General features: G+C 44.6%; 2 protein-coding genes across 4 annotated transcripts; one reads left to right on the forward strand and one right to left on the reverse strand.

Moving 5' to 3' along the window:
- Positions 1-30250: 30250 nt before the first annotated feature.
- Positions 30251-84088, forward strand: cblb (Cbl proto-oncogene B, E3 ubiquitin protein ligase). The gene is made up of 18 exons (XM_028982306.1): positions 30251-30871; positions 30994-31244; positions 54819-54965; positions 63899-64055; positions 65416-65537; positions 68337-68474; positions 70118-70205; positions 71271-71402; positions 73420-73596; positions 74396-74572; positions 75354-75707; positions 77578-77666; positions 81379-81516; positions 81603-81667; positions 81776-81877; positions 82400-82567; positions 82717-82836; positions 82993-84088. The coding sequence occupies exons 1-18, from the start codon at positions 30728-30730 to the stop codon at positions 83247-83249; spliced, it is 2826 nt and encodes a 941-aa protein (XP_028838139.1). The 5' UTR covers positions 30251-30727; the 3' UTR covers positions 83250-84088.
- Positions 84089-84582: 494 nt separating this feature from the next.
- Positions 84583-120090, reverse strand: alcama (activated leukocyte cell adhesion molecule a). 3 transcript variants are annotated; one of them, XM_028982307.1, is made up of 16 exons: positions 119887-120089; positions 94910-95019; positions 94583-94802; positions 94341-94405; positions 93117-93204; positions 92853-93026; positions 92147-92271; positions 91659-91788; positions 90973-91085; positions 90772-90898; positions 90571-90692; positions 87850-87979; positions 87056-87082; positions 86656-86767; positions 86082-86211; positions 84583-85928 (listed from the first exon to the last, which is right to left on the reverse strand). In XM_028982307.1, the coding sequence occupies exons 1-15, from the start codon at positions 119945-119947 to the stop codon at positions 86121-86123; spliced, it is 1695 nt and encodes a 564-aa protein (XP_028838140.1). In that variant the 5' UTR covers positions 119948-120089; the 3' UTR covers positions 84583-85928; positions 86082-86120. The 3 variants fall into 3 exon arrangements, with proteins under 3 accessions (XP_028838140.1, XP_028838141.1, XP_028838142.1); XM_028982308.1 differs by lacking the exon at positions 87056-87082; XM_028982309.1 differs by lacking the exons at positions 84583-85928; positions 86082-86211; positions 86656-86767; positions 87056-87082; positions 87850-87979 and adding an exon at positions 89428-89490 and having other exon boundaries at positions 90550-90692; positions 119887-120090.
- Positions 120091-144179: the final 24089 nt, after the last annotated feature.

A 144179-nucleotide genomic window follows, 5' to 3' on the forward strand; every position in this document is an offset into this window, starting at 1 on the left:
TCATAAATGCAGAGCTGATGTTAGCACTGCACTTTAACAACAGGATCCTCTCTTCCACAACTGCTAAGAACAGTTTGTTGTGTGCACCGTGTACTGTGCTGTGTCTCACAATCACTTCTTTTTCCTAGTCCTGGGACCCTGGGTGAAGGCAGGGACTCACCCAGGGTGGGACACCAGCCCACTGCAGAACAGCTGAATTATTATAGTATAAACAAGGTTAAATCGGGTTAATGCACAATCCATGCACAATGCACTTTCACACATGATATATCCACTACCCATGATCTCTGTGTCTCATGTTCTCATTGAACATAATATCTTGCTTGCCTTGTAGCCTGCTTTTTACTCTATTTTATTTCATTCTGTTTTATTTCCTGTGTTATTCTATTTTATATAATCAATCAAAACAGGGTGGTTCAGGATGCATTTTGCTGCATGTTGCACTACTATAACTATGCTTGAGACAAATAAAAACTGAACGTAGTACTTGTCATTACATCTCTGGAGACCCATGTGAGATGTAATGACAAGATTCCCAATCATTTATGGTGGTAAGCATCTTAAATAGGGTGTGGCCTTATATCCACCAAGACAGCTGTTTTAAAATTGCATACTCACCACTGAGAAATTAGCTTTACAATCATTGGACAAATTTCATATAATTAATAACATTGTTTGTGGGTGGAATACCAAAGTTCCCAGAGGGCTCTCTTCTTGTTTCCAATGCATAAATCTCAACAGTGACAAGTGTCGCAGCAATGAAGATGATCATAAGCAAGAATGTATATGAAAGCAGTCAATATTTTGAATAACAACAGAGAGTAGACCATTGATGACAAATGACTGAGGTCCTGGCGCAATTTAAGACTCTGTATGAGTACCTACTCAGAGGGCTGCTTGTCCCATTTCCCTGATTATGAAAGGGTGTTTAATGGCTCCCCCTCTCTGTCTTTATGCAGCATTTCAATAAGCTTTGCACCTTGGCAGGCATCTGTCACAAATTGTCTGTCCAAGCTCGCTTCAGGTCACACCTCGTTTTTATGAGGTATGAGGGTCCTGTCTAAGAACCTTATATTTTAAATTCTGTGATTTTAGAAGTTTTGCAGCTCTGACCTTTTTGTTCATTGTCAAACTGGCCTCTAGGTGGCACTGCACACCTCAGCCAAAAATAAACACTGGTGGACATCAATAAATGTTTCTCAGGGAGAGGCGGAGTGTTTTTGACTAATCAAATCAATGGGCCCAGTCCAGTCAACCATTCAAAGTCAATGGCATTTGACACTAAAATAACCTGATTGGGCCCACTATCAAGACTTTAATCCCATCAACAAACACTCCTCTACCTTCTACCACTGAGCTCATTGTATCATGATAATCCTTGTTTACTGATGAAAAGAATTGAAAAGCTGAATTCCTAGCTGTTCGCATGTGTATCAGCAATATGCCCATGATCTGTAATTAACAAAAAGCAGAAACCAGAGGAAAGATGTAATAACTGCATCTGTTCATGTCAATGGGGACTCCTATAAAAGTTTTCTCATGAGGACAAACAGATGTACCTGATTCTACACTGAAATTTACCTGGAAAGTTTAGTGGTAGTTAATGTAGCATCCAGGTACAAAGTTCCATTTTAAAAGGTCCTCAGACACAGAAAGACCTGGCATATTCGACCCACAGGCCGTGGCCATGCATGAGTAAACCTGAATTTGCAGCGGAATGGACTTAATGCGACCGTTTTGGGGGGCATTTATGAGAGAAACACGGACTACATAACAAACAGTAAAATTATAGCTAACAAAACCAGGCCTCGGGCAGAGTTCATCCTGGGAAGACTTCCCATACCCTGACCTGGACCAGCCAATTTTCAGAATTATCTCATGGTTGGGACCATTTTTATTACATTGGATTGAATGGTGCACAGAATGCTAGAGCGCTATTTTGATTCTAGCATGATGTTGCCATTTATAGATGGGGATTTAATAGATCACTGTCAAAAACGTCAGTTGTGACTCAGCACTTATTTCTTAAAAATCTTTACCTCCTATGCCAAGCTAAAAACATATATTTATATCATAAACATATGCAAAATTTTAAAGCTGATGATTAACAAAGGTCATAAATCAACCTCTAAATTTCTGAATCCTTTTCATTATCTTGTGAAAGTGAAGTTATGGTTATTGCAAAACTCAGCACAAAGCGAAATGTGTCAGCAGCATGTGTCCTCTGCTTTTAACCCATCAACCTTAGTGAGCAGTGAGCAGCCATGAATGGTGCCCGGGGAGCGGTGTGTGGGGACGGTACCTTGATCAAAGCGACCTCAGTGGCGCTTGATGGCATCAAGAAGATAAGTACAAAAAATCTATTATTGTTTGAATTTATCAATGTATGAATGCCATAGTAACAGTAAATCACAAATGATCACAAATGTCATTTGTCAGCCACATAATCAAACTGTCACCCACAACATTAAAACCATGCTCTGCCACCTGGCCCCGCCCCTGCTGGAGCACTTGCACTTTTATGACAGCCCTTTAAAGCCCTGGCGCCCCCGCTGGTGGATGTCTGTTCGTCAACCTGGAACCACACTCGTTCAGAGACTGAATGGGGTGGGATGGTAGTAGCCTAGTGGGTAACACACTCGCCTATTAACCAGAAGACTCAGGTTCAAACCCCACTTACAACCATTGTGTCCCTGAGCAAGACACTTAACCCCGAGTGTCTCCCTATAACTACTGATTGTAAGCTTCTCTGGAGAAGGGCGTAAATAGGTAAATGTGAATAGAGAAGTGGTGTGTTTTGTCACTTGGGCCTTTCACGCTGCCCTTTCCCCACAGCCTCACACACGAACATTTGCTTACTGAGGACCCAGTGCTGTCGTGTCATAAGCAATCTTGCAAACAGTAGCCAAGAAATACTTATTGTTCCCAGACTAAAAGAGGAAGCAGATCTGCTATAATATGTAGCTACATGTTTTTAATTCACGCCAGCAGTATTGCATTCACTTCAGATTCTCCTTTCAGTTCTACTTAGTTCTCTTACAACAAGTGTTCAGAATGTTCTATTTTGTTGTAAACTTGCACTTTAAATTTCACACATATCCTGCAGTCGCAGTTACAGCAATCAATATGTAGACTGCATATTAAAATTCTTCTAACTTTGTTAAACCCATTAGAACCTCTCTTTGTTTCTTGATTGACTTGTTTTGGCATGGCCGATCCAAATGTCACTTGAATGCTTGTTGCACACATTTCTGGGAATAATTGTATGCAAATATTTACAATAACTGTAATTTTATCAGACAGTAACGTTTGACCATCTGGTCTCTTTACCAAAAAGCCACAAACAAAGCCAATTACATTCATTTTGCTTAATGTGCACTTCTTATTAGTCGATAAATGTGTGAAACATATAGGAAGACTGCAGAAAGATGAATTATTGCTGAGGAAGAACACAGTAAGTTCAGTAATCATCATGAATTAGGTGGCCATGTTGGGTTTCTGCTCTTTACAAAATATTCAAGACACAATCTTGGTTGTAGACAAGAAATAGGAAACAAAGTTGATGTGGGAGTGTCTGCCTCCGTGGAACCTAGACACAAACCGAAACATTGTCACCATGCAAGCACAGACCATAACTTTAAACAGTAAACTCAATTCCACGAGTCCTGTCAATCTACTTCAACTCCACTGGGCAATCAGCTTCAAGTGCAGGGGGAGAAAGGAAAGACATATGAAGTGTCTGGCAGCACTTAGTGCAACTTGTGTGATTTTCTTCAGATCTCCAGACTGACACCAGAACATGCCTACAACTTGTCTGCCTATGAGCTCGGTTGCACAGGGGGTGGCAGCATTTCTGTGGACAAGGCGTTTGTAATTATTTTACATACATTTTGCACTCATAATTTGGTTGCAAACGAACATCTGCAGTTGAAACAGTTAATTGCATTGTTGCTTTTGTGTAGCAAATAAAAACTGTAGATCAGATTTTAGCCCTGCTATTAATGCTTTTTAACATGTAATTAGCACATCACATTAAAGCAAAAAAAACTAAATATTCACCAATCAGTGACCACTTCTATTTTTCCGTAATTGTAAGGTTTCCATGGTCAATAAAAAGATTTAAATAATTGATTGTTCACATTAAAATGTTTTTTAATTCACCCTTTCAGGCAATAGGGGGCATTGTAATGTAAAAGCACTTTAGTCACTAACCAAGGAGATCATTTGCCCTATATTTTCAGAACATTTTTTTCAGAACATCATTGTAGTTTTTCTTTATAGCCATTTTTGTCTAATACCATATTTCACATTTCACCAATATAAACAGACATATGTAACAATATCACATATATGTTACATGAAAGTGAAAGTGAAGTGGTTGTCATTGTGAAACACTGCAGCAGAGCACACAGTGACACAACGAAATGTGTCCTCTGCTTTTAACCAGTGGGCAGCCATGAAAGGTGCCCAGGGAGCACTTGCATGAACCGTTTCCAGTATACCATCCATCTGTACAGATGTTTCTACTGTAGAAGCTGGTCAGTTCATTTTTCATTTTAGTTGGAGCAGTGGTGGCCTAGCGGTTAAATGGCCCTGTAATCAGAAGGTTCCCGATCCACCAAGGAGCCACAGAGGTGCCACTGAGCAAAGCCCCACACACTGCTCCTCGGGCGCCTGTCATGGCTGCCCACTGCTCACCAAGGGTGATTGTTAAAAGCAGAGGACACGTTTCGTTGTATGCATGTGTGCTGCTCTGCAGAGTATCACAGTGACAATCACTTCACTTTCACAGTAAATGTAGCTGAATTAAGATGTTCTTGTGACTGGATTCAATGTTTTCCACCAGCAGTGAACCTTCTCCCTGACCAACCTCTCTCGCTATGGTTGCATTTTGACTAGTCTTAGAAAGGCATGAGGGTAAAAAAAGAATGTGCCAATGAAACGATACGAGATCCATTTCACCATTAGGTATGCAGGTCACCGGTCACACCAGTTGAAACTTTGGGTGTGACTGTCTCTGGCAGTCCGCTTGTTCTTTCTGGCGATAAATGGCACGAGTTTCATAGGGAAATGGGGGAAATGGGTGGCTGGTACCCAAGGACACACTGGAAAGGGGTCAGGCCTGTAGATACTCAGCCCACAGGAGGAACCTTGCCCAGTACATCAGGTTAGTGTGGCAGTAAATGCCCAGGTATTGACCCAACTCTTGGTTCGTCCTCTCTGCCTGCTCATAAGTCTGGAGATGGTATCCAGATGTGAGGCTGACCTGTACCTCTACGGTGAATGTACTGAGAATGATTTTTCCCAGGAACAGAAGGACATAAGGGCTGAAACAGTTTCCAAGGCGGTTTGTACAGCAGGTAGAGGGATGATGCAACACGACTTGAAAAATCGATTACAAGGATGCAAGGATGCAAGTGGCTGTAGTACCAGAGCGTAGGTGACGGGGAGTTTTGGTGACAGGAGTTGACATGCCCCTCTACCTCTCGTGCCAGTTTGGGCCACCTCCTTTTCAGCAGCTCCCGAGGGCTACGCACCGCATCCATGGATGTCCTGCCCGTGAGATTAAACTATTCCATGTGTACACTTTGACACTGGATCCTCTTGGGCAGCTGCAGTGATGATATTTGCCCAACTGACGAGTGCAACCGATGCTGGTGGGAAGGATTGCTCCGGCTCTTTAATCAGCTCTTCAGCAGCTTCGAGTACTCGGACAGGACATCGGCCTTGATGTTGCAGGAAACTAGACAATACGAAACAATACAATTAAATTGGGCGATTTTTAGATACTCAGGGTTTCTGTGTTCCATATACACAATGAACGGGTGACTTGCGTCCTTCAGCCAGTGTTGCCAGCTTGACCTTGACCACCAGCAGTTCATGATCTCTAATGTTGTAGTTCTGTTTTACAGTAATCAGCTTCCAGGAGAAGGCACGGGGAAACAATTTGAGTGGTTCACCTGACCTCTGGACAGTATAGCCCTGACCCCAGTTTCCAAAGCAGGTAAATTGCTGCTTTAGCGCCTCAAATCCTCCCTCTACCTCTGACGTTTAATATATATACTCATCAGTTTTCCTTTAAGAAGGGCTGTGAGGGTTGCCGTAATACATTTAGAAAAAATTATTTAATTGACTTTTGAATCATTCCTCGATGGTCTTCAGCAGTGACCAAGCTTGCACTGCTTCTACCCGGTACCTCTCCATGCTCTCCATCCCTGTTGTTAAATAACATGATCCAGGAAGAAGATGGGCTTGTGCAGATAAAGGCACAACAAGGAATGCTTTTGCCAGACAAACAGGTATTTGATGTTGCTGGTACCTTTGGAGTGTAGATCCCTTAGAGGCTTGCAGTTATGCATTAATCTTGTTCCCTCTCCTCATCCCTGTACTCTCATCTCATTTGCTCAGGAAGTTTAGGATGTGTGTAGATGGTTGAATGGTGAACACTTACTTAATGTTTTGTTTGGTGTAGGAATAGTCAGTTTTGCCTACTACAGCATGGGAAAAAAATAAATAATTCATAATGTACAACCCTAATACTTTTCTTTGTTATCATTTGAGCTTCTGTAATTTCGTTTTATATCTATTGTGATTCCCCAGCTAATGCTCTTTGAAGTGTGTATGTCTGGCTGTCTTTCTTTGATTTATCTCTCAAAGTATGGATCTGGAGACCACACAAGGGTTTTGAGACCAAATAAATCCTTGTTTAAAACCCAGGTCTGTGTATTGTATCTCCATGGTGAAAGAAGCGTTTAATAATGTTTGCACCACAAAAATGCATCATTTTAGAATTTGTACCTCAACCCTGTTAGTGTTCAATTTGCAGATTAAATCTGAAATCTTTTTAGGTAATATAGATTTTACATGCGTACTGAATAAACCGATCTCTGTCATGGATCGGTGCATGGCAAGGAGAAAAGGAAGCATTTGTACAGCTCACAAAAAATGGAGGACATACTGGAAACACATAGACAGTCAAAGCAGGACACAGTAGATACACAATGGCTGTGCAGGGACAAGGCACAAACAGGATACATTTGTACTAAGCACAACAGGTGAACACAATAAGGAATTTTGGGAGAGGCACACTGAACATGAACTCTGGTGACAATCTCCTACACACTAATTTCCCATTTATGGAGTAAACATAATTCAGATCAGTGGAACCCAGAGTGTGTGGAATGCTCATGCTTCTCGTACTTATCACCTAATACAAATGTTCACAACATCTCAATACCTCATGAGATAAAAATACTAATGACCTTGGTATTGACAAGACCTGGTTCCATGGCATTAGCAGCAGATGGTTTAAGACCTGCATGTTGTTGGGTGGGTTCTACATGGATCTAACTTGTTTTTCCAGCACATCCCACAGATGCTTCAACGGATTGAGACCATTTTTAAGAAATATGTAATTAAATTACACTATGCCATTACTTTTAACTTGTTACTCCCCAACACTGATTGTTAAAAGGGTGTATATGGTTTACACCAGTTTTTAGGTAGGCAGTGCATGTACCAGGTCACTTTCTCTCATTACTACATGTTCCTATTGTTGGAGCTTTCATTAATACACAGGGCTGGATTGGATCCTGTTTAGTACCAACAGGGGACAGTGCTACATGGGAGCGTGTAAGAGGGGGGAGCGCCACCTTAACTCAACTTTAAGTTGAGAAAGAAAATAATAAATTACTCGCAAACTGAATATGAACAAGATTTACTACAGTAGCTTTAAAAGCCATAATGAGAAAGAAGCCACAAATGAGATGATATGTTTCACTTCTTGTTCGTTTCTTCCCACCATGCTCTTTGTGATCCTCCCACTTGTCACAACCATGGTGGCATGACGAGGCAGGTGAACAGAGATGATGAGACAAGATGACGAGGAAAATGGACGCAATCGCACAACGTCACGAAACCGGGGTTTAATGTGTGAAGAGCAGGACAGGGGAGACATCTGGTAACATGGTGAACATGTAACATAAAAGACCCGACCGAGAACAGAAACGAACCGGGCAGCTTTATACATTAGACACAGGTGAAAACGATTAGGGAACATTACACATGACAAACGTGATCCGGACCGGAGCAACCCCTTCCGGACCCGATCATGACACCACTCCCCGTCCCCCAGCTAAAACAGCTTTCCTCATAGCTCCCCAGACCATTTTGATAAGGTGGTAGTAGCCTAGTGGGTGACACACTCGCCTATGAACCAGAAGACCCAGGTTCGAATCCCACTTACTACCATTGTGTCCCTGAGCAAGACACCTAACCCTGAGTTGCCCCAGGGGGGCTGTCCCTGTAAATACTGATTGTAAGTCGCTCTGGATAAGGGCGTCTGATAAATGCTGTAAATGTAATGTAAATGTAAATGATAACGGGCCCATGTAATACACATTTACACACACCAAATAATAATCATTTAAGTTGGACTCAGGTCGGGTAAATGAGAGGTCAGCAGACACAAACTTCCGTGTTATAGTACCTATCCTTTTGTCATGTCCGCGAGCTGATGGGGGAAGGAAGCGCAGAGGCGGGACGTACTGGGACAAATCAAAACGGCTCGAGGACCAAAAACAGGGGAAACAAAAGGGGAGAACAAAAACTTACCCGCAGGCGAGTGGCGATTGCCAGAACTGAAAAACAACACTAATCGTACATTGAACAGTCCACATAGAACAGGCAGCTCAACAGCGCCTTTTAATCGTCCTCCAGATTGTCCCCAGGTGCGTCTCCAGGTGCACCCAATCCTGACACATTTCAAACGTATTTGCTGCTTGTAAATTTGTTTTACAGGTTGTGAATTAGTTTTATTAAATGTTCATTTTCAATAAAATGTTCATTTAATTCGCAATTCTCGGCCACCGTAGTCAGGCGATGCGTTTTAATTATTGCAGATGTGAAAATGCGTGAAAATGCGTGCTGATGAGCTGAAATGGAAACTAGCATATGGTATTTATGTTTTCAACCTGCTCGTTTTGGCACATGTTCCCTTTACCTCGTAGTCTAGCTACCCATAGTGCACATAAAGAAAGCCGGGCTTTTAAAAAGCTGTACTTGTTGGGTCGGGTCGGGTTCGGGCCTAACTTTTTAGACGTAATTACAGCTCTAGTAGGCAGCTACACAACAGCAAGAGTCTTTGAGGGAGCAGCAAATCTTGTCAGAATCATATCAATAAGCTTATTGATGTTTCTGTCTGAGAAGTGTTTCTTTCTTGATCCTCAAGCCAGCTAGAGGACTTGTGTCTGTAAGACCCCGACACAAAGCCTCGCTCCAGCTTTCAACTCTGCACTCAACAGATTTTTCCTTTCATATACTGATCTAATCACAACGGTTTCAGTAAAGCTCATTGATATTTTTTGTATTATTTTGCCTACCCTTTTTAGTTTTGTTAATATTGGCAATATTGAGAAGTGTTATTAGTCTTCCAAGAAATGTAATTATGAAATGATAATCTGATGAGGAATAATTTATTAGATTTTTTGATGTTTTATTTTTCACACCAGAGCTACACCAGTAGAAGCTCAGATGGGACACCCAAGTTGAACAGGTCTCAGTGCAATCCAATTACAGTTATCCCTTAGCACCCCACCCCACCCATTTCCTGTCTCTGTTGCCATTATTTGCCCCGGCACATTTCTGTCTGCCCCTTCATACAAGCCTGTCTACAACCAGCCCTGGTACCAACCCCTTCATGTTGGGCTCCCCCCTTCACATGATGTTTCATAGATGCTGATGCCTTCTAAATTTGGTTCTTGTCAAAGATCCTCATGCTTCATGCCCATTTCTCCTGCTTGGAGCACATTTCTCACTCTCTAAATAAGCCCCTCTTATTTCATTGTACCGATGTAATAAATGACATTCTTTTCACCTCTTTTTCATGATCAATATATACATTGTACAGAATGATGAGAAGCAGGATAGAATTATGGTCCATTTTGTTTCAACAATAGGCAACAGAATCCCAGGATGTAAGTAGAAAGAGACTCTTTCCTTCCAGCTCTCCTATTGGCTGGCTTGGGATTTCTAGGTTAGTGCTGTAGGGTACTGCCGCTTCTCAGATGACTCTTGTACAGAGCAGAGCTCCTCCAGTCCCACTTCAGCCCTTCTTAATCAGCATCTGACAGGAACGTGGCTCTGACAAATCCCGCTCATCCCCCCACACCCTGCTGCCAGGGACACAGGGAGCCTTCCCAGCCCTCCCGACCCACCCATTTAAGCTGATCTCGTAGCTAATACGGCAAGCAAACTGCAGGACAGAGTGGCCACAGCAGGGGTGGCCTGTTGAAATAAAAACATGGGGTTACAACCTTAATCATTTTACCGTGGAGCCAGCCAAATTTACAAAAAAGGCCACATTTCCACAAGCTCAGGTCAAATTTAGTACAGCCTGGTACTGTGAGTACCAGTGGGAACCAGTTGGCATTTGCAACTGGGAACTGACAGTCTGGGGAGGGAGGACATTATGAAAGAGCTGTGAAATGAACACATAGTTTATTCTCCCTCCTGCTGTTTCCATTTATCTCCCAGTAACAAGCGCTGATATGCCCTTTTCCCTGGCCACAACCCCCACTTCATTAACAACCCACAACCCTGCTTCATTAAAGAATCAGACCATCGTTTACACCTTGTCAATTAAAAACAGATAAGTGGATTTCAATACTGTAGACATGCTGTAGTACTGTACTGGCTTAATCATTCCATTTAAGAATTTTGTAAAATTGTTATTAATTGTATTTTCTGCATTGTAATGCTATTAATAGTTTGAAAAAATGCATTGATTGTGATTACTCTTGGGGCAGTGTTGGCCTAGCGGTTAAGGAAGCAGCCCCATAATCAGAAGGTGGCCGGTTCGAGTCCCGATCCATCAAGATTCCACTGGGGTGCCACTGAGCAAAGCACCGTCCCCACACACTGCTCCCTGGGCACCTGTCATGGCTGCCAACTACTCACCAAGGGTTATGGGTTAAATGCAGAGGACACGTTTTGTTGGGTCACCATGCGCTGTGCTGCATAGTTCTGTTAATTAATAAAAAAAATATTATGAATTAATCTAAACAATTCAGGCATCCATTTTGACAGTTCTACCATATTTATATGCCTATACAATACATCTGTACTACAGAGCTGTTGCCAAAATATATAATATAATGTCTTGACAATTTTATGACATTTTTTGTAGGAACTTAAAAACTACAAAGCAAATAAGTGAAATCCGGCACTAAAGTAAAATAAAAGCATTGTATTAGCATTGTAAACCATTGTGTACTGTATGACAGTACAAAGTACCTGTCATGCAGTAAAAGGCCAGCCTGTAGTATCCAGGTGTGACCACTAGATGGTAGTGTTTAAGTTGTTTAAGCTTTTGGACAGTAAAATTTATTAAGTTTTTTGCATTAACAGTCTTAATGAATAGTCAACAAAAATCTTTCCTGTGTAAGAAAATGCTTTGGGAGGAATTGAAAAAACTTGTCCAGTCTGTAGCATGTGAGCGTGTACAGACAAACATTTTCCATGCTTCTGAGTGTGATTGCATGAGATTATACTGTGACCTCTAGGGTTGAATTTATTCTCTGCTCCTCTTCGGCTCGCTGCCCTCCCAGAGATTTATCTTCCATGGAGCATCAGACTGCCTTTAGCTGTTAGCGCCACAGGCCTGATGGTAATGGGAAGATAATGTGTTTAGCATCAGATATCCTGCCTCGGAAGTAGCTGCAGCTCGACTATTCAATTAGGTCTTTCCCAAGCAGCTGCCATTGATCAGCCTCATTTTGTTAATTTAGATTCATTCTCGCCAACAGGAAGCAATTATGTCTTGTCAAGGCAAAACGTCCGAGAAAATTGTGCTGTGTATTAAATCTTATTCCAAGTGATGAATTGTTAATGAATTAGTTGATGGAACAGAAAAATATCTGGCTCAAAGCACAGGCTGCGTTGCATCCTATGTGCCTGTGTGCATGTAAAAATGAGTTTTGGAATTTTGAACAAACATATTCTATTGTGATGTATACTTTTTGACATGTAGGGGGCACTGTGGGCCCACTTGATTTTAACAACTCCCTTTTGTGACTACTATGAGGTTTTAGCAGTTGTCAACTGGCACGACAACGCTGTAAAAGTTTCTAGATGACTCTTGCATAAGTTTTTTTTTCCCTCTCTTTCCGGCCATCAGATATCACTCACTGAGCCTGATATTTGCTGAAAACCTGCTGGCCCTTCCAGGCATTAAAAGTAGCCGGTGTCAGACATGCCAGTGACAGACACAAATAGTAACCGGCATCCCCTTTCAATAATAGCCAGAGATGGACGGGTGGACGACGGAAAGCGGAGCGCTGAGACCCGCCTTGCCATCTGCCATCTTCCTCTCTGCTGACTCTCCTTCGGCTGATCTGAGAACAGCTGATGCATTTTGCTATACTACAAAGCTTCACATAGAGGGTGGTGAACTTAGCGTGCCACCTCCTCCATGTCACATCTACTTATTCTGGCCTGAATAGCCGAATGATATTGCGTGAGCTGGTTATGTACACTCAGATGTAACAGGCAGCCATTGGCTGAGGGTCTGTCACACGCTTCCTTTTCTCGTCTCACAGTAGGAATGTGGACAAGGTTCTTTGTTTGGCCTAATTCAATTTGGCCCTGCAGTCATTTCCTGCTGGGGTGGACCTTGTGGGTTAGAGTCACTGATGCCTGTGGAAGGATGAAGGGACAGAGAGTCACAGAGAGACTCCTTTTTTTAGCATTTAGGTCTTCTACATGTCAGATGGAATCAGCAATCCATTTTTCAGTGTTGTAAGTCACCACCACTGTACGAATAATCATGCATTATTAATTTGATCTGCGTATGGTTATTTGGCATAGGGCTGGTTAAACAACCTGACCTCATGTTGTGTAAGAAAAACTTTTGAAATTACTAATCTGGATTAATCTAACCCCAATGAATTCCCAAAGGTACTTTTCCATTTCATTCCAAGTTGTGAAGACAGTCCACAACCAAAGTTTCCAGTCTCACTGGTTCCAGTGGTAGTTTTTAATATGGCCTGTTTCCATTTCATGTACCAGGCTCAACTCTGATTCACACTCCACGTGCATCTTGGTACCAATCGCTGTGATTTCCAGCATCAATGTGGTAACAATGCAGCATGAGATCCTCATGCAAGAAGAATGTAGGATATATCGAACATCTGCTTCTTCTCAACTGACCACAGCATGGCTTCACAGCTTTCCATTCAATAGGTGATTGTGGTATGTAATAGTAAATATATATTGTCTTTTTTGTCCTTCGGTGGATCAAATGGTCTGGCTGTCCACCCAACTGACCAGGCCGGATGCACCGGATGTCCTTCCTGATGCAAGCCTCTTGACCAGCACCAAGAAGATGTCCCCAGTGTCTGTGTTATATTGTAAATCTGTGTAAACTGATAAAACCGAATGACCAGTTGCAGGCTGAAATCAGACGCCAGCATTGCTATTATTCTGTATGTTATTTTTTTAAACTAGTTACAGGAATGGAGGTATTCAGGGTATGTATTGGTGTGATTTCCACCATAACCATCTAAAGCTGCTGTTATTGCTAATAGGCAACAGGGCATTACTTAATGGGCTTTAGTCACAACATCACCCAGAAATGCTCAGAAGTTCTAGCTGTTGGTAATGGTCGTGGATATCACAACCACTTTGAGTGTATGTGTGTATAATATATTCTATAGTCCATTCTACTGCTTGCCACTGTTTTATTGTTACAGAGTTGCTTAAAATAATTAAAGTGCAATACATTTGCCCACAAAGGTGCAAACAGGATGGCGACTAGAACCCAACACTCTGCTGACTCCATTTGTCTCCAGATCCGTAATGTTCCTGTTCGAAAGGTGGGTCGTAACCCGCAAGCGGTCAAGGGTCTTGTCACTTTTTTTTTTAACTTGTCACTCTGCACTTATTGTGTTGGCATGAGTCAATGAGGATCATTAGTCAGCACGGTCGGTGACTGATAAAGTGTGTCTTTCAGGCGCACAGGAAGTTCACCTCTCACCCCCCCAGGGATCCTTGTCTCACACCAACCGGGAGGGCTGACTCAGTTTTTGACAGGCGAGGATTCTCCCTGCATCTCTAGGGAAACTTCCGTGCGTGCTTCACAGCCTACGGGTGTTACACCGGCTTCAAACGAGGAGTCGGGTTCGGTTTCACAGGATGCATCTCGCCGTGCCGCGTCGAGAGCTGGTGAGTTCAGACCCTGTCATCGTGGCTTAACAGCAGCACACCGAGGCTGGCTCCAGGGCGCAGACTTCCACGAGGGTGTGACATTCCCAGTTCTTCACTTTACACCAAACAAGGCCGGAGGAGGTGCTGATATGTTTGTTAGTGTCATTGTTAGACTGGCGTTGCTGCAGTCTAGTGAGGTCAAAGTTCACGCACGCTTCAACATCACCTCACGGTACTTGTCTCGTGCCAGTAAAAAACGTTTCTGTAGGCCGGACAGGCAGCAGACGGGTGGGTGGTTTTTGTTTTTCTGGCCGTGAATGGTTGGCAGACATCTTTAGCGCTAGCATGCGTAGGCGCTCAGAGCGGGTGAGCAGCGAGCACAGCAGGACCCCAGACGGAAAAAAGGCGGGCCCTCGCATGCCCGACCGTGGTGTTGCTCACCTCAGAGTAGGGGAGATGGAGAGATGTGTCGGTGCGGCAAAACACAGTGTCGCCTTTTTGAAGTGCTCCAGCGTTCGTGGTAACCGCTGGCCCCTCCGTCTCCAGGCCATATGTTGTGCGTTAGTTCAGAACTGAGGCCACTATACCGCACTGCCATTTCATTTCATTCAGCTTTCTTAAAGAGGTGCCCTTTTTTTGAAAACTATTGCAGCTCCGTGCGTGATTCACACACACACAATCGACTATGCTTGCACTGCTCAGCATTTTAATCCATATTGATATAACGCACCACATTTCATTCGTGTTCTAAATGCCATTAATAAAAATCCGCCTACAAGCACAGACACACGAGCTGCCAATACATACGAGACGAGCACCAAAGTAATCATTTTTATAGTAGATTAACTTCGACCACTCCCCATGGAAGTTCATATTTATAGAAACTTTGAACACTGCGGCCCATTGCATTGAGATGAATGGATCTGCTGGGATGGATCTGCTATGGTGTAACTGGTGATCGAGGATCAGGTGATGCCTCATATTTTAGGGTGCCTCATATGCATTGGTAACCTGACCCACATGCACCACTTGTTCCACATTTGTTTGCATACACACACACACACACACACACACACTTATGTTGAACCACAGAAAACCTGTACAAGTATGTTGTAATATAAGCCATCAGTTCCCTCACTACTCCAGTAGCAGCAATGAAAGAGAGGACTGAAGTAAACATGGAAGGTTGTAATGATGGAAAAAGTGAAGAAAAGGAAGGAAAATGAATGAAGCTGAAGACAGAGGCCAGGCCTGCACTGGACTTTGTGATCAAACGTCAGTTTGCTCTTTTATTATCTTAAATATATGGACCAGCTTTGATCTAATGCCAGTGTCAGCGGCAAATGGACAGGGTCAGGGGCTGTGTACCTAACCCTACTGTTTAGCGCACATCTGGAGCCAACCCGGCAGTGGTGTCAACAACGTTTTAACATACTGCCGGGCGGGGGCTCAAAACAGCACAAGACCAGCCACGATGAGACCTTTCTTGGTGTTTTGATGTGAAGATAAGAGGTCAGATTCTTGTAGCATAGTTGAAGGGATGAGACCAATACACATACATACCATAATTAGTATATGTACTGACTCCCTTTACTCTCTTCCTGGTTTTATTGTTTAATCGTGGTCACTGTCTGCATGGTTGTGGTTGGTTAAATTGTCTTCTCTCGGGTATGAAGGTCTTCTGTGGCAGGTGGCCCGGGCCCACACCAACCTCCTGCCCTCCTGCTCTTATAACATGCTCTTATACAGGCCATGACTCCTCTGGTGAGCTCTCTTTTGATTATTCATGTATTAAAGCTAAATACAGCTCACAATCTCATTAACTTAATAGACATGTCTGTAGTTTAAAGTGAGCATTTGATTTGTAAGCCCCCCCCCCTAAGATATGACAATAAGTTCTTTTCCAGTAACTCTGTATGCTGGGTTCATATGATTTGGGGTTGATCCTTGCCTGTGGCAGCCCTGATGGGGCCATATCTATCCTCACCGTTCTTATGTGGTTTGAAGCTATAATATCACCAGACCTCACTGCCAGGAGCCAGTTATCCGAGTTCAGTCTTTTGGCTCTCAGCAGAGGAGCCTGATTATGAAGTGTCACCTTGCAGAAATCATGCAGCTCAGGGTGACTCATCTCGTCTCACAAAGTGCCACGGTGCCTCAACAATTACAGGGCACAGAGCTCAGACTGATGACTGGCTGCTTCATCATGGCTACTTGATTTTCCATTGTCATTTTTTTTCTCTAGTACTTCATTAGTGGATTCATGGCGTCTTCAACTAGATCAGATTTTCTATTCACTTATTTGTTAATTTTTTGTGACAGACTACAGAATTTTTTTATCACTTTGTTCACATGTGGGCAGTGGTGGCCCAGTGGTTAAGGAAGTGGCCCCGTAATCAGAAGGTTGTCGGTTTGAATTCAGGTGCCACTGAGCAAAGCACACCGCTCCCCGGGTGCCTGTCATGGCTGCCCACTGCTCACAAAGGGTGATGGGTTAAAAGCAGAGGACACATTTCATTGTGTCACCATGTGCTGTGCTGCTGTGTATCACAATAACAATCACTTCACTTTCACTTATGCTTTTCATTTTCATTTAATTAATAGGTTCTGAAAGTTTAATTAGTGTTAGTTTATTTTAGTATAGTTCAGTTTTATCAATTGCATTGCAAAAAACATTGATTCTGTCTCTTGTACAAACGTTGTGTGAATTTGAATGATTTATGATACCTTTGGCTTGTCATTTGGATATCTGTGCCGCATTCTAGCTCATTAACACTCCAGTGAGATTCTCATCTTTATGATCTCAACATTTCTAAGGAGCTCCCTGCCATCCACAGTAAACATGCCTATTGGGGGCCATTAGAGCGACGCTGAGAAATACCACTGCACTACATGAAAGAGACGGCTCCTAATGAGACATTAAGCATGATGACTTGTTTTCAGCTGACACACATGGTCTTCTTCTTCCACACCCGGCAGGGTCTTCAAGTAACAGATTTCTTGTTGGGCTGTTAATTCTGCGATTCACAGTTTACAATCTTGGAAGAGTCAGGAAATGTGAAAGGCGATAGGAACATGAACACACTATAAATTAAGTCTAGGAAGTTATATGTTGTGGTCTTGAGCTCGAAAACGCTGGGACATTAAAGGCTTTTGGGCTTGCCAAAGTCAGAATCACTTACATATGTCTACAAAACAATCATGTCCTGTCAACACTGCCCTGCAATGAGACATGTGCAGAGAATTAGACAAGACATCCAAGGGAAGTCCACACGAAGATCACAGTCTGAGAATTAGGGATGGAGGGTAATTATTCCTTCTCCCTTTTCATTTCAAAATTACACCCTTCTCTCTGCATACAGTCTGCAGTACCTTGCACTTAAAAGCCTCTGAATCCAGAGCTCTTAAGTCGCTGTCGTACATGTTTACATTTAAAGGAGAGGACATGAAAGAAGGTCTCCTTATAGTACATGTGCATGTGAAACGGTGAAAAGTGTAGAAGCAGAATCATTAACTGAAATTATATAAAATAACCACAAGGAACCATACAAAATGATAGACTCAAAAAAACAGAACAGAATCCTTGTACACAGCCGCTATACCACTTTTTCCATAAACTAAATTTGAAAAAAATATTGTAATTTTTCTTCTCACTTGTTTTTGCTTCTACAACGTGATGCAAAAAATTGTGCATGAAAAACAAACCGATAACAAGCATAATGACATTTTTTTTTGTCATACCATGATGTTGCTTATTTCATTTAGAATGTTCTTCTCTTACAGCAGTTTAATCTTTTAAAAGTATATGCACTAAAGTTCTGGTGTAACTGGTTGCAAATGTTCTAAATGAAGTGACAGGTTTCAAAGTGAAAATGAGGTGGAAAACTACATATTAAGAATTATCCATACCACAGTGGACATGAAAATTGTACACACTCTTGTTAAATGCCAGGCTTTTCTGGTGTACAAATGAGCACAAAAAAATTTAAATGCGACTTATGCCCTGTACTATTCAATTTGAAAAACAAGTCTGTCAGGGGAACAAAATGTACAACTGGTTGCACAATTAAACCTTTTGATTCTTGGGATCAATTAAAGATTAGCCCCAAATAAAGTTCATTTGTACTGTACAAGTGTTACTAATGTTTTCCTGACATTTACTGCCTGCTACAGCAAAAGACATGATTACACACCATCAACTGCATGTCACTGCAAGTCAGGAGAAGCGGACACTCTCTGGGTTTGAAACACTTTTCTTGTCATAATAACCCATCTGAAACGAAAACCTAAAGTACAAATCCATTTACATGAACAGAAACTAATCTGAATCCAACAAACCCAAAGATAAGCAAAAGCAATGAGAAATTTAAGATGTTATGTGGTGGGTACCAGAGCACCCAAAACCTTGGAAGGCAGGGTGCAGATGGGTTCCACATGCTGACTGACCCGGGCTAAATGCAACAGGCCATGTCCAGCACAGCACCCCCACAGCCCTGTGAGTCCCTGTGAGACATTTCTGTGGCTGAATCATTTGCTCAGTGCATGTCCTACAGAGAGACGTGTCCTACTTAGGCTGAGACAAAAAAACCTCAGTCCTCCAACATCCGCTGGTTTAGGGAGGCTCCTCGGGTTCAGCCCAGTCAAACATTCATCACGCTCGACCACCTCCCCTAAACGTTCAGTACTTCCTGTTCCCTCGAAAGAGTATTTTACAACTTCTTCTCCCTCCCTGGAACAGCTGAGCTCATTGCAACCCCTCTGCCCTTTTGTGGCACGGTTTATTAACCACGGCTGAAATTGCCAAGTGTTACACTGTAAGATTTTTTTTTCATTTTTTGCCATTGAGCATGCTGAGATGCTGTGTTGAGCCAAGTCTTTTCATTAATGCAGTGGCTGCAGATGACTGGGGTGAGAGCCGCAACTCTTGGACAGTCAGGATCAGACTGTTCTGGTCACTGAAAGTGTGTATGACCTAACAGGCATGAAGAAAAACATCTATTCTCCTCACAAAAGCATTCCGGGATTGACAGTTTACCAAATAGCTCTTGTGTTATGCTTCTTTTGGGGCAATTTTTCTGTAAATGTCTAAATTTACTAATCTGCTGGATTTTTTGCCATTGGTGCCATTTTAGGCTGTTTCTGTTCTAAGCACACATATTTTATTGTCTCATCATTAAAACCAGTGTCAAGTAAAGTGTAGGGCAGTGGTGTCCTAGCGGGTAAGGAAACGGACCTGTTATCGGAAGGTTGTTGGTTCGGATCTGAGCCGCCAAGGTGCCACTAAAGTGCCACTGAAGAAAGTACTGTCCCCACACACTGCTCTTTGGGTGCCTTCCACGGCTGACCACTGCTCACCAAGGGTGATGATTAAATACAGAGGACACGTTTCGTTGTGTCACCGTGTGCTGTGCTGCAGTGTTTCACAATGACGATCACGTCACTTTCAATTTTAACGGAGTAGCCCGGTTGTCGCTGCCTGTTGTTGCAAATAAGTGTTTAGATGCTGTAGATGATGTTGCAACAGAGAAACGATGAAGATTGGATCACAAAGAGAATGTGTGAAGGAGCATGGTGAGGTTACTGATTGCTGTGTGTGACGATTATGTGCCATGAATGAAATAATATTCAATTTCTCCCATTTGAAAGGGGCATGATGGAAGTTGGGAACCTGGTCTGATGTTCTGATGTTGAATCCATGAACCTTGAATGATGACACATACCATCTACGTAAACAATGTGGTAGACCACCTAAATTGCTCCGTGGCAACAACAAGATTTTATATATATGTCAAGTTTTTTAAAAAGCAGACACCAATGCTGTAAGCACACCTTGATTGAAATCCTGCCTGAGGAAGACATAACACAAAAAACACACATTCAGAACCTACATTCATAATATTAGACTAGTGTGGGGTAAAAAAAAATCCATAATTTACTCAAACCAGGCCCTGTTTTTTCAAAGCCTACTCTCTGGATAAAAATAAACCTTTCAGTGCTAAACCATACACGTGAACACAGTGACTGCAAACAGCCAAGGTTGCTATGTGATTTAGATGCTGTATGTGTCCACCGTGTAGGTAGATGATCCCTCACTCAGCAGGCACTGGTGTACAGTTCAAACAGAGATGTTCTGACTTCCAACTGTGGGTGGAAAGGCTCGCACGAAAGCTGCTCCCACCAAACGTCCGGCGTCCTGGGCCTGAGCTGCCATTGGCACCCTGACACCTTCAGACGTCAGACACAACTTGGCTTTCTGTAAAATGAACGTGCTGTCGATACTGTACAATATCTAAGACCTTCTGTGCTTCTTGCCGTGCAAAGATGACAGCGTTTCAGCAGATGTTGACAATGCAAAGCAGTTGTGGATCAGAGGAAACATTAAAAAAATGGTCCCAGTTCCATTAGTCAGGAACATAAAGGGCGGGTGATCTATGCTTTTAAAATCCTTTCACTGGAATCAGTTAGTGCCATGGCCCGCTGCAATGATAAAAGAAATGTGTTCAAACAGCTCTGATAGATTAGAAACATAATCACTGGTGCATTACAATAAAAGAAAAACCCTTCCAGACAAAAAGCTTAAAAAAAATTAATAACCTCAAACCCTTTGCTCTCGATTCTCACGCAGAGTTGCATTTTCACAGCCAATGTTTCATGGAAACTCCTTAGTGCTGTAATGCCCCAGCCTACTTTTAATTCAAAGCACTTCTTAGGGACTCTTGGTGGAGGGATCCATTTCATCCAAATGAAATACAGAGGCCCTGAATGCTTGGCATTTGGCACATCTGCCGGCATGGCGGTACTCTATGAATCGCAGCACTTCCAACAGATATGCGGCTGTCTTTAAAGAACTGCTCAAATTTTTCTATTGGTTTTGACAGCTACGTTAAGACAGCACTTAGTGCTTAAGCTGCCGAAGTCCTTTACAGTCACATTGGAGTGTGTCATGCTAGCTTGTCTGAAAGGGAAACGTTTGACAGAGTGATCCGAGGCAGCTGTTGCTGGAGGAAAAATGTGGTTTAGGAGGAATAGTGGAAGGATGTGCCTGGATGTGATGTTCTTGCCCCCCTGAATAACTCCAATTTAGCACTCTGCCCACAAGGTCTCAACATCTGGCCAAAGTGAAGCACCATGCACATAGAAGTTCCTGAGTTCTGGTCCCTGGAGGCAAGAACAATCATTTATGACCATCATGTATTCACCAACAGTTAAACTAGGCTTCAGACTTTTTGTTTTATTCATCTATTTGACTGCGCATTTGGGAATAATTAGCAAGAACTGAAGCGGTGTTTCTCAAGGTCAAGGATACCTTATTTGTAGTATGGGCACTTCCAAGGTTGGATCCTCCGGACGATAGTCAACACATCCCCATTAAAAAAAAAAAAACACATTATGGAATAATCTAGCGAGTTTGCAGGTGTGAAATATTAAGCGGTTATGGCCTTTTAGATACCAGAAAATGTTCTTGTCATCATTCACCCTTGAACTGCGCACTGTAAAAGGGGACGGGGAGAGCCCGGAGAGCCCAGTGGAAGAGCCAGAAGACCTCTTGTTTTGTTTGTCTTGGTGTGTGTGTTTGTGTATTCTGTTTGTGTTCACCTCAAACTCAATCCCACCAAAACTGAGCTAATATTCATTCCAGCAGATTCTTCACCACATCAGGATCTTGCTATTTACCTGGACAACTCACAGCTCTCTCCTTCTACAACCACCTGCAACCTTGGAGTACCAATAGACAACCAACTCTACTTCTCGACTCACATCAGCAACCTTTCCCGCTCATGTAGATTCCTTCTCTACAATATCAGACAAATCCGTCCTTATCTGTCAACACAGGCCACCCAGATACTTGTTCACTCCCTTCTAGCTGGTCTACCACTATGTACCATCCGACCTCTACAACTCATACAAAATGCCGCAGCATGACTGATCTTCAACCTTCCCAAATTCTCCCACACCGCCCCTCTGCTACGTTCCCTCCACTGGCTCCCAGTAGCTGCAGCATCAGGTTCAAAATACTGATGCTGACCTACAAAGCCAAACATGGAGTAGCACCATCCTACCTCACAGTCCTTATTACACCTCGCACTGCACCTCGTATACTCTGAGCCTCCAGTCTGCTGCTCGCCTTGTCCCTCCATCTCTGAAGGTAAAAGGAAGACACTCATCTAGACTCTTCTCCGTCTTGGCCCCTTGGTGGTGGAATGAACTTCCCCTCGAGGTCAGAACAGCTCAGTCACTGAATATTTTCAAAGACCTTCCTCTTTAGAGAATATTTAGATTAACTTGTAACCTTTTTATTGTCTGACTTATGTATAGAAACTACAACATAGTGAATAATAAGATTGTATTCATAGTTGGGGGTCCTTGTGAACCAGAATCGATCACTTCATCGATGGTAACATGGAAGCACGTTGTAAGTCGCTGTGGATAAGGGCGTCTGCCAAATGCTTTTAATGTAAAATGTGTTCTGTTCGTATATCACCCCCCACTTCCCTTCTTTGTGTCCGCCAGACGGGAACCAAGCAGAACCCCAGGGAGGAAGTTTCTGACCCAACTGTGCCAGTCCAGGGCGAGGTGGACTGGCCCAAAGATTCTCCTTTGTCAGTCTGGGTTGGGGACTCCTTTTGAGGCTAGGTGGGTGTATAAGCAACTGTGCTGGACCCTCTGGTAGGGGAGCTGAGAGCTACAGAGCCCGCAGAGTGGCATGAGGGAGGACCACCAACCTGGGGTGGCAGAGAGAGATGCTTAGAGCGAAAACAGAGATGTGCATTAACAGGGGCTACACTTACCCAGAAGGTTCGGTCCTGGTTCTTGTGAGCAGGTTGCTGGTGGAGCCAATGCCATCACCATGCCGGACCACGTCAGGGGGCCAGCCAGAGAATCCGGGTCCTCCGGTGCCAGGGAGGACCACCAGTGACTGCAATGCCAGCGACTGGTGGCAGACAGATACTGCTGCGTTAATGTGTTCACAGAAGACTTACCTTAGGTGCGTGTCCAGTTCTGGCAATCACCACACGCCTGCAGGTCAGTTCTTGTTGTTCCTTTTTGCTTCCTTTGTCTGTAGTCTGGAAGTGAGGGCCCAAATGCTTCAGAACCTTTTTCCGGATGGCAGAACGGTGAAGAGTGCATGTGAGGGGTGTGTAGAGTTCAACAATGCTGGTGGCTTTATGGATGTCTGTTATGGAGGCTAGAGACAAAATCTGTCGATTGAGTGGGGATTTGTCCCTCAGCTTCTCAACCAAGTGTTGAGGAATGACTGTGTTTAATGCTGAACTGAAGGCTATGAACAGCATTCGTGCCTATGTGTCCTTATTGTCCAGGTGGGTGAGGGTCAGACGCAGGGTGGTGGCGATGGCATCGTCCGTGGAGTGGTTTGGATGATAGGCGAATTGCAGTGGGTCAAGTGTGGAGGGCAGGAGGGTCTTCATATATTTCATGACCAGCCTCTCGAAGCACTTCATCATGACGGCTGTAAGTGCAACAGGACGGTAGTCATTAAGACATGACACTGAAGACTTCTTTGGCATGGGCACAATGGCCTTGAAACATGTTGGAACAATGGCGTTGCTCAGTGAGATGTGGGTGAGAACATCTGCCAGATGGTCTGCACATTCTCTGAGCATCTTCCAGTGATGTTGTCTGGTCCAAATCACTTGGTTAATTTGAGGAGCAAGAATTGTAATTCTGAGCATACAGACAGAGAGTCGATTGTAATGGTAATTTAAAGTTAAAGTGAAGTGATTGTCACATGTGATACACAGTAGCACAGCACACGGTGCACACAGTGAAATTTGTCCTCTGCATTTAACCCATCACCCTGTGTGAGCAGTGGGCAGTCATGACAGGCGCCCGGGGAGCAGTGTGTGGGGACGGTGCTTTGCTCAGTGGCACCTCAGTGGCACCTTGGCGGATCGGGATTCGAACCGGCAACCTTCTGTTTACGGGGCCGCTTCCTTAACCGCTAGGCCACCACTGCCCCGTACAAGGTGCAATTTTATTATTCATTCTCTTGCTAACTGGATTGTTATTGGATGAGGAGACACCTGCTTTTCAGTGGGAGCACAGGGGCTGATTAGAACTCATTCAGACATTTAGAGGTGTGACTGTAGCAGGGCACCAAGGTTGGTGTGAAGACCATCACTGCAACAAAGCTCTAAGGGGGAGGCTCACACCTGCCTCAGTACTGACCCCTGCAAGGGAATGACACTCATTAACCTTTGGTTTAGCTTTAAGTATCTATCTTCAAACAGTAAAATATTTGAAGTTAGTAAAATATCAATACATTGTTATAATTTTTTCTGGGTAAAGAGAATTTGGGCTGGTTTTTAATGCGCATTTGCAACCGCAGATGCAACCGCTTTTCACGTCTATTCAGTATGGCCTGACAGCAGATGGCTTTCCTTACATTTTTCTCACAAATATCCATGGCAGTTTCTGCAATTCTAAAATATCAAAAAGCACAAAAGCAAACTGTGAAGTATGCGGTATGTGTAGTACATTTCACACAACCACAAACTCTAATTCAGCAACAACTGTGCAAAAGAGGAATCGGTAAAACTGGCAAATGTGGTGTGTTTTTCCACTTCGTACATCAAGCGCCTTCTCCAAGAATTTTCAAATCTGAAAATTCAACATACCTTACAGCATTTGCATTTAATGAAGTTTTTCCATAACAAAAATACAACCATTCCGTTGTATTGTTTCGAATTTCTAAAGGACTTTTGATCTGCATTTCTATCTCTCAAATAAAATGATCAAAGAGCTCAATAATTTATCGAATTTTTTTAATTTGTCTGCCATACTATGTCTATATGTATGAAATATACGGAAAATGTCCAATATAAAGGGGTCAGGCTGAGGACAGAGTACTCCAGATTAGGTGCAATCAGAGTTCGAGGCTTTCTTCCGAGTGCTTTCAGAATTAAGTCTGAGAGCTATGGTAGCTGGGAAAAAAATTTATGTCTGAGGCGGGAACAGCTGATAATGCCAAGTTATTTTCCTGCCAGAATCTGTGAAATGCATCGTGTAAATATTTCCTTTTGACAGTGCAAAGACAGCCTGCAAAGACAGGCCTGTCACTTATCTTGGAAATGCTTATTCAGAGCGAACCCTGGGCAAAAATTGCCTTTTGTCTCTTTCTTCTCATCTCAATTATTTCAGTTTCTTCAGTCCAGAGCCATGCAATTAAAGAACTCGTCCAAATGAAAGGAAACATCAGATTAGTGTACAGCTGAGCTGTCTAAACAGGCACCCTAAAGTAATAATGTAGCATATGCAAATGTTTCTAAACTAAAGTCAGATAGCAGACTTTTCCAAAAGCGTGCCGGTCACTAAAGTAGCCTCCTTCCCTGCCAACATCACACAGCAGGCTGTTAGATTTCCTGCAGCGTCATGTTTCACAACGCGGAGGAATAAAGATCCACTTCCTTTTAAGGCAGGTCAGCATTGTGCGTGTTGACCGGCCTCCTCCGTGGCAGCTGCCGTTTCCTGAGTTTTTCAGATTCCTCGCATTGAGAGGGTCTGGTGAGTCAGGACCTGCTGGAATATAAACACATCAGAGTGCTGATGTAAGATCCAGCCCACACATCCTGGTGACGTCGGCCCAATTTCCTCCCTCGCTTACAGTAAAAACTTCCATGCAGCGAGTACCCCGGCGTGGCCTGTGGGGGAAGGTTCACTGATGACATGGAAGGAAGGAACGTGCACATAGCTTAAACCAATACAATAGACACTTGTAATATTTTACTTTGGGGCAGTGGTGGCCTAGCGGTCAATGAAGCAGCCCAGTGGGCAGCCATGACCTTCACTGAGTGAAACACCGTCCCCACACACTGCTCCCCGGGCGCCTGTCATGGCTGCCCACTGCTCACTAAGGGAATGGTTAAAAGCAGGTGACACAGTTCGTTGTGTGAACCGTGTGCTGTGCTGCTGTGTATCACAATCACTTTAACTTCACTGCAAGATTAAATAAGCATCACTACTGTTTCGGCATTGAGGTTTGGAGGAAAACCTGTTCATGTCAAGCTTGTAATTTCTAAGAGCATTAATGAAGTCTGCAGTTATTTAGCTTAATTAAGCCGGCATAGATCTTCATCTGCCTTATCTTACTGCCGTGCTTTTACGAGATGCCCATGAGTCTGCTGGTGAAAAGTGGCTTAACTGAAACTCGAGTGCTGGGAACTGGGAATAGCGCTGGGAACAGAATTGTGGCTTGTGGGCGGGTTTACTGAAGCACAAAACATCTTATCTTTCTGCAAGGAAATTTCTAGCATTTTGAAGTAAACGGTGGATGCACATTATCATGGCAATTATGCATTTTGAGGGGATGACAGCACAATCTGCTATCATGGGTGACACAACAAATGACACTTTCATTGGACGACATTGCAAGGTTGCACAGAATTCATGGGGTTTGAATAAATAGCATCAACTGCTGCAATTGTGACATTGCAAAATCCTGCAGGGACTGATTTATGCTGTGCAGACGCAGTATTTAGATATCCAAGTGTCAAAGAATAATTAATTCTACAAATCAAATTTAGTGTAAGCAAATATAACCATATGCTAATACGTCTGTATGTTAAAGGTTTCAAAAAGATGTGCTGATGCAGATCTGCTATGGCTGCTCATCGCTACCACTGCCACAACAATGCATGACTATGTTCTGTACTTATATTTAAGGACTGAAGGGTCATGGGGTCTCAGCTCTGGTTTTGGTGGGATATGGTGTGTGTGTGTGTGTGTGTGTGTGTGTTCTTATCTAGCCTCTAGACTTGAAGGCAGCTGCTGCTCAGATTTGCTGTTCCGGAGTGACAGGATTGTTTCTCATCATCAGCCATTTCCTCTCCAACAGAACTATTATGCCTTATCTGGGCACCACGTACAATCATAAATCTTTATATAGCGCCGTTGCCATGGACATTGTTCAGAGACCATGACGCTGGGGTGGCTGACTCTGAAGACCCCAACCACCACCAAAACTGCAACTGGGAAAGTGGGTTAAAGTGCATCAACACGTATTACGCCGCCATTATCCTGGCCAGGAGGTGAATAATAAAGGGAAGTTGGGCCCGTCGGCTGCATTCTACACCGCTGCTGTGTATTCGCCCACCGCACCTTATCAGGCAGTCTTGGCCCGAGGGTCTGGCCATTTCTGTTTGTTATCTCGAGCCTTTGTTTACGATCCGGCGCGCTCTATACACAGTGGGATCTGCGTCCTGCGGTGCCGCGCCGGTGTGGGGGCGACAGCCGCATTCAGGAGAAACCAGACGCCGTGCACTCAGGTGAGGCTGGGCGCTAAAGCTCTGCTCTGGAGAAGCGAGCTCTCCGGGCACTTTCCGTACAGCTGCTGTCCTCTGTGCACTTCCACCCACGCGTATCCTCTTTGTCTTGGGCTAATTCTGCAGGATTTTCCGAATAACAGGCTCTGTTCTGTGTTCAGGGCCGAGGCCGCAGACAATTGGTCGTGTCCATGAATTTTCTTTATTTAGAAGAGTGTGGAGGCAGAACAGCCAGGTCCCTCATAACCATATGTTTTATACAAAACTGTTACTTAAGCATTAAAAATGTGGTGTTTTTTCCCCTCTGTGGTGAAGTGGACATTTTCCACTGTGCAGCCTCATGAACAAAAGTCTACCTAAAGAGAACTATTTTAGAAACCTTACACAAAACACATCCAATGCTCCCAGCAGCCATTTCTGTTAACTCTCTATGAACCTTTGACCATTCTGATCCAATGGTTCGAATTAGGCTAATTTATGCCTCTGTGTTCTCAGGAGTTTCTGTGTTCATGTGGGTTTCCTCCAGCTGCTCTGGTTTCCTTCCACAGTTTGACCCTTCTCTGAGTGTGGGTGTGTGTGTGTGTGTGTATTGTCCTCTGCCCTACCCAGTCGTGGGTCTTGTCTGAACTTTGCTGGGATGGCCTCCAGATCATCCACGTCCCTGAATTCTGAATGTATTTGTGTTCATCATTCTTGGTCTGTATTCATTTCCCTTTCAATTCCACACAGATAAAGGGACAGCATGTCATGTTACAGATGCGTTAAACTATTGTTGGAAATTTTCATTTGCAATAACAGCATCTTTCCAGAGATAACAAGCAAAGATAACTTGGAAGGTCAGGCTGAGTGGGAGGCCACTGTTGGCTTAGAGTCACTTCCATCTGGCCTTGAAGGCCTTGAGGAAGCTCAGCCATTACGGCATGCTTGACTTCTGTAAATCCAGCTGCGGTGAAACATGCACAACATCTCGCATGAACATAATGGACCATCCAAAGCTGCACGTCTAATCTTGCCAGGCAGCACTGCTTTTTACTTTTCTGAATTCTGTCTTTAGAGAGCAGAGGTCATCTTGCAGCTGCCTCAAAATCGTATCTACATAGCACAAGATTTAAATATGTCAGTGAGTAAATGAAAGTAGTGCTGTAAAATTTGGAGTTCTAATGGTTTTGCTTTGACCAATTTAAAACCGTAGTTGGCAGGCATGATCAGATTCCAGCACCTCTCTCCCCCTCACCCTGCTGTGTCTTTATCACTTTGATGAAAGATATGTCCATGAGCTGCTGGATCACATATCTGGGTATGGGCTGCAGTGTCACAGCGGCATTCTGCCTTAATAAAAGAAATCCCATATCAAATGACCTTGTGGTCATAACCTGGGGCCTCTGATTCTCATTAGAAGTGTCATGGGTGTTAACTCACACAAAAATCCTTGTGTTTCATTGAACCCCCCTCTTGAGCACAGCTCGTTTCATTGAGAAATAAAACAAAACGTTGCTTTTCTCAGGAGAAATATTCAAATGAAAACCTGTACAGAGAAGATGAATGTTTTCTATGCAAGAGAGAATGGAATGTACAGTCATGATCAGTATAGTATTTGTTCAAAGTGTCTGTCCATGTCCAATTCCATGGCCGTAAAATAGGTGATTAAACTAATACAAGCCTTGCGATTTAGTCTCATAAGATGTTGGGAACCAGCTGTGTTGTTAGCCTTGCATTTGAAGTTCATGAACGCCTGCAGCCAGAAGGGGGCGCTGACACGAATCCGGCTCATCCCACAACTGACGAGGCTGTGAAACATGTCTGATGACACCCCTCACTTCAGTACAATCCAACCTCCAAGCACCCTGCAGTAAACACCGTAAGTTTATTGGGTATTTCATAGGAAAGACAGAAAACTGGCCCACATCCATTCACAAATGACTGACTGTGTTGTTAAAGTTGATCAAACATGATTTAAGTTGGTCTTTTGCACATTGAGTCTCAAAAGTAAGTGGGCTTTAATTGCAATGTTTGGTTGCATTTTTTCCCGCAATGTAGATTTCATCACTCAGTGTTACTTAGAAATTAACGTTACAGTAAACTAGAACAGCTATGCTTGGCCTTCCCTTCACCAAGAACTTAAAAGTGTAAATGGTAAAAAATAAATATAAACAAACATAAATAAATTTAAGTGTGCTAGGGTTAATCAAAAAGAAATTAATACAGGAAATAAATATATTGTGCTATTCCATTTCTGCAAGTAGATGCATATGATTAATATTAAAGAATCCCCTCAAAATGTACGTTGTCGGGGATTTTTCCTAAATTGATTCGTGCTAAAAAAAAATTATTCAGTAATTGTGTATTCATATCAAGGTGTTGTGGCATTAGGTTTCCTTGTAAGTCGCGGTTTGGCCAGACGACCTTTGACTTGGTATTTGCCACGTGGTTAAAAGCACAACAACTCGTCTGTTTCCACCGGGGAAAGTGTGAGTCGCTCGGTCGATTTGCATAAAAGTGAACAAAACAAAAAAAAGCGTGCAAAGGTAAACCCCACAATATTATTTGTTAGCCATTCGTACGGAAATGTTAAACGGCCCACCGAGCCGGTATTGCGATTGGCGGCGAGCTGCCTCCGTCACCGCGTTAGTCCCGCCCCTTCAACTTGAACGGCCTGCGATTGGACGGTTCGGCAGCGCTCGGCCCCGCCGCCCGCTGCCGGAGCTGGGAGGGCAGCAGTGGGACTCGGCAGCGCGCCTGCTTCCTCCGCCTTACGGGGACCTCCCGATCTCTTCGCCGCGACAAAAAAAAAAAAAAAGAAAAAAAGAAAAGAAGAGAAGAGGAATGCGGTTGGACTTGGCTCCGAGGAAGACGCCAGGGGACATGGAGTACAGGCTGGAGTGACGCGCTTTGGCGTCTTTCCGCCGCTGTTTCTGCGGCGTTTTTCGTGTTTTGCTGGCGGGGGACCTCCTAGCTCCAACTCGGGAACTCTCCGCTGACGTTCCGGCTCTGGCCGCTACCGCGTCTGCCGTGTGTGGCTCTTTTTTTTTGCCGCAGTAAGTCTAGAGTTTCTGTGTCGGGAGACGTCGGCGTTCATAAATAAAGAAGACAAGCGCGTTAAATAAAACATTAAAGCAGCTGAATGGGGGCTTCGCTCCTTCTCGCTTCCTTTCGCCGACGTCCGGTCACTCCCCACGCGTGGGACCGCAGTTAAAGTACACGCGTGGCGACCGCCGCGTTCCTTACGTGGAACTTCCCTCGCCGACATGGCAACTGCCTTCCGAAACCCGGGTGGACGCCCGCTGCTGTGGACCTTCTTCGACGCCATACAGGACGCGGTCGGACCCCCCAAGCAAGCCGCGGCCGACCGCAGGACCGTGGAGAAGACGTGGAAGCTCATGGACAAAGTTGTGAGTTCCACGCTTCGCTTTTTAAACTCTTTTAATCTCCCAGCCATTTATAACGAGAAATAACAGGTTAATAATAATAATAAAAAAGTACTAATTTCCACGCGTAACGCTCGTTTGAATAGGTCCGGCTGTGCCAGAACCCGCGCCTGCAGCTGAAGAACAGTCCCCCGTACATCCTGGACATCCTGCCGGACACGTACCAGCACCTGAGGCTGGTTCTGTGCAAGTACGAGGAGAACCAGCGGCTGACGCAGCTCAGCGAGAACGAGTACTTCAAGGTCTACATCGACAGCCTGATGAAGAAGTCGAAGCGCGCCATCCGGCTCTTCAAGGAGAGCAAGGAGAAGATGTACGAGGAGCAGTCGCAGGACAGGTAGGCGCTTGGAGCACGTGGCCGTGGTCCGGGATGGAAGCGGTCCTCTTCTGCCATGAGCAGAGCCGCACCGCCGTATTTCCTTCTTGTGTGTCTGGATCGCGGGAGATTTGCATACGGCTCATTTTCTGGATGGTTGGAGTCGGTTTGGGGACAATAGCAGCAGATGTTGACATGTTAACACGACTGCCAGCCAGTTCCAGGCCGAGTCCTTTGATTCGTGCCACCAGTCTGCAAACAGGCCGGAGGCCGGGGGGGGGAGGCGGGTCACGTGACCGCGGAAATCGGCTCGGGTTTCGCCTAATTGCTGTGCAGATGTGGGTTTGATTTAAGGCCTCTGGACCTGAACCCTGGCCGGACCTCTGATGCGGGACACAGAGGGGACACCCGTCCGCCGCCCGCTGCTCTCGCGCTTAACTGAGAGAGCAGGTGTGCGTCGGAGTGCGGCGAGGGCGGGAGGGAGGGAGGTCTGTATTTTACCGCACACGCCGTTTCCACTTCCTGTGATTGATCGGCGCGGGAGGGAAGAAAGCGATCACCCGTCATATTTGGGAGTCAGACCAGGCAACACAGCTTTTTTCCCGAGTAACGCCGTCCCGTTGATTAACATCGCTCAGCCTTGTCCGTGGGGCCGGGGTCAGAGAGGGGTGAAAGTCGCTCGCCGCTGACAGGCTTTCGTGAGACATTGTTGTCACGAAAGGTATTGGCTGATGTCCCCAAAACGTCTGGCATGTCAGACCGCCTTAAATCGCGAGAGCGGAATCCTAACCACTGCCCTGAAGGCTAGGGATACACATACACACATACACACATACACACACACACACACACACACACAGAAGACGGACCGAGGGAACAAAGTCAAATTGTCATTTTGGAGATGGACACGGGAGGGTTCACCCACAGTGCATCAGTGCTTCTGGGAGCGCCTCACATGTGCTTTTCCAATTAGCCTGCATAGTCGACCGGTTATCAGTGGGCGGGAGTTTAAACCTTCCGTTTCAACAGCAGTAGCTCCCGTCCCGCGTATGGGTCACGTTTTATGGACGGTCTGTTTACATTTGCCTTGTACTTGGGAACGTGCTCTTGCCCCGCCGGGATCTCGTAAAACTCCTCTTGACGTTCGCCAGGGCGAGGTGTGATTGTGATGGGTTGTACCGGGGGCTAGGCCGTAAAGCCTTCCTAACGTAAGAATCAGCTGTGCCGCCCACTCTTCTCCCCTTCAGAGGCGGAGCCAGGACAGTGCTGGTTATTAAAGGTAAATTGCTGTGCATTAATAGAGGCCTGGTGACGGCATTCACGTAGACCATGTTGAGGAAACCGAGCCCAACAGATCTTTATGGTCCGAGGTTAGAATTGCCAATGGATGATGCAACCCACCGCAGTCACCTCCGCCTTTGAAAAGTTCTTGGACGGGCTTTTGAGGTTTAGTGCACTGTTCTCCTGACTCCACCGCTGCCCTAAATGCATTACCATCAATTAGCATTGGCATGGAGAGTGAAGGTTACGGGGAGTGAGCACATTGTGTGTAGATGGCGCAGGTTGAAAGGGCATTTTTTTTTGCCAATATGTCTTACAGTAGACGGCGGGGCTACTGAAATGGCAGGGGTGTCAGTACCGGTGTCAAGGGTTCCCTGATTTACCACAGAAACTCCATTTCTGCCTGTGTTAACGGAAGCGCTAGCATCCCACAGTGCATGCTAATGTTAAGCTAATGGGCAATATACTTGCAAAATAAATTTAAATGGTATAATCTAATGGCACTGACCTAGGTCAGGCCCACTGTTCATGTACTTTTCTGAGAAGAACTTGACCTTGAACACAACGACATGGCTCTAGCGGTGCAGCACAGACAGGGCTAATGGCCTCTGGCTCCGTCTTGCATTCCGCCCGTGTGTAACAGGCCCAAAAACCACTGTCTGTCATGTTTGCGCCTTTTCACCACAGTCATCATAAATACAGAATTGTCCACTGAGTTTTTTTTTTGTAAACGATTTATTCAAAAGAACGAATCTTTTAAGTGAATGTACTGAACTGAATCACTTCCTCAAATGATTCATTTGTTTCTCGGTTCAGCTGAGCTGTCACCAGCGCCGGCCGGGCAGCCGGCACGCCGCAGAAGGAAGGGAGGCATAGTTATAGCAGTACAACATGCAGTGAAATACATCCTGAACCGCTCTCTTTTAACTATGGGTAAAGTATTATTTATAAAAATACATAAAATTGAACATAGGATTTAAAGAAGAATAAGGATAGTGAACAAGTTCTAGTGAACTGATTCAGATTCACTGCTGTCCACAAACATTTCCCTAAAAGCTAAACATCTTGTATGTGCGTTTTTTGACTTCCTGTCTTGTTTCCTGTTGACGGAGACTGAGTGGAGCTGGGTTTATTTGCATCGTTCTGTCCATGGGTTCAGCACGTTCCTACTCCCAGTGCTGAATAGATGTAGTTATGGGGGCGTGCTGCAGCTATAAAGACGAATCAACACGCCTCCATCTGGAATGAGTAAACAGAGGTCTCCACGTGTAGAGGAACAGAGTTAGGAGTGTCAGCACCTAACCTGCTCAGCTTCACATGAAACTATTGGGTAATGCATGTCTGAGCTATGAGGCATTAGGGTTTCTGTGTGAACAAACAGGAGAAAAATCCAAAAACTGAAATCTGATATTGAGAAGAGGATTAGAATTTGGGAAACTACTGTACAGAGGTTCATAAAGTAAAACAAAGTGTAGAGTGTACAATGCCTGCTTCTGAACGAAGAAGCAGCAGCTTAATCTATGTGGCTTTACCATACCATGTAAACACAAAGAAAATTGAATTATGATCAAATATATAATAATACATTAATAATACACATACAACACTAAGAATAGTAAAATGAATAAGATAGCAATAATGCAAGGTTAAAAAATCTAAATGTATATAAAAAAAAAAACTAGGTAAAATTAAAGACAAAATATAGGCCAAATTAATTAAATACAGTACAGGACAAAAGTTTGGACACACCTTCTCATTCAATTTTTTTTTTACATTTATTGTCATGGCCATTTACATTGGTAGATTCTCACTGAAGGCATAAAAACTATGAATGAACACGTGGAGTTATTTACTTAACAAAAAAAAGGTGAAGTAATTGAAAACATGTTTTATATTCTAGTTTCTTTGCTCTGATTACTGCTTTGTACACTCTTGGCATTCTCTAGATGAGCTTCAAGAGGTGGTCACCTGAAATGCTTTTTCAACAGTCTTGAAGGAGTTCCCAGAGGTGTTTAACACTTGTTGCCCCCTTTGCCTTCACTCTGCGGTCCAGCTCACCCCAAACCATCTTGATTGGGATCAGGTCCAGTGACTGTGGAGGCCAGTTCTCCACTTTTTATTAAGTACATAACTCCACATGTGTTCAGTCATAGTTTTGATGCCTTCAGTGAGAATCTACCAATGTAAATGGTCATGAAAATAAAGAAAACGCATTGAATGAGAAAAAACTGTACTGTATTTGTATACATTTGAAACAAAAGGTTCACATACACTGTATAAAAAGACATAGAACTTTTCTGTTCTTCAAAGTCAAATGTTTACATACACTAAGGTTACTATGCCTTTAAACTATTTGGGAAAGCCCACAGGATGATGTCATGACCTGAGAAGCATCTGATAGGTTAATTGACACCAACTGAGTTGATTGGATTGCACACCTGTGGATGTATTTAAACGCTCAAAATGCTGCTTCCTTTTGTGACACCAGGGGAAAGTCTAAAGAAATCAGCCAAGACATCAGGAAGAGAATTGTGGACCTCCACAAGACTGGTTCATCCTTGGGGGCAATTTCCAGATCCCTAAATGTGCCACTTTCATCTGTTCAAACAATTATATGCAAGTATGAACAACATGGGAATGTCCAGTCATCATTTCTGAGTCCAAGAGATGAACGTGTTCTGGTGCGGAATGTGCATATCAATCCCAGAACAAACGCAAAAGACCTTGTGAAGATGCTGGCTGAAGCTGGTAAGAGTGGATCACTATCCACAGTGAAACGAGTTCTGTACCGACATGCACTGAAAGGCCATCAAAAGCCTTTGCAAATACACACAGGGACAAAGACCCAAATTTCTGGAGACATGTCTTGTGGTCTGACTAAACAAAATATTTGGAGGAAAAAGGGGGAAGCCTTCAAGCCTGAACACCATCCCAACTGTGAAGTATGGATGTGGCAGCATCATGTTGTGGGGTGTTTTGCTGCAGGAGGGACTGGTGCACTTCACAAAATAGATGGCATGAAGAAAGAACAGTATGTTTAAATATTAAAGCAGCATCTCAAGACATCAGCTAGGAAGTTAATGATTGGGCGCAAATGGGTCTTCCAAATGGACAATGACCCGAAACATACTGCAAAATTGGTTACAAAGTGGCTTAAGGACAGTAAAGTCAATGTTTGGGAGTGGCCATCACCAAGCCCTGATCTCAATCCCATCGAAAATTTGTGGTCAGAGCTGAAAAGACGTGTGAGTGAAGGGGGCCTACAAACTTGACTCCATTACACCACTTCTGTCAGGAGGAATGGGCCAAAATGAAGCTTGTGGAAGGATACCCACAGTGTTTGCATCAAGTCATTCAGTTTAAAGTGGTAGGGTGGTAGTAGCCTAGTGGGTAACACACTCGCCTGTGAACCAGAAGACCCAGGTTCAAATCCCACTACCATTGTGTCCCTGAGAAAGACACTTAACCCTGTCTAAAAAATCTCTCACACATTATTTTGACATTTAGTAAATAGAAATTATTTTGAGAATCCAAATTGGCCTAAAGCTGAAAGGGTTTTGTAAGATTTAATATCAGACAGTAAAAAAAATGTCTTTTTATACAGACTATGTAAACTTTTGGTTTTGTGTATATATATATATAATATATATAAGACTCAGTGGAGACCTTTTGCTAACCAAGCCTCCAGCTGAGTGACTCACCCACCCTGACTCCGTCTCAGGAAGCGATGAAGGCATCAGGCGTTTGGTTTTCTGCATGTTCCAACTCCGAAGGCCCTTTTCACCTGAGCACAAAAGCAGCCAACCTGTTTAAACAGAGCCAGTCGGAGCAGCTACAACACGGTTACCTGTAATTCCCCACTCCCGTTTCCATTCACCCCTTCACTGCTAGAGTGGGCAGGATCAGTTTGATTGGTGGAACTTTGATTATGGATTAGTTGTAGTAGTCTAGTGGGTAGCACAGTCCCAGGTTGAAACCCCACTACCTTTGTGTCCCTGAGCAAGACACTTACCCTGAGTCTCTCCAGGGTGACTGTCCCTGGACCTACACACTCTGGATAAGGACGTCTGATAAATGCCATTAATATGTCCTGCAGAGGCTGCTGTACTTGATCACCAGTAAACTAAGAAACTGGTATAATAAAACGCTTTTGTGTCTGTTTGGAACGTGCTTGTCTGTGTATTTATCTTATGGACACACAGATTTAGATTGAGAAGATACTTTCAGAATCACTTTAGTTAGCCAAGTACAGACTAGTTATATTTATTCAAGAAAAATAAAACCATGGGAAGAATGGAACTTTGAAATAATACAAATTTTCTTAATAATCTGTGCTCCGATGGGACAAGCTTTGTTGTGGCCACAAGGCAGATTGGGATGGTGACTTAGATTTACGACGTCAGGCAGAGCCCACAGGCCTGGACGGTCACACAACGCAGCGTGACTGTGCTAAATGTTACTCTAGCTCCACTCAGGCACCAGGCCAGCCATGATGATGAAGTACTGGTGGCCAGCAGACAGAGTGATGGAGCCACCGGTCTATAGGATAAGTATAGGTGGGGGTTAGAAAAGAAGAAGAAAAAAGGGTAACATCCTGTTCGTATGTTTCCTCTCGATGTTCACTCTTTCATTATCACTTTACAAAGCCTTCTCAGATGTGAGACTCTCCTGGGGCCTGGGGCACACACACACACACACACACACACATTCATTCATCACCATCTGTCTCAAGGGGGGCTCTGCTCACGTCGTCTAGAAAAGATGGTGGGCACATCTTTTCTCACAATGCACGTTACATATGTGAAAGTTGTTGAATGCGCGATTACCTTCTGAGGTTTTATTCTGCCTCTCCTAGTGGTTTTAAATGTCAGAACATCTGGCCATCTCTCCATCTCTTTCATAGTCATCAGGTGTCAGGGGTGTCTGTTCCACACACAGACTCTGTGTGGGTGGATGTGGCTTTTCTCAGTGCACTGTTCTTTTTTTTTTTTTTTTTTTTTTTTTTTTTTTTAAGAGCAGCAGAGGCACCCGAAGGCTCCTTTTTTTTTTTTTTTCTTTTTTTATCCTGTTTTTCAGAAGTGGACAGGTTATAAAGTAGGACCGGGAACCAAGACTGATTCTGCCTGATGGGCCCAAACAAGCAAATCAATACGCGACCTGACAGCAGTGTCTGAGCAGTGCCTGGAACACTCTTTTTTTTTTTTTTTTTTCCCCCTTTAGATGCTCTTGGCATCTTGCGTAGTGTTAAGACACAAGCTCCAAGGTGACTTAACAGAAAAAGATGCTCCTGTGTCTGTGTTTCTTTGTTCTTTTTGGCTGCAGACCCAGGACGTGCACTTGAGGCCTGGAGGCATTTTGCTGGAAGACAGTCACCCGATCCGTCCATATGGGCTTTATGCTGTGCCTTTGTGCCCCGAGGTCTACTGGGAATTGGTCTGACCGAGGTTGATTAATTGCGAAGCCTGGGCAACTTCCTCCTCCTCCTCCTCCCAACACATCCCGTCATCCACCCACTTCCTTCCCAGGTCATCTCATCCAATTCCCAGCCCCTGTAGCCAGGCACAACAAAGTGGCCAGCTGTCCAGGTGTTCATTTTCCAGGAGTTTTTTTTTTTTTCCCATAATTTTGTAAGATCAGTGAACTCATCATAAAGCGTAAACTACTTGAGACCAAGGGAAACTAAGCTGGCAGTGTTTGCAAATTACATCCAAAATAAAGCACCATATGAAAATATCTGCCCTGACCCTTCAACCGTTGCATGGTGAAAGATGATTTTTTTTTTTTCCCTGGTGGTTTGATTTTAGTGTGATTTCCTGTTTGTAGCAGATGTCGTATTTTAGAGTTCCTCATTATCTAAGTTCTCTCCTGCTCCTCTGCTTCATTTATATGGCTCTCAATTAAGCTTAACTAATCTTTTTGCACCCAGCATCACCGCTTTAATTAAGTAAAGCACCCCGGGTGAGTCTTCAGGACTGTCCCCTCTTGGCCTGAGAATTTCTGTGCTCGCCACCGACGTGTAGTGGAGAGTGGGTGGGTGGGTTTGAGTTTCTGGGCCGGCGCTTAGATCCACCTCCACTTCTCACATGAACTCTGTAGCAGCATGAGGGTTTATTAGGATTTGGGACGGCGCCCCTCCGTTTTTGGAGATGCCTCTCGGTGAAGTGGACCAGGACTGCAGTCGTGATGTGCGGGAGATATAACTTCTGCTGGAGTATATTTTACTGCTGCCTTGACAACCGAGCCTCCCAAAGTAACTGGTTGAAAACTGCTGTGATGCAGATTACATCTATTTAAATCCGTTATTTATTCGCATGTGCATTCGGTATGCTCACCTGCGAGAACACAGCAAAGGCATGGTTTTACATTTAAATTGGGTGAAGTAATGGGCGAAGAGTGGCTAATTTTATCGTTTTTATGAGGCACAGTTTAAACACTGCATTTAGAACACTAAAGACCCCGGGGGAATGAGAGCCAGCCGTTTCCCCTCCCCTTTTTTACATTTTGTGAGACTTTTTCACATTTTGAGTGCAGAAGCTGACATTTCTGGTACATGGTTTTGGTCCAGTGATGGACCCAGAGTTAAATTAACATTTCACCTCATCTACCTTGTAATCCAAGATTTTAAATTCTCCATTGGACGCATGTCATAAAATAACTGGCTACCTGGTCAGCAGGGAACAGATGAACAGATCAACTAGATCTATTCCCGTTCCAACAGAATATTACTCTGGCAAATTTACCGATTTGGGAATAGGGATTTTTAAATATCTTATTGATGATTTTTCCCCTGTTAGATGTTACCGAAGCTGTGCTTCACTTGTTTGGTGAATCTGTTTTTTTGAATGATAAGAAAGTGTTCAGCATAAACCTTCAGGACTGTTGGAAACCATCCCCATTGTCCAACTTAGGGTAAAAGAAAAAAAAAAAAAAAAAAAAAAGTGAAGTGATTGTCACATGTGATACACAGCAGCACAGCACACGGTGCACACAGTGAAATTTGTCCTCTGCATTTAACCCATCACCCTGAGTGAACAGTGGGCAGCCATGTCAGGCGCCCGGGGAGCAGTGTGTGGGGACGGTGCTTTGCTCAGTGGCACCTCAGTGGCACCTTTGGCGGATCAGGATTCGAACCGGCAACCTTCTAATTACGGGGCCGCTTCCTTAACCGCTAGGCCACCACTGCCCCCAGGGTGGTGGAAAGAAGACGAGTGTGACATGCTACCATCATGGTAAAAGCTCTCCCTGATTTGGAGAGACTCAAATCAATGTTTGGTTTATTACAGAAGCTCATGTGTGTTATTTCATAGTACTGTTTGTTTTATAATGTAATAAATACAAGAACCATAAATGAGTAGGTTCGTCCAAACCCTTGGCTGAATCATACGGCAATGTAATAAAGCATGTTCAGCAGCTTTGAATAATGCTACACTGCATTATTATTTCAGAAGAAAAACACGTGGAAAGTGGCAGCGTGACTCATATCATGCCCACATGCCAATGTTCAAAGGAAAATAATTTCACACGACTCCACACAGCTAAATAAAGATTTGTTTGAATGATGGAAAGTAAAACCTGCATGTACACAGACCTTAAATGGCAAAAGTATAATACTTACTTACAAATGAGTAAGAAGTAAAAAAGCTTATTTAATTCTCCGCCAGATTTTTGTTCACCTGCTGCTGGAAGAGCAGACCAGTCAGTCGTTTATTCAGTTCCGTGGAACCAGAACATAAAGTTTTGTTAGTACTTCACAGGGTCGGCCTGCTTGGTTTTTACACTGTTTACTAATGAGCTGTTAGATCTTGTCTATGTGGCTGCTGTTGCTGATGACGGGAAGCGATCTTGCTGCTGTGTCCTTCATGGCCCTCTGTGGTTGGCCGGCTTCCTGCGGTGGTGCTCGCATTTCTCCTCGAGTTCAGCATCTGAGCTGGTCAGCACCGGGAAAAGAGTGGCTCGCTGGGAAAGCCCCGGTCGGAGAAGTCATCCACTTCCGCTCGGTTTAGTCAGCCCTCTTTCTGTGACCTCCACCAACATCTGCGGACCAGGAGCCCACGCTGCCTGAGATCCCATTAACAGAAGAGTCAACCGTGTAGTGAAAGAGTGGAGGCCAGACCTTTGTGTGGGAGGGGATGACTACACTGCTTTTAATGAGGCAGGCCCATTTCAACTGGGGGAAAAGGCCATGATGCAGCACGATGTAATGCATAATCGTAAAGCAGAGGTCTGGAAACAATGCTAAATAGTTATTCTCATGGGGTCATGGGGTGCATGGCCTGTTTTTGACATCTTTTCCATCTCTCCTGTCACACTAGTGATCAAATCCTAACTCTGTACGCATTTTAACGTAAAACGTATTTTATTGACAGGAAGATGCTCCATAATACCTGGAGTGTCTGTAGTGAGTGTCTCTTGGCCTCCGAATTGGACCCATGAGGAAAACCAGGGAGACGGGGTGCAGAGGGGGCCATTTAGTCGCCCACGCATTGAGTAAGGCTGGAAGAAGTGACGGCGGCCAATGGAATGGAGGGGTGTCCCCTCCTGGGCTGGAGTTCAGCGAGTTCTTCTCTGGCCTTGCTTACTCACCATCTCACTGCTTCACCGCTGGTCCAGAGCAGGGGGATCACCATGATTTGGCCTGCGATGGGGGACGCCTGCGTCTGGCACCATGAAGCCTGTACTCAGTGTTTTGGAATGGATACACTGAACACGCAGCCATTTTATTCCCCCACACTAATGCTCATGACGTGCGTGCGTGTGCTTCAGAGGGGGGAAAAGAAGCGGATTAGCTCAGAAACCTGCTGGCACGGACACTGGGAACTGGAGGCTGGTGAAGTGATTTCCAGTTAATTTCATCTACCATTTCCTGCCTCTGTGGGAGGCTGACTAGTGAATTTGCGCTAAGAGCTGGAAAGGGCTTTACCTTTGTGCTCTGAAAAGCTCTCCAGAAAGCATCTCATTATTGACCCATTATTTCAGAGTGTTTCGCTCAAAGCGCACATTTGACTGGAGGCCACATGGCAAAAGTTCTTCACCATGTTTTAGGTCTAGACGATCACACAGTCTAGATTGGTGATCGCGATAGAATTCACCTCAATCTCAGTTTTGGGCATTTCCATGGTCACGAAAATGGCAGAAATGAGCACATTTTTGTGAAGGCAGTGACATCCCGGGAACAGAAATGAAGCGGCTTCTCAGCGTCTTTCAGGCAAATCTCCTACAGAGTAAAGCGACCTTCAGCATTGTAAGCTGCACATCTATATACTGCCCATGAGAATGATGATATCACAGTATTTTCAACTCTGCCACGCTCGAGTCATTCCTTCGCACAACCCCTTCTTCAGTAAAAAAGTCCCAGCAGCTGTTTACTTTGGCCGCCCTGTTTACTCCGCAACGCATATATTCATTACGCAACATGCACGCTGACTGAATTAGGCAAATTGCATTTAATCAAGATTGTGAAACAACGCAGATAATACGATATTAGTCCCTATCAATACCACGCACAGCATTGATAGCCAGGCTAATTTATTGGCCTTTCCGAGTATCCGAATGGTGCAAGAGTCTGTGGGTGAGAAGTACGAACTCGGCAACAAAATACAACAGTCCAGAGATTTTTTTTTTTTTTTTTTTGTGCTAGTTTGCCATTGGTTACATTTTACAGCATTTATCAGACGCCCTTATCCAGAGCGACTTACAATCAGTAGTTACAGGGACAGTCCCCCCGGAGCACACTTGGTAGTAAGTACACAATGGTAGTAAGTGGGGATTGAACCTGGGTCTTCTGGTTCATAGGCGAGTGTGTTACCTACTAGGCTACTACCAATTTAGTGCTTAGTGCTTTGCTGTTAATTGATATAATTGTGTAATGTTTCCTTGACTCTGCAGGCAGCTTGGTTATTCACAAGTGTGAAGTGTCCCCAGCAGACCCCAGAAGAGTCACATGTGTTCTCTCGTCACATGCTAGCCGGCCGTTTGACCTGAACCGCGCCCGTCCTGTCTAGCGGCGAGCCTTCTCCTTCTTCCGCTCTCTGTTGCTCTCCATGAACAGACGCCATAAGGTTCAGTGTCCTGCCCCTCGGTGGTTCTGAACACTGGTCTGTCTCATACGTTTCCCCACATGACCTGGCAGGATTACCCCGCTGCAGCCTGCGGCCTCCAGAATGCTAATGAGGCGGCGGCGGCGCTGACTGGGGCCTTGTCCCGCCGCGAGCTATGGAAATGAAGACCGCCACATAGTGCACAGATAGTGTTATTAACACACTCACTCAGCCACCGTGTCAGCTCCAATAAGAGAGTCACAGCTTATTGTGCTTCTCTCGATTGTGATGATAATAAATATTAATAATAACTGGGGGATTTACATAGACGTTGGGGAGCCGCCACTCTGCTGTTTGTGTTGACCTGTGAAAGCTTTTATCTGTGCGCGCATAGGACCGAAAGCTCCTATAGAGTTCAAATCAATCTGTCTCTGTATTAGCCTCCGTTCACGTGCGATAAATAAACCGTGTGTCTGTGTGTGTGAGTCCAGCAGCAGGGGACGGATGGACACGCCCCAGACGGATAAGTGCTCTTGGCTCTGACTGAATGATCTTTACCTGAAGCCAACACAAACAGAGCGGTGCTGCGAAAGTCGGATCTTGCCAGGGCTCGAGGTAGCTGCACGCTGTGCGAGTGCGCGGGCGCGTATGTCCGTGTGTTCAATATTGATTGCCATTGTCACACTTTGTCACATGGGTCAATAGTTCCGAGGCCCTTTTGTTCAGCTGCTGCACTTGTCACTCACCTTCCTTTATCAAAGGGGATTTGCATCACACGTTAATCAACGCATTTCATTTAAATAGCAGAAGTTTTGGTAAAAATGAAATTTGAAACATTTTAACAAGTACACATGGTCTGTTTTTATCTGTTATTTGTAATATAATTTGTGTGATGTTGCATAAGAACAAGCGCTCTAAAGTTCTAAAATAATGGTACATCACTCTAATTAGCCGTGCTTTTTCCTCTCTGTACAACTCGGTGGTCTGAGGTTTGAGCGATTGTTCTAGGGAGATACCTTCCGCCGCACGGCATTTTTCACTCGTTTTACCAGAGAACAAAGCGCCAGCGTCTCCAGTGGGCAGGGCAGGGGAGGAGGAAGTTCTCTCAGCTTCTCCTTCTTCTGATGTGACTGAGGCACGCTGCACTCACCGCGGGACTGAAGTGTCATGCTGTTTATTTGAGGGTCTCTTTTTTTTTTTCTTCTCCTCTTTTCATCCACCGAGAAGCGTCCCTGAGCCCTTTTTACTTGCAGTAAATCAGTAATTAACAGAGATCTCGGTCATCTAGAATGTTATTTTGTAATGTAGAGGTTGATGGGCAGCAAGTGTGGTGTCTGGACCAGCAATCGTTTGCTGCGGAGCTTCTTCACAACTCTGATGTCAGCGTGTGGCCGGGACTGAGAATCTGAGCGCGGAAGTGACACATGCTGCGTGCCTGCATATGTGTCCCTAATTCGTGGACATTTTAATAAGGTTGCATGCAGGGGGGTTGAAATACTGGTTTTCTGCTTACCGTTATAGTTTCACTAAAAATAATTGGCTCGTTTGTCTGCACTATCAATGTGCTGGTATCCACAAGTGACGTTAGAGTTGAACAGGTAAAGAAAACTCCAACAGTAACATTTGAAACACTTAAAGGTCCCATGACATGAAAATTTTACTTTGTGAGGTTATTGTGCCTGGAAATGGTGATGGGTGTAAAGAGAGCTTTTGGTCATTCTGCTTCGCTGTTCAGAGAGCTGCAACTCTGACGTTCTGATCTGGAATTTGTCCCCTTTGTTGTCAAGGGTTAAGGTTACGTCCCCTAAAACATTATCTCCAGCGACCGCCATGGCTTCAAAGAGCGTGTGACGTGGTGATTGGATGTAAAAATGAGCACAAACGTATTTATTTTAGTTCAGTCACGTGAGACTCTGAAGAACAGTGTTACGTTTATTTTTGACACGACTTCCTGTCTGCGCCAAACGTTGTTTATGGTGAATTCACGCGAATGCCCGCTCAACTTCCGTAGGCTGCTCTTCTCTTCATCCCACCAAATGGCATGTCCTGGGGACATCGCATCACGTCTCAATCTCATCTCATAATGGCTGTGATTCTGCACCATGGCTGAATTTTGGAAAGAGACTTCAGATACGGTATTAGGGGACCGCTAATACCGATATAAAAGCAAACCCAGATCTCTTCTTGTATTCAGCTGACTGTGTCACCGCTGCTCGCCAGTCACCCCTCCCCCACTCGTCCTCTCGCCACAGACCTTGATGTGTGCTTGATTAGCTAATTAACCCTTGCTGCTTCATGGTTAATTGCCCTTGTTGTTTGGCGTCTCTCCGACATTCTGTCTGTCACATTTACCGTCTAGAACGTTCTTCTCCTGACCTTGCCGAACGGTGGCCCATTTGATGTCTTTGTTAAAACCGGTACGGTCTGTGTGTGGAAGCTGGTGTGGGAGAGTGAGCTCTGGTACGATGTGCCTCTCTCACCAGAACCTGGCACTGAGGAATGACCCTTACGTACACACACACACACACACTCACACATATACACACATACAGCTTATGCAAAGGGTGGGATCAGTCACAAGGGAACAGAGGGGATGGGGGAGTCTGTGTGCGTGAATAGGGGACACATGTGTCACTCGGTTCCCTTCCTGTCCCCGCCCACCTCTTCCCAGTGGGACCGGACCTAACCAGGCTGGGCTTTGATGAGACAGCAGTGGCCACCGTCTGTGAATTATACAAACACACACACACACACACAGGCAGAAAGCTTCCCACCAGCTTAAGCAATGTCAGCCACCAAAGGATGTAAACATCCAGCCTTCAGAGTGAAATATTCTCCTTCAGATCACATCTCAGCGCCACACTGCAGTTTACAGATAGCCGGAGCCGGGCTGTCCTGTATTTAATACTCCGCCTGATCGCGTGCGTCGTCCTTGAGCACCAGGCCTGGTTTATTACCCTGGAAGTAATATTTATGCAGCCAATAATTATTCCGGCAGCAGCTGGGAGACGTGGGCCAGCGCCGCCATGGCCTTTTGTTACCAGTTGTATCCCGACTCTGATCTTTGCATTTCAAACAGCATGAAACGTCACCCAGTCGAGCTAATTAACTGGGAGGAAGAGCGATATTTTGTTTGCTGTGATTGGCGGTAATTAGCAGCAGGGTGATATCATTATTGCTGTCTGTGATGTGACTGTCTGTAAGTAAGAATATGGCATTTGTTCAGATTATGTTGTGTGAATGCTTTAGTTTTAACTTACATTTCATAAAGCAACACAGTGAAACATATTTTGTTATTTACGGGTGGATACTGCAAAATGTAAAGGTACCGTATAACAGCTTTAACATCACTGTTGTCTGGTGAATGTGATTGCATTACCTCCTTTAATAGCATTATCATGCTATTAAAACATGCATTTTCTCACATGCAGATTTAAATGTTCATCTATTACTTCAATACTAGATAGATGGCTTAACATACTGGATATATATATATACACACACACACACACACACACACACACACTATTATATATATAATGCATATTATTATATATATAATGAGACCAGGAACCAGCTATAGTTTGGATGAGAGTGCCAGAATGTCTTTTATTGAAAGTGAAAGTGAAGTGATTGTCATACACATACACAATGAGGACACATTTCCCACACTCCAATGGTTGTCTGTTTGTATGGGTGTGTGTGTGTCCTTTAACAATAATAAAAATAATTATAGCACTCTGTACATTAATAATAAAAGAATCAGCATTGTAAGTTTATTGTAAATAGTGACGTTGTACTTGTCATTGCAGTTCAGCACATAGTTTATGGGGAAAATGCTCCTGTCAGTCATTACAGCAATGCTTGACTAATCCGAGCAGTATGCATCAATAGTATGATTGATATCAGTGGTGAGAATCACAGTGACTCATGGTATGATACCATAAAATGATCCCTGGGTTTAAGATGAAATTGAGATTGTTTTCAACTCTTGAGAAGCAGAACTCTATCATAATTCTCCACAGCAACACATTTTAAGCAATCCAGATCATCTTGGCTATTGAAAGGAAATTGAGAATCAAAATTAGACTCTTATCAACATAATACAATCTTCTTTAATTTTTTCAGTTTGAAGTAACTTCTGCAGAACAAACTTTTTTACAAAAAGAGATTGAACTCATTCATCAAGGATCCCGGCAAATTACACAGCATATTTTCCTCTCTGATCCTGAATAATTGTAGAGGTCAACTTTTTGCCACTTTTGCCAGTCATTTACCTCAGATTCTCCTGTTGTTAATACTCAGGATTCCCCATCCTTCTCATTGGATCACTTCTCCACCCTGACATCAGATGAGATCCTACAACTCATCACTTCATCCAACCCCACAACCTGTTCACTGGATCCAGTTCCTTCTACAGTACTTACATCTATCTCTCATGACCTCCTCTCTTTCATCACATTCATCTTTAATCGTATCTTAACATGTGGTCTCATCCCAACAGCATTGAAAATTTCTTAAGAAATCCATATCTATGATCAGCTCTCTATCTACCTTACCCAGAACGACCTTCAAGACCTAAATCAATCTGGTTTTAAAACCACTCACTCCACAGAGACTGCTCTTCCGTCTGTTAGAGAAATGACATCCTGCCAGATTTGGACCTTTCAGCAGCATTTGACAGTCAACCACAAGACTCACTTGACCATCCTTAGGAGTCTGGGAATTAGCAGCTCGGCATGGTGGTGGACCTCCAGGGCTCAGTACTTGGCCCACTAGGTATTAGGAAAGCATTCATCTAGACTCTTCTCTGTCTTGGCTCCTAGGTGGTGGAATGAACTTCTGCTAGATGTCCAAACAGCTAAGTCATTAAAGATCTTCAAACTAAAAACTTCAGTTTAGAAAATATTTGGACCTAAAAGCTTTACTCAGTATTAATTAATATATATATATTATATGTGTATATAATATTAATATATATACACACATACGTAAATGTCAATTATACTGCAGACCAACATACATGATATGATACAGTGGTCACAATCAGATTTAGCAATATGTTTCTCATACTTGTATGTTAAGCAGAGCTCTGGCTTTGTCTCCTGCTTGGCTGGGGTCTCTGTGTTTTGGGGTCTCTGTGGAGTGGTTGAGATCAGCCTGGACAGACAGACGTTTGCGCTCCACGCCAGAAAACGTGACCGGCCAGGCCGTGTTTATTCTGCTGTTGGAGAGGAACACTGACCGCATCATGGCTACATTCACAGTTGCATTCGTCTTATTCTCTCCCTCTCTTCTTTTCCCCAAGGAAAGCTTCTATAGGCTTTCCTTTTTTGATTATGGTCTGCAGTCTTCCGTGGTTAACTTTTATGGTTGTTACTCTTTCTGAACATCAAATGCAAAAGAGCAAGCGCAAAAGAAGAAATGCATTTCTTTTGCTATGTGCTATTGCAGTGAAACATTAGAGGGAAGGAACCTTATTTTTGTGTATTTAAAAACCAGTAACTGGGATATTGTGCATGCAGTCCTGACCAAATCGAATGTTACCGAGCCCCGGTGTTGGGCTGGGAGGTGCAACATTGATTTACCCGTAAAGAGAGAAGCCTGTGATTCTTCAGCTCACTTCCCTCTTGTTCTCATTAAAGCAGGGACGGAGACAAACCACTGAAACGTTCTCCCTCTTTGTCCTTTACCCCCTTCTTACCTCCACTCTATTTCACTCTTTGTCTAATGGACAGAGTTGTTTTCTCCTCTGTTGGAAATTCTTTTTCAATTACTTTAATAATTCATGTTAATGAGTGCATGGGCGTAGTTTGGTAACAGCAGCGGCTCGCCCCGCGGTGGGGGGGTCCTGATACGGATCTAGTCTTAGCGAGGCCTCCGACCATTAGTGCCCTGCGCCCACCCCAGCTATCGGCAGGATCAGCGGGCTAATGCCTCTGCCGACTCGACCCCGCCCTGCTGAGATGGAGGCCGGCAGGTGTTTTAATGATGAATCATCCTGCCCTCCTGGTGGACTAATGCGGCCCCAAAGATAAAGGCTTGTCTGGGGGCGGGGCATGGCGGGCTGGCCCCGGCTACCTTGCTCTCGCGTCCGCCGTTTATTAGCTGCGCTGTTGTTGTAATAATTCAACACACGTGCTTTCATAATGTAGTGCACACACATCCTTATTTAGTGATTTTAATGACCAAGGTAATGCATTTCCAAGTTGTTCTAATGCTTGAGGTGAAGGCTGGTTGTTGGTTGTTGAGAAACAGAAGAGCGGAAGATGGGGAGGATTCGTGCTACAGGTGTCTGCAGAGTGTATGAACGTCACCGGGGGCCGTTGATCTGTGCAGGTGTCACTCTGTCTGTGGCGGCATCGGCACAGAAAGGAAGACTGGGTTGGAGGCTGATGTTCTAGATCTTCCTGGAAGTCATGCAGGTGTCTATTCTGGGATTCTGATTATAATTTTCTTCTCTATAATTTCTTGCTGGGTTGGGCTTGCATGTTTATGGGGGATTTTGAGGCCCTATGAACTTCAGTTTTTTCCATTTGAATTCTTCTGAATTTCATGTTCTTTATTAAATAAGTGTATTTATTCACCTGATTTATGGAGTGGATGGGGGAAAAGAAGAACAAATGCAGTATGACAAGTCACATTTAATCATTGTTCAACAAAGCACTTGTTTTTATAAAGCATTGTACATAATAATATGCATTTAATGCAAATAACTATTTCACAATATTACAAATTTTTCCAAGTTGGAAATACAAGTGATCCATATTTGACATCAACATAAAAAACATACCAAATAAATGAACATTGGGGAGACCTAGAATAGAAATTGTATTATGAAACGAAACCATGTTAATAAATCATGTTTTGAATCAGCTGGTTGGTTTGCACGACCAAGAGTTTGTCGAGTTTGCGAACCGATCTGGCAAGAGATCTGGATTCGACTCCGACAGCCTCTTCACCATAGCGGACCACGTGCTTGCATTGCGTTGGTGGGTGAACATCTCTCCTCAACAGGAAATGCGTGCAGTGGGCATTTTGATAATTCTGTGTTTTAGAATTGATTCCATTTTATTTGTTGGATTCCGTGATTCTGTGCGCATTTTCCCACGCTGTGGTTTGCTCCTCCGTTAGTTCATTAATTTAAGTCTGATTGGATTCTTTAAAAATAAATGATTCCTCCACTTGTGTATATAAGCCTGTATTTGAAAGAAGCTCATGTTTTGTACCCATAAATAAGCCTCTAAATTACAGCATGTGAATCCCTCTTATGTTACAGCATAATGAGCCATGTCTGTGTTTTGACGTTCTAAATGGGGAGAGAAAAAAGGTTTGAACATCAGAGAAGTTGCGGTAGGTGAGTCACAGCGTGCTGTGTCCGTCAGACTTCCCTTGCAGAAAGGAACTCTGAATGGCAAGGCTATTAATCAAATCAATAATGTTTCCTCTGGACTCTTACGCCCAGAGTGACAGCACTGGCGATTTATTAAGAAAGCAACACCTTTTCTAAAGGAAACCCAGTTCCTATTGCTTTTCCAAAGATACATTTATTTTCTGGTCAAATGTTGCAGTACACTCCGTTTTGAAATGAGCCAAACCTACTGGCCTTCATAACAAGATTCTTTTGTTGAAAAGATCAATACCCTCCGGAGCAGCAGGAGAGAAATTAGTGGTGGCAAGAGATGGCTGTCATACACACACACACACAGTAATCTCACTGTTCTCCAGAGCTGCAGGACACACCCTGCCATCGAGAGGCTTTCAGCCACACAGGACCCCACTGGAGAGCGACCCTCGTGATAATTTGGGGGCAGTGGTTGCCTGGTGGTTAAGGAAGCCCCCACATCTGCCAAGGTGCCACTGAGCAAAGCACACTGCTCCCCAGGTGCCTGTCATGGCTGCCCACTGCTCACCAAGGGTGATGGTTAAAAGCAGAGGACACATTTCGTGGTGTTACCGTGTGCTGTGCTGTATTTTACATTGATAAGTTCAGAGGTGGTGATAAAATGTCTTGCTGTTAACATCATAGCGCTGCTAAGATAGCAAACACTACACACGTGTGTGGAATTTCCATGGCTTATTCTTTTTCATAGTAATTATAATAATTCATATGTTGGTTTGATTAATAACACCATAAATACAAATGTGTGATATGTGCCTTTGTGCAACCACAAGACCAATCTGTGCCGTATTTCACGTGATTCTATCGCTAGCCGCGGTCTCCCACCTGCCATATGGCCTGTCCTTTGGACCCATTCAGCTGGAGTTGTCTTCAAGAGTGCAGCTGCAGTGGACATGAATCGTCTGGGCACTGACCTCATATGTCACCTGCCGCCAGTGTGACTCAAGTCACCTGCCGTCCCTTTCCTCCTCAAAACATCTGTGAAGACTTCACAGGCTCAAAAGAAAGCTGAGAGACACTGAGAGACTGTGTAGGGGGTTGTTGTAAAGAGAAAAGGAAGCCTGAGATGGATGATTATTGAAGCACATTTGGTTGATCTGTCTGTTTTTGCTTTTCTTTTTTTGCTCTCCAATTAGTTGCTCCTGAAGAGAACTCTGCTGTGGCTCATCTTCTGCACAACTTTTTACATTTCTATGTGCAATGAAATTCTTTCTTTGCTTTCCACATATAAATGCCGAGTTGGGTTAAGACAAATGTTTAATATAAAATAAAATAATAGCATATATAATGATCACCAATATTAATCATGTCAAAATATATATTTTTAAGATAACTGTTAATATGATGTTCATTTTTATGCACTGAAAAATAATTGCTCATCAATTATATTTTTAATAGGTTGACTTTGATTTTAATGATTTATTATTTATGTTTTTTGCTGCTTCTAGTCAATATTATATGAGATTATAGTCATTTTCCATGTGTTTTTTACCTGGGAAAAGCATAATGCAGAGTGGAGTACTTTTTAACCTTTCTGGTTCAAATGCCGTAAATGTAAATGGTTGTCCTAAGATTAATTCTAATGACATTTAACAAAAACACCCCAGAGGAAGTTATTTTAGGGACGGCAAAAACCACACTGGTCATCCAAGTGGTTTAAAAAAAATGGATATGTCATCTAGCCCATACTATTGTAGTTAGAATGCAGTCCTCTGGGGGGTCGCCCTGTGGTCACATGACTAGAATCCAGGAAATCCACAAGCTAAAGACCTTGAGGCAGTCGATTTTTCCAGGCTGTGCAGATAAAGGGTTAGCAATCCCCGGAACACCCGGAGCCACTAAACAGGCTCAGAATTTACATAAGTTATGCATCTGCTAGCGGTTTGATTATTCCTCTGTCCGTAATGCAGCTTTTCGTACCTGAGAATAGGCTGGGGCGCTAGGATTAAATCTCAGCAAGCCTTCTGGTCCTGGTCCTCTGCTTAAACGTGCAAGTATTTTCATTGAAATTACTAAAATTATTAAAAGCTACTACGGTTGTGCCATTATGTGTTATAATAAATGTGCCATTTACTGTGTTGTAGATATTTACAGAAGTTAGCATGCTAACCAGCTAGTGGCAGCCCATCCTGTCTCCCAGTAGCTCAAGTGACAGTGACAGTGATAGTGAGGTGATGGTGAGTTTTTGTAATGCTGAGCTACCTGCTTTAGAGGGCAAAGAAGTAACCCCATCCTAAGATCATATTCCAACCTTCTGTCAGTCATGCTGACAGCAACGCTCACTGGGATTGAAACTGTGACCTCCAATACTACTCATGCACTCATATGTGCACATATGCGAAGCCACTAAAGGAAGGGAGTTGTGGTTAATTTTTCAAAATAGGGATGATAGCTGAAAACTGAACTACCATGTAGACAAAAAAGGTATTAGTTACCACACCAAAATAAGTGTTGTTTTTTTTATTTTCTCCACAATATTTTCTTTTTTTGCTCCTATGCTGACAGGTGCATTGTAATAAAACCTGAACTACCATGCATCTGAAATGCACATCTTACTCGTATGCATGTCGTATTGTTCAACATACTTTTGTCCTTGCATTCTTCAATATTTCCAAATAACGCTTATTTTCTGCATACTCGAGGATTCATATTGTTTGCTCAGCCCGTGCATAGTAAACAGCATGTTAGTATAGCTAGCCTCCTAAAAAAATGTACAGCATGCATAGTAAAGGAAGTGACTTTTTCAGCAGAATTCAATTGAGTATAGCTCAGCATGATGTTCTATTTATGGAAATTGAGTAGAACTTTTGTATGTTTCAACTCTTCACCGAGTCACCCAGACAGAGGAAAAACAAGAGATTAATTCACATGAACAAACTTGCCGTTTGCAAATCCTCTGCTTTTGGCAGTGGCCTTGTTCCGTACAGTATCCTTTTCCCCATGTGTGCTTTGTGTGCTTATCCATACGACTGATTTATGTCTCTATTGTGTTTATTTAATGCCAGTAAGTCCAGAATGTCTTAGGTCTGGCCAAAAATCTCACATCTCGATCCTCGACTGGATTAATTTCTCATGTCGTAATGGGAGTTTGGCTGGCGGGCCAGGCACGGAACGCTGACTGGGACGTTCACTGTGCACCTCGGCAGGAACGTGCTGTGGGAAAATGTGTCCGCGTTTGAGTGTGACACACTAGCCAGTGGAAGGTGGGGTGAAGTGTGGATGTGTAGCGGCTTCTCCCAAGTGATCTCGCGGAACCTTCTGAAGGCGTACAAAAACAGCAGACTGAGCAGGTGAAAACTGGCAAGTCACAGACCCAAGTTTTAGGTCTCAAAATTTTATTTCTGTTTTTTTTTTCCACTTTAACTCTTCATTAGCTGCTTGTGTCTTTTATTGCCAAGATCAAGGAGATGATCGGTTTCTGTGTAGCAAAATGCAGTGCACCGCCTCGTGTTTGTTAGCTTGGTGGTAGCGGTGGTGGCAACGTTAGCATCTGTGTTTTGTTGTCTTTAGTTGAGGTGTGACTGGATTCACACAAACACACACCAGCCTGCCCCATAACCACCTGTACCCTCAACGCTCTTCACCCGGAGCGTGTTTGTATAGTGCAAAGCTGGGAGAAAACAGAGATGCTAATTGCAGACACCCCGTGACGAGCAGCGCTAATTTATGTGCTCCGCTCCCAACTTAGACAAAGGGTGTTAATTACCTCCAGAGACCAACTTTTTATCGCTGCTCTCGTCTGTGTGAGGATGAGTTGAGTGGCGAAGTCTGATTCGTAGTACTTCGCTCAGAAACAGGAGTGTGTGTGTGTGTGTGTGTGTGTGTGTATAAAATCAGTCTTCTTTCATGTAGTTGTAGGTAGTACCTATTTTGTGTGATATTTTCAATTCCCCCATTATAAAAAGTAATTAAAGTTTCATGGCGGATTGTATGGAAGTGTGTCTGTATGTCAGTACATACTATAAATGAATTTCTTTAATTTTCTTAACCTTGGTCACTTGAAAAACGAATCGGCTGTACGCTGCTGTTGTGTGTGTGTGTGTGTGTGTGTGTGTGTGTGTAATATAATGAGACGTGAGGAGTAGAGTCTTCAGAGTGCCGGTGTGACCCCATCTGTCTGCCTCAGAGGACCCGGCTGGTTATCAGCAGGGCGCAGCTCCCTCAGTTTCCTCGGCTCCCCTTCTCCTCACCTTTTTGAGGAAGTGGCCCCGCCCGTCTGGCGGAGTGTTTACCGCTCGTCCGTAATCCCTCTGCATTCTGCAGCAACGGGCTTTGGTTCTGTCTCAATCCCCACTGAGACGTTTAGGCCAGTTTACTGCGGCACCTCTGAGGTGTAGCAACCTATGATTAAGATACTCCAGGACCTGCTGGATGTCACAACTGAAGCACTTTTTAAAGGTGTGCATCTAAACCCTGCTGGTCACGTTCAGGCCTCCTTTTTAATAACCATGTCCCTCACTTTGTTTTTCTTTGTGACTGCTATGCACTGGGGAAACTTTCTCTGATCTGAAGTTGCCTTCAAGGTCCATTTTAGCTGCTACAGATGAAGTGAGACACCATTAAAGCCATTCGTGCCACAAGAAATACTTCTAAGGCCATTTCATAGTGTCTAGTGTAGTGCAGATGTTTTAAAGCAGCATGGAGAGGGTGGTATTAACTTCCATAGAGGCTCAGAGATACAAAGCAGAGCTGAATAAGAAATTCTAGGGTGTGTGTGTGTGTGTGTGTGTGTGTGTGTGTGTGCGTTTGAGCGTGCATGCTGAAAACTGAATTACCACATGCTCTAGAGGTAATTTTTAATACCGATGGTTGATTTGCTATGGTGCACTGATCTCATCTACCACACTGTCTCTCTCGCTCTTTTTGTTTCTTCAGGCGAAACCTCACCAAACTGTCCCTGATCTTCAGCCACATGCTGGCCGAGATCAAGGCCATCTTTCCAGGTGGCCAGTTCCAAGGAGACACCTTCCGAATCACCAAGGCAGATGCTGCTGATTTCTGGAGGAGATCTTTCGGTGAAAAGTATGTTTTAATTATACATTTGAAACATACCAGTGCATGGAAAAAATATTTGGGGATTAACAAAAAGAAACATTTAATTGTGTTCATTGAATAGAATCACATAGTGCAGTATAGTAATAGTACATGTTGAATTTATTCATCTCAGAATTAGTGTTTAAAAATCAATACAGACACATTAAGCATATCCAATTCTGATGAAAGAAAATAAGCCCAGGCTATTTCAGTAGAGCCAATTCAGCTTGAAATTCAACCTGACATCTGGGACAAGAAAAGAAGTAGATTTCTGCATGCATCCACACAGGAGGAAACAGTGTTGTTTGGCTGCTAAAATCCAAGCGTTACCCAATGTCTAATTGGTCACTAATTCTGCTAATCGCCTACAACTCAAACCAACCAAATGTATCCACAAATCATAGCTGAACCAAAGAAACATAAACTGAAATAGGCTGAAATGGAAAGAGAATGTAAATTACGTGCATAACCAATGAGCCGTCTATGTTAATCATATGTTACTGGTGGCCAAAATACACTGTCTGGCACCCTGCCAATTATTATCCCAGTTTATCCAGATCCCGACCTGGAGAATGGTGCTATTCATTTTTAGATGAGGGCTTATTATGAGGCCCATTATGAGACTTTTTTTAATGGGTAGAGACAAACAGATGAGTTGGTGTGTGGTAGGCACAGTGTTGAGTTGTGCCTCAGGGGGTAAGACGAGGACTGCCGGTGTTTTAGGACTGCTGACGGACTCTCTCTCTGTCTCTGTCTCTGTGCCCTTCTCTGCTTACAAACCAGTTTCAACATGTCTACCCATGAGCCTCGGCTCCTCTGCCCTCCCACCCCTACCTCCTGGTCCCTCCTGTGCAGACACTGGAGCTGCACTTATTTATTTATATTGCCAACAGCTCTGTGCACTTCAGCTACTGCGGGCTCTCCTATTGGGCGGATAAGCTGCTTTTTGAGTGGCAGGATGTCGCCCAGACATTTTCTGTGAAGAAGCGGCTCTGTGCACTCTTAAGCTGTTCTCTTCAAGGACCGTTTAAGTGCTTTAATCCGTTTAAATATGGTCTTTTTAATTCATTCCTAGTCCCTGGGGCTGCTGCTGTCCATTTCCTCCATCATTCAGCACATTTCTTTCTTTCCCTATCTGTACCCCTCCCTTCCTCTGCGCTTTGAGTCTTTCTCCCTTCTTGTTTTTTTGTTCCTCTTTCCCTCTCCTTTCTGTCTTTCTCTGTGCTCAGTGTACAGTATCAGTGTAGAGGAAATGCTGATCCTTCTCTGGTGATTGGTCAGTAATGGGACAGCAGGTCTGACATCCCAGCCCCCCCATCTCGTGGAATGGAATATAAAGAGCGACAGGCCGCCCTGCAGCCCTGATATATTATACATTATCATAAAGCTCAGCTTCCCGCACTGCAGACAGGAAGTGTGCTTGCCATCGATACCCCTGACGGGGAGGGGAGAGAGAGCAGCTCTTTTTTTTTTTTGCCATTCGGGTGAACCATAAGCCTTACTGACCTGTATCTGTGCCCCGCTCTAGATTTTATAGCTCTTTGCCAACAAGTGTACCAAATTGTCTGACTACATGCAGCTATTTTTGTATTAATCGTTTTTGGTGATGCTGCCACAGGGGGCTGTAGTGTGAAATGGTTAAAGCAGTCAGGGAGGGTCGTCATAGCAACATCTGTGTATGTTTCCCCTTTGGGATTTAATGTTTTGAATGTTTTTTTTTCTCCTTCCCTTCACTTATATACCGTCTTCTGCTACTATGTAATCAGCATCTCATTAGCATTGTAGCATTAGTAGTGTGGGGGCAAAGAATACGTCCCAGAGGAGTAGCTAGGGTCTTTAGGTAGTTCTCCGTGCTGTTAAAATTCGATTGGGAAGCTGGCAGAACAGTTCACGCAGGGTGTGGCGACAACCTGTGTTCTGGTGCAGTTCTGCAGAGGAACACTATATGGAATAAGCTTTCATCTGCACCAACACCTGCCCTAGACATAACAACGTGCCTCTCTTCTAGACAGCCCTATATGCACTTCTCTACTAAATCTAAGAGATTGGGGCAAAATTACAAGTATTCACGTGTTGTGCTGGTGGATTGTTACCAAGTAGAGAATCAAAATGCAAAAAGAAGAAAAGTGGAGAGTGGGCAAATGTATTGACTACTGCATTCAAACAGGCTGTTAACTAACAAAAGGTTTAAGACCATGGCCTTTAAAAGACAGAATCTGCACAAAAAATAACTAACTTTCATGTCATTTTCTGTCAGGCATTCACACTGTCACTGACTTGAGGTGTGAACCTTCACTGGTCTTATGAGTTGAATTGATTACATTTATTAATGCATCAATTATCATAATGCATCCCATCAACTTTTCTACATTACATCACATTATGTTGTCATATACGTTAAGAGTTTAGGCCTGGTTCACATGGACGTCTGAATTAAGCGTTTTTCTGAGTGCAAACTGAATGCATTTTTCTGCTCGTTGGAGCAAATGAAAGTGACACGATCGTTCTGCACCACCGTTCGGTCTGCGGGCATCAAATAAGTGCTGCATAAAACATTTCTTGTCGTAAATTCTTGCAGTAATTGACGCCTGTTTGCGACAAACATTAAACACAGTCAAATGAAACTCTTAACCGAATGCATATGACGTTCGCAGGGCATTCATTTTGAACATCCGTGTGAACTCCGAACTCAGGTCAGGCCTCCTGATATCAAAAGCAATAACGTCTCAGGATTGTTGAGCTACACTAACAAGCCCTTTTTCTGCACACCGTCACTGCCAGGTTGGATGCAGTTTGACAGTCCCTTTTAATTTTTTACAAGATCCTCAGGGTTATTGGACTGGAATCTGAGCCAGAGGATCCGACAGGCTGTCCAAAACAAAAAAAGACAGCCTTATCCTAGACCAAATTATGCTGACTATAATATGGCATTTGCAAAAGATGTATGGAAGATAATAAGCACAAAAATTCTAATGGCAATTAATTCAAACTGAACATGTAATTTGATATTACATCTTGCAATAGGCAATTCAATGTGCAATGTGCTAATGAATTTTTAAATAATAAATAGAATAACAAGGCACTGTATATAATCAATATATATATTTCATATTTTTGCAAAATTTATCCCTGTATATTCTCAGTTTTCTTTCTTTTTATTTAGGGCTGCACGATTTGGGGAAAAAATACATATTGCAATTATTGAGATCAATATTGCGATATTCGATTGCGATATGATAAAGGGCACTTGCTTGTATATCAATGAAAAGTCGCATACAAATAACTAATAGTGAAATGTTTAATTTCAAAGTGAAACATACAAACTACTTATAACAACTTGAAATGCCCAGTGCTTTCAAAATACAATATTCTACAAAAAAAAAAAAACTCTTTACATTACTGTCGAACGACAAACCCTGGTAAAGCCAAACAACTGTTTTGTTTATATTTGGCCATTATAAAATCCCGTATTGTAGTTCTTATGTTTAACCAAAACGTTGTTTGGAGGCTGACTTGAACACAGGGATGCATAGCTTCGCTAGCTTAGCTAAGATTAAGATTTGTAAACTGAGGTGAATTTCTTTAGGAAACCTTCAAAGTTTGAGAAAAGTTAACTAAACAGCTAAGAACAGTCTAAATAGTTAATGCCTACGTTTAGCCAAAACGTTGTTTGGAGGCTGACTTGAACACAGGAATGCATAGCTTCACTAGCTTAGCCTAGCTTAGCTAAGGTTAAGACTTATAAAACTGGATTTTATAATGGCCAAATATATTCAAAACAATGGTCCAGCCTTACCTATGAAATGTAATCCCCCGGGATCTGGTTTGGAGTGTACAGCGGTTTGTGCAGCCCCAAGAGGGAGGCTGCACTTCTCTCCATAGACATGTATATGCTTCACTCCACAGCAGAGCCTATTGCAATATAGCGGCAACGTTGACGTATGTCTACCCATATGTCTACCCATATGTGAGTCACGAACCTGAGGTCTCCATTGAACGAATCGAAAGTCATGTGACCAAACACGTCACATTCGACTGAAGTGAGACTTCAGTCAGCTCGCAAACTTTGAGAGAATGAGTGATATGTTGCCGATTCAATCCATTTACTAATCATTTAAATCGCACCGTTTTGCGTTCATGTAATCGCACAGAATGACATTGCGATTACGATTGCGATTAGATTAATCGTGCAGCACTATTTTTATTTATGTGAGAAACATATTCTGTACCTGCACTGTTTTGACATTATAAGCTTGTGTGTTTTGACATTATTTAAGCTTCATAAATCTTACTCACAGGCTGTTAATCAACCACCCCAATATTTTAATGGCATTGACAATCAAACATAACTTACAATTGGACTTCTTGGTGTTTGGTATGGGTTCAATTGCAAAAATACAATCTTAGAACTAACAAATGCATATAGATCTGTGTGGTAATAGTTTGTTTTGGAAAAGTTAAGAACATGGTCACATCCAGACATGTGAGGCAGCTCCCCCACATTTAAATTCCCCCCATTCCTGTCATTCTGTGTGTTTGGATTACTGGAACCTAGCGTTCTTGCTGCTTCAGAGTGAGAAGCTATTAGAGCTGAACTCACCCTCTCCAGCCTCCACCCACTGCAACTCTGAGCTCCTGCTGGACTAGATCCCATGTGGTGTCTACAGAGGGTGTGGCACACACACACACACACACACACACACACACACACACACACACACACACACACTCGTTAGCTGGCAGACAGACCTGAGTGTGAAATGGTTTCCCTCTCACAGCATGAGTGTACTTTCTGATGTAGAGTGGATTGCTGATTGTGTGTGTGTGTGTGTGTGTGTGTGTGAGAAAGAGAGAGAGACACAGATACACAGTCCAGCTCTTGCAGCAGCAGCTTTTTACTCTACTGCACAAATGAGAATGTGAAGGTTTTGTATTATCATTTCATAAACATTAATACCATTATCTAATATCTTACCTCTGAATTGTTTAAGTTGCAAAAGTTACCAATTAATCGTTTTGTTGAACCAACTTAGGGTTTTTATATATCTAAATAGTCTGCCATATTTTTATGTATGCAGCCTGTGTGTTTGTTGTGTCTTAGCAGTAATATCAACCTTTAAAGGAAAGATCAAATATATAGGGGGGTAATTTCTGCTTTCACTTTGAACAGAGCCTTTCTATAAGAATATTATGTGATCCTCATTGTTATCATATTACAACGCATCAGGTAATGGGACTGAAATTTTATTAAATGCATGATAAATCTCTCCTAATGCATTATTTATTTATCCTTCTAAAGCTCTCATTTAAATTCAGTTCATGACCAACAGCCAATGTAAGTGAGGTTTCCAACGGCAACACCACAGGCCACCGATCGAGATCCTTGCCCCATGTCCAGGAATGGTTTTGGTTATTTGTAAGCGTTTTTGGCATCATGAGCATGAATCACTATGAGTCAAGAAAATGGAGACAGGACATTGTTTTAATTGTTGCCAAATTAGGAATATATTTATCTGATCATTTCTGGAATTTTTGTGTTTACTCTGGTGCAAAAACATAACCTGGTAATAAGCAATGTTTCAGGGGTTAAATTGTTCACAACAAGGACAAACCTGTCAAACCTCACAACCAACTCCACCTATTATTAAACTTCATCCTGTGGGTGACACCTGAAGACAAACTTGATGTGGCATGACTGAGCATGAAAACTGTACCCGGAATGTGTTGTGTGGTGTCTGACTGATACTGTATGCACTTCTGTATATGTCCTGTGTATGTGTGTGGTGTATTTGTATATACACTGTGTGTATTTGTGTGTGTGTGTGGTTTCCTTGTTGACTGTGTATTTGTGACTTTGCCTGTATGTTTGCGTGTGTATACGGTGACTGTTTGTGCTTCTTCTGTAAGATCAGTCTGCTGTCCACCATTAGCAGTGTCGAGATGTTCAGTGGTGTACATTCTGTCCTAATGGTGTTTATACGTGTTGCCCTCGGAGTGTCATACAGTCTGACTGGCCCAGACACCGCTGTCCTTCTGCAGGAAATGATGTCCCCAGCTGGGCGGGGCTCCTGATGAGATGACCTGGTGGCCAGACCTCCTGCTGCAGACCGACCTGTCCCAGGGCATGGCCATCGTGCTGAGGCGCTGTAATTGGCTGTGACAGGTTCCCTGTGGGCCTCTTGTGGGCGCAGCAGGAGGGCCACTGATTACTTCTGAAGCAGTGGCCATTTAATCGATCTAAACGGTTTAACTGAACCTTCACCTCACCTGCCTGTCCCGCTGCACGCCATACCATCTGCTGTAGAATGTAGATATAAAGAGTGAGCACATTAGACCTTATGCTTCATGTTAGACCTTATGCTTCATGACCGCTTAATGAAGGACAGGTCATACATTGTTCTCTTAACATTCTTCAATGTAGCTTGGTATTTCAGGTCTGAAAACTTGAGTCAAATGCAGCAGGGCTGGAAACTATGATTTGAAATGAAGTAGCCATAAGTGTAATAAAACTTTACCCTCAAGAACTCTTAACTGAACCTAAATCAAACAATATTTAAATTATGAGGATTGCATCTGAGAAAATATCAACGTCTCCCACACACATATTCAAGCTCTGCTCCTTGCCCTTTGTAATTAATCCCGGTGATTTAAAGTAAATATCAACCCACTCTGCAGGGTGATTTATTTGGAAGAGTGGGCGGCCTGGTGGTGTGTTTTGTGTGTGTGTGTGTGTGTGTGTATATATAATTTTTATATATTTTTTTTTAACTCTTCTTGCTTGTGTGGTTATACATTTGATCAGGTTAGATACGTGTTGTTTTTAATGAGGAGGATCTCGCATGTGGGAGGTGAGAATGGAGCTCTCCTACACCACATGATTTCCCTTTCATTTCTCCTCAATGGGGCTCCCCTGTCTGCTCTTTTACACACCTCAGCACCCAATTTGACTCATTCGCAGACTTGTTGTGCACCAGAAATGTATCACATGTCTCCTCCTGAAACTGTATTTGAGAATTGCCAGTGGTCTTACCCCAGCACTTAATAAATAGGTCCTGCTGGGGGATCCATCATGTTAAACATGCCCCTTGGCCTGTCTGAAGAAACAAATGTGCCCCATTGCTCTTTAAACAGGGGACGTCTGTAACGGCACCAGTGGCTATGAGAGAGCAGGCTGTAAGAGCTAACACATGGAGGTACTTAAGAAAATGAATGTGCTCCCAGGGTCAGTCTGGGATGGCAGAAAGAGGTGCCACAGGTGACGTCAAGATGAACGCCTTCAAATTTTAATAGCTGCTAAATCCCAGAGACGGCACGTTAATGGGATCTGCCAAGATCATGCATAAGTGTTTATTGTGAATCAGTTTTCCACAACCGTAACTTATCTTAAAGCTACTAGTAAGGTGTACATTTCCTTTTTCTGACACAAGCTGTTTACATAGTCACATTCTAAATTATTTTGGACAGAAAATGTGTTGTTTCAAAGGCAGAATCCAGTCATATGCAGCTAATCAAGCATTGAAACAAACTGCTGTGGAACATTTCTCTTATTTGCAACGCAAGAAAAAGAGCATTCTCCGGACTCGCCTGGTTTTGTCTTTGTACTGTAATGCGACTCCATTTCATGTTGTGCAAATTGACTTTGATAAATAACCTGCATGACGAACTTCATGGCCTGTGGAGCTTTTTGTACCAAGAGAATGTTGTATTGAATAAATATTGAATCATGGCACTTGTATGATCTTTTTCAGACGGTCGTCTTTCACACTGCTGCTGTGTTGAGAGTTTTTAAATATTTCTGTTTTTGCTGGGAGGGACGCTGCTGTGCCTACCTGCTTGCCTACCCACGTGTGTAAAGATGAAATATTTACTCGACGTCCCAGTTTGTAAATTAAAGAGGGGCTTCCCAAACGGTAGCAGCCCCTTCCGTCTCCACCATTAGACCCCCCGTGAGCAGATCTTTATAAGCACTTCCTCTGAGTGGGCGGAGTTTATACAATAATAACCCAGTATGGTTCCTGGAGTCCTGCAGTAGGCAGTATTTACTGTGTAATACTACACTATAGGAATACTGACACTATTTTCAATATGAAATGAGTGGGCTGTAATGTATTTCCCTGTCAAGACACAGCTCAGCAAGGCACAGGTCAGATTTGTTGGCATTTTTGTTTAATTCCCATCAGACAGATGGATTGCTCTTCCCGCAGTTCACGTCCATAGCTTTGTTTTCATAGTGCTACTTTGTTGTGTGATGTCCCTTTGTCCCTCTGTATTTTATGTGGTGAGTGGATGGAATGGCGTTGTAGTGAAGTGCCTCCTCATTCTTCACACATGAAGTCTTTCGGTGACAGTTTGCCTCGCACCTTTGGCGCCTCTGTTTTCGTGCTGGAGGATTCATGCAGGTCTTGGTCTGTGGTGTTTTTAGATCTGCTGCAGCTCACAGGAAACAGACACCCATATGGGTCTTTCTGAAACCTTTACACTAACATCATGTCCCCTATTTAGTTTTTCCTAAATTCTCTGTCAACCCCCTCATAAACTGGGGGGATTTGGGAACTTTTATGTGGAAAATGGTTCTTTTCAAAGGTCATTTTTGTAGCTTCTATTTGCAGTAGCTATGTAGGTCAGTGGTGTTTACATCATGTGTACAGTTTACACCCTGCTCCACACTTTACACAACAATGCTCCATTGCTGTTCTAATCAGGGGTGTGTACTCTTATAGGCCAAAGAGGTGACGCAAGATTTTATGTACAGAAGGTTTGGAGGCTTGTTATTCAAACCTGGACACAAAAACATGATATTATTGACCCATAAATCCTTTTTATCTATAATATAATTCACTGTGTTGGTGCAACTGAAAACCGAAGAGTCTTGTAGAATTTGTACCTGAGGTTTTAAAGGATCAAACCGCTCTGTGTTTCAGGACCATAGTGCCCTGGAAACTGTTCAGACTGTGCCTTCAAGATGTCCACCCAATCAGCTCTGGGCTGGAGGCCATGGCCCTCAAGTCCACCATCGACCTGACCTGTAATGACTACATCTCCGTCTTTGAGTTTGACATCTTCACCAGGCTGTTCCAGGTACGTCTCACCGACACTGCGTTTTCCATTCGCCCACACGCCAAGAGAAACTGGGTGAACTTTTCAAATGTCAGATCACCCGTCTTTTTATCAGTAAGAAAACCGAAACGAGGGATCACCTCTTCTTCCAGCGTGGGCATCTGGTGTCATTTTTACACAGCCTGCGTGCGTCACCCAGCCCTGGGACCTCCTCGGTCTTATCCACCATAGGCCCTGAAAGTCCTGGGTTCCTTCACTGGGGTCTTAGTGGTGCTAATTTTCCACACATTCAGCAGCTCTGGGCATGCTGGGTAAATCTACAGAGCCTTATTGTTTCTGTAGGATCAGTAAGGGGAGGGATGGAGGCTGGGAATGTGATCGGGCTGGATTTCCTCATGTGAACAGTCTGTAAATTCGGAGCCTCTGGGGCAGACTGCTGGAACTTGGGAGGACATCTGCTCCTCTGCTTCAGCCAGGAGGAGCCCTGTGGCCCTGCCTGCTCCACCCCACAACCCCCCCCATTCACTTGCCGCCCTCACAGTCTATTGCACCGCAGCCTCATCTGCCTTGCAGTGGGAGTTAAAAGAAGGCACGCGGTGATATGAATCGCTCTGGTGAACTCGGTGCTATTTTGACAGAGTGCAGAAGGGTAGACGTTGGTATTACTGGTGCCTGTGCAGGCTGCGCGGTGACACTAGTCATAACACGAGCTGCCTACACATGTAGAATTTTTGACTAATCTGCAGTTGCATCTATAGCAATGTAGAAATTGATTTGCCCAGGAAAGGCTGGCCTCTGGTACATTTTCCCTCAGAACGCTCACAAGCTACGGCCAGCGGTGGCTACAAATCATTTACTCGTTTACTTGAGTAGAGATGCCTAAAGTAAAATATTACTCTGGTAACCGCCCTCCCTTTTAAAGGTCCATATAAGAAAAGTATTTGCCTCCAAATGCACTGAACTATGGTGATTTTATTATCTCTCTAATGTCCCATTATCATTGTTTTAGCAGGATTCTTTTAATAATTTTACAGCGTCATGGTTCCAATAAAGTGCTTTGTGCATTGATTGTGCAATGAGTAGTGTAGAAACAGTATCCATATATAGAAGTGCCCGGAATAGCAGGATTTGAGAAGAGGCACAGTTTTGGTTTAAGGTTAGTTTGTAAATTAGTTTGGGTTCAATAAAAACTTTAAATACTCTGGTTTAAAAATTATTTTTTATGTTCTAAATGATATCTGTCCAAGTCAGATTTACTGTAAGGGGAACTCGTGTGTGTATATATGCAGAAGGCCCATGGCAGTCACATGACTGAAAAAGAAAAAAGTCTCTAATTGGTTATCTTAGTTAACTGGTTCCTTTTCCCACATTTTTCTTACAGCCTTGGGGCTCCATTTTGAAGAACTGGAACTTCCTAGCAGTGACACACCCAGGGTACATGGCATTCCTGACGTACGACGAGGTGAAAGCCCGTCTGCAGAAGTACATCAACAAGCCTGGCAGGTAGACTGTGTGTGTGTGTGTGTGTGTGTGTGTGTTCAGTGCAGAGGTCAGTACCAGGGTTAGAGTAGCTGTCATAGATGCTCCATCTGTTGCTGAACTAGAACAGCTGTTATTTATTTATTTATTTACTTATTTTTGAATGTTTTTATTTATTTATTCGGTCCAGCTCTGGCGCGCTGCCGCTGGTGCCGCCACTCTGTGTGGGAGGAGTCGTGGAACTGTTTAATTAGCAGAGAGTTCCCAAGGCCACTGGCAGTCAGTTCTAAATCTGCCGTTCGGCCGACTGGACTAGCTGTGCAGAGGATACAGGGAGCTGCACTCCATGGTGATTAAAGGCAGCTCGGCCGTGTGTAATAGGCGGGTAGTAAACGTTGGGTGCAGGGTGCGATCAGAGGGGGGTTTTCTTCTGTCTGGGCGAGCTCAGGGCAAAGAAGGTGACTAAAACAAACAGAAGAGACGGAACAACAGTGGGTGGTCTGTGCAGATCCTCCTCTTGAATCACTGCATTCAAATGCCGAACTCCTGAGAGCAGGGAGCAGCTGTCTGTGGGGGAAGAGCAGGGAGGGGGCTGCTGGGACCGTGCGGAGCCCAGGGGAGATGAGTGGAGCCACTGCCTCCCGGATCGAGTTCACTGAGCAGAAAACACCAGCCTACCATGACACATGCAGAATATACATATTTAACACATTTAACACATAAATAACCATGGCCATCTATCCCAAATATGCAGTTTTTATTTCGAAACATGAGTTATTGCCTCAGCACCTTATAAAGGTGATTTTGTCATTAGAGCTCCTTGTCACACTCTTATCTCCCACTGATGGGAATCGGCTTTTCTCTGCAACGAAACCTCGACTGAGCGTGGAAAATAATGAACCGTGGCCATTTTAATTACTCACCTACAGACCACAATTTTTTCCAACTTTCACTATCTGCTTTATGATCAGTCTTCCTGCTGAAAGCGGCAGATGAAAAAACTAAAAATAAATACATAATGGATTAAAGTGGCTGTTGCTGCTTCACTGGGATCAGATGACGGTCAGCTTTCTCACTGTTTCAGCCTGTTCCTTATTCATGTCGTGCTTGCCAGTTTTTTTCTTTTTTTTTTCCCCCCATCCTTTAATTTTTTTTTTTTTTTTACATTCAGAACCTTTCTCAGTTCTCAATGCAAATTAATTATTAATATTAAGCTCTAAAATGTCAACTAATCGTTTTAAACAAAGTCTAGTAGGTTTTGTCATTTCAACCACATACACAGTACACAGTGAAGCCAGACAATGTTTCTACAGGACCATGGTGCAACATACAACAACAAAGGACTACATACATTTCCAAAAAAAAACACTGCACACTGAGCATGGACCACTCACACAAAAACTAATTGAAGTGGCCATATGTCCTGTACAATTTAAATGTGCAAAAAGACATCGATAGAGCTATTATTGAAGGATGTTGTGAGCTGGGCAATATCTAAAAGCAATGGGTGATACATGCCATACTCTGTATATGTGACAGGTCATAAAATTTCATGTATTCCAAAGACTTTTAGAATACATATGAAATACATTTTTAACTGCATATTTAAAACTGCTGTGCTGTAGTATTATGTAGTTTATTTTTCTTCGGGATGGTGAATTTGTCAAATATAATGCATTTTTCTTCTGGCATATCATCATAAATATGAATGAAGTATTACCATGAATATATTTTTTTCCCTGACTGGCATCCACATCTCCATTTGAATGAGCAAATGTGAGTTTAATTTTATGTTGCAATAGTTGTTTTTTATTTTATTTTTTTATTTTCTAGAAACACAATTATTCTAAAAATTGCCTTGTTAAACATTGACAGTATAATTTATTTTTTCTATTCTAAATACATATTACCATTCCAAAACCCAAAAGAAAAAGAGAATAGGCCCTTTCTGATCTTTTGCAGTTGTACCTATGCTTTTTCTAGATTAAAAGTAGCATTAATGTAGTAAAATCTTCCCCGTCACTGTCTCTCGCTGGTGCACTCTCGACTCTTCCCATCATGCAGTGTGTTCTGGCTGCAACAGAAGCTTAGTGTTTCCTGATCCCTGCAGCGTGATTACAAGCGGTCGACCTAGCCTGCTTTAATTTACGGTGAGGTAATGACCACATCAGATGAGGCCAGCTGCTTTTCTTAACGCGGAATTTAAACGTCACCTTTATAGTTCACTGTTGTGTCTTTGTTAAATTGCTTGACCTTGAATTATATCTCTGTCTGTCGTTACAGAGTTTTATTTTTGTTTTGTTTTTTATCAGCGCTGATGCAGTTGCAGAACTTGGGTAGTTTGGTCTTTCTGTTAAGTGTTCACAGTAACATTGCGCTCTCAGAGGTGTTATTTGTGTTCCTGGCCGGCTTGATACTCTGCCACTACTTGTGCAGTGCAGTGTGGGTGGAGGTGTGACCTGCTGTGGGAGTGTAATCTAGGGCCTGATTGCAGTTGCTAGACATGTTATTATTGCTGCAGGTTATTTTGAAGGTTTGAAGCTTCCTAAGACATCTGGTGTGCTTTGAAAGTGGTTTATGCTCAACAATGATGGTGGAAGGGGCACAGCAGTGTTTGCTGATCAGCACTGACCGCAGCACAAACCGACTTACTCATTGCTGCCCACTGTCCGCTGCTAGAGCGCATTTCCTGCTTTTATAACCTGTTGCTTAGCAATGATGGCAAAAAAAACTGTTCTTGTGTGAAGCATCTGCTGTTTTCGATTTCTGGTTTACTGATATGTTTATCACCCCCCAACACCTCTTTTCTTCGAATCCCCACAGCTACATATTCAGACTGAGCTGCACCCGGCTTGGCCAGTGGGCCATCGGATACGTCACCAATGATGGCAACATCCTGCAGACCATCCCCCACAACAAACCGCTGTTCCAGGCACTCATTGATGGCTGCCGTGAGGGCTTGTAAGTTCTCTTTCTGGCTAATTACTTCAAGTATTGGGAATTGAAGAGGCGTCAACGTAGTCCAACGTATCTCACCTTGCTCTAGAGCCAGCTTACTGCCTATAGATCAGTCTCAACGTTACAGTCATGGTTCCGAGAACAACACAAATACCGGTTTTCACAAAGTTTGCTGCTTCTGTTTTTTTTATGGCAATTTATTCTCCAGAATAAATAATGAAGAGTGATCAGATGAATTGCAAAGTCCCTCTTAATCCCCCCAAAAAACAATTTGCACTGTATTTCAGCCCTGCTACAAAAGGACCTGCTGAGATCGTTTCAGTAACACAAGTGAGAGTGTTGAGGTGCACAAGGCTGGAGATCATTCTGTCATGCTGCTGAACGAGTTAGAATTGCAGACTGGATGTTTTTGAAAGGAGAGTAATTCTTGAAATCATTGTTCTTCCTCTGTTAACCATGGTTACCAGGAAACGTGTGCAGTCATTGTGTTACATAAAAAGGCGAGGAAGCTGCTACTAAGATTGCACCTAAATCAACCATTTTGTCAGATCATCAAAAACTTCAAGGAGGAGACGTTCAAGTGTTGTGAAGAAGGCTTCAGAGTGCCCAAGAAAGTCCATCAAGCACCAGGACCGTCTCCTAAAAAACTAATCAGCTGTTGGATCGGGATGCCACAAGTGCAGAGCCTGCTCAAGTTTGGTGAACAACAATGCCCTTTCCAGCACTGTGGAACTCCAAACACTGATTATGAAGGAATGGGTCGCCATCAGTCAGGATTTGGCCCAGAAGTTGATTGCTAGCATGCCAGGGTGAATTGTAGAGGTCTTGAAAAAAAAGGGCATCACTGCAAATATTGACTCTTTACATAAACCTGATGTAATTGTCAGTAAAAGCTTTTGAAACTTATAAAACGTATATTATACTTCAATACACAGATACAATTGACAACTGAAGCAGCAAACTTAGTGAAATCCCATATTTGAGTCATGCTCAAAACTTTAAAATGTAAACTGCTGTCCCACTGTGGTCCTTTGGTCAGAAATGAGATGGTATTATTGCATCGTACAGGCTGAATCCAACCTTTAATGGGAATTTTAATAATATGGCCCGAGATGTGTTCTGAATGTTCTCGTTCTCAGACTAGTCATGTACTCGCTGTACCAACGCTATCAGTGCTTTATCAGTCATGCCTCCCTCAGCCCATGACTCGCAATAACGCCAACATTGTTGCAAGTGACCTCCACCGTTTTGATGTCACAAATGGCCCCGGGAATTTTCTGTAATTTTTTTTGTTCCTTCGTTCACTAAAGAGTTGCTTCTTATTTTGCCTTACTGCTGTCAGGAGGGAGTCTGATATCTTGATCAAATAGCCTGTCTTTGTCCATTTTTCTTGGCTTAGTGTATATTACAGCCACAATCACAGTTTAACTTTTCATCTCACACTCGAGTGCCTTCGGCAATTGGGCGACTATTGCAAGAAAAAGAAAGGTGGCCCACTTTTTTCCATTAAGGACATTAGCCCCGCTCGTGATCTCAGTTCTGGTGGAGTGATTTTAAATCTCAGCCTCATGACTCGGGTCCCTCTCTGTTCTCGTTCCCTGTCCGCTGCCGACTGCTAATGTGGCCTCTGCCCCCCCTCCCCTCAGTTACCTGTTCCCCGACGGGCGCAGCTACAACCCCGACCTGACAGGCCTGTGTGAACCCACGCCGCACGATCACATACAAGTCACGCAGGTTAGTGCTGGGAGTTTTCCTGCATCTTCAGTTCGAGTCATGGCTGTGTGTGTGTGTGTCTATGTACGCCGCCCCCATGTTCTTAACACAACTCTTTCATAATGTTATTAGAGTGTAAATATCACAAATACTTCAGAATACTGGTTCGGAAATGTACATTTACATCTACAGCATTTTTCCGACGCCCTTATCCAGAGCGACTTACAATCAGTAGTTACAGGGACAGTCCCCCCCTGGAGCAACTTAGGGTTAAGTGTCTTGCTCAGGGACACAATGGTAGTAAGTGGGATTTGAACCTGGGTGTTCTGGTTCATAGGAGAGTGTTAACCATGTACCCTATGTAATGTAACAGCATGTGAAAGGTGATGTAAGAGTTTAATTAATATAGCCGCCACAAGAAAGACAGATTGAAGACTGATATGTATTGTTCAACCAATACTTCACTTTTGTAAAATAATGTGTTAATGCAAACTATCAAATATTGAATGGTTTTCTTTTAAAAAGCTGCTTTTTCAACTTCTGCTCTACACCAGTGGTGTGAAACTCACAGGCCAAACCTCCCATGAGCTACATCCCGCAAGATCACTTTATAAAGATCTTAAATTTATATGCACCAGCGATATGAAGCACTGATAACACACAAACTACAGATCTGCAGCTGAATCTGTATAGGAGCAGTTTCCACTTCGACGGCAAATGGGTTGTGAAGCAGCTCGAAATTCTTATTTCGAGCGTCAAAGTCAGTCAGTTTGTCATGCAAAGTGCTCACTGTTAAAATGTTTAAAATAAAAATATTTAAACAATTCTGAATTGTGTTTGTGCTTAACAAATGGATCTTTTACTTGTATACACACACACACAGAGAAATAAAGTTGCCATGCAGCCAAAAGACCGTCTTCCAGTGTTGTCGGTGCTTTATGCTTTGCATGTTTTAGGAGATGGAGCAGGACTGTGAAGTTAGCAAATAATTATAAATTTCTTACAGAAGCTTTAGTAGAATGTAATTTGCAATAGAATTTGTGTATGTGTTGCTGACCTGTGTTTTAATTGACCTTCGTAACCCAGGAACAGTATGAACTCTACTGTGAAATGGGCTCCACCTTCCAGCTGTGCAAGATCTGTGCCGAGAACGATAAGGACGTGAAGATCGAGCCCTGCAGACACCTCATGTGCACTTCCTGTCTGACGGCCTGGCAGGTGGGTGTCACTTCCTGGCCCTTTGTCTCTCAGCGCGAGCCTTATCAATTGGAGCTGTGTTCAGACGTTGCTCGCCATTCAAAGCGTGCTCCAGATGGGCCGTACTTTTGAAAGGAGTGTCGTAGATCATGCGGCAGGGTCCTGTCTCTGGAGAGCTTTGCATCTGTAGGTCTTTTGTTGAATGCCACGCATCAGCACATTAGAGCTTTGATTCTTAAACAGGCCGTACTGTCAGAAAAAGCCCAAGTGTATACAGAACGTTGAAGACATTTTGAAAAAAAAGAGCCAAAGAGCACAGCCAAAAGTCTTCAGTGAGTGCAGAATGTCAGGGTTCTACGTGTTATGATCTTTTGGAACAGCCATGCGGCGGAAGAGGATGGTGGCAGAGTGCTTTTGTGGCCAAAGTGTGTTTGCAATTACCGCTCTAATGATTCATTAATCCCAATGCCAGCGATTCTCATAACCCTGTCCTGCGTCGTGGGACATCTGTGCAGTAGACACAAGTTGTTGACCTTGGAGGCCACCGAGGCGTCACCACGGGAACGGGCCACTGATAACCCTCACTGTTAACTCGGCCCCATGCCCCTTCGCTTGTTTCTGTGGAGCTGCTTTAGATTCTGCTGCACTTCCTCTTGTGTCCCTTCCTGCCATCTGTGCGTCAAGGACTGGTCCGAATGCGTGACTCAGAGGGCTGAATCAGAGGGCCATAGTGGCATTGTTGCTGCATTCCGAGTTTTGATGAGGTACGATGTCAAAGAAAATGTGTGTCCAAGATCTTCAGTATATATATCTATATACTGGTATATATATCTATCCTGCAATCCTCATCCTCTCTAATGATAAAGCATTCTCTCTCACTCTGGGCTGTTAAATAGTGTCGGTGAGATGGTTTATGTGCTATAGTGAAAGCAAAGTTGGTCATTTACAGTGGGCTTTTGGAGCTGGCCAAAACATGACCAAAAACATGCCAAGCTGGTGTGGAAAGGCTGATGTATACTCGCTGCTAATTACTGCTTATTACTTATTACTAAAAAGTGACTCTCATGGCATGGGTGAGAAAAACAATATTTTACAATGTCTACAGGAACATGTTAATACAAAACAATTCTACAATTTAAAATAGTCATTTATCAAACTGTCCCCTGGAATGGCGCAGAAAGATGAATTTCAGGCCAAACCTCCTGACCTCCTGTCTTATAAGGCTGGCACCTGAAAGTGAGGTGTAAGTAGAGTAAAGCCCCCCCAACTTTCCATCTCATCAGGCGGCAGAGCTGCTTTCACCAGATGCTGCCACCTGCAGATGTGTGCTCTTGTCTGACAATCAGATTATGCTGAATGTATGAATGAATGTATAACAGGAGAATTCGCTTGGATAGACCCTCTTCCCCCTTCTTGTACAGATGACAGATCCTCTTCTCTCTGACAGTGACTAATTAGGATTACGTTTCAAACAATGCTTTGAAGCTTTGCCCAAGTCCCCAACCAGATGTCTGCCATGATGCTCTTTTTGTTCTTGTAAATACTGACACACTTTGATTCTGTGATTTAAAGCAGAGGAAATGACATGGATTTTCTTCTTCTCTCTCTCTCTCTCTCTCTCTCTCTCTCTCTCCCTCTCACCTACTGTCCCTTGTGCAATCTGACTAATCTACCATGCGTAATCTGTATATTGCACCAAAGCCTATATGATGAGTGAGCAGTTTCCTTCGTAACTGGTGCGTGCGTTTGCCTAATTTAGTTAGTGAATGTTGGATTTTAAAATAGACCGAGGCCTGCAGGTTCTGCTGAGTGGAACCATGTGTCCTGCAGCTGTTTGTAATCTCAGTGGTTTTTCCTTCCAATCCTACGGCTAAAACAGCTTTCCTCATAGCTCCCCAGATCATTTTGATAACGTGTCTGTGTAATACACATGTACACACACCAAATATTACACATTACTAAACTGGTGTTTTGGTACGAGTGTGAACAAAGCTGTTGTCTATGATAAATGGGTTGATTTGTGGTGCATGTTTTGCAGGAATCCGATGGGCAGGGATGCCCCTTCTGTCGGTGTGAGATTAAAGGCACTGAACCCATCATTGTGGACCCATTTGACCCTCGAAATGATCATGCCAAGTGTTTCTTCCTGGATTTAGATGATGATGATGAGCGAGAGGAGAGCCTGGTCATGAACGGACTGGACAGCATCAGGAGGGTATGTGTGTGTGTGTGTCGGTGCTGTCTAAAGAAGAGCACTAATCTGAACTCACCTTTGCTCCTTGAATTAATCCAGGACATGGGTGTGATGAGTCTTTTAAAAGGCTGTAATAAGTGAGCATTAAAGGGCACCTTGAACAAAACAGTCTAAATCTGGTTAAATGGGAAGTGTTTCACCTTTTAAGGGGTTTGCTTTTTGTAGAGTGTTTACTGTTAGACAGTTGGGGTACACAAGTTTAGTAATTTCGCCGCTATATTTAAATGAACAGGAAGTCCATGAGAGAGGAAAAAGTCTTAGATAAAGGGTGCCTCCTGGTTTTCATACTAACTGTCCAGTCTGTGTTGGGTGGTTGAAGCCTAGTCAATAACACTCAGCTAAGAACCGGAAGGTTCAAACCCCACTTACTAACATTTACTAACTAAAATAATTATAAAACCCAACTGATTGACCTCTGATTTATTCTGAATGGACAGATGATCAGACTTATGTCTAAGTAATATTTCTTCCCTTTTTTCCAAATATGTGGCTAATTAAAGGTTGTACATTCTGGTACTACTGAGAGATACTGCTGTCTGCCATCTGAACATCTTTGAAAGTTTTCTGCAATTCTTGTAAAAGGAACATGGCAGTGGACCAATAAATGATCCTTGTGGAACTTTTATATAACTGTTCATTGGTGCATTACAAATTAATCTGATGGTTGTGGAAAATAAAACTGTTTTAGATATGTGTAAAACCAGTTTCCAACTGGTACCAGAGACATTGAGAAACCATGAATTGCCTTATTGCTCTGCAGTGTGTTGAGAATTCTCCAGTGATGTCGCCCAACTCATCACCGGGTGCTCAGCGAAGGAAGGCAGTCCAAGACTCCCAGGGTGTGCAGCACCTCAACCTGCCACCAGTGCCCCCCCGACTTGACCTCATACACAAGGGTGTTCGCTCCCCTTCTGCCAGCCCGACTGGCTCTCCAAAGGTGGGACTGGTGTATGTCATAGATGTATGATGCTAGAGCGAAGCACACTCACCTGATGGATATAATATATATAATATTAGTCTTGTTTAATTATGAATGATTGCCTTTTTACCATCTTTAGTGACGCTGTCATGACCATGTGGTTTGCTGTGCGGTTTATTTCTCACAGATTTCCTACAAATGCATCAGTAATGTAAATCATATTTATGCATTTTATGGCAAGTGTAGCAAATGATGTCGACATATTAACAGTTTCATTATGCAAATGTAAAAATGTCAAACTAGAGAATATGTTAATTGCAACAAGAGAGAGAGTGCTGTTAATTACATTGCATTATTAATACTTTAAGTGTAGCATCCCTACTGTTACATAATCTGAATCTGTAGAACAACTGCTACGACAGGCATCCCAGTACTCCACCCAATTATGCTCAGTTTTTGATATACTGATCATATATTGTTTAGGTGCGGGACCACTTTCATCACAGCAGTGATTGATTTGGTTGTGGTATTTTGGTAGCTGTATATTGGTCACAGAGGCACTGACAGAATTTTGGAACAAACCATTGATAAAAATGACATACTGTAGAACTGGGCTTTCTAAATTTGAGTGTTTTCAGGACCAGTCGTTATTAACAAACATTGGAGAACTGAAAACGTGTATTTGTGTCCATCAACACATCTAGTTTGATTCAGTGCTTTGTTAAAATCTAGGGTGTAAATACATGTTCGTTCCCCCTGTTTTTTAACCAGCCCTCTGCCTTCTTTCTCTTTTCAACAGTCATCTCCTGGGGTGGGCAGGAAGCAGGCCAAACCCCTCCCTGCTCCCCCTCCCCCACAGAGAGATCCCCCACCACCACCACCACCTGAGAGACCTCCCCCCATTCCCCCCGACGGCCGCGCCTCCTGGATCTCCCACCCTGCCTCCGGACTGCCTAGAGAACCCCAACTCCCCCAAGAGGCGTGGTGCCCGAAGGACAGCCCTTTCACTGACTTCCGCCCCGGAGCTGACCGCTCCCCAAAACTGGGCCATGCTGCCCCCTCACACCTCAATGGGAGACCCCTTAGCTGCCCTGCCGCAGACCTGGTGTCAGGGCGGTCACACCACCGAGACGCCGTGCCAGATGGGAACAAGGTGATAAATGGTCTAGCTTGCTTGCACATTCCTGTTCAAAACCTGAGCGCTGGTTTGATCTTTTTAGCTCATTTCCGTTACTTAGCAACTGTGTAGTTAGCTATTCTTGGCTGTGTTTTTTGGCAATGGTCTTTGTTTTCACCCTGCTGCACCCTGTCGCTGTATTTGTGTTAAAACCTGCAGCCTCTTGCAGAGTAAATTATAATCTGCCAGTTTTTACAAGTCACCCAGGGACCATATGCATACAGAATTTTGGTCTTTGCTGGACATGAAGTGATGTATATACGAGGCAGAGAGAAATTAGCACTACGCCTCTCATGTTTTTAATGGTGACAAACCGGTAACAATAGTTTCATAAGCCTTTTCACTGTAGTATTCAATAATTTCAATGCAGCCAGAACCAGCACCCATTATTTTATAAGCCAGCATGTCTCATTTCAAAGTCAGCTTGATTTCGGACTAGTTTTGGACTACGACATCAGTCTGTGCAGATAAACTCATGCAAATGTGAAAGTGAAGTGATTGTCATTGTGAAACACAGCAGCACAGCACACGGTGACACAACGAAGTGTGTCCTCTGCTTTTAACCATCACCCTTGGTGAGCAGTGGGCATCCATGACAGGCGACATCATATATTATACTTTTACTTGATTAAGAAAATATTGAAGATGTATCAGAATAAAACATTGCTGTAGTGCGCATGAGGATGCATGGGGAGAATAAATTAATAAGTGCATGCTTTATGGTGATCAAAATGTACATCTACACCACTGCTCCTGTAACCAAAGAACCACATTTTTTCCACATTCAAGGGCTTGGGAACATGCTCCCCCAAAATCTGTTTGTGCACGCCAGTAAAAGGCAGAATTTAAAGTTAAGACAGTTGCTTATGAATCAGAAGAGCACAAATTCAAAGTTTCCAACGACATTTTACTACCCTTGTGTCCCTGTGGTAAGACACTTAACCCTGAGTGTCTCCGGGGGGACTGTTCCGGTAAGGGTAAGGTACTCTGGACGAGGGTATCTGATAAATGGTGTAAATATAATGGTGGAGCTACTAAATATCTGAAATGCTAAATGTGTGTGAGAATAATGACAGAACTGCAGGAGTAGCACAACGATTAATTCGAATCTGTAAATCTGCTACTGTGCAGTGAGCAGAAACAGTGACCCAAGCACAGCAGCCCATCCAGCATCACTGTGGGTGGGGGGTGGAGCTGGTCCGACCAGCAGCCGCAGGACTCCAACTGCAGCTAATCTGGGCTGCTTTCATTCTACCCACCCCGTGTGCCCGTCAATTATGGATTATTCCTGCACAGGGATTAACTTCCCTGCAAATAGACCCTACATTAGTGTATGGGACTGTGTGTGTGTGTGTGTGTGTGTGTGTGTGTGCGCGTGTGTGTGCAGGCACCACGTTGAATTGACAGCTGGCTGATCTCATCATACGTCCAGTACAACTATGTAGTATTTTTGGATATCATGGGGATTTTATTTATTCATTCTTTTTAAGTCTTTTGCTAGTGGATAAATTCAGATTATACTGATCCCAGATCAGTCTCCTCGTCTTCTGCCACATTAACTCACCTGGTTTACTCTTCCAAGCAAATACACAAGTTTTTATAAGGACATAAGTATTGTATGTGTGTACACACACACACACACACACACACACACACGCACACACACACACGCACACATTTATTCACACATGCATACATGCAGGCATAACATAATGTAAATGCCCTTTTAGGGCTTGTTCTGTTAAATATGTAAAGATGAAGTTTAAAGCTTTATAACAAATCACATTATACTATTGCACTTTTAAATGTTTTATTTTATTTGAACTTTTCTATCTGTGTGTTGCAGGTATTCTCTAATGGGCTTCTGCACAATGATGAATACGACATTCCTCCTCTTCGCCTCTCCCCTCCTCCACCTTCTCTCACCAGTCAGAAGTGAGTATTTGTTTCTTGACTGGCCTGTCTGCTTCTTCTCTATTTCGGCAAAGCTCTGTTTTGAATCTCTTAACATGTTTGTCGAGAGTTTTAGGTTTTTAGGTCTCCTAGAGCTGAAATCCCTCTAGTGCATAAATATACCAACATATAAAAATAATCCAATCGCTATCTGCAGTTGTAGAGACATGTCAGAACCAGTCAGGGTGAGGAACAGATGTTTGACAGACGCCGTCTGTGAGGATTTTCAAGGTTTTCCTTATTAAAGTCTAACAGTGCAACAAAAGAGACACTGTCCGTCGGTTATCAGTGCTGCCGACCCGTCCAGACCTGCAGGGCTTGTATTGACTTGTGATTGGGTGAGATGAGCGACCGAGGCTTGTAGTATGTATGCTGAGCGATTTGATTGGTCGGGAGGAGTGTGTTGTGTGCGTGAGTGCTGACAGGGGGGGATTGTTCCGTGGTAGGCTGCCTGTCCTCATGTCGTTGTCCAAGTGGCCCGGCGCCGGGGACACGTGTGCTGCTGTTACGCAAGCAACAGGATCTGAAGCCTGCAGCATTCCTCACCCGCTCATCCTTCCACGAAAAGGGACTACACCCTCTGGCCCTTGATGCATCAGAGGACTCCATTCCAGCCTGGGACTCGGCCATGATTCCAAATTCCCCCATGCCGCACTTCTGCCCTGGTAGTCCAATTATCCCATCAGTGAACTGGCAACACTTGACTGGATTAAAACGTACACTTCTGTTAACGTAGCCTCTGCTCAGTACACTTAGGATCTATGCCCTGTTTCACGTCAATAATCTAAAAAAAGTTCAAACCACTGTACATTCCTGCCTGATTGTGGATCTATAGTTCAACTTACATCAACAAAATTGGACAAAATATCTTAGTTGACGAACCTTTGACATGAATCGAACAATACGAGACATAAATGCTGGTCATGTGACGATAACTATAAAGAAATATATCATGTCATCTGTGCGTCCTGCATATTCTTGCAAGCACAGCATTAATTACATTTCAGGACTTTTGTGATGGGTGAGCAGATGGCTGAGAGAAAATCTTTAGACGCACACAATGAAGTGGAAAAGAAAATGGAATTTGTCTCAAAACATGGAACAAATCAGAGCGTTTCCTGTGTCTGGATTAATTGTAGAATATTTTTGAGTCTATAATCTAAAAATAATATAATTGCCTTGTTTTAATTATGAACTGAGTTGGCTAAAAGAATTTTGGTTAAATAGTTTTTTTGAAATAGTTATTGAATGAAACTATATTATAGTTGTGGATTTGGTCTAAGATGCTAGATGCTTGACTAGACTGAAACGAGTCTGGGTGTGACTAAGACTAATAAAGACTGAAATGACAGCTTGATGCAAAGACTAGACTAAAAATATATATATATTTTTTTTCCCCCCAAAATTATACTCATAAAGGGAACACACAATGTAACTGTTAAACAACACAATGTAACTGCAAGTCAGTCACATTTCTATGAAATCAAACGGTCCACTTGCTGTTGTACAAATGCATTAGATAACAGGTGGAAATTACAGGCAATTAGCAAGACGTCCCCAATAAAGGCGTGGTCCTGCAGGTGGTGACCACAGACCACTTCTCAGTTCCTCTGCTTTCTAGCTGATGTTTTGGTCACTTTTGAATACTGGTGGTGCTTTAACTCTAGTTGTATCATGAGACGGAGTCTAGAACCCACACCAGTGGCTCAGGTAGCACAGCTCATGCAGGATGGCACATCAATGTGAGCTGTGGCAAGAAGGTTTGCTGTGTCTGTCAGTGTAGCATGGAGGTGCTACCAGAAGACAGGCCAGTACATCAGGAGACATGGAGGAGGCTGTAGGAGGGCAACAACCCAGCAGTAGGACCACTACCTCCACCTTTGCAAGGAGGAAAAGGAGAAGCACTGCTAGGGCCTGCAAAATGCCCTCCAGCAGGCCACAGATGTGCATGTGTCTGCAACATCCTCCAGCATGACCGGTTTGGCAGTGGATCAGTAATGGTGTGGGATGGCATTTGTTTGGGGTGCTCACCAGAGGTAGCCTGACTGCCATTAGGTACTGAGATGAGCTCCTCAGACCCCTTGTGAGTCTGTATGCTGGTGTGGTTGGCCCTGGTTCCTCCTAACACAAGACAATGCTAGACCTCATGTGGCTGAGGTGTGTCAGCAGATCCTGCAAGATGAAGGCATCGATGCTTTGGACTGGCCCGCCCGTTCCCCAGACCTGAATCCAATTCAGCACATCTGGGGCATCATGTCTCGCTCATCCACCAGGAGTGGGCGGATGCTTTAGTCCAGGTCTGGGAGACAATCCGCCACCTCATCAGGATCATGCCCAGGTCATGCAGCCACGTGGAGGCCACACACACTACTGAGCCTCATTTTGATTTGTTTTTGAGTGTGACTCCAAATCCACACCTCCATGAGTTGGTAAATTTGATTTCCATTGATACATTTTTTGTGATTTTTGTTGTCAGCACATTCAACTATTTAAAGAACAAAGTATTTAATAAAAATATTTCATTCACTCAGATCTAGGATGTCTTATTTTTGTGTTGCCTGTATTTTTCAGTGTTTTTAGACTGGGAAGTTTAGAATTTGTAGTTTTGCGTATTTGTCATTTAAACAGATTAAGTAGTTAAATACTTATTGGATATTTTTATCTGTTTTGTGAGTGTCGTGGACTCTCCAATGTTCATAACAGCATTTGTTAATAGCAACATAAAACACACATAAACTCGGGGTCACAGAAACTCAACGGTCAACTTTGGGCTTCTTCACTGGCGTATCATCAGTTCATTATCAGGCTCCTCCCATTTTAAACTTTGTTTATAAAATAATCATTAAAGATCATGTTCTCGGTGACAAGAAATAATTACACAAAAACACACGAACAGTAGTTAGCAGATAACTACAGATAACAACCAAGTGGTTCTTTCTTGATCTATTTATTGAAACGCCAAGGTCGTCTGACCTTACAGTATCAAACTAACTCTTAGCGCATATCATAGCGCTTAGCACCAGCTCGAAAATCTGTTAACACAAAAGTAACAACTATAAACTACTTCAGTAAACCTGCTGAGGAGGAAACGTTATATCTGCGTTATATCTGCCTGATTGTGACTTCACAACTCATTTCAGTCTGAAAATTGAGATTTCCCTGAACGAATTGTAATTGATGATGGTCTGTGATGTAATGCATGTACGTGTTGAGATGGGACAGCGTCCCGGCGCCTGTAGGCGTAATGCAGCATCTGTGGTGTGTGCTGATGAAGTATATGGGGGCATGATTGATGGCGGGAGGGACGCCCATGTCTGGTGAGGCGGCCGGTGTGAGACCACAGGCTGGTTCTCTCTCGGTGTCTCTGCAGCTGTGCTTTCTGGGTCTACTGGCTCTGACACACTGGAGCCTTTGTGATTTGGAACACACACACACACACAAACACACACAAAACTGCCATGGAATTGCTGAGGTCATTTCTCAACGTAAGCAGAGAAAGAACATCTGTGGTGAAACCTGTTAACTAATGTACTGGTACTAATTCTGTGTGTGTGTGTGTGTGTGTGTGTGTGTGTGTGTGTGTGTAAAACGACTTGTTGAGGAAAAGCCCTTGTGAGCGTTAGACTCTTGTGTAAATGTGTGTGTGCATGTACACCATCGATTTGCTAAAAACGTAAATCTCATCCACGCTCAGGTTTCCCAACCCCTTCAGCAGTCCCGGTGTGGAGCGCGCTCGACCGACTGACCGGCCGGAGGACGAGTATCAGATCCCACCGTCGCCGCTGTGCCTCGCCCAGCCTCCCGTCTGTATCTCGGTGCGCATCCCGAACCGGTACGGCGCTGCTCGTTCTCTCCTCTTGCTCGTTCTCCGGCCGCGGTAGTAAATGCGATAACGCAGCGGCACTCCTCTGTCTGCAGGGGTCTGGAGAACGGCTCATTAGAAGCAGCCTACGAGGGAAGTAAGCACAAAGCTGCTGAGCATGGTGAGAACGTCGCATCAGTCATCTGTCCACCATCAGTGTGTGTGTGTGTGTGTGTGTGTACAGTGGAGGTAAGGCCTTTGTTGACTGGTTTTTATGCTCCCGCTTCAGGTGGCCATTTTGTTTCGGTGCTGTCAGGGGTGGCGCGCTCTTCTCTCTGTCCTCTTCACAGCAAGACCCCCTCAGACTATGACATCCTGCTCCCCCCTCAAGGTAGCCGCTGTGCCCGTCACTCATCTCACCTCTCACTGGTCATCATACTTTAAAATCACTGTCACGACTGACTTTGGACACACCAACCTTGTTTATAGTTTGATTTACAGCATTTACCAGACGCCCTTATCCAGAGCGACTTACAATCAGTAGTTACAGGGACAGTCCCCCTGGAGACACTCAGGGTTAAGTGTCTTGCTCAGGGACAATTGTAGTAAGTGGGATTTGAACCCGGGTCTTCTGGTTCATAGCGAGTGTGTTACCCGCTAGGCTACTACCACCCTATATAGAGTGGAGTCCCGTTCATAAAGGCAGCAAGCGATTTGAAAGACACATTTACAATGTGAAAATAATAATAACAAAAAATCATAATTCAGTGTTTTATTCTGCTAGAAGCAGCTGAAGGTTTCTGTGAGTGCGTTCCTGCATGCAGCTTCGGCTCCATCTAGTGGATAGCGGGGGCCGCGGGGGCCGCAAGGCGCGTGTTTTTACTGGCTGTGTTCCTTCGCCCTCTCTCTGAAGCCATCCAGGCTGAGGACCCCTTCAACACGGCCCCGCCCTCTCAGCCGCCGCCCCCTCCACCCGTGAGACACAGTTTCCCCGACCTCCCCTCTTCCGCCTCCTCGTCCCCCACCTGCTGTCGGAGTGTGCGGCCCAGCTCTGGACACGACCAGTTCCTGCTCAACCCTGGTGAGCTCCGCCCCCAAACTCAATACACATCATATACACATCATATATTATTTTCTGTATAAAGTATATTCGAACTCGAATGTTAATATGTGTCATAATTGAAGACTATTTCTATAATTCTACCCTAAATGAGAATGTTCTCTCCGTAGACTTCTTCTGCGACGTCCTGAGCACTTCAGCCCCCCCTCCCCCAAGACGGCAGACTGGGGACAACATGAAGTGTCCCGCCAGGACCTGCCAGGAGTACGACCAGCTGCCCCCGACCTCAGGTACACGCCCACAGCAGCACTTAGGCGCTGACTGTACAAGGAAGGTTTAACGGCGTTAATGGAGCTGGTCCGTATTAAATATTAATGTGAACAACACGCATCGGTCCATCTGTTCCAGCTCCGCCCTCATTTCTTCTTCTCCCCTCCCACCCACAGTCGCCGATGCCTTACAGGCGCCCGCCAGGCCCCCCAAGCCCCTCCCCCGGAAGACCCCCCCGGACATCCAGCACAGGAAGACGTTAGGGCCGGAGTCGTCTTTGGAGAACGTGGACGGTAAAATCGCCAAACTGATGGGAGAGGGTTACTCGTTCGACGATGTGAAAAGAGCGCTGATGATCGCTCAGAACAAGGTGGACGTGGCCCGGAACATTCTGAGGGAGTTTGCTCTAGTGGCCCCAAGACTGAACATGTAGGAAGCACAGAGGCCACGGCCACAGTCACCACGGCCGAGGGTCCGAGGCGTGGAGCTCCTCCCCCGTCCCAACGCCAATCCTGCGTGTTGTTTACAGTGAACAGTCGCTTGGCGGGCTTGCTGGTGCCCGTGTGTGATGCTGGCCTGTCCGGGCCGCCCCCATACCCCTGCTGCTGCTGCTGCTGACGAAGCCACGCCCCGCAGCCCCGCCCTCCCATTGTGCGTGGCCGCCGCGTGGTTTGTATTTTTTTTACTAGAGAGTACAGTTAATATAGTTGTGTTTGTGTCCGTGGCGTTAATCAGTGTTGTTGTGTGTGATGAGGACGAGTCCCTGTCGCATGTGGCCTTCACTACTGATTATAAACAGCATCTTGGACGAGCTCAGGTCCACACCTAGAACGTGGAGCGGCCTTTTCCCCTCTTCGCCTTTTATTTAGACGCGACGCTGAGCCCCGCCCCCTGGTCCTGTCTTCGTCCGTCCACTCGCTCAGCCATGTCCTCTTCGGGACAATGCTGAATTGTGCCAACAATGGACGACGAGTCCCCACACCTAAGCACACGTGGCAGAATGTCCCCGGCAGCCCTTCCCCCCCGATCCCACGGGGCCTTCAGCGCTCCTGCCTGGGGTCGTATTTCCTTTCATCCGCTGGGGAGGATGAGCACCAAGGTTCCAGCTGCTCAACGTGCATATCTGGACCCACACCGAACTGAAGCGTGTTGGAGACGGCGTCAGTGCTGGTTCTCAGCGTTGTCGCCCCGATGTGTTAGTTGGGGTCTCTGCTCTAACAGCCCCCTTAAAAAAAAAAAAAAAAAAAAAAACTAAGCATTTGCAGCCAATATTCCATATAGAGTGAATTACAGAACCTATATGAAGTATATTTAGCTGCCTGCGTCCATGCTTTTTTTTTTTTTTTTACAGTGTTTTTAAATAGTTTCTCTTCTTTTTTTTGTTAACTTGAAGCTTTATTTTGCACTGGTCTTTTTCTGTTTCATATTAAACTTGAAAGTCGAGAACTGAGAGGAACTCTACGACCTGTATGTGGCCTTGTTCAAGTTTTGCAGGGCTCGGGGTGGGGGGGCGGGGTCTTTTCTCTACTTTCTGTTTAGTAAATTTGTTTTGTTAAAAATGCCTTGTGGACAAATGTCGGTGATGTGTGCAATTAATTTATACTTTGTTAAAGGAGTTTTGAGAATTATTTCCATTGTTCTGTAAAAGTAACCAGTAATTGTTCTTGTGAGGAAAATATTTTATAAAACCAGTATTAACATTTCGTGCGCTTTTCTTCATTCCCCGTCTGACCCTTGTTCGGCATGAACACGCCAGACTAGATAAGTGTGGTTTTCTTCAAAATGTACACTTTATTCTCAACAAAAGTACAAAAACAAAAGTAGTATTTACAATACTTGAATGATCTCCTCTTGCACCCTCTTTGGTTTCACTGCTGACCTGATGGTTTATAATTAACTAATTAAACATGAACACAACGTCCTTCAGCGAGTGCATGAAATAAACCGAAAAAAAAACACCCCCAACCCAACACTCATCAGTACCGTCCGTTCAGTATCTTCTTATAGACTGAATATGAACATAAAAAGGTAGAAACAAGTGAATGGGCCTACCTAGCAGCTAACCTCGCGTCTCTTACACATCATAAATAGCCAAACACAAGCCAGAGATTCCAACCGCGACATATTTACAGGATATCTCAAACCACAGGAACACAACGATGCAACCATCTTCTCCACTACAGTATGGCACGCACACGAAAAGAAAGGAAGATACGGCAGGAGATGAGTGCTGACTGACTGACTGACTGTGCAGTCTGGGAGATGACCGAGAGAAAACGTTGGTCTGGTGACGACAGGGCTCTCTGTGACCGTCCCCATGTAGCGGAGGGACCGTTTGCAGCACATTCAAGTTTCACATTGTTAAATGTTGAGGTTTTTTTTTTTTTTTCTTCAGAACTAGTTGTCTATTGTACACGTTCGTGTTGCTTAAGGCAATTCCAGGTGCTTTTCAAATAGTTTGTCACCTACAGTAACTAGTTAACCAGAAGCTTTTCTAGTTCAAATGTTCTAATTGAGTCAAATGTGCTTTTCCAGATGTTCGATGTATTCAAACTTTTCGCTTTTGCCCATTAATATAAAGTCATCAGACGTAGTGAAAAAACATTTTACAGAGGAGCTGGCAGAGAATAAAACTAAACGGAAATGAACAGCAGTGAAGTACTTCGTTCGTATTTCAGGGGTGAAAACCACCAAGATGGACCGGTCCGGCAGGGTTGCCGCGTTCCTGTCCCGTCACATGGGGGCGATCTCCTGCATATGAAGCTGCAACTATTTACAAAGGCCTAGAAGTGTACAGTGAATTTACATTATCTACTAAGAGATGGAGGAAAAAAAGGAAAAGACCGGGGTGGGATCGAGAACAGCTGAACCCACCGTACCGGCAACGCGTTGGAATCGATAGCATTCTCCGGGCGAAAATCAAACCAAAGAAAGACAGAAATATACAAGACAAATGCTTTCGCTTGGTTGGTTTAGGAAATGCTTGGGCGATGCGCGGTGATCCGTGCTGCGGGTGAGGAGGAACCTCGAGGGGAGGGGGCCGGTGATTGGTCGGATGGTTCGGTGGGCTGTTACGGCGAGTTCGGTGTGACAAGGCCTCTCTGCTGCTTTCCTGAAACGAAAGGCAGAAATGAGACCTCCGCTATTGTCTATTAGCCAGTGTAATATAGTACAGTACAGTACAGTACAGTACAGCTGACATCATCACCACCACCATCATCATCTTCACTCGGATTTCAGCGATTCGCGCTGACTGCTACCTCACCTTCCTGTTGTCCCCCAGCGCGCCGCCACCGCCGCCGCCCTACACTTCAGCTTTGTGATTATTCTCCTCCAGCTTCTTCTCCTCCTCCGACGTGCCCGTCTCCTTCTCTCCGGTCTTCCAGCTTCCTTGCCTGGAGCAGAAACGGTTGATGTTACACTTCGCTGATGCAACGTTCTCATTAGCTGCGATTTCCTCAGTCTTTACTGTTAAATGTAGGAATACTGAAAATGGCTGAAAATAATAAAGATTCTTACACAAATATGACTATTCAGTATATCATGATGGACTAATTGTTTTATCTAGTTGAAGAAAACTATGATGTTCAGATAAATAATGATAATAATATCTATTTATCTTAATAGCTAAATCAAGGTTTCCCAGTTGCCTTTCTAATAGCAACAAACACAATTCCACACAACAATGTGGTGATTTTTTTGGAAAAAATCCACAGCAGTCGTCCACAGAGGTCCACACGGCAGGGACACTTCATTGTTGACCGCATTGAACAGGTATCGAATTTCTCTCTTCAGCATCACGACAGCACGAGAAAAACCAGTTCCAGCCGGAAATTCACCTGGACTTCTTCATGTAGACCCAGTAGATGAGGCCGACAATGGCAGCAGCCAGTAGGAGTCCCACCACCACGCCCACGATGACCTTGGCCTGGTCCGCGTCCTCGTACCTGTCTGCAGGAAGGAACAGCACACCGACTCACACACAGCAGGTTGCGGGGGGGGCGGAGAGGACATGAAGGACAGAGTCACGTCCTGGCGCGTGCCATGAGTACGCGTCCCCGCTATTTTATTCTTATTTTTGTCCTCTTTGGTGAATGAGTGGGATGACGGGTGGAAGGTGGGATTAAAGAGGCGTCCCCATTCGGCACCCTTATCTCGGCACATCTCTCGGGGAAATAAAAGTGGTGACTAGCCAAGGGTACGATACAGTACAGATACAGAATGGTTCGGAATTCTTACCTTCGTGATGTGGCCCATTTCCATTTACTGCAATCAGATATAAAATCAAATTAACTTCAGAATTAAAAAAAGGAAAGAACATTTTCCACCACCCGGCCGTGGTTGTAACCGCAGAAGAAGGATGGAAGCTAGGCTACAGGTCGTGCATGCAAACTCAGGGCAGGAGGAGGAAGAGGAGGAGGAGAGTGGAGGCGAGAGATTAGCATCCTTCCTTGTGCCGGTTTAACCGAGGGATTACGCTATCCGCTCGGTAATGGTGCACTGCCAGGCCTTCTCATTAACTCCGCCCACGTCTGGCTGGGAAGGACTTTTGTCTTGTAACTCGCCACGTGATGAAGGAAGAGTCATTCGTATGGTGGATTAATATGACCATTACTGACCGGGAAGTGTGGTCATCACGGTCGGGGCGGTAAAACGCGGCTTCCTCTTATTCGAACTTTTCAAATTGCTTCGTTAGAAGGGTTCACTCGACAGGCTCCTTACCAGAACGTTTTTTGGTAAACGTTCGCCAGTCAGGCGGCTTGAATTTAACGCGCTGGTTGTTTTGGAAGTGGGCGTGGTCCGAGGTCACGTTGCTGGCTTCATGTTTACCGCCGCACCGTACACTATTTCTATCCGGCGTTCGTATCCGAACGGAGGCCGCAGAGCAGAGCGAAGGTGGTGACCGGCGCGCCGCGGTGAGGTTAGTGCAGATGACGGGGTGGGACAGATGGCGGGTGAGTGTGTATGGGCGGAGCAGGCAGATGGTTGGCGGCGACGGCACACAGGAAGGAGGTGTTACCGGCCCGACTTACAGGAGAACACGTCGATGAACCTGGACTCTTCTCCCAGCGCGTTGGATGCCGTGCAGGACACGGTGAGGTTCTGGCTGGGCACCACTGTAATCTTGTAAATGACTTTTCCTTTGTCATAGAAATTCTCTTCCTGTCGAATAAAAGAGATATTGATATTAATATAGCGGACGTGTTTTAATGCGATCTCCACCAGGGGGTGCTGGTGACCCGCCTCACGCCGTCTGCAGCTTGTTGCCATGGCTCTGTCTCTCCCACCACGCCCAGTGCCACTGGAGAGAAGGCGTCTCCAGTAAAGCACTCGTTACGGGACCATGATGCCGAGCGACTTTCACCACCACTCCTCTCCTGCCGTATCCAGGACCGGAGCTTCGGTGGGACGTGATGTTCCGCGCGGCTGCTGAGCCGCACTGTACTTCTCCATTTGGAGGATTCAGAGACCCCTGCGTGCCGGAGAGTGGCGGGGACGGTGACGCAGGTACGCGCTGATGGAGAGTGACAGGGTGACAGGGAAAAGCATCGTGGGAGTGGCGCTCAGCCCCGAAACATCAATCACGCCGCAGTAACGGAACAAAGTCGGCCACCCTCATCACAGGCGTGGAGCGGTGGAGCTGGAGGGAACATCAGCACTGAACTCTGATCCGTCTATGCGTATCACACACACACACACACACACACACACACCTCCCTGACACCACAGAGCGACTCCACTCTATTCACTATGCAAAACTTGTACCTCAGCAGCCCTGACAATATTGGCCTGTCTCCTCACCAGCCTCCAGAAGGAGAGACTCAAGGATATGGCGGCGTGTCATTTACCACGCTGGCGCGGCACAGAGGTCGCCGACGTGCGTGCGCTATCGCTGGGCTGCTCCACTTCCTGTGCCTGCCTGCAATTCCGAGTCTTTTCAGAGAGACAAAGGCGCCGCGTCGCCGCGGGAGAACCTGGTTCGGCGGGGACGGGATGGTGATAACGGGAAAATTGAGGAATTCTGCCTTGGTTGGCCGAGAGACTGACAGATGGAGGCTGAAATCAGACTACGTCGGACGCCATCAAGCATCTTTTCAAGTTGATCTACGTAACCATGTCCGGTGATCAACGTTATATCCTTATTTTCACAATCACACACAATCCCTACATTACACTGAATACCAACAATCCATCTGCAACCGAGGGTTTGGCTTCTTCTGGGCACCTATTTACTCCAATTCCTTCCTGTTGTATGCTGATACATGATGGAAAACGTTCTGATTGGTGATAAAATGATGGATGGGCTGGGTGGCTATTAGTTACTTCCTCCTATTAGTATACAGATAACTAGCAAGCTGACGTCAGGTTACTTCTGTAAATCCGTAGACTTGATGTGACATTAATGCATCGTTATGGGCTTTCTGTGATTCCTTCATGCTGCATATTTGTTAAGAATCTAGTCATTTATTTCGAATCCCGATCCAGCAAGGTGCCACTGATGCCTCCACGGAGCATGTCATGGCTGCCCACTGCTCACCAAGGGTGATGGTTAAAAGCAGAGGACACGTTTCGTTGTGTCACCGTGTGCTGTGCTGCAGTGTTTCACAGTGACAATCCCATCACTTTCACTCATCATTCTGGCAGTGGCCGTGGCTGTTATAACGCATGTTCATGTTACTTTACTTTACTTAGCAGACGCTTTTATCCAAAGCGACTTACAATAGGAAGACACCAGCAATTCTCGTTCGATTTCTATAGAATATCGAGTTTACAAACTAAGAGCCCTGATAAGGCTTAGACTTGTCATTGAAGAGCATGCTCGGAGATTGTTGGGTGCTAGACTAAGAAAAATTATAATGTATTTATACATTTTGTATTGTTTGTGCAATGTGTACGCATGTGCGTGTGTAAGTGTTAGATTTGTCTGTAATATTTTTGGAATAAGAGGGTTTTCAACTTGATAGTCTCGGCTAGTCGTGTGGAGGAGGGCAGGTTGTTCCACCAGCCAGGGACAACAACGGAGAACAGAGATGATTGGAATCGGAGACCCCGTGAAGAAGGAATTTTTAGTCTCCTTTCGTTTGCCGATCTGAGAGAGCGTGCAGGAGTGTATCTAGGTAGTAGTGTGTTGATGTAGGAGGGCGCAGTTCCATTTACAGCCCTGTAGGCAAGCATCAAGGATTTGAACTCAATGCGAGCAGCTACCGGAAGCCAGTGGAGGGAGGTAAGAAGAGGTGTAACATGGGTGTATTTTGGCTGATTGAAGATGAGACGGGCTGCCATATTTTGGACCATCTGGAGTGGTTTTATGGTGACTGCAGAGGCTCCAGCCAGGAGAGAGTTACAGTAGTCGAGTTTGGAGATGACCATTGCCTGGACGAGGAGCTGCGTAGCCTGTTGCGAGAGAAAAGGCCGAATCTTGCGAATGTTGTAGAGAGTGAACCTGCAGGATCTGGAGATCGCAGCAACATGATGGTTCAAACTCAGTTTGTTATCTATCCAAACTCCAAGGCTTTTTGCAGATGCCGTGGGTGTTAACAATAGCGATCCAATTTGAATTGAAAGGTTTTGCTGAGGAGAATTGTTGCCCGGAAAGATCAGAATCTCGGCTTTGGACAGGTTGAGTTGGAGGTGTCGCTCAGACATCCATGCCGATATGTCTGAGAGGCAGGCCGAAATTTTTGTTGCTATAGTAGCATCTTCTGGTGGGAATGACAGATAGATAGACAGATGTTCACCGTGAGGGGACTTACGTCGGTGCCGTTCACGCTCCACTGGAGGGTGGGCTTGGGGGAGCCTTCAGCCTCGCAGGTCAGGACCTTGTGGTTTTTGTCCGTGCTGTAGGCCTTGCTCAGGTGGGTGATGATGGGTTTTCCTGCAGCAGACATTTAAAGGTACTTTATCTCTGGCAGAACACCGCGATATTACACTGGCTAAGAGACAAGGTGTCCCACCTTGGACGACGAGCTGGAAGGACTGGGTGCGCTTGATCCCGGCCAGTGACGCCTCCACCAGGTACAGACCCGCGTCTGCGTACCTCAGGGACTTGAAGTCGGGCTGCTTCTCCAGCTTGACGTTGTCCTGGGAGAGAAATTCATTCTGTCAGCATCCCTTGACCCGGCCAGCCAATCAAAGCAGGCCTCCATCCATCTCACCTTGGTCCACCAAACCTTCACTTCACCAGAAGCATTCTTCAGCACCGTCACCGGCAAGGCCTCTCCGTGGTTCTTCAGGACGCTTCCAGAAGGACTGAGGCTCAGGTCCAGGTCTGCGGGGAGAAAGGAAAAGGCTGCTGGGAGGTGGACACGCCGCAGACAGGAAGTGCTCCGCTCTCCACGTTCTCCAGAGAGAAGAAGTCATCTCGCCGCGCGCTTGATGTAGACGTTTACCCGCGCCAATCTCTCGACGCAGCGGCGTGAAACGCGTTCGAATTGCTATTAAACAGGCCATCGGCGAATTCGTATTACGGGGTTTTGTCAAGCTTTCTGAACCCGGCGAGAAAACACACACTCACACACACCTCGGAAAGAAGTAATTAAACATGTCCAGAGTCCGCGCTTATCTGAGCGCACATAGGCGCAGCCCTCCGTCGGGTCGTCCCCGTCCCCGCTGGGCCAGAAATTCCAATTAGCTCCCGCTCTGCCCGCGCCCCGGCAAATTCTGTACCCCTCTTAATCCTCTCGGAGATAAATACGATTGTCTTTTGTCTCGTGACGATGTAGTAAGCATCAAGTGACCGGTTTTTAGTTAAAGGACGGCGTGGATGCGTGTGTGTCTCTGTTTCACTTTGTTTGGCCGTTTGCAAGGCAAATCCAGAGAGACGAGTCATGTGACCACTCACAGTTGACAACGATGTCCTTGGTCGCCTCCATCTTCTCGTTGTCGTACAGGGAGCACTTGTACTGGCCGCTTTTGTCCCGTGTGACGCCGGGCATGACCAGGGTGTCGTTGTCCACGGGGACCTTCTGTCCCTGAAGGAAAGGAGACAGAAGGCAGGAGTTAAGTGGTGTGTGTGTGTGTGTGTACGCTTGTGCACATCTGCAATTTTCTTCATGATTATGTATGTGTGTGTGTGTGTGTGTGTGTGAGAGAGTGATTATTGATTTGTGTGGGTGTGTGTTGGGGGTCTGGGGGTCCTGGTCTGACATGGCCTGGCAGACTGCCTGTTGCGTGTGTGTATATTAGAATATGTTTCTGGTTGTGTGTGTTTATTTGTATATGAGAGTGTTACTGGGGTGTGAGTGTATATGAGTGTATATGAGTATATGATTTGGGTTGTGTGTGTGTGTGTGTGTGTGTGTGTGTGCCAGCTGGACAGGGGTCACTTGCCTTGATGTGGAAGTAGAATTTGGTGGGGGGAGGGTTTCCGTCAGCCTGGCACTTCAGAACCAGGCTGTCCCCCTCCTTCAGCGTCCCCTCGCCCACCACTTGCAGACTCATCTTCTCCGTGGGGTCTGGAGCAGGACAGGAGAAGATGGTGTGAACGTGGCTCTATTCGTCGAGAGGGCCGACACCGTGTGTCCGGAGGCCCGAGTGTTGGTTTTTCTGAACCATTAACCCTGGAAAGAGCTTCACTCTCCACCCCCCCCCCCCCCTCTCTCTCTCTCACGCGGCGATGGAGCGAGTCATATTGCATCTGCACCCTGCAGCGAAGCACAAATCTGCTCTCAGCGCGTACCGAGTGGCGTTGCCGCCGCTGACGGGCTCCGGTGTAAGCGGCGTGTCTGGCAGCCGGGGGGGGTCTGGGTTGCTGATGAACTCGCTATTTGGCCTCACCTGGACCCCGCCACCCCATCGTCCATCACGCGTGGACACAAACCGTGCGCTACGCGTCCCCCCCCACCAGCCCCCCGCCTCCGCAGACGGAGCGGAACGCCGACATGCCCGCGGAAATGGAGACGAGATTTATCTCCCCCATATCAACCAGAGGAAAAACACCGGCGAGTACAACACTTCTGCAACAAAACAGCCATCCATCCTCGCCGCCAAGCCCCGCCCCCCCGTGCCAGGGAAAGCGCCGCGGTTCTCCACTCACAGTTAATGGTGAAGGTCTCGGGGGTGGTGGTCTGGACCGGCCCCGCCTCCTGCTGGACCAGGCAGGTGAACTTGGAGTCCACGTCGCCCTTCCCCGCCGTGTACTGCAGCGCCGACGTGGTGGTGGACAGGCCTGTGGCCTTGTTCACGGTGACCTGGTTACTGATCTTAACAGCTGTAGAAGTAGAAACAATATTACTATTCTGCAAATCGGAATAAATAAATAAAAATAATAATAATAAAAGTGAAAAAAAAAAGAACTTACTGCTGCCGTCATTCACCAGCGGCTGGCCGTTCTTGGCCCACGTGACGTTAGCAGCAGGGTTGGCATCTTGTGTGACACATTCTCCAAGCTGAAAAAAAGTCATGCATTAATTCATTAGCACTGTATGCAAAACACCTCACACTCACACACACTCACACACCTCATACACACACACACACACACACAGCAGCTTCACGTTTCTTCGCAGACACTGAGGTCATGTTTTCCCAGCATTTCCTGTAATTCACCGTGGGTAAACAGGCCCCCGTCACCATCAGAACATGTGAATAATCCGACGTCTGACGTCTCCGGGCGCCTGTCGGTCAGGTGACGTCAGCCGCTGCTCTCGGACAGAAGAAAAATGGCGGTGCGAAAACTCCATTACAGCCGGAGCCGGCGCCGCATTAATAAAGATGTGACAGGATTAGGTGAGGAGCACCGGGCGGGGACCCACAGGAGGTGAAGCCGGCAGCTGGGTGGGGTTGATTGTGGGACAATTCCGAGCAGGAAGAGGACGAATGGCAGCCCCTGGTGATGCATGGCCCCAGTCGCGCCGGGGTGACACGGGAACGGCGTCTCAGAGGAGCAGAGGTGGCCACGGCGCCGCCTGCATGGAATACGGGATGGAGGCGGCCGATAATACATCAGCCCCGCTGTCCGCCCCTCCTGGCTCTCGCGGGGACCGTGTCCCACCTCATATATCCCTTCCGCTGCCCAATCAACCTTCCTTCCCATAATGCACCCTGGCTTTACATCATGCTCTCCCTGTTCTCCAGATGAAAAGCGTCCCTCTCCCCCAAGTGTCCCACGTTTCCCACTGCGCCGGGCCAAGGACGAGACGGCGCTTTGAACATGTCTGGTCTCGGTGGGAGGGCGCCCAAAACAGCCCCCACCCCCCCCCAGACACACGCATCCCCGCCCCCCTGAGCATCTGACGGGGCGCAAGCCGCCGACAAACAGCAGCTTTAAAGGGAGAGAGAGACCGAAAAAACCCATCGACCCCCCGTCCCCACACGGAGAATAAGGAACAGCGCCGGAGTTCAAAAGATCCTCACATGTTCTCCAACTCACACGGTCCCACTCATCAATTCCCTCAGTTTTTGGCTAAATGCCTCTGAACTTCAGCCGGGGAAAAAAAAAACTCAAGGATGCGTGACGTCACCAGAGGATCCCAGACAGACATCCTACATTAGACCCCCGGAACATCAGCGGCCTCTTACTCACCATGGTCAGCTTGCCATTTTCCAGTTCTTTAGCTTTATTTTTGATCTGGGGTGCTGACGGCTTCTCTAAAAACACAAAAATAGTCGACAATTACCCGCAGCAGCGAGCAGGACGGGGACTTTACATCATTTTTAGTCCATTAGAGCCGTTATCTGTTCTCCTACTTTTGGTGTATTATCCCCCTGCTCTTCAAAACCTTTTACATGTGATGGCGAAGATGGACAAGATGAGGCCACACTTACTGTAGACTTTAACTTGGACTGGGTATTCATTGAGGCTGGATGGACCAACCACCATGCAGGTGAAGGTCCTCTGGTCAGCCAGGACGCCCTTGGACAGAATCAAGCTGGAAGTGTTGGACAGGCTCACCCTGTCCTTGTAGAGGCCCATGGCACTGATGGTGGCCTCAGCCTTCTGGGCCTGTTTGACCAGCAGGTCCCCAGACAGGCCATCATCTTGAGTCTGAAGACAAGAACAAGATAACTATAAACCCCTCCACCAGGAACGGGCCGGATGATACCGGAACCCCCAGATCAAGACACAACACTGACAAGCTAGATCAAACTCACATATTTCCACTTGATGAAGATAAGATCTGATGGTAAGGGGGTTGTGTAGAAACATGGCACTTCAATGTTTTCGCCATATGATCCGATGGCGGTTGGAATACTGCTGCTGACTGGAAGAAAACAAACAAAACAGAAAATTAGACTAGATATACTACATTAAACTATAATGTATACACACACATACAGTACAGGCCAAAGGTTTGGACACACCTTCTCATCCAATGTGTTTTCTTTATTTTCATGACCATTTACGTTGGCAGATTCTCACTGAAGGTACCAAAACTATGAATGAACACATGTGGAGTTATGTAATTACAATAAGTGGAGACCTGGCCTCCACAGTCACCAGACCTGAACCCAATCCAGATGGTAAAGGGGCCAACAAGAGTTAAACACCTCTGGGAACTCCTTCAAGACTGTTGGAAAACCATCTCAGGTGACGACGTAAATCAAATGTAAATGTGTTCATTCATAGTTTGATGTAAATGGCCTGTACTGTATATACAGTGTATATATATTAACTGGCACCAGACTTGTAATCTTATGGGACCATCTGTTTGCCGTGATGGAACAACGTTATCCGTACACGGCATGCACTGCAAAACAAGATCGTCATGCGAAACTCAATTCTCCTCAAATGTCCCAGAACCAGTGAACTCTGGAAAGTGGTATGACGAGTTCATGAGGAAGAACGGTCCAGCTTTTCAGATACTGGGGCAGGGCTGGCTTCACCACGGTGGCATTGGTTAGACGGGTCTGTGTGGAACGTAAGGATAAAACAGACATAATGTGTCCTCGCAGGCTGAATCCCTACAGAGCAGTTGCTATGGTGATGGCACCCGAATGACAGAAGCGTGGGTATTTGGTCAGATAAATGGGCCAGGTCACAGTGGCGGGGCGGTCATCCCGCTCGCTGCCCTCTTTACAGGGCAAAGTAGTCAAAGATCAAATTGCGGTCATACCAGAGCGGTGAGACGCTGCCGGGGACGCGCGGGACGCTTTCTCTCCCTCTTCCGCTTCGCTTCCACGCATGTAGCGTCACGGTGAAACCGGTGGGAACCGTTATCACAGGAATGTGAACCGCTGGGCGTGAACCTGATTATTTGGCTTTTCTCAGACTCAAAACAATCCAGGTGAAAAAACCGAGTTAGGTTTATGAACCCTTTTTTTTATTAGTAAAAACCTTCTCCAGGTTGAGGAGCAGTGAGATGTTCGCGTACGTTACGTAGATTGTGTTTAAACCTTCAGAAAAAATGAATCAGAATCCAGTAGTGAAGAAGTCCAGAACTAAAAGCAAAGATGGATGTTGTACATCATAATGATGTTTGCAGCGCAGACATCTGGTGTTTCGGGGGAGGAGGTCAGGCTGGTGGAAACATGATGCTGAAGTCCACTCCCTGTCCCACTGTCCAGATTGCGCCGGGCGGCGTGTACACAACTGCCGTGATTGTGTATACACAGGCTGTTTGGACAGGAGGCGGTCATGGGGACAGGTGAAGTGCTCCATGACAACAGCTGAACAACCATTCACCCTCCTTCAAAAGGCATCGCGAGATGAGAGCTGTTCCTGGAAGCCCGAGGGCGGTTCTTCTCGGTAGTGCTCCGCAGCCGTCGTCATGTCTGCAGGTCATTAACGGGACCTGCTCTTACTTAAACGGAGCTTCCTCATTCAGCAGGTCAATCGATAAGGAGGACGGTGGCACCACGCACATTTACACCAATTAGTAAAGCTGCCTCAACAGATCTGACCACGGCCGCATTCAGCTCTCATAATGGCCACTCAAACCCACGCCGACGTAATGCTGGTTTACCATTATTCTCGTGTGGGAATTGTGGGGCCAGAAATGACCAGAGAAGAACCGTTGATGAAGCAGGAAATGGAACGAACGATGTTTCTACCTGGTTTTACCAGCATTTTACTGTGCTAAAGAGGAAAAGGATTTTTCTAAAGGGACTCGGGCTGGTTCTCCGTCTACCGGAACACATTTGAATGCCTTTTGACTGTGAAAGATGCCTGGCGACTGGTTACCGCCCTTTTTAAATAACCCTCAGCAACCGCCTGCCTGCCTGCGTGTGTGTGTTTGTGTGTGTGTGTGTGTGTGTGTGTGCGCGTGTTTGCTCTCTCCGTCAGCAGGGGTCTGTAGTCTTATCTAACCACTGTGCACCCCGCCACAAAGAGAACAATGTACCACGCAGACTTAACCGTCCGCCCTCCCTTACAAACAGTCCCGGGGCGGCCGGGCGGCCGGGGGCGGGGTGAGCGAGGGGTCACCGCCCGGGTCGCTTCGCATTCCGCAACACTGTCAGCACGTTTTTACACTTCGGAAGCTGCTCGCTATTTCCAGAGTGTTGCTATTCACAACCATTTATTTACTTATTTCTCATAAAAGCGTCTCCTTGGTCCGCGTCCCCGCTGCTAAAAAGAAAGATTCCCTGAATTGCTCCTTTCTGCATCGTGTTTTTCCTGCTGCTGCTGCTGCTGCTGCTGAGAAACGTTTTTATGGACAGAAGTGCCCGGTCGGCATGCCGGGTTCACCACTCGCAACCCCTTCATGCGTCGTCTGGGTCTCCGTGTGGGGGCGGGGCTGAAAACAGCAGCCTGATGGACACGCCCGCGAAGGAGGGAGTGGAGAGGAGAGATTTGACGGATGGGATTAAGTGAGCATCCATGTACGCCGCGCTGCTGCCACGCCTTCAGCGAGCCTTTCTAGAAACCATGGAAATAGCAGAAAGGAGAAAATGGAGAAAATTGCATCATTACGGTTATTTTGTGTCTGCTAGCAGCACGAGCCGCAACTGAGATATAATCGTTCCCGCCTGCTGCACGCAAACACACTCGTGTCAGCCCTGTTGTCTGTGCTGTGGCGGGCGGGGGGTCCCCAGGGTGCCACTTTCATCAGTTCCTCATCTGCGGGAGAACCCGGGAGAACCCGGGAGAACGGGACCCGCGGCTCATCTCAGATGTGGAGAGGATCTCCAGGATCTTAATAAGATTTGCCTTAAATTAATTACATTAACAAGCAGAGCCAGACTGGGGGTTTCATTCCATTAAAGGTGACGTCTCTCAGCGTGCCCCCAACTTATTTCCTAAAAGCCGGGGGAGGAGGGCGGGGCCCTTCAAAACAGCAAGACGTCCACCAGTTCACAAAGGATGAGGGCCTAAATCCTCCCGAATCTCAGGATTGGGGGTCTTCACGTTCAGATATGAGGTGGCGTTACGGACAGGCCCAGACGGAGCGGCGTTTTCATCCTTTATTTATTGAAAGTAGCGCATTGCTGAGGTGCGAGCGTCCAGATGGCAGTCAGCAGCCGGCCAATACCCGATTAACTGAGCACGAACCCTTTTGTATTCACAGTATTTACACAAAAAAATTAAAAAAACATGTACCTGTATATGGTGCCTTACATTCATATTTTGGGGCCGTTTCATATTGAGTAAGACAGAAGATGTTTACGGCGTATGATTTAGAACTCTGTAAACAAGCCTGTGCATCACAGATACGGAGCAGAATTAATGAGGGTTTCACTCACGTCACATATCAAATGTCTTTGGAGAATATAAAAAAAAACACCATATTGATTAACTGGCCATTTCTGTGAACATTTCCATCTCCAACATTAACGTGTGTGTGTGTGAGTATATAACAAACTAAAACTTAGTCATGAAAAATGTTCCTGGCTCTTGGCCAGGGCCGCACACAAAGAGCTTTTTAAACGGGCCGCTTTTTCAGGAGCGCCGAGGAGGCTCTGCTCCCCCGGGAACGGGGTTAAAAGGATCGGGGAGCCGGAGATGTGGATTTGAAAGACACGGTTGTACCAGCGACCTGTTCAACACCCTCTTTAAAACAGGACGCGCTGTCCGCGGTGCGCCACGGGTGCCAGGGGTCACTCTGGCCCTGGTATCGGGTTCAGCGGCGCTACGGGCTCCGATTCGCATCTCAGACACGTCGATGCGAAATGTTTCCTACCAGAAGCCATCTCAACAAATGGCTTATTTTTATCCTGAGATCCTCGGCCACGCCCCATTTTTGGAACGTTATTTTGACATTTAATTCAACTATTATTACACCCCTCACAATGCTTCAACTGGGGGGCTTTCGCAGCTGTCACCGCTGCCGTCAGACTCGGCTTAGCGGGCTGTGTCACAGTAGCCTGCGTTACCGGCGCTGCGCAATCATCTCGCTGACGGGCAAACGCAATTATTGCCACGGTGCCAACGTGTTGTCAAAGGAGCTTTTTGTTGAGCCCCTGGCGTAAGGCGTCTCCGTTCGCTTTTTATCTGCTGCTATTACGGCGGAACCGGCAACGTGGTATCGTATCGCATGCCACGCGCGCCGAGAATATGAACCGTACGTTGGCAGCAGAACAGAGCTAGAGGGGTCTCGTCCTACGTAGCCTCGGACCGTGGTTATTTGATTTTGATCCGGTTCGGCTCAACACACCGCATGCAAACCACATGCAGCAACCATTAAATCCTCTCAACCACCTGGACACATGGGCGTGGCAGGAATTAACCAAACTTTCCTATGTGTGTGTGGCTGCTCACCCCTCCAGAGAGGATGGAGGGAGAACCGGAGGCAGAGAGAAGACGAAGACGAAGACGCCTGTCAGGACGAGGCGTGGTAAAATAGGAATTATCCCCGCGCCGGCTCGTTCTGGCCGCTTGAAAGAGCACATAAAGGCCACACTTATCGGCAATAACGGGGGGATCTGAAGCTTCCTGCGCTGCCGTCCCACAATGCAAATGAACAAGAAATCAATTTGCCGTATCTGGTCTTCCGGTCTGATAACAAGGAGCAGATAATAGATGGAAGATCAATCACGGGCACGGTGGGGAAATCTGGAGGAGACGTGGAGGTGGACGCTGTCGAGGGCAGGCTCGTTGTGGAGGACGTCTTCATTAAGAAAGAGGTTTTCTTTTCCTGCCGGAGCAGGCGGAGCTTTAATCGACCTGTACGAGGTTCAAGCTTTCAGGAGGCGCGCCAGAGAATGCCTGGAGTGGTGAAATAATTGACTGGATAAAACCAAGTGCAGATCTGGCACATTTATTCACGCAGGTCTCTTGCCAGCGTCCCCAGCCTGTCACTGGTGTGTCTTCTCCCGTCTTCCTGCGGTAGACACTATACCTCAGTGTTTAATTGTAAGTATGGTTTATTATAATGGTGAAGTTTATTACATTACACTGGTCTGAACTGGCATTTACATTTTCTACATTTACACTCATTCTCCTCCCATGGCCGACACACCCACTTCCTTCCCCACACAGGAAGTGAGTTCACTAAGAGCCCTTTAATAACAGCCACCTCTCACAAGACAAGTAAGGCAAGATCAAAGTGTGCGGCCACAGTGGCTGAGATGTGACGGGGAAGCAAATTACCCATAATGCCAAGCACAGCAAGCCTCCTTCACTTCAAACAGTTAAAGTGTGGCGCAGGTACGGCGTGCGTTCTGATGATGCCCCGACTGCATCCCTTCACCAGACCCTCCATAAAGCGGCGGCGCGGTGAAAGTGGCTCTTAACAAGCGGATGTTTATTTCCACGTGTTGGGCAGAAAGTGCTTACAGGAGCCACTTCATCTTTGTTCGCGCGTGCTTGCGAATCGCACATCAAAGGAATGTGGGGATTGCAGGGACGGCCCCCCACAAAGCGAATCGCTGGAGATCAATCCTTCACGCAGAGCCGCGTCAAAAGAAATCGAACCTCGGTGCACACCGCATAGTTTCACTGGTACAACCACGCAAAAGCTGGAATTCACGCGTTTCTCCAAGGCACGTGGGACACGAGGACCTGGACTCTCACGCTGGCACCGAGCACAAAAACCTCATCAGGGTCCCTCAGAGGACGTGGCACAAACACCGAGATTTACGTTAAAGGGCCTCTGCCAGGAGTCCACGCCCATGGGTTTCCTCTGGCACGATTTCGGAATTTTCTAATGTTCCAAACCCCAAACAAGTCAATCTCAGCAGATTAACAGCATCCTCGTGAGGGCCATGGGGGCGTAATGCAAATATGGCAACCAAGAAAAGAAATAAACGAGGTATTTCCTGAACGAAATATCAGCGCTTTCAAAGACAACGATAAATAATATTAGAAATATTTCTGCAGTAGATGAAGTGATTGACAGAAATATGGAACCCATTTCAACTGAACGCATGATACGTGCCGTGGCGGCCCGATCTCCAGGTAATGATGCTGTGGGTTTTGTACACTGATCTGATCACCGAGAGCAGACACATTTATTTCAACAACTTGTCAAATAATCTACTATCAAATTAATCAATGATTTGTTGTGTATTTGCTATTAAAATCTGCATGCGCAAAACAGTCTGGAATATTAAATATACAAAAATCTATAGGTCTTGATCACCTGACACATTGGTGACAGTGGTCAACTTTATAGGAAATATCCTGATTATTGATTTATGAAGATGTGATTGATTCATAGATCGACAATCTAAATACTCACGATAAGAAGAAGCAGGACTAAGATTCCAGATATAATTTATAATCATCACGGCCCGGTGATTAAATACCGAGGTTACGGTAACGTTCCTTATCAACACTAACCGAGGGCAGCGGTTGATGGTGTGAAAGAGAAGTCTGAATAAGATTTCTCTGAAGGGCCAATACGGCTGGATGCCTTCATGTCAGGGGCGTTGGGCGCCGCCCCCGCGGTGACACCTGCAGGGATTTACCGGGTGTCATTTCCCAGCTGCCACACTGCTTCGGTCCGCCTAGATTCGCCCCGATCGTTCAGCTCCTGGGCGCTGGCAGATCAATGCTGGCAGTCACAGCTCAGCACAACCATGGCGGTCCGGCCTTCACTACGTCCCCCCCCTTACCCAGGCATGGTCGGGCATTTCAAACGGACGCATGGCGACCTTGCCAAGAAACTCTCAAGGGAAGCATTCAGACCGCCGTTAGTTTGCCTGAAATTGTCATTCGAGCCACTTTATGCTCTGGAGAAATGAAATGAAATTAGTTTGGGCGTGGAGGGATGTACGAAAGATCGAGCCAAATGAAAAGAATGTCAGATACCTCAGGAGGAGAGAGAAGGTTAGAAAACAAGATAGCAGAACCCAGTCCCCAAAGCCCCTGGACTGAGCACACAGGTGCGGAATTTTTCATGCTCCCCCTCCTCCGGCCGGACTTATCTTCCTCAAACAAAGCGCTCTGGCACGCTTGGACTGTTTGCCAACAGGTGCCCCATTTCCATTGGCGTCTGGGGTGCATAAAATACAATTTTGCTGCAAACACGTCATTGGCAGCAATACTCGGGAATCCAGTTATCCCCTTATTTCAAATCCGCTGGAAGAAATGAAGACTAAAGGAGTTTAAAATAAAAAAAAAAATGCCACCTAGAACGTGGTTTATGGCAGCTGCTGCAGATGATGTGAAATTCTGTCAACAACAACGAAATGTTTCAGAAAGCACGGAAAGATCACTCTTCATATGCAGCCTAATCTCTGCACATCCTTTGTTAAATGTTTATCAGACCAAAGTATGGAGCCAATAAACTGCAATGGTATAAAAGAGTGAGTTATTGAAGTTATAAAAAAGGGGCAAAATAAGAGTGCGGCGCAGGAGTATATCTGCTGATTTATTCAGAAGCCAGAGGGGTTTTTATATCAGACAGGAGCCCAAAACCCCAAGCATCAGAGGCAAACAGGTCCAACTGACACAGAGGTTACTCCAGTTTATTACGAACCTTGGAGCTGAAGATCTGACCTCGAACAGGGAGCGGTACAAGATGAAAAAGAAGAAGTTATCCTTCATGAAACCGTGCAGGTACGCACGTTCGGCGGTCAGGGTCGCAGCCTGCTTTGTTTGTTCAGGTGCTGCCCCCAGGGCAAGGTGGGTCCGGGAAGCCTTGAGAAGATGTGCTTCCCACAGACCCCCCAAGAGCATTCATCTCCGGGCTTTAATGAACCGCTATTAAATTCAGGACATGGCCAGTTTGGAAAAATAAATAAATACACAAGCGTAAAAGTGGCCGGCTGTAGGCCATCATTATCCTCCAATCGAATTAGCAGGCTGCAGGTAGAGCGATGGCTTCATTTGCTCTGTATCTGTTTCCCATGCTAAAGAGATTACAGCCATTTTGTGATGCGATATTGAGCATAAGAGAGCAACATGACTCCAATGACGTCTGCAATCTCTGTAATCTCCATATGCATCATGGGACCATTCTGGAGGCTGGGTCTCTTATTGAGTAGTGTTGATTCCACATCAAATCCAGATCTCAGAGGTGGGTCGGCCACCACATCAAAGACGTCGAAGGCATTGAAAACAGATGTTTGTATCTGTCAGGGCTTTAAAGTTTATGCATTTTTCTCGCCCTCTGGCCCATTCGTGGTGAAACTGTCTGCCTTTTACACCATTTATTAGGCCGGTCGGTGTTAATGTGATATAAACATGGTTGAAGTAACTACCCACATAACATATTAGAACAGGAATGAAATTCCCTACAGTCCAACCAGTGACCTTCAGTAACAAATAATCTAAATTATTTTGAAGTTTGGCAGCACATGGTGCATGCTCTCAGAACGTGGGAGATGGCTTCCCTCTTTCTTTCTTTCTTTCTTTCGTTGGTGCGGGCTATATTTATTTCACCCACCCAAATTGGTGAAAGGCTAGCAACGCACCTGGAATGGGCAACGCGACCCTTCAGTGATACAGGCATGTTGAAGTTAAGCTCCCCTGGGAACTCGACTGTGATTAGACAGCCTGCCACTGCTTTCTGCTGGGGTTTGTCCAAATGGAATAGGGGGGACGCAGACACAACAGTCCCTGTCCCTTGGGGTCACTTAACCATGCATTTGTTGCACTCAAAGGGTGGCAAATGACACATGTGGCCTGTGCTCTGTTACTCAGACCTTAATCTAAGGCAGTAACAGTCCCCTAAGATGCCGATGTCATTGCAGTGCCATTAGCACCTTTCTCCCTGCCACTGTGAGCTGTCAGAAGCCTTTAGATGTCCATGTCACAGCTCTCATCACACTTTATCCATGGCTTTAAAAAGAACTGTTCCCTACCGGGGGAACAAGCTTCATATGACAAGATCTTCACATTGCACTTCTTTATCAACTAAAGAGGTTGTGCTGTTCACGAGGCATTCAGATTCCTAAAACAAAAGAAGGGCCAAGTAATATTTAAACAAGGTTTAACTTTAGCTCTGCAGCAACCCATAAAACAATAAAGATGCAAATGGAAGAGTGTGAGCCCATTTTAAAGAGAAAAGCTACCCACTGGCAATTAGAGACATGGTTCCGAAGGCAGATGGTCTTCCATTATTCCTGCTCTCCAGCTGCCTGTCTTTACCTTGGATACTCAGACTGCGATGCCTCATTATATCTAACTTGACAGGAATGACAAAAGAAAAAAACACTCCCTGAACATGCGGTGGAATATTCTAAATACTGCAATAACCTGTGTGTTTAGATCACCAATAACTGCAGAGAGCAATCAAAATAAGATAACAGAAATAACTTTTCCTAGTTTATGAATCCATTTTCTATGGGAAAAATGGGAAATATAAAAAATATAAACTGACGAGAAAAAAATACTGTCAGACGTTCTGTGTCCATTATTAGTTGAATGTTTAACACTTTCTTCACCATAAACCAAACAAGAAAAGATTTGATGACCACCATCATGGACATAACTGTATTAAAGTCAATATTCTTTCAAACATTTCTGTAGTAATTCCAAGGATTTTAAATGTCCCCCATTCTAATTTTCTGAATGGCGAAGCAGAATGGCCAAAGCACTCTTTACACCTATCGCCATTTCTAGCTACTGCAGGACCATAGACAGGCTAGGTGAACTCCTATTAATGTTAATGTTAATCTCAAAAAGTGAAATTTTTATAATAGGGGACATTTAAGAATTGTGAAGATGTTCAACACAGCACCCTGTAATCATATATGCATGTGTGTATATATTTATATGTATATATCAACCGCCAAATGTACCCATTACTTCTATTTGGAAGAGATCTGGCCATGTGATACGAACAATACCTCCGTTCCATCATTAGTGCTCTTTGATCATTCTTCTTGCAGATTCCTAACGAACAAAGTTCAAATCCACTAATCCATCCCTGTCTAATGAAGCTCCAAACAAGTCTTCTAATCTACCCTTATTCTCAAGTTTCCTTATCTAATGTGAGACTCTTGGATGGTCTCAAGTACCCCCAACCCCCACCCACTTAACATTTTAGCGCTCTCGGCACCCTGTACCACTTTCTGCAGTGTCTGGAACAGTCACTCCCAATCTATTCAAAGATGGCACGGTGTTCTCATTTCTCCCACTGGATTGGTGCATGAGAACTGGTGCGGGTGTGGAGAAGCGATTACAAAATAGAAAATGTCTCCGCATTGCCTGTAGGATGGTACTGAATCACACGCTACCTGCAACATGACTGGCTCAGCTCAGGGCGCAAGATGAGGGGAAATGAGTCAACCTCTCGGTTCTAAATGTGGAACAGAACATGGGCCTTGAAACAGCAGCTGGGTCACTTTGGGCCAGTGGCCAAGATGCCCACACTGAACATGTCACTGCACTGCCCTTGTTGGCTGACGTTAGAGAATGAATTCACAAACCCAATTTCTTTTTCAGTTTAGATAAATTAGATAAAGCAAAGGCCATCAAGACAGAAAATGACGACAGGAATACATTTGTTGTCAAGCTACGGCTGTCGCTCTAAGAGATAAAAGATCAGGGCCTGAAGATTCCAAAAGCCGAGGCAGGAAAGCGACTCCCTGCATGATCAGGCACCATTGTCTCCCGCCTTATCTTAATCTGGTTGGCATGACAATGCAGTCTATTCTCCCCCCCGAGCTGTGTGCACCTGCCCAGGAGGTTAGAAAAACAGCTGGTGAAGTCTGCGCACGGTCATCCGACCTCCGCCCACGGCCCCGAGCGGCAAAAAAGGAAGAAACGCTGCACTATGCTAATGCGCTAGCGCCAAAAACATTGCGCTGATTTATACCGAACAGGTGGCAAAGAAAACAATTCCTTCCCCCACAACAAATGCATTCTGCCACTTGTTGTTAGAGGTACCTTGTGTGCCTCCTCCTCCTCCCCCGTGGTGGGTGAAAGGTCGCCAAGGTTGTATAAACAACGCCCACCCCCCTCCCGCTGGAGGAGAGCAGTATCCTCTATCGCGGAACAGCCTTGCCTCGCCGGGGAGACTGCTTTTGCCATCACGGTGATGGCTGCGGAGCAGAGCTGCCATGGATTGATTTATAAGGCTGACGTCCCTTTGTCTGCCAGCCCTGGAATCTCATCAGCTGCTCTATTGGGCACTTGGAGAGGGCAGCTATTTTGGTTTCCCTTCAGAAAAAGCTGGGTTGAGAAGGACATTCCAGCAGAGCCTTTAGGACATGAAGAGGTCGGAAAAACAACCAAAAACCACAAAACAACATCCAGCCCATTCAATCAGCACAGGTTCGCCTAAAGTCAAAGTTTTGGCCATACCATTAAGTTCTTGGAGCTCTGCTCCAGTTCTAGGTGGTCTTTGTTGCAATAGGACCAACTGTTCCTCAATCACACAAACAGCTTTTTTCATCCCTCGGAGCGTGGTCTCAGGTCAGTGAAATCCCAGCTGAGGCATGTACCCCCTTAAAAGGGCCGAAAAAAAATACCTTCCTCCCCCCGATTCCCATGAACAGACACCATTAGTCAGATTGAACCCAGAGAAATGGCTCATTTCATGCTCAGCAGAGGGTCACCATTTCCCATTCGTACATGGCCTCTATTTCCTCCGGTCTGGCTTCGCTTTTCCTTTTCGAACATCTCCCACACCTACAGAGACATTCTGCAGTGATACAAACACGGCCCTGGTGACTTTAACAAAAAGTCCTCACTGGGGAGAGAATACCCAGAGGACCAGGCGCTACGTCGACTGCTCCAAAAAGTTCCGGCACCAAGTTGTCTGGAGTCTGCCGGGGTATCTGCAGGGGCTGCGCCTTCAAACACTGACACAATCAAATAAAAAAAACCCGAATGCTCTCTAATTATCGTCTTAGAAACGAGGTCTTTAATTCAGAGAGTGCGTCTGGAGTTGCTCAGACGGCGGGAGAGATGAGTTGATGTGGGTTTATTTTGGCTTCCATATTCACGTTCTGCTCGTATTGGGTCCAGATCGCAGGATACCTTGTTAAAAGGTATTCAGAGTCTTGGTTCCACCAGCGTTATCCTGCTGCTGCGGGTGGGAGAGACCCCTAATTATCTGTGCCAGGCGAATGGCTGTCTCTTAGCCATCCCCCACGCTGAGCCCGGCCTGGATCTCTGGGCACTGGAACCCCCTGGGTACGCCCCATAATGAGCCATCGTCTGGGGCAGAGGCAGGGTCTTGACGGGCGGGCCCGTTCCGGAAAGGGGGCTATCCGGGAAGCCCAATTATCGCAGCGTTTATCAGCAGGGCTATTAATGGACGAATGGCGCGCAGCGGTGCGCAGGAGCGAGTGTGAGTTGGAGGGGCTGACCTCGGTCGCGCCGCTGGAAATGTTCTTCGTCAGCAGCAGCCACATCCGCTCAGCTCTTACCTCGGGGGAGGCAGAGTCTGCGCAGGGATTTGTTTGACTTTTCCTGTGAGCCGTGCTCCCGTAATGGAGCCTAAACAGAGCTCGGAGCACTTAAGGAATTAGCATTTGTCATTAAGAGCGGGCCTGCAGACGCAGGCCTTCCTCCCCTGTAAAAAAGCACATCTGTTGCCAAAAATAAGCAGCAAGATAGCGGGATTAAAAATAACGCTGTAATCCCCCTGAAAAAGAGGCGGCCAGAGAAGCCTCGGAGGGATCTACCTGATGAAAAGAAAATGTCCACACCTTCGCATGTCATGGCAAACTCCACAGAAGTGTTCACACGAGCAGCTATGAAGACAGTCGCCATGGTGAACCTTCCAGAGCCGGGCCCAATCGGCATCTGGTGATCTGGTCGCAGTAGCATAACGTTTTTGGCCGCGCAAGTCCCTTCTTTTAATGGAGGACTCCATCAAGCGGAAGGGCAGTGATTTTAAGAGCTGTTTGCCGCTGCATGTTACCGACTCCTGATTTCAGTAATTAATCCGAGCAGAGGAGCTAATTAGCCAAACGAGAAAGGCTGGAGTCTGTCTGAAACGAATACCTGAAGAGCTCTGCGGCGTCCGGGGCTCAATGTAGTCAAAATATTTAAACTTGCATCGCAAGAGCCACGGCCAACCACAGCAGGAGCTTTGCAAGAAGTGGGAAAATACACACTTGTGAAAAATGCCAGAGTATCGCATTCCCTGCTCTAGGGGGCAAAGGTCAGGCTCCGGAGGGAAAATTATGAGCTAAGCGGCATAAGAGATGAACTCGACAACACAACAGCGTCTCTTTGAGCCACAATAAAGGGCCATTGAGAGCAGTGGCACAAGGCAAAGGATCCAGCAGCCAGATAGGCCACGGTTACGCCGCAGTTGGGATAAGCGGAGTGACCATGCCGAGGTCACCCTGATAACAGGCCATTCTTCTGCTGGGGGCCGCCAGAGAGTGGAGGCAGGTGTGACTGACGCTGGCCACAGAGGCTCCAGTGTTGGGCCCATTATGTCCGCGGGGGAGGAGTGGGTGAGACCTTCGTTGAGGGGAACCGAGGTCATCCCGTCCCCTTCTCTGTTACAAGGGACAAGCAAGGTCCTGGGAGGACCGTCAGGGAGGAGATGTTCCGGAATCGCTCATCTGCTCGCACCGGTGGAGATAAGCCCTCGGTTAGGTTGCTGGGGCAACATGGAGGCCGAAGCCTTGGGAAAACGGCCAGTTCACCTGAGAAGCTCCATCATCCACCCCCCACAAGAGGGTCAAATTACACTGCAGCACGTTCACACTTTTTCCAAAGAGCACCAGGCATGGCAAAAGAACTTTGGACCTTTCACCTTGTAAAAAAAGAAGAAAAGACTGACTCCACGCTCAGGAATGCGTTATGGAAGATGGCCGCTGAGTAATAAGGAAGCACTTTATCTCACGGCGCTGCTGGAATTACCCTGGCCCTGTGCAAAGTTGCTTTGTAATATAATTAAAATATGCTAATGAATTGCACATCTTCAAGTCATTTAAAAGGGAAGTGTTTTCTGCTAGCAGCTGACCGCGTTGATAACTCGCGATGAGAGTCACTCAAAAGTGCTGCCCCAAGTGGAGGAATCTGTTCACGCGCAATGCAAATTGTATTTGTTCACGCGCAATGCAAATTGATTGTGTTGGTAGGAAAGAAACAAAATAAAATTGAAACTAGACAAAGGGCTACGATTATTCATGCAACATTTTGCCGGCCATCTCATGTAGCCCCGCATTGGAGCCGCAGATGCTTCTTGGTGCCAACATGAATTAGTGCAGAATTTGTTCTCACTAAAGCAGAACGTCTAAAATATAAAGAATATTGGCTTTGGAATGGACACACGCCCCCAAACATATTTTTTTAGACTAGAGCTACACTGGAATTAGGGGGTAATACGGATGAAGTGATGTGCTCATCCATGGCGTGTGTCGCAAATGAGTCAAAACTGGTTGTGACAGTTAAACAAGAAATAAGTGACTGTGTCTGATAGAGTTAGCAGGCACCACACAGCGCCTGGCATAATGGCCGTGAATCTAAATGCACAGGAGCAGAAAACATGGCACCAGCAGACAATACACTAAACTGTATTTCCATAAGCAAATGTAGTCATTATGAGTGGCAAAGTCGTTCAGTCTGCGGTTTGTCGTGGTTCCGCCGCGCCAGAATGTTTAAAATGCATCCGTAAGGAATTCTCCAGCTTAAGCCGTCATAAAAACGCCACATATTTCACTAGTAAGCGGCGCGCTGATTTACGAAGGAATAATAATATCCGATTAATCATGGCCTCTCGCTGGATATATGAGCCGACCACAGGCATACGTCAGATGGCCGCGGACAGGCCCTATCTCTGTGATCTCCAGCAGATAGCAGAGCCGTATCTCAACTAGCAGTTTACAGCTCCACACGCGTCCGAGATGATTTAGTGTTCGCCTTATACTATCCCCCCATTACAAAAAGCAGATTCTACCAAGAGGCGGAGTGACTGATGTGACGGACAAGTGGCAGGCGTCCGCCTACGTGCCTGAGTGGAATGTGGCCGTCATTAGAGGCGGCAGGAATCACGCCGGTGCATTAGCAAAACAGGCACATCCAGCGGCGCACGTACAGATGAAGGGTAGCAGGGGACAACAGACAAACAAAACACGTCTGGGCGTGGCTCCATCGCGAGACTTCAGAAAGAGCCTATACACAATACACACTCATACAAAGCTGAGATTGAAGATACATACAAAAATATACACTAAGCCATAATTCCCATTCACTTGTTCACCTGGCAGAACTTTCATGTTCAGCAATTTATCATGTTCACAGCCAGGAGCCTCCTACACAATTAAGTGAGTGAGAATCTGCAATCACGCATTTTGTTCTTTCCCGTCTCTCTCTTTTCGTGTAGAAGCCTTGCTTCTGCCGCCGGCTGCCGCAGGACGGAGGAAGGAACGATCTGGTAATGGCTCATGGCACATCCATTATTCAATATGAAAAGCCCTGAAAGTTTATTTTACACTATGCTATCTCTCATATCGAGCTGCCATTTCAGATGCTGCTAAATTGATTCAATCGAGTGTTGTGCGCTGGAAAACGCTGCAGCCAATTTATCAAGAGACGGCGGGGCTCCGACGCCTTTCCCGCATGCTGTGTCCGAGTGTGTCTTCGTAACGGCCACGGGGACGAAGGACACGTGGGGGCTCGACTGGGACACCTGCAAATTAGAGAACGCAGCGAATAACCCGTCAATAACCGGTTCCTCGGCAACGTGCCAGCGAGGGAGGGAGCATCGGCGTGCTGCCACTTCACGTCCGGTGACATTCCTAAGCCTCTCGAGGCTGCAGCGTGGGAGAGGTTCAGAGGTGACGACACCAATTTGAGGACGGCCGGAGCTCACAAATTATCTCCACTTCCAGTCTGGGTAAATTTTTTTTTTTTAATGGACTATTTAAGAGCCAGACTGGTCCTGCCAGCTTATGATAAAGGAGACAAAAATGAGAAATAAAGCCCGGCGCCCATTCACAAACTGTAGGTTCCTGAATTTATGTTAAACGGCAATTCTGAATTTGGATGCGGCGTTTTAAATAATGGTGGCGAAACGCTCTTTTCTGAAAGATTAATGAACAGGTATATTCTTCAGGATCCATTTCTCTGGTCTCCCACTTCGTTCAGGTATGAGCTCAGCACTCCACAAGATAGCTTGCATCATTTATAAGCTAGTGTTGGAGAGGAGCGTCTGAAGTTGTTAGAAGGCGCCGGAATTTAATTTTAATGGCAATGGCTTGAAAACACCACCGCGGCAGTCGGGAAGCTAGCGGCGTTCTGTAGTCAAATCTTCGCTTGTTTCCAGGTTTGATGTATGTATCTCTTGGAACAATGTGGATGTGGCCAATAAATGATATATAATACACAACAAGAGTGTGAGTGTGCAATCATTTTACAGGTCACGTGACCACAGACCGACAGCGGTAGCAGCAGGACATGTGACTGTTGAAACCACGACTGCATCTGATCCCTGTGTGTCTGCGGATTTCGGCAGAGAGACCAGGCCTCTCATCCGTATTCCGGAATTAACCTCCAGCTACGCTCCAACTGCAGTCTCACACTGTGGGTCCACGGTTCGCCTCGATTACTGCGCTCAGATAAAACACTACCACCGCCACAGAAAACCGACCTCTCCATCGCTTTCCTCTGGTTTCAAATAGCCGCCTTCAAAGCGGAATAAAAGCAGAGTAATTAGAAGCTGGGAAATAGTTGGGGATTAGTTCCAATCTGAGATGGAAGCAGCATCTGCGGATGTGACGATAACATCAAACATTCACACGAACTGCCAACAAAAAGACACCTGACGGTCAGCGCGGCCTCGGGCGCGAAAGCCGAGACGATTCATGTGTCCTTTCATCCGACCACGAAAATAAAGCATTAAAGCCACGTCTGCTTTTCATGCGATTAAACTGCATGCTGCGCCGTGAGAATTAAGACATCTCGCTTCACCCTTTTTCTGTCCGCTTTTTACTTTGGAACAGAAGTCACTCAGAAGTTTGTGATTAATGCAAATACATTTTTTTCATCTGAAAGGTGTCCGTTGCTGACGTGCCGAAATTCCGCGGTGTGTTCAGATAAATCGCTTTGTTCAATTCCCAACGCTGCCCCACCAGATAAGGCTGAATGGGGACGTGGAGACGGAATTTCGCCCCGGAGCTGTCTGCTCGGAAGGCTTTGAAGTCCCCCCTCCAAAAAAGGGAATTACACAAGACTGAACCTGGGAAAGAAAAGGCCCGCAGCTAGCAGCAGAGAGCAGGCGGGGAGGGATCTGGCTATCTCCCGCCAGACAACGCTGGGGGTGGGTCCGGAACTTGAAAATGAAGTGCTTGCGACTGATTGGGAACGGCCCGCCGCGCTTCCCCCTCGTCAGTAACCGCCATCCCTCACCGATTCCCCACACCGGGATGAGGCCTGCATGACCGTAAAAGGCAGCGAACGCGGTTCTAAAACCCAGCGTTCGGACCTCACATGGCGCCGCTGTCCTGAATCGGGATCGGCGCAAAACAAACTGCGTAAAGCGCTGAAAAAAAACGCCGCTCCTCATTCCACAGCCGCTAGCCGTCTCAAGTCCCCGCTTGCCCGCTGCTCCAGCACCTGCAACACCGTGGGCCGGAGACGTCCCTCTTCATTCCCGGCTTTCCAACCTCGTTTAGAAAAGAGGCGGCACAAAGCCCGCGTGCCTTTTGAACTGAATGAAAAGATCAAGTTGGCTTTTTCTTTTGTTCTTTTAATCACGTTGGCCAACGAAACCCGGCCCGAGGCTACCAGGTACCTTCATTCCTCCAGAATTACTCCTCTAAGGTTAAAGCCCCGGGATTCTACCATCGTTTACCGTGCTGCTGGCCCGCGTTGGGCGCTGGAGATAAAGAGATTACCCTGAACCTTCCGGAACAGCAGCTGTCAACATCCAATAAAGTACATTAGAGGCTGACGTGCATGCATTCTTAATGCCCCCTCCGGGGGTGACACGAGAAGCGGAGGGACGAACGCAGCCATTACTCCAACAAAGTCAGCAACTGCCACCAAGGCCACACTGCAGGGGACAATAGCCAGAGCCAACCACAACAAGTAAGGCAACAGGCACTCCACTTTGTGGAGGAGTCAGAAGCAGCCTTGAGGAGCATGAAGTAAATAAATACATTCGCAGAAGAGCGAGATAATGGAGGCTCGGAAGAAATGGACTGAGAAGAAAAGCAAAGGGACTCCGCTGACGGTTTACTGTCCCCTCCATTTCAGAGGGGTAATAAACCACCGAACTCCCCCCCACCCGCGACGTGTGGCTTGGAAAGGAATGTAAATGGGCTGCAGGTTCACGTTGGGGTATAAAACGTGTGGTATTTTTGGCCTTCTGTGTGAGAAGAGTCATTGTCCCACCAGTCAATTAAATTACCAAAAAGCCCGACATGGCATCACGTAGACATGGAACAGCACGCCCTGCATCAACGCCACGTATTCATAGCCACACCAAAAGTCATAAATACACACTTCGCTCGACAAGTGGCCTTATCTCGCTTCGGCAAACAGGAACGCGACTGTTTGCCCTACAAGGTGAAAAACGCAGCAGCGCTGAGCAGAACAGGGACAAAATTAGGACCCCACAGCACACGTGAGCCTAACCACGCAGGCTCAATGTCGCTTGTAATACAGCCTACATCATGTTTACTGGGTCATACTCGATCACTCAAATACGATTAGAAACATTGCCATGGTAGTTTACACTACCACTGAAAAGTTTAGGGAATGTCCCTGTTCTTAAAAATGAAAAATGTTTTTTTTTGGAAAACCCCTTTGAAATGACCTTTGCGCAGGTGAAAGTAAAGAACACAATGAATTAAGCCAAAACACACAATGACCCGATTCGGACTAGCTGAGTATTTGGTGCATCAGCATATGTGAGTCTCACTCATTATTTCTAACTTTTAAAAAGAAAAACATATTTTATGTACTTATTTAATTTAGACCTAACATTTCTAAATGACTTAATGAACATTTTGAACAGTACAATTAAAGATATAGGTATCACAATGTAGCGTGAACACTTATTATAATGCACAATTCTTACACCATCAAGTTACCAGTATTTTGTCTGCTTTAATAATGTATTTTCATGACTTCAGTTGTCTGGCCAGTAGTTCATTAGGTCCCCTACCCGTCAGGACTCGGACATTGGGAGGGGCTCCGATCCCAAGTTTGTATCATGCGTATGTGTGTTGACCTGCTGTCTCCAGGACATGTACGTTGTATGTGTTACCTAGTCCTCGCTTGTGTATCTTGTGCCGCATATTGCTCCTAGTATTTCGTTTCATTAGTAAACCCTGCCCCGTGAATTTGAGCATACGCGTCCTCCATGACACAACACGACGTGGACTGGTGCATCGTTTATCACTGGATCTTCAATCCCGCCAAAAAACACAGAGCAGGATATTCTTGTTCCCTTCAGTTTCACACGAAACTGGAGAGCGGGCGGGGGGGGGGGTCTGGGTCGCTTCGGCGATGACAAAAACCAGCCAATCGTGTTTCAAGAACCAGAGATGGCTAACGGCAGCAGAGATAAAACTGTGGAGTCAGCCCCAAACAATTTCTCACATGCATGCTTAGCAACTGACCTGGAACTACACCCTAAATATCGTTTAGTGGCAGAGTCGCCTGAGCAGTTAATACCTGTGTAATAGACAATAATGGTGAAGACCAAAAGAAAAAAAGGCCGCCAGAACCGGAGTAAATGTAAAAGAAGGAGAATCTGTGAGCAACAAAGCCACCAGCACGACGCCAACCCACCACAATAACGTCAGGGTGGAGCTCTACCACCAACCTTATACAGCATCTTCAGGCCCAAGACTTAATGTCCAAATCCGCCCCCCTCCCCAAAAAAACAAAAATGATAATAATTTACATCATTGTTGTACCCAACCCCCTCTAGATGGCAAACAAGTCCATTTGGGTTTTTCCACCCAGGATGAATAAAAGCGGAATGATCCAGGAGGAGTGGGTGGAGGAGTCGGTGCCGAGCTACAGGATTTATCTCAGAGAGAAAGATCTGGCTCTAACATTCCCTCTGAAAACACACACACACACACACACACACACACACACCCAGGAATTCAACTTAAATCATTCGGAGCGAAAGGCCGACGCTTAGCAGCTTCTGTGGGGTGTTTGAATTTCAAAAGAGGCAGCAGCAAAAACACAAAAAAAAAAAAAAAGAAGTTGCCTGAAAGTTTCCAGCCCACGCGACCAAATACATAACGAAAACACACCCGCACGGCAACTTTTACGTCGAGCCGCATTCAGACGTTCCGCTGGAACACCGCCTCGGGGTAGCCAAACACGCCGTGTTGACACAGGTAAAGCGGGGTGGCGAGGAGGCAGCGCCGAGGGGGGGTCGCGGCGCTCCGGAGCACTGACTAATTTGTCGCTTGACGACACCCATCTTCCATAGGGCCCCGCGCCTGGTTTAATCGTTCCCACGGCGACGCTTTCCATATAAATACCAACCCGAACGAGTCGAGACCTCCCTGCCACACACCCGTTCCGCTCGCGAGAGGAATTGGTATTTAATTTCGCCACCGGCTGTGATTGGCGGTGTAATTATTACTGCCGGTCATGTTATTTGTTGGTGTGAATATGTTTACGGCCGCGTTGCCCCATAAAACCTCCCGGCCTCTCCGCCACCGAGCCCGGCTGACCGTTAAATCAGCCCGCTCCGTTTATTTATAACGCCGCCCTGGGAAGAACAGGGAATAACAGTTGACCCTTCACCCTTCAACAGTACCGTCATCAAACGACGGAGATTCATATTCATATTCTCAGAAAGGGGCATAAAGCTCCTCCAACCAGCTGTGACTGGTCCTCCAGAGACCCCAGGCCCCGCCTACCTCCTCTTCCTCTCCTCCTCCTCCTCCTCCTCGCCTCAGACGGAGTTCCTTCCCCAGGTTCACGGGCGGCTGAATGCCGGCATTGTGGAGGCGGCGGGGGGGGAACCCCCCCGTCCACGTGACCCACTTCGGCCGTCATTAACCGGTCGGCTGCGGCCCAGTTCATCCATAATAGATTTGGCGCCTCCACGCTGTGCCGGGGTTCACGCCGCAGATCTGGGAGGTTCCGGCATTTCCCCGCGGTGAAGATTTACCGCAGGCAGAGGAGGCGGCAGAAGAAGCGCCTTCCTTCCGTCATGGCTTTTTACGTTCAAAGCATCGCTTACGGAGCGGAGAGCGGCAGGTTCGGCTGATTCACCAGACATGAGGAAATGTAATCGGCACATCAGAGACGCCATCAAAGGGATAGATTCAAACTGGCAAATCGAGTTAACGCTTCGCTGGTATGCCGGGAACAAAGGTTACGTGACTTTGAATGTCACAATGAACTGATGTGCTCAAGGTATGGGCTGGAAATGAAATCAAACAAACCGTCCATTGAAATTTGTGACCTTTCGTTCGCAACTGACGTAACATTCAGGCCGAATTCTCAAATCCATACAGCCAGACATAAAGTACCAGACCTGGAACCCCCTTAAGACGCTCTTACGTAAGTGTTTAAAATATCCATCATTGAAAACCCTCGTTTGGCTCCCTAGAACCCGATCTGAGGATAGCGGCCGCATAACAACTTCGTTTAAATATACGAAGTGTACGTGAGAGCTCTTCAATGACTCGGCTGCTCGGACATCTAGTGGAACTTCCAGGCTGAGAAAAATATAGACGAATGTTCTCCTGGTACCTTGAGTTCTCGTCTTGAAAACCGCTAAAGAGCGCGACGCGGCTCCTTTCGTAAACTGGGAATTTCGTGGTACCAAACTCCGCATTTCTCAGCACATAAAGGGGTAACTTTTTCAGCATTTACATGTCAGTACCCCTCTCACTTTGTTACATTACCACCGCGCTTTCTTCCTCAGGCGCCCCGATGGCTTCAGCTGGGATTTGAACCCGTGACCTTTCTGGGTTGACAGCAGGCAAGCCGTGCTGCCAAATCCGGTGGAGTTTAAAGGCGTTTTATATATTCGCGTCCAACTTGCGGCTACACGGCGGAACGCGCTTTTAGAAGAATAATGAATTGATTTACTGACCGATGCTAATCCCTCAGACCTTGCAGCGACGCCACGTCGATACACTTGCATTACCGCGTCAGTAATAAAAGCTGCGCGAACATGAAAGGGCCTGAATGCGGCGTTACATGCTGGAATAATGTAGGACATGGAATAACAGGCACGAGACATGATGCCCTTCAGATCCTGCACACAGCTCCGTCATTAGATGATGGACCCTTCAGAGGGTCATAAGCTCCACTTTCCATTTTTCATTACGAGTCGTGTCGCCTGCTGGCGACAGAAAGGTACGAGCCGGTGGTCAATGAGGAGTTCTTTTGATGGCTATTGATTTTCCTTAAGTGTGTTCTGACAACCAGACTCAAGGTTTCCTCCTCTCGACTGAAAACGGGCCCTTCGCAGGGTGTTCGCCGACAGCTACGGATGAATTTTGATAAACTTCCCGGCTTGATTGTGCCCGGAATCCTGCGTGGACTGCAAATCAGCGGCAGAATAGGGTTCATTTAAAGCTTATCAGAGCCGTCCCAACACATCTCCTGCTGAGCGCTGCTGATTGGTCGGCATGAATACCTTTCTCCTTATTCAACCTTATTCAAGCCTTATTCCTGTTCAGGGTGTCGGTGCCCTCCCCCACCCATCACACACACAACAGTAGAAAGCGCCTGACGTCACACAGAGACCAGTCAAATTAGTTACGTATTCGAAAAAACTTTTACATTCGGAAAACAAACCTCCTGAGAAGATTAAAATGGACTTATTTGTAGGACCGTCACAAAATGTGTCCAGGGGAAAAATAAAAAAAAAACATTTATTTATGTGTTCCCTCCCTGGAGAACGATGGCACAGATAAATTAAATGAATTGGGCTACCCAGAGCAACACAATGGATAAGATCTCTTTTGTTTAAAAGAATAAATCTCCCAGAGGTCATCTGGGCACCTGAGATAGAAAGTCCCCCCGCACCAGAGGAGAGATTGGTCCATTAGCAGATGAGTAGAGGGTCTCGCCAGGGGGTGAGCACCACCAGGAACGGGGCGGGGCGGGGTGGCCATGGCAGATGACTCTCCTGTCACAGGGCTTGAGCAATTTGCTGTAAAAGCCTTGGATGGCCTCATGGGTATTTTTCTTAAGGGGGTTTAGTCTAGTTCCCCTGTGACGGACGTCTGAGTATCAGAAACGCCTTATCATGCGGTAACGGAATAGCTGTAACAACGGGGATGGGAATCTTTAAATGTGTTAAAGCCCACAGTCCCCAAAGTCCCCACGTGTTCTAAATAACAGCAGAAGATCAACCCACGACAGGAACTTCCATCCGCTCACGTGACGGAACAGAAAGCACCCAACGTGACGCCGACATCATGACGCCAGGTCTGGTATTTCCCTGCATTCTAGACACAGTTTCGCTTTCGTGCTTCTATGACAAGTCAAGTTTGCTTCTCATGACGTCACCTACGCACACGTTCCCTGACTGAAGTCCGGTGACTTGCACTCGTTGTTAATGTGGACATTTCTGGGTTTTAAAGCGGCTTTTAGCCTTGGAACTTGGAACCCAGAGCGATTTTACGCACCCGCTACATCTCTGCTCACCTCCAATCCCCATTTTTCAGCCCGGTCCTCCAGCAGGCTCTCACTCGGGCCGTGTGACCCGGCAGGATCCGATTCATTTACCCAAATCTGACTTCAATTCCATACAGATGACTCTTTATAACAGAATCTCTGCTGCAGCATCAAAAAGCCGGCACCCAGCAGGCTGAAAAGCGGGTTTACAGCGCCAATAAAACCCACGTCCACACCCACTTTAACTATAAAAACGCACACACACACACACTCACTCACATGAACAAAACAATATATGTTTGCATCTTGTGGTCTGCTTATTCAAGAACAGAATTCACACGCGACGTATCGTTTTAGGATCGTGAGACGCTTTTTACAGAAATTATAAAACGCAGTTGCGACGTCGAAGCTGATTTAAAAAGAAAGTAAATCCGGCAGGAAAACCGGCGGGTTAAATCACCCCGCCGTGTGACGATAAAGGGCCCGGACCTCCAGCCACCCGAGAGCTGCTGTCCCCGGGGGACGCAAAGTTACAGCACCGGGGATCCCAGCCTCGGTCTGCGGCATTTTAACCGGTGCGGGCGGGAAGGGGAAATGAACAACGAAGCCGTAAATGTAATTTATTTTTTTATATATATATATATATATATATATATATATATATATATATATATATATATATATATATATATATATATATATATATTTTTTTTTTTTTTTTTTTTTTTTTTTTTTTTTTTTTTTTTTTTTACTGTATTACTAGCAACTTCCGTTTGGCTCGGTATCAGCATCGCGCGGGATTTGGGGTTGGACGTGTCCTACCTGGAGTAAACTACACCTACTACAATACTACTAAACTACACCTACTACAACACCACCAACTACACCTACTACAACACTACTACTAAACTACCACCAACTACACCTACTACAACACTACTACTAAACTACCACCAACTACACCTACTACAACACTACTACTAAACTACCACCAACTACACCTACTACAACACTACTACTAAACTAATACTCGCATATGGCCGCCTTCTATAGTCGCCGCTTCACACCGAGACTCTTTATAATAATAAAAAAAAAAGTTGGGATGTATGTTCAACAGATATCGATGTGATTTATCGCTGTTATTATCGAAACACTTGTTGACGGCTGAAAGTTTTCGCGTCACCGCGAATGAACTGCACGGGAAATGAGTGACTTTTCTCCTCACGGACCCGTCCATCCGTGGTAGTTTAGCCGGAGAAGGAGGCGACCGTACCTGGCAGACACATCACAGCCGCGACGAAGGCACGGAGCAAGCAGGCGGCGGATGAAGGCATGTTTCCCCAGGTCCACAGCGTCTCCTCCGGCGACGTTTCCTCGATAATCTCGCGTTCCTCTGGCGGCGTGGCTCGAGTGCGGCTGCGGGGAGGCGCGGAGAGCGAGTGGCGGCTGGAGCAGGTGGAACGACACGGAGGGGAAAAAAGAGAGAGAGAGAGAGCGAGAAAGAGGCGTCGCCCACGGCCCCGGGGGCGGGGCTTAACCGCCCCCTTTCGGCCCCGCCCCCTGATCCCAGTCCGAGGTGAGGACAGGTGAGTCGTCCTGTTACAATTATAATTTAGTAATGAGTTACGCGCCAGGTATTACTCATCCGTATTACTCATACTCATTTAAACGCGTCATCCAATAAGCTGCACGTCTGCGTAATGAACCACACGCTTTTGAGGACTTTTTAAAAATGATTTATTATTACGGTATAAGTGCGTCAGGTTTCCGATTTTTTTAAATGTGTCATCTATCAGAGTAATTACCTCAGAGGGGAATTTGGTGAAAATAACGTGTGACTAAGACCTGCATTGGGCAAACACGAAAGCGATAAAATGGTTGTGTTTCTACACCAATCAATCAGTCACGACATTAAAGGTTAATAATTATATTGATGACCTGGGCTGTATATAACAGGGTCTTATCATGTCCATCCACATTGCACAAAGAGAGCTACACATGATAGACAGATGGTTTGAATGTTGTGGCTGGTCAGTCTGTAAAAGATGCAATAAAAGCCAATTTACTTATGGTTTTCAGTAGCTATGCTCCGGAATATTTGTATAGTCAGCGCGACACATGGTGATTGAATCAGCACGGCGGTAATCTGATAGGAAACAGCGAACATGGGAGGGAGGGACAAGCATCAGCAAGGAGAAGGCAGGTGCTACATGTGAAAACTGCATTAGGATTGATCTGCGTGGATGCAACCTGCAAGCATGAACCTCGTTTAACTCAGGCCGCTTGTCTACGGGCAAGAGTCACTTTCAGAGACGATTTGTTCAGGCAACAAGTGCGTCCTGTCTAATCAATTTAGCTCGCAGAAAACCAATCTCGTGTCCGACTACCCAGCCTGTGCTTGGTACATGAAAAAGCCCAGAATTCAATTAGTCTTTAATTAAATCCAAAATTAGACACACTTCATTAGATGTTGGAAAAAAAGATGAGCTGGTGACATGCTGTGTTAAAGCAATAGCAAATTAATGGCCGAGGATGCGTCTTAACTAAGCAAAGACCAAACATTAGTCTTGTTTCTCGCAGATCTATTCACATGTTATGCACATTATGCAGGCTTTCAACTTTTATTACTAACATCTGCAGCTGGGTCTGGTGGGATCATTTGAACATGGATGCTTATTATTTTACATAAGCTGCCCAGATCCCCTTCCACTGTCTTCCCTAGGGACAAAAACGTCTAATGACAGATGATCGTCCCAATATTAGGTGCTGTTTCTTAGTGATTGCACATTAGATAAGTAATGATTTATTTATAGGAATTTTTAAGTAGACACCTCAACTGTTGACACTTCACAGTAGTGATAAGAATTGATTTCTTTCCCCCATCCGTATAGCCCACGAGGATCCATTACAACTACCAAGTGCATGACAATCAATAAACCTCGGCTTGCGTGTCAGGGACCACATGTCAACCATTACGTTGCGGGCGCAGGAGCAAATGGGTGACAAAATTGGTGCTATATGCATAGTTTTGCATAGTTAATTTGACGTTGTCTGAACGGGGATTTGACAGCTTGATCGGTGTCCAGCAGGTTCATGCAGTCGTCTGCAAAGTGTGCGCATGTATCCGATCGCCCTTGCCCTTATCCAACAGCAGCACAATAGCGTCCTCGTCTTCATCGTGTCCGTGCCCATACATGCGTGCACTTCAGTAATGGTGCGGAACAGATGTGTGCGGGGGTGTAAAAAAAAAAAAAAAGAAAAAAAAAAAGTGTCTGTGATGTTTGGCGAGCGGATGCTCGTTGAATTCATTAAAAGTATTCCTTGTTCAGAACTTTTCCGGCAAATACTCTCTGAGCTAGAACGCTGTTAGCATGACACCGCCCTACGCTGAGAAGGGATCAATGAGGGATGTAAACTGTTCACAGGTAGTTGCTTTTTTGGGGTTAGATAAGTTATTAAGAACCGTCACACTTGGGGGTCATTTTTAAATTGCCAAACAGTTGTAGTTCTCCATTGGTTTGACTTTAATAGCTACAACAACAGGCTTCGGGGTTTTCACTCAGAGCAAATTTTACAGACAGTTACAGACGAAGTAATTCAGCGCCTTGAGAAAGGGACTTGTCTGTCTGGGAAGGCTACACACTCTAAGCACAGAGTTTAATTGAGCCTTAGACCCCAACAGCAATTTGCGGGAGGTGGCTGGATTTAATTCAGCTCTCAGCCTGTCAGGCGTGCTGAGCGGAAGCAAAGTACGGGGACTGGAGGTGCTGCGTGAGAGCCTAAGGCCAGAATAAGTACTTGGGAAGGCAGTGGCCACTTAATTAGGGACACGCAGATTATGAATTCGAAATAGGAAGATTGCTTGTGGTTGTGGCTCAAACCGAATGATCACAATGAGGAAGTTGTCCAGTTCTCCGGACTTCAGCATCTGACAAACGCCTGACCTCCACGGATTGTCATGCTCTGAGAGTGGTGTGGAAAAACAAAAACAGCGCCAGCTCTGTGCACAGAGACCTTTCACGGTCCACAGAAAGGCATCTCCGAATGTAACCTCGGACCATGAAAATCATGCGGTCCAGCAGGGGGAGATCATTCAAATCCATAAATCGTTCAGGCTGGATGTGGTGCAGTTATGGTGGCTCGCTCCTTCTTGGCCAGGATAGTACTGGGATCCAGTACTGGTGTAGCTGAATTTAGCTCCAGACGGCGCATCTGTTTTCCAGTGGCTAGATCTACATCTGTCACATAATGACAGCTCAGATGATGCAGGTGCAGGCATCAAGAAAACACAAGCTGGATTAAACAGGGAGGCTTCAGCAGGCACATGTTTTCATGCTGAGCATGTTGGGAAAAACTGAGCACTGGGTCAGTGGTGGAATTCCACATAGCGGGTAAGGAAATGAACTTTTACTTTTTTTTTATATTCCAAACCCGAACTGCCAAGGTGCCACTGAGGTCCCCTTGATCAAGGTACCGTCCCCACACGTTGCTCCACGGACGCCTTTCATGGCTGCCCACTGCTCCCTCAGGGTTTGGGTTAGGGTGGCAGTAGCCTAGTAGGTAACACACACGCCTATGAACCAGAAGACCCAGGTTCAAATCCCACTTACTACCATTGTGTCCCTGAGCAAGACACTTAACCCTGAGTGTCTCCAGGGGAACTGTCATTGTAACTACTGATTGTAAGTCGCTCTGGATAAGGGCATCTGATAAATGCTGTAAGTATAAATGCAGAGGACACATTTCACTGTTCACAGGTGCTGTGCTGTTTCACAGGTGACAATCACTTTCACTTTTCAATCATTTGATTATGGACCAATACAGCACTGCCCTACAAGTGGAATGTCTCTCACTGTTTAATAACCACTCTGTGAGCGTTGTCTCCAGCAGGTAATTCGGTTTTGAAGGTATAAGTGGGTATTTAATGGTTGCTGAGTGTTACTTGTGACACCTGTACACTGTTTCGAGATGCAAGGCAAGGTCTCTTTTATCACCGATGGCAAAGGATGTAATGTACTGCACTGAGAGCATCACAGCGGTGTATACGCATGAAAAAATGGCTGAAATGCACTTTTTAAAGTGGCACAAGAACAAACGAAGGCCTACTGAGCAGCGGTTGCCTTAGACGGCGTCCTCATTAAGAGACAAAGTACGACTTGTGTGCCACATACCGAGAAAAGCCATCAGACTAGTTTGTTCCAAGTGAAGTGTTCTTCTTGCCCATTAGTGGCTATAGGCTTAAAAATAGCTGTGCTCAGCCACCTCTGCAGAATCGCCCGCTAGCCATGCCCCTGATCAAAATGTGTGCAGTCCGTAATTACTTAATAATCTTGGTTCTAAGTTCAGGTGGCCACAAAAATCCCCACCCCTACGTGCATATATGTGCAAAGGAAAATCTTAAATTTGTATGATTTTTCTTAGATCAATTATAAATGAGTGTGTACCGGTACAGAAGCACTAAGGTGGCAGCAAACGTAAAGATAACACATGGAAAAAGAAGAACTATTCTCATCAGGGCTGCAAGGATCAAACAGCAGAAAGGTTCTTTGAACTCGTGCTGAAATGGAGCTTAGTAGTCATTTGTGTCAGATGTAGATTCCACACCAAAGCCACATTTTTACTTTCTACTGTCATCTCCGTGCGCATTACCATAGCCCAAGTAGGTGCTGGTGTGCATCCTGATCACTTTTTTATTCTGTAATGCAGGACATTCATACTTCAGCTCAGTCACCATAAGCAACCCAATTACGCTCAAGACAAATTAGCAATAATTTACAATATGTAAATTTACAATATGTAAATTTACAATATGTATTCACAACAAAAAAAAAACAGAAAGTCATATAGTTAGTGTGCAGTTGTTCCTCAATTCAAATGTTTTAGTAACAATTTTACACCGTTTCATGAAAATGTACCTTATAAAAATGAAAACCGAAGGCATTTGCATAAGTAATTAACTGTGATAAATCATCAGTATGTAGATGCAAGTTGGGGTGACAATGGTAATTTTTCATGTTGATTTATATATTTTGTTTGCATTCTATTTTTGTTGCATTTGTACCTTTTCTTTGCTGGAGTCCTTCTGTGTTCCTTCTTCCTTTTGTAGAACGACCTTTTGAGCTAAGCTATACCAGTTTTGCAAGCTCACTCATTGTTTTTGGCTCATCAGTACAAATGTTGGTTCAATAAAACTTGTTAGAAAGTGTGCTTCAGAGGCACAAATATGATGCATCGGTGAGCCGTGGATGAGCCAATGCTGTGTCTTTGGAAAAATGAATTGCAGAATAATCCACAACAAATGTGAATAGAAATACTTTCTTAACACAAGTGTGCACTGTTTATGTACATGCAGGACAAAAGTCAGTCTCCTCATTCGCATATTAAGTCAGTGCAATCATGTTTTAAGTTTCCACTGTTGCTCCCTTTCCTGCAATATAAAGTGGTTTCTGTGGCATTATCTCCCTGGTATGAGCAGAATAAGATCCATTTACTGGACCAGCCATTAAGTACTTCCTTCACTTGGAGGCCAGGTTTTGCATTTATCACCACTTGCATAATTTATTGTGGGCGTGGCTCAAGGCTTCCGATTGTGTGATTGATTGGGGATGCAGCACCTCATGTGAGGCTTGGGATTGTATTTTTAGCACTGGGACTGACTTAAATTAAGTACAGAACATATTATATTAATCATTTGGCTCACAAAGACACTGTACAGTTACCATACTTTAACCACAGAGTATATTATCCTTATTAAATAGCTAACTGGGTTAGCAGCAATGTCCATGTAGAGTCTTTTGAAGGGCAACTGTTACCTGGGGCTTCACATATCCACATTATGTGTTCAGTCAGACACCTTCCAGAAAAGCGCACTCTCAAGCATGAATATTTGTTCACTGAACTGTACATATTTGGACACTGAATCATACTTTCATACATGAACTGGACATGGCATTGCTTCCTTTAGGAGCCTACTCACATTAGGAGCAAAAATTCAAATGCCACTCATTTACATTAGAAGGGCACCCATAGGCATCATTAAGTGACAATTGTACAGGCATCTTACACGGCACTGCATCACATTTTATCCCCAGTTAAGGCTCCATAGAGGGCACTCAATAATTTCCCATATTTGTTGGTATTTGAGAGGGTACGTTAGCAGTGCTTTCTTCATTATGGGGGCACCAGGGGGTTGTAAACAAGCAATAATTTATCATTTCTGTGACAAAAACTGTCTTCTTAACTGTGTAGCAATTTAGCATATGCATTTGACCGGATATAATTTTAAGGAATAAAATATTACAAACACACTGTAACAGTACAATTTTAATCACTGCATTGAGTAATTTATTTTCCATGCTTTCTTGTTAGAGGGGTTTGGATTAGAACAATATAATACTACAATATCCAAAAGTAGATTGCATTGCAATTTTTCATAGTCATTAAATTAAAAACAAATGCATTCATAGTGTTTAGGTTACAGATGATAACAGCGCTATATACTCAGTATTCAGTGCGAAGCACTGCTACTTATCTGTGTTTTGGAGAGGAGGTATTAACTATCCACAAAGCCATTTTTGTTGCTGTGTAAATGTTTCTGTCACCCTAAAGATGAAGTTGTCTAATGAGGTTTTTACAGACAAAGTTTAAAAAGGGAGAAGCCCGTATCCCTCCTTCCTGCTCTGTTTCCATCTGTTCTCTACATTCCTGTTATTTAATACATTCTATTTTTTATTTATTACCTTGTGTAGAAGTATTATTAAAAAGCACAGCCTACCATGTCTTTATTCAGATGCACATCACGTTTAAAACACCTAAAATACCTTTCTAAATTGCAATTTTGGATGCACCCCAAAGAGTGAAATAGAAGATACAATAAGCCAAAGTAATAATAACTGAGAACAAATATTCAGACTCAGTTATGTTAATGGGTTTACTTAAAGAAATATAATTTTTTTTGTAAGAGTGTCTGTTAGCTTTAGGATTTGGGCAACATTGTAGAGCAAGCTGCAGCCCACCCCCTCCCATCTGGTCCAACTGTTAAAGATCATGTAACACTTAACCCTGGGCTGCTCCACAGGGACTGACTGTTATTAGCACCAGTAAGTCACTCTGTAGAACAGCATACAAGAATCATCTGGTTCTTCCTCTGCTCAATAGTTGAAAATATGCTTCTTTGTCATCGTGCACGTTGTTATGGAGCATGACTTTGCCATTACAAGTACATTGATTTGCAGAAATGTTATATTGTTTTTGCTGAGAATGGGTGAGTCTATTTGGAGGGCTAAATTAAATAACAATAAAAATGAATACCCCAAGCCAGGCACTGTAGAGTCATTCCCTCCCTAACACTGTATTCTTTGTAGCGATTGTCATGTTGCATGAGCTTCTGTCACAATAAGCAATAACAGTTACTTACCATTACATTTTATTCCGCCACTAAAATGTCTTTAATAGAATTAAGAGGATGAAGCATTTGCATTTTAGTATCGGAAGATGCAATTTGATGCAATTTGTTCACTGTGAACTTGCATCTGCAGTCTTTCTAGCTGTGACAATTTAAGGTTTAAAAAGCTAGCAGTCAATGCATCAAATCAGGAAAGTGACGTTTTGCTGCAATTTGGGCTACACCGAATAAAATCAGCCAGTGGCCTTGCATCTCAAAACCCCCAATCTCTAGAAATCCATGCTGAAAATGGAAACGAAGACCGATTAGATGACTCAGAGCACTTACAATAAGAAAGCTGAGGTGACTGAATAAGCGCTGTGCCTAGCCAAGTCTAACCAGGTATGAAATAAATTTAGGAACTTAAAAAATAACGACATAAGCAACACTGAAATGACAAAACAGTGTACCTTAGTTACTTGCATTTAAATAGGACCATGATTATTGAAAGGTATAAGCATAGGTGAAATTTGTGGTTGCAATTGTAGAATGGCATCCCCACTCCTTTCATTATTACTTTTTGTGTATAGGACTCATTTAGTCATCGGGGTGTGGTAGCAAGTCTGGATGTTCTGCAGTATTGGGGACAGCAGGGTGAGAGGCAAACACAGCCATCCATCGGTGCTCGAGATCAGACTTCATCCAGTACTTGTCCGCCAACTCCACTTGGTGTCCTGGCAGCCCCAAATGACCAACCTCGCCTCTTCAGGGACACACAAGGACACTCCTAGAAAACACGGTAGACCACACGCCAAGGTCCTGCCACACAAGGACCAGGGAATCACGATGCAGGCATCCCCGACCCCACTGGAGTTCGTTGTGGGCATCGGGACTCTGTAGGGAACTTAAAAACAGTGACTGCACATAAGCTGGTGAAAGGGGCTGGTGGTGCAGTGAGTCCAGGGGTCTCATTTATAAAAATTTGAATAATGAAAGTGTAAGTATGATCAAAACACAAAAATGACATTTGAAAAGAAATTTTCAAGTATCAATATGAATCAGTGATCGTACATCATGTACACTGTAATTGTGTCTTACAATTAGTAGTTTCAGGACCGGTCCCCCAGGAGACACTCAGGGACACAATGGTAGTAAACAGTGGTGGATGAAGTGCACAAACCATGTACTTTAGTTAACCAAAGTAAAAATGTAAGTTTCCAGTGCAAAAGTATTTGTCTTCAAATGTACTTATGTGACTTATTGGGGCTCTAATGTCAAATTATACAAATTTTATTTTAGGACAAAAAGAATTTGTCACTTCTGAGATGTTTTTGTGTGGAATGCCATTAATTACTCTACTAATGATAACTAGTTAAAATTATCATATATTTACCTTTATCCAGAACAATTTACTATCAGTAGTGACAGGGACATTCTCCCTGGAGACACTCAGGGTTAAGTGTCTTAAGTCTTTGGAAGCTGAACCTGTGAAAATTCTATGACTGAATGTAAGACTGTGAGTTACTGAGCGCTCACCGATATTCAGAACTGATGCAGAGTAAAGGTACAATTAAAGGTACAGTTAAATGGACATTTTAATGGACATTTTGTATTTCATCTACTACTGTAGTCACAATTTATTGGTCTCTTTCAAAAACTCTTTGTAAATTAAATATACATGCATGTGTATAAGGTGTATTATGAGTAGATTATACAGTAGAGTAGTAGAATATAGAGTAGTGTAGGATCATTTTATTGCCATAAACTGGGGGAACCACTTCAATGATTTCAATGATTGATTGATTGCGGTGTTTTTCAGTGTGTGTACTGAGTGCATTATTAAATATTGATGGCTTGTATAATAACAGCCTCATAATAATGCTGCAGAATGCAACCTTGTGATTGTTGAGCACAACTCTCTACCACTTCCCTTTTCAGGTTCCAGAACATTCAGTGGTCATCAGAAGCTTTTAGTTAGTTACAGGATTCAAACCTCTGGGCTACATGCAGTTGCATAATGTATGCTACAGAATAAGAGTGCGCACATAAGCTCCTTGCAAATTGCTCTTTCACTCCCCTGTGGTACTGCAACACTGCTTTGTAATTACAGGGCACATCGCAGCAATATTACATAATATTACACCATTGCAATGTTTATTAAATATTCTTTTTATATTTATTTTGATGTGAGGAAGAACAATATCATGGGCACACATGATAAATTGCTCACAATATGTGGTCCGAGTGCTTGTTTTTTTTTTCTTTACACAGAAAAAAGATTGATAGAATGATTTGACTTCCATCTGAGCCTCGCTTTAGCACCGTGGATGTGGCCGGAGCACCGAGATTGTGAGTGATTTGTATGGAAATAGAAAGCTGTCCTTAGATGATTATCACAGAGCTTCCTGCTGAAAGCCTGTCTGCCCGTTAGATCACCAGATCCATCACCGTCTTTTCAACACAGTAGACATAGCAGCAAGATTACAGTATATAAGGACACTTTGAATACAACTCTGAAGGGTTCTGGCCACAGGGGCTGCATGAGCAATACAAACCATTTATCATCCTCACAGACGAAGAAACAGGAAACAAGCTAATAGTTTGGATATGCCATCTTGACTAATTATCTATTTTGTGCTGACTGCTTGTGCTTTTGCAATATTTAAGGGTGCAGCTTGCATTGAAAGAATGGGAGACCTACTCAAAAACATGAAATAATTGAACATTTTAAAATCATTTAAAAAAATGCACCAGTACCATATATAGCCTGCATGTTTGAATGAACATCTGGTGCAGTTCCCAGGTCTTTCATGACTGGTTAACAGCGATATTGTGGTCAGTGCTGAGGAACACATTACCTGTTTTTTTTACATACCAAACGGTCTCACTGCACAGCAGACGTTTACAGCAAATACTGCAATAAAATGATGCCCTCTTTCTTGAAGCAGACCATGTGGATGCCTGGCAGGAGGGAAACTGTAGTGCATTAGCGCCATTTATATTCTGTTTGGGTTTGCTATATATACACACACACACACACACACACACACACACAAGACCTATATGAACATCCGGGCACTGGGATCTGGGATAAATTGACGTGGATGAAATGCACACTGAAAGTTAAATTCGGTGGTGAAGTAGTGTGAATGAGCAACGCTGCTAATGTACAGTGCATCTCACGCCCAGGTTTTCAGACTTCGGATTAAACGATGGGTTCGATTAAGCAAATGACACAGGCAGGTCGGTGCACCATTGTGATATTCCATTTGGCTAGGGAAGCAGCACCAGCACACAGATACAATGAGATCATCAGCCCAAACGAGTCGTATGAAGTTCTGGTGTAAATATTCTGATGGCTTCTCTGTGATGGACCAGACAGGCTTCCTTCCAGGCAATGGAATGATGTTCCCCAGGTAACACAGCTCAGCTTTGCACATCATGAAGTCTCAAGTTTTTTTTTTTTTTTTTTTACATGTTCCACTTTTTGATTGTTTCGTGGCATGTCATGTGGCGAGGGCTGGCAGGTTATATTCTGACTTCATTTGAAACCCAGGTAGGTGTAGATTGGCAGTAATAAGCCGTTTGGCACCTCAAGGGATTTTTTTTCCCCTCCCTAGCAACAAGCGTCAAAGATTACCAAAAGGAACAAAACCCGCTTCTCGGTTCTCTTCTCAGAAGGCATTATCAATGCTATGTACAATGCTCTTGGTAAAAGCCTTGCCACTTTCATTACTCTGCATCATGTTATTTTGAACAGGGTAGTCTGGAGGCAGATTGATATTGCATTTTCCATTTTCACTCATTGTACTCTTTTGCTTCATATTTTAAGCGCAAAGGGCAAATTGATCCAGTGTTTAATATCTGCTAACATATTTTTTAATCACATTTGATGATTTGAAGAGCAAGAGGAATCTAAATTTTCACAAGGTTAACTAGGCATGATCACAAGGCATTTGAATGTAGGCATTCTGACTGAAGTTAATAATCTGTGTGAAGTAAATAGATGCACCATTTTTACCTTTCATATACAGTACAGTCCAAAAGTTTGGACACCTTCTCATTCAATGTGTTTTCTTTATTTTCATGACCATTTACGTTGGTAGATTCTCACTGAAGGCAACAAAACTATGAACACATGTGGAGTTATGTACTTAACAAAAAAAGGTGAACTAACTGAAAACATGTTCTATATTCTAGTTTCTTTGCTCTGATTACTGCTTTGCACACTCTTGGCATTCTCTCAATGAGCTTCAAGAGGTCGTCACCTGAGATGGTTTTCCAACAGTCTTGAAGGAGTTCCCAGAGGTGTTTAGCACTTGTTGGTCCAGCTCACCCCAAACCATCTGGATTGGGTTCAGGTCCGGTGACTGTGGAGTCCAGGTCTCCACTTTTTGTTAAGTACATATCTTCACATGTGTTCATTCATAGTTTCGATGCCTTCAGTGAGAATCTACCAACTTAAATGGTAGAATATGGTAGATAAATGTTTAGTATTGCTCATACAGCCCCTGTGGCCAGAACCCTTTAGTGTTGTATTCAAAGTGTCCTTATGTACTGTAAACTTGCTGCTATGTCTACTGTGTTGAAAAGACGATGATGGATCTGGTGATCTATTGTAAATGGTAAAAGAAATCATTCAGTGAATATTACTAGAAATAATATAATGAAGATTGTGAACAGAATATTGTTGAAAAGGATGTGTTGTAAATAATAATGTTGGCTCATGTTGAAATAGTCAAATCATTGTGTAGCAACCCTTACTTGCACTGAATTGGAAATATTTTAGAAAAATACACTGAATAACAAGACTGTACAGAACAGTGCGCAATGTAGACTTAACACGTAAGGTTTTAATTACATTATTTTAATAATAATAGGTCATGATCTAAAGGGGGCGGGCCTGGGTGGTAGTGGCCTAGTGAGTGAGACATTTGCCTATGAACCAGAAGACAAAATCACAGGTTCCAACCCCACTTACTACCAAGACAGTTAACCCTGAGTGTCTCCTGGGGGACTGTCCCTAAGGCGCTCTGGATGCATGCCATAAATGTAAATGTACACATTTACATTTACAGCATTTATCAGAGGCCCTTATCCAGAGCGACTTAAAATCAGTAGTTACAGGGACAGTCCCCCTGGAGCAACGTAGGGTTAAGTGTCTTGCTCAGGGACACAATGGTAGTAAGTGAGATTTGGACCTGGGTCTTTAGTTTAGGATAGCTTCTTGGCCAGGTAGCAGTCTCCCCACACAATGCCAGACCCTGCATGTCTAAAGGTTCTTTTCCCTAGTGTCTTTCTAGTCAAATTATTATAGTGAATGGGGAAATAAAAGTATGAGAAACTGTGAGAAACATTTTGTCAACTGACTTAAAGCTACGGAGAATTCAACTAATGTCCATGATGTTCATTGATGCAGAGCCGTTATCTTCTTGCCACAGTGTGAAATGGCTGAAATATGCAGTGAGTGGGCTGTTACTGCAGCTTCTGCAAGGGTGACATGTTGCCCTCTCGTCCTTGCCTGTCCTTGTCTTATCTTCAGACGTGGAGGGATGTCTTGAACTTTGCCCTGGTGTAGCCATATTTTATAACAATGCTCTACACCGTCTTCCATTATCTCTTCAGCTCTTCTCATTTCATCCGTAGCCCTCTGCTCATGTGTAGAGATGAAATTCCTCAGATCTTTGCCACCTCTTAGAGCACAAATCTCCACTTATCTATCTTCTAAACACACTTATCCAGGTCAGGGTCACAGAGGGAAGCTTCACTTATCCTCATAATCTACGGACACAAGGCAGGAACAACCCCTGGCGCCAGGGCACCCCAGACACAAACCATATCTTTAGACTGTGGGAGGAAAAGTGTCCAGAGGACTAAAGTAGGTGAAATATTATGGTATTTCCCAGTGATTTCATGAGTAAATGATTCAATTATACACATAATTGAATGTGCTGAGGATTTTTTGTACCGTGGATATGGAGATGCATCCAAACATCAAAGCCTCTGCAGAATTCGTTCAAAGGAAGGAAGGAGTTTTCTGCTCTCCTCACTTACAAAAGCACTGGCTTGCGTTCGTCAGCACTCTACTGTGTTAAAAAATAGATATCTTGGCAATGGCTCTTAAGATGATAAAGTGCTGATATCATTATATCTTTTTATGCTTAACATTTGCCTCAAAGGCTTGCTCAGGCTCCCAAGACTACCCAAAGTCTCGTTTCTTTCATATCAAGCTATTTAAAGTTATCTGAAGAGACTAAACCTGTTGTTCATTGATTCAGTCATAATAATGTGCATCCAAAGTAGTTTTCTTGTGAAGGGAAAGGAATGCCAGATTTCATGGTACTAATTAAAAAGTAAAATTACGATTATTGGTGACTAAAGAGTCCAATATTGTGCTGTTGCATTTCTGTAAAGGAATATGGGCTCCTCTCATACATCATGGGTGATGGACCCGAGAGAAGTAGATTAGAAGATGCAAGCAAATGTAGTGGTGATGTCATGTAGGGAAAGTTCTGGAATGAACAGAGTCAGCGGTGGACTTCTCTAGCTGTGCTTTATTAAAGGCTTTTAGAGACTGTTTACTTTCCCGGTGACCATTCTCAACCTGTGGACATCATTGTGGTTTTTCTTGCTTACTGCTTTTGAACCTTTGCTTGAAATTTTTGACGGTTTCGAAATACATTTTCATTAATTGATGGAAATTGCCACATGCTTGCCTGGCTGTCACTCAAGTGCCACAGACTCCATCAAACAAAAATTAAGCCAGTTCCACTCCCACCAATGTTCATAGGCTTTTAACAAAAATGAAATGAAAATGCAGACAGTCATAACATTAAACTACATAACTTTGTAGCATAAGATTAAAGGAGGAGAGCGGCCTATAGTTGAGTGGGAATTTTCCAAAATGATGTCAACACCATTCATCAACCACAATGTTTGGTGCAGACAGGAAGTCATGACACTGTTTTTCCAGAAAAAAAAATTATCCGACTGAACGGTGAAGCAGAATGGCCAAAGTTCTCTTTATACCTATCACCATTTCTAGCCACTGCAGGACCATAGACAGGCTCACAAAGTGAAATTTTCATGCCAGGGAACCTTAAATATGTATCTTATCTAATATGCTGTGTTATATAAATTAACATAAAAGGATGCTGCGAGTGCAGCTGAAAAAATACTTTATAAATATATATGCAATTCAGAGCACAAAGTGGATAATAAGTGTTGTCAATAACATTTACATTTACATTTACAGCATTTATCAGACACCCTTATCCAGAGCGACAATCAGTAGTTACAGGGACAGCTCCCCCCCCCCTGGAGCAACTTAGGGTTAAGTGTCTTGCTCAGGGACACAATGGTAGTAAGTGGGATTTGAACCTGGGTCTTCTGGTTCATAGACGAGTGTGTTACCCACTAGGCTACTACCGCCCCTTGTAAGATCATCAGTTCACAATTAACAGCACAGTAAAGCACATTTTTCCTATTTAGATAACAGTTCACAACCACTAAATCATCTTTAAAGACAAAAATTGTCTAGAGACAAGATCCTAGATCCTGTTTCTGTTTTGTAAAATTACTTTGTTATAGCCTACATAGCAGAATGAAAGCATCAAGCATGGCTGCCATTCATATGACAGCAAGTCCACTGATAACTAGCTATTATTCTAACTTTTGATTGACAACAAACCCATATTTCTCCTGCCAGCCCACTTCAAATCAAACGCAATTGAAGTGTAACAGACAACATTTTCTTCAATTTAACAGATCGGTCCCTTGACGTCCCTGACCGGCCACGGTCATGTTTTGCCAGTGCCCTGAAATGTCCTGAGGAATGGCACCCTTTTTACGGCCCATGTCATCATCTCTATTTGTAGACAGATAGAGATCTGTGTGTATTTAAATATATTTAGATGCTGTCCAGCCATTCCATTTTTAACCGAATAAACCAAAATTTAAACCATGAAGGATATGAAAATTTGCGAAAGTGAAGTGTCATTGTGATACACAGCACAGCACAGGGTGCACACAACAAAATGTGTCCTCTGCTTTTAACCAATCATCCTTGGTGAGCAGTGTGCAGCCATGACAGACGCCCGGGGAGCGGTGTGTGGGGACGGTACTTTGCTCATTGGCACCTTGGCGGATCGGGATTAGAAGTGCCAAACTTCTGATTACGGGGTCGCTTCCTTAACCGCTAGACCCTCATGTTTTTTTTTTTTTTTTATTGATTAGATGCATACATTTAAAAAGTGCATATATTTAAACGACAGGGATTATAAGGTGATAATTAGGGAGCAATGGCAGATGGCCCACTGACAAGTTTAAAGAGTTAAATGGGCATCGCCACAGCACCCTTCCCTGCTGTTGCCACTTCAAAGATGATTTTTTTTTTCCAGTCTCACACCGGTTGTGATGTAAGAGTGTGTAAGACAGCACAGCTTTTGCTCCGACTGCCCACAACTTCAGCCCCTCGGAGTTGGATTACAAATTGATGAGAGTGTTTTCAAAATACGATTTGGACAGATTCCTCTAATATTTATAGGCCGAGGCTCTCAGCAAACTTTTTTAAAAACAAGTAACTATGGAAATCACGACATCACAGCACTCCACATGCACCATTAATCACAGTGTAAGATACTATGCTAAAAATGTACTGTTGTGAAAACTTTTTACCTTTTTTTCCCCTTTTCATTTAATCAATTCTTTACAGACTTCAATTTCAGAATGTGGGTTGATAACTTTGTCAGCCTCTGGAGAAAAAACATTTTTAGATCAGCAATAACCACAAACCCCCACAGTTTCAGTATTTTGAATGTTGACTGTAGAAAGTAAAAGAAAAAAAGTGGATTTGTTGCTCCAAGTCATGGATGCTTCAGACAGGATGTGCTGACTTCTTTTTTTTTTAAATAATTTAATTTTGGTCCATCATGTTTGTTCTCCTACTGCATGCAGTATTGATTTCTAGACAGGAAAAAAATAGATATATATTCTCATTGTGTTCCACTAATATTAAATCAGAGTCATTTACTAGACCAAGGAAACCAATTTCATATTCACTGAAGTGGATATATTATATTACAGAACTGGTAAGAAAAAGGCAAATGGGAAGGTTAGCAAATTAAACGACCTATGTGTCAGTCTGTAATAAATTATGTATTGAAAAGAGGAAATGTGTTCTTCTTTTTTTTTAACCTTTGATTTTAAAAAAGTAATGCTATGTAAAACACACAACAATGACGTTTAATGCACAGTAGGTTCATTCGAACTCAGTACTCAATGTACTGACTGGTTCAGCTAAATACCATTAGAAATTTACAGTGTTGTGTTCAATGCTTGGCGAGCTGGTCCATTCTGTGTTGACCAGGAAAGTCATTTTACGTAAATGCAGATGTTTGACTCCACCATATGATCACTATGCAGATGTTAGCTCGGTGAAACGGAGTTCATTCTTGAATTCATCCAGAGAGCGTAACCACTTGAACTGAGCACAGCCACAACACTCTAAGTTGTTTGCGAGTTTTATTCAGTCATAAAAGTTTAAATACCAGCCAGATATATGTCGGTTGCATTGAAAGAAGTCTCTTAACAGTTAGCAAATCAATAGTTAATTAAGGTGGAACAGTAGAACGAAATGGCATAGAACATTAAAGTTGGAATCGCTTGTCAGTCTGGGCGACTGGGGGCCAGACGGATCTGGAGGCGTGATTTTTCACAGCCCCACCAGTCAATATCTCTGCCCTGTGGTTGCGGAAAGGCGGGTGGTGTTTATAGACAATACACTCATTGTACTGTACAGGCCTTAATAGAACACGGAGAAGAAAGCTTTTCCGGGATCTTGTTGCTTAAGAGAGCGTGGAGGTCAACTTAATGAATAAGTGAAAGTGAAGTGATTGTCATTGTGATAAGCAGCACACACGGTGACACAACGAAATGTGTTCTCTGCATCACCCTTAGTGAGCAGTGGGCAGACATGACGCAGTGTGTGGGGATGGTGCTTTGCTCAGTGGCACTTCAGTGGCACCAAGGCGGTTTGGGTTTCAAACAGGCAACCTTCCGATTACGGGTCCCCTTCCTTACTCACTAGGCAAACATAGGACCATATTGAATATTATAACATTCTTGAAAAATATCAAATATGGAGACTGAGAAGCTGACTGTAAGTTTTCTTTCTTTCTTGTTATATTATTTTGGTCTACTTTCTTGTTTACATAGTATATTTAAAGTAAAGAGCTGCACTTAATGCATAAAACCTGCTACTTCAATAAGGAATATTATTATCGAAGTCGCAGTAATAATTCATGAAAAAATACAAATGTTTGTTTTCATCTTATGAAGCCTCAACCTGGATGGACATGCCTCATTTGAAAGAGTAAGAAAAAAATGTGATTTAAAAAGAGTCATTATTTTAATCTCATCTCTGAACACCAGAGTATATCAATGGCAAACGTGTTGGGTTGGGACCGAATATAATTGACTCCTAATGCATGGTTTTAAAGCATATGATGACTAAATTATGTACAGTGCTACTTAACAGTCCAATCAAAAATTATCATAAAAGCAGTTCCAATAAAAAACAGAACACACACACACACACACACACACACACACACACGCAAACCAATGATGAAAAGGTCAGCTGTCTGGGTGGCTTTCAGAGGGAATCCCACAGAGAGGGGACAGCTATGGTGAAAGCTCTATGTGAAAGAGTTGAGCATCGCTGAGGCAGCCTGGATTTGAAGGGTCATTAAACGTGAAGTGAAGAACATGAAGTGAATGGAGATGGGGGGTGGGGGGTGGGTGGGTACTGGAAAGTATTCACAGCGCTTCACTTTTTCCATGTTTTGTTACATTACAGCCTTTTTTCATAATGGATTTCATTCATTTTTTTAAACTCCAAATTCTGAATAATTCTGAATTACACACTAAAAACAAACAAATAACAATTACAAAAGCACAATAAGCATAATTTGACAACAATAAAAATCTGAGTTAAAGCAATTACGTCAGTTGAAACATGAGTTTTGAGCCATGACTTAAATATAGGAAGAGAATCGAAATTCCTCATGTCAGGAGGAAGTGAGTTCCAGAGCCGAGGAGCAGAGCGACTGAAAGCTCTGTTCCCCGTGGTGATAAGATGTGCCGAAGGAACAATAGGATGAGAAGACCTGAGAGAGCGGGAAGGAGTGGCAATACGACACAGGTCACATACATAAGGAGGGACAAGGTTGTAGATGCACTTAAATGTGAGAATTTAAATATTAAAATGGATCCTAGCTTCTATTTGTAATGACGCTGTTGGAGAACTGTGGCAATGTGTTCTATTACGAGTACAACCCAAACAGCAGAATTCTGAAGAAGCTGGAGTTTATGGAAAGACTTATTGGAGAGACCAAAAAGAAGAGAATTGCAATAATCCATCCAGGAGGTGATGAGACTATGGACAACTACAGCAGCAGCATGGGGAGTAAGGAAGGGACGAATGTATAGATGAAAACATGCAGTCTGGGGGGTGTAATTAATATGTTACTGGAATGAAAGCGTACTATGAAATATGACACGCAGGCTCCCTGAGGGATAGGATGGACGGGGGAATTATTAATATTATAGGAGGAACAGTGAGATTTGACTAAGGTGGAGGCTGTACAAACAAGTAAAACTTTTATTTTATTTCTGTTTAGTTTGAGAAAATTACAGGAGAACACGATCCAATCTTCATAAGACAGTTCGAAAGTGAGGTAGGTGGAAGGGAGAAATCGGGTTTGGAGGAAATGTAGAGTTGGGTGTCATCATCGTAACAATGAAAACTGATGTGACCCAGTGTCAGAATGGCATTGTAAAAAGTGTAAGGCGATCACTCGGCTGGGTAACAAAATTCATCTTCACCTAAGACATTGTTTCTCAGATACTGCTTTTTTGCTGCAGGGAGTTGGGTTTTTTTGTGCACCGAACAAGGTCATGCAGGATATATGAAGTGAATAAATTGGTGGAGGCGGAGAGAGATAATGATAATGAGACAAACGTAAGTCTCCTGAAAGCCAAGAATAGGAAACATGACAAAGCTTATGTAGCATGTGGCTTCATCGTGACTGCGAATGGATACGAGGAAAGACGGGTATGTTTACTGTGTCTAAAGATCAGGGCCGGCCCGTGGCATTGGCAATCTAGGCAAATGCTAAGGGTGCCATCCATCCAGGGCCGTCACAATCGGAGGAAAAAAAATGTTTCAGACCTTCATGACGCAGTTTTTTACTGGGCGGGGCGTAACAGAAAATAATTGAGAAGCACTGACCTAAGAGAACGAGGAATATGGTAAGGTTGTTCTCTCTGTATTTTTTAGCAATGCATTCTGGGAATTGTAGTGTGAAGAGTAGAATTTACATGTGATTGTTGAAATGTACAATGAACTGTGTGCTGTATAGTTAGTTTTTATATTGTATAAAAAGTTTGGTCATTTTCCCCAAATGTGAGGTTTTGATTTACTGCAGTGACTGCTCCTAGTTTGGAAGTCTTTTTCGGACAGCATGCCCCACGGAACCGAATCACGGAGATGGTGAAAGGTCCATGAACCAGGTCGGGGCTTTGTGCAGCATGAGAAGAAAAAAAATGGCTGAAACTGCAGACGGCGTGAAAGAATTCCCGGGTGAAGTTGTCATCCAGGAACTGCAAACACGTGTCAGAGAGGTGACCCATTCATCGCAAGACCACTGTGGAATTGAGTTGACTGCAATACCCTGTTATTCGCTCTGACATGAGAAAAGGGGACACTTTGTTTTTTTGGCCTCACCATACCCGAGCTTTGTGTCAGGCCTGCTACGATAGTAATTTCCCAATTGAACTAATGAGAAGTATTTTTTTTATTAAATGTGATAATAAACTCACTGTCAACATACACAACAAAGAGAGTCCTGTGTGCAACTAATCAATTTAGCCAAAAAATACAGAGCATCCCGGCAAGTACACTTCAATTAGCAACTGTTAGCAACTATTGTTCATGAAACAGTGGCGTTTTATATAGCAGCAGATACATGCTGAGTACGCCCCACCTTTACATGGATTCCATTCCATCCCAACCCTGCTTATTGACAATTTATTTTGAGCAAGTTGCTTGTAATGCATGATTTTATGCCAGCGAAGCTGTAGTGGTGAATTAGTATTATTACATTCTAATTTAAATAATTATGCAACCGTCCTGGTTTCTTTTGTCATTCGTACTGTTTTTCTTCCCTCTCATATTTATGCTGTTAACTGTCAACTGGACAGTGGGGGGTCAAGATGGAGGACTGTCTTGTCTCACATATGTCACCAATTTACATTTTTGGATCGGGGGCTGGGGGGAGGGGAACAGGGCTGCTTTCTTCATTTCCATACGAAGGGCTTTTGGCCAAAGGAAGCTTTTCGACCTGATGAAGTACAGAGGAAAGGTACAGTACAGGGTGACTGCTGCTCAGGTGCAGTTGGCCTTTGATAACTGTGACTTAAGGCCATGACTGAAAGCTACGGTCCAGAAATGCACAGGGACTCAGGGACGGTGCTCTGCAAAAGATCAGGAACAGAAGACGGAGCCCATCTGTGTTCTCACTCATGTGTGTGTGTGTGTGTGTGTGTGTGTGTGTGAGTGCTATGAGGTTATAAAATCACATTTTTTTTGTTGCCATCTTTTCCTCCTTGCTCTCTTTTTCCCTTGCTGAATTTCTATCACTCTGCAACTCGAACCAACACAATGCATTAATAAATGGCAGCGTGTTTGCTTTTACTCTGTAGCAGGGACTGAAATTGCTGAAATGACATTAGACCTCTGGTTTATTTGGCACTGATGTTTTTAGAGCATAGAATATGGAATTTTTAAGAAAAGAGAGATAAAAACAGCAGTGGACCATAAATTCATCTTTTCCGACAATGCATCTATTTGATGTATTACAATTTGCATGATGTGTGTTAGTCCCTAAATTACTGTTGGAAACACCATTTAGTCTTTAAACCATGAATAAATTTTCTGTAGATTAACAAATGTATTCAAATTATGAGTCATTGTCATGCGTCATATTGAAGAGGCAGTGGTGGCCCCGTAATCAGAAGGTTGCCAGTTCGAATCCCGGTCCTCCAAGGTGCCACTGAGCAAAGCACCATCCCCACACACTGCTCCCCGGGTCCCTGTCATGGCTGCCCACTGCTGACCAAGGGTGATGGTTAAAAGCAGAGGACACATTTCGTTGTGGCACTGTGTGCTGTGTTCTGCAGTGTATGACAATCACTTCACTTTCACTTTTTTCACTTTTGTCACAACCCTGGCCTAGTGGCTGGCGGACAATGGTGACCGCTAATTGGACACAGGACTGATAACTTGTGTTCTTTAGCAAGTTGCTTTGTCTCAGCTTTTCCTAATTTCCTCTCCAACCCTTCATCCTGAGGACAGTTTCCTCAGTCCTTGCTTCATCTGGTCTTTAGTACAAACAGATACCAGAGTATCCTTTGTGTTTGTTCTTTATTTTGTAATTCTGCTTTTTTAGGCATGTTCTCATTTTTGTTCTCTTCCAACAACAACCCTAAGCACAGAGCCAAGACAAAAAAGGAGTGGTGTGGGGACAACTCTGTCAACGCCTTTGAATTGTCCAAATCTGAATCTGATTGAAAATCAGTACTGACGCTCCCCATCCAACCTCATGGGGCTTGAGGGGTTCTGCAAAGAAGAATGAGAGAAACTGTACAAAAATGTGTGAAGAGCTTGTAGAATCATACTCAAATGACTCAAGATATCTGCCAAAGGTTCTTCAAAACAGTATGGAGCAAAGGCTGGCAATACTTATATACATCTTATGCTTTTAAAATAAATTTGCGAAGGTTTTACCTTTTCACTTTGTCACTAAGGGGAATTGTGTGTAGAATTCTGAGGCAAAAAGAATTTAATCAATTTTGGAATAGAGCTGTAACATAACAAAAGTGATCCGCAGTGAATACTTTCTGGAGTCACTATCTTATTATTACTAACACACTGACATAATCATGAAATGCTATAAAAATCTGAGTGGGTTGATGTTGCAGACATTGAGCCCTATTGCATTTCTCCACCGTGTTTTCCCAGTTTGAACTTTGCTCATTGTCTCGCATTTACAAAATGATGCATTTTATGAACACATTTCACTGCAGTAAAATAGCAGCTTTCTGACAGTGCGCTCATCCACACGTCATTTGAAAATCACCACTCCTACAAGCACAAAAATCTGAATCGCTTTTCTGTTTTCGTTTTTTTGACTGTTTTTGTTGGGCGGGACCAGCTTTCCTTTTCCATAGATCCTGCACCCCAGGCCTTTAAAGGTGAGGTCAGAAGATATTTTACTAAGAGAGTTTTGTCCACTATCGAAATAAATAAAAGTACATGGACATTTAGCCTGTAAAATGTTACTGCCTTCTGCTTTCTGCTGACAGATCGGCGCAATCAACCTAAGACATACTGATTTGTATGGAAAACATTAATATTTGGACAACTTATAACATCAGATACTGTTTGGCAATGCTGTGAGGGTTTATTGACTTTTATGAAAGGTCCTCCTCACTCATGATCTCGACGTGGGGTTCTCAGCGCATATAGCAAGCTCTCAAATTCACACCAAAGTCCTCTGTAACAGAACCAGATGTTCAATTATATATTCCAGCAGTTGAGAGGATTTGAGGCATATGGCTGTACACTTCTGAGGACACAAACCAACTGTATTTCAAGGAAAAGTCAACCTCTTATTCACGCTGTATGTTTCGTAAGCTGTCATTGTCTTCACCTTCAGAGCGGCAGTAAAATTAGCTTTTTTTCCCCCACAGAGCACGGTCACTATGCCTTTACATATTTTTAATTGTCTAAATGTCTGTTGTAATATTACTTTATTCTGGCATTCGACCAGAGAGCTTTGTAAAAGCAGAGGCACTGCTGATGCTCACCATTGCTCATACTTAAACATAGTGGTATGCAATTAAGTTGATGGGTCTATCTCATTTCCACAGCACTGTGTCACGGGCATACGCTGAATGCCTGATCTCCTCAGGGAGGCAGGACTAAACGTCTGTCAGGGATATGTTTTTTTTATTTTTTTTTTATATATACTTTCAGCTGTTGAGCACCACCACACAGTTACACAGTCCAGCCGCTAATCTGCATCCCACCGTTTCCTGGGACTCCACCAGTTTTGGGTTTTTTTGCGCTCTGCTCCGTCCTCCAGCTGATTCATTTTAAATTGAGGACAAAATCAGTGGAATGAACATCATCTCCCAAAAAATTAATTGCCAACAGGATGTGGGAGGATCTTGCAGATACTGACATTATGTGCCTTAAAAAAATTACATGATAAAGCAAGAATGTTTTTTAAGCAACCATGCAACCCTGTGATCACATCCATCCATCTTCCATTTATCTTTCACTGACAGAATATCACAATATATTTTATTGAGGTATTTTAATACCAGTCAAGGTCACAAAGCGCACAGTTCTGACTTCGACTTGAGTCAGAGTTGAGATGAAGACGGACACCATGGAGTGAAACCTACATTTCGGCTCATAAAACCTGCACTGCAGGGTAGCCAGCTCACTTTCAGGCATAGGCACTCTTTCATTTTCCCCATAAAAATGAGGTGGGGGGGTAGCAGCTCTGCAGAGGCCTTGGATCTGCACCCGCTTACTGAAGAGCTGGGCCGAGAATGGTCTGGCTGTTTCATCGGTGGCAGGAGAATGAGAACAGTCTCCCCTGAGGAGGCAGTGCTCCTGCTGCCCCTTGGCTCTATTTGACTTTTTTCATAGAATTCTGGTGAAAACAACAACAAGAAAAAGAGCAGGGAGGAGGAGTTTATCCGTAAAGTGTGGCACCCCTAATTGACACAGCTTGGTCATAGACGTATGGAATCAATTTGGGCCCTATTTTGATGATCAGACATGGAGCACAAAGCATAATATAACAAAATATCAGATTACGGGCATCTTTGAATACATTGAATAACAGCAGAAAGGCTGTCCTAACTACCTTAAGATGTATTTTGGGTGTATTGTAGTGTAATGAAGTATCTATTGATAGTATAATTATTTTTAATTATGGCATTTATCAGATGGCCTTAGTGCCTTACAATCAGTAGTTAGAGATGGTGGGGTTTGAACCTGGAACTTTGTGGCCTTCTGATTCCTAGGCAAGTGTGTTACACACTAG

Source organism: Denticeps clupeoides, chromosome 6 (assembly GCF_900700375.1).
Source record: "Denticeps clupeoides chromosome 6, fDenClu1.1, whole genome shotgun sequence".
Lineage (NCBI taxonomy): Eukaryota > Metazoa > Chordata > Actinopteri > Clupeiformes > Denticipitidae > Denticeps > Denticeps clupeoides.

Excerpts from the sequence above, each read along its gene's own strand:
- alcama (XM_028982307.1), bottom strand. The coding sequence starts at position 119,947 with ATGCCTTCATCCGCCGCCTGCTTGCTCCGTGCCTTCGTCGCGGCTGTG. Across the intron at positions 86,768-87,055 it reads AAATGGGCCACATCACGAAG|ACAGGTACGAGGACGCGGAC; the intron begins GTAAGAATTCCG and ends TCCTTCCTGCAG. Across the intron at positions 86,212-86,655 it reads GTCTACATGAAGAAGTCCAG|GCAAGGAAGCTGGAAGACCG; the intron begins GTGAATTTCCGG and ends TTTCTGCTCCAG.
- cblb (XM_028982306.1), top strand. The coding sequence starts at position 30,728 with ATGGCAACTGCCTTCCGAAACCCGGGTGGACGCCCGCTGCTGTGGACC. Across the intron at positions 54,966-63,898 it reads AGGAGATCTTTCGGTGAAAA|GACCATAGTGCCCTGGAAAC; the intron begins GTATGTTTTAAT and ends TCTGTGTTTCAG. Across the intron at positions 65,538-68,336 it reads TACATCAACAAGCCTGGCAG|CTACATATTCAGACTGAGCT; the intron begins GTAGACTGTGTG and ends GAATCCCCACAG.